General features: G+C 40.2%; 10 protein-coding genes across 21 annotated transcripts; 2 read left to right on the top strand and 8 right to left on the bottom strand.

Moving 5' to 3' along the window:
* Window positions 1–11894: 11894 nt before the first annotated feature.
* S100A6 (S100 calcium binding protein A6) lies at window positions 11895–13971 on the bottom strand. Its single transcript, XM_051994041.1, has 3 exons — window positions 13859–13971; window positions 12674–12835; window positions 11895–12148 (listed from the first exon to the last, which is right to left on the bottom strand). The coding sequence occupies exons 2-3, from the start codon at window positions 12809–12811 to the stop codon at window positions 12011–12013; spliced, it is 276 nt and encodes a 91-aa protein (XP_051850001.1). The 5' UTR covers window positions 12812–12835; window positions 13859–13971; the 3' UTR covers window positions 11895–12010.
* Window positions 13972–22327: 8356 nt separating this feature from the next.
* On the bottom strand, window positions 22328–28881 carry S100A5 (S100 calcium binding protein A5). The gene is made up of 3 exons (XM_051991961.1): window positions 28831–28881; window positions 25736–25892; window positions 22328–23981 (listed from the first exon to the last, which is right to left on the bottom strand). Exons 2-3 carry the CDS (start codon window positions 25871–25873, stop codon window positions 23838–23840), a joined length of 282 nt encoding a protein of 93 aa, XP_051847921.1. The 5' UTR covers window positions 25874–25892; window positions 28831–28881; the 3' UTR covers window positions 22328–23837.
* Window positions 28882–33499: 4618 nt separating this feature from the next.
* Window positions 33500–37059, bottom strand: S100A4 (S100 calcium binding protein A4). The gene is made up of 3 exons (XM_051994038.1): window positions 36964–37059; window positions 34493–34653; window positions 33500–33860 (listed from the first exon to the last, which is right to left on the bottom strand). The coding sequence occupies exons 2-3, from the start codon at window positions 34631–34633 to the stop codon at window positions 33696–33698; spliced, it is 306 nt and encodes a 101-aa protein (XP_051849998.1). The 5' UTR covers window positions 34634–34653; window positions 36964–37059; the 3' UTR covers window positions 33500–33695.
* A 5461-nt stretch (window positions 37060–42520) lies between these two features.
* S100A3 (S100 calcium binding protein A3) lies at window positions 42521–49441 on the bottom strand. Its single transcript, XM_051991959.1, has 3 exons — window positions 49377–49441; window positions 45739–45884; window positions 42521–43175 (listed from the first exon to the last, which is right to left on the bottom strand). Exons 2-3 carry the CDS (start codon window positions 45877–45879, stop codon window positions 43014–43016), a joined length of 303 nt encoding a protein of 100 aa, XP_051847919.1. The 5' UTR covers window positions 45880–45884; window positions 49377–49441; the 3' UTR covers window positions 42521–43013.
* A 6934-nt stretch (window positions 49442–56375) lies between these two features.
* S100A2 (S100 calcium binding protein A2) lies at window positions 56376–92935 on the bottom strand. 3 transcript variants are annotated; one of them, XM_051994035.1, is made up of 3 exons: window positions 92850–92935; window positions 58066–58214; window positions 56376–56631 (listed from the first exon to the last, which is right to left on the bottom strand). In XM_051994035.1, exons 2-3 carry the CDS (start codon window positions 58204–58206, stop codon window positions 56482–56484), a joined length of 291 nt encoding a protein of 96 aa, XP_051849995.1. In that variant the 5' UTR covers window positions 58207–58214; window positions 92850–92935; the 3' UTR covers window positions 56376–56481. The 3 variants fall into 3 exon arrangements, with proteins under 3 accessions (XP_051849995.1, XP_051849993.1, XP_051849992.1); XM_051994033.1 differs by lacking the exon at window positions 92850–92935 and adding an exon at window positions 86282–86373; XM_051994032.1 differs by lacking the exon at window positions 92850–92935 and adding an exon at window positions 59315–59430.
* Window positions 84113–92948, bottom strand: S100A16 (S100 calcium binding protein A16). Of its 2 annotated transcripts, none has more exons than XM_051994030.1 (3): window positions 92850–92948; window positions 85315–85488; window positions 84113–84827 (listed from the first exon to the last, which is right to left on the bottom strand). In XM_051994030.1, exons 2-3 carry the CDS (start codon window positions 85468–85470, stop codon window positions 84669–84671), a joined length of 315 nt encoding a protein of 104 aa, XP_051849990.1. In that variant the 5' UTR covers window positions 85471–85488; window positions 92850–92948; the 3' UTR covers window positions 84113–84668. The 2 variants fall into 2 exon arrangements, with proteins under 2 accessions (XP_051849990.1, XP_051849989.1); XM_051994029.1 differs by lacking the exon at window positions 92850–92948 and adding an exon at window positions 86282–86380.
* Window positions 92949–94296: 1348 nt separating this feature from the next.
* On the bottom strand, window positions 94297–97513 carry S100A14 (S100 calcium binding protein A14). The gene is made up of 4 exons (XM_051994031.1): window positions 97269–97513; window positions 96452–96579; window positions 95403–95549; window positions 94297–95117 (listed from the first exon to the last, which is right to left on the bottom strand). The coding sequence occupies exons 2-4, from the start codon at window positions 96479–96481 to the stop codon at window positions 94980–94982; spliced, it is 315 nt and encodes a 104-aa protein (XP_051849991.1). The 5' UTR covers window positions 96482–96579; window positions 97269–97513; the 3' UTR covers window positions 94297–94979.
* A 2165-nt stretch (window positions 97514–99678) lies between these two features.
* On the bottom strand, window positions 99679–111194 carry S100A13 (S100 calcium binding protein A13). 3 transcript variants are annotated; one of them, XM_051994027.1, is made up of 4 exons: window positions 111058–111194; window positions 110504–110694; window positions 109522–109726; window positions 99679–99911 (listed from the first exon to the last, which is right to left on the bottom strand). In XM_051994027.1, exons 3-4 carry the CDS (start codon window positions 109672–109674, stop codon window positions 99768–99770), a joined length of 297 nt encoding a protein of 98 aa, XP_051849987.1. In that variant the 5' UTR covers window positions 109675–109726; window positions 110504–110694; window positions 111058–111194; the 3' UTR covers window positions 99679–99767. The 3 variants fall into 3 exon arrangements, with proteins under 3 accessions (XP_051849987.1, XP_051849988.1, XP_051849986.1); XM_051994028.1 differs by lacking the exons at window positions 110504–110694; window positions 111058–111194 and adding an exon at window positions 110246–110348; XM_051994026.1 differs by lacking the exons at window positions 110504–110694; window positions 111058–111194 and adding an exon at window positions 110045–110157.
* A 126-nt stretch (window positions 111195–111320) lies between these two features.
* S100A1 (S100 calcium binding protein A1) lies at window positions 111321–115283 on the top strand. 2 transcript variants are annotated; one of them, XM_051994036.1, is made up of 4 exons: window positions 111325–111439; window positions 112878–112937; window positions 113966–114119; window positions 114970–115283. In XM_051994036.1, exons 3-4 carry the CDS (start codon window positions 113979–113981, stop codon window positions 115111–115113), a joined length of 285 nt encoding a protein of 94 aa, XP_051849996.1. In that variant the 5' UTR covers window positions 111325–111439; window positions 112878–112937; window positions 113966–113978; the 3' UTR covers window positions 115114–115283. The 2 variants fall into 2 exon arrangements, with proteins under 2 accessions (XP_051849997.1, XP_051849996.1); XM_051994037.1 differs by lacking the exon at window positions 112878–112937 and having other exon boundaries at window positions 111321–111439.
* A 443-nt stretch (window positions 115284–115726) lies between these two features.
* Window positions 115727–126719, top strand: CHTOP (chromatin target of PRMT1). Of its 6 annotated transcripts, none has more exons than XM_051994020.1 (7): window positions 116441–116727; window positions 117683–117764; window positions 119849–120002; window positions 120648–120731; window positions 122745–122928; window positions 123636–123773; window positions 125470–126719. In XM_051994020.1, the coding sequence occupies exons 2-7, from the start codon at window positions 117700–117702 to the stop codon at window positions 125670–125672; spliced, it is 828 nt and encodes a 275-aa protein (XP_051849980.1). In that variant the 5' UTR covers window positions 116441–116727; window positions 117683–117699; the 3' UTR covers window positions 125673–126719. The 6 variants fall into 6 exon arrangements, with proteins under 6 accessions (XP_051849983.1, XP_051849984.1, XP_051849980.1 ...); XM_051994019.1 differs by having other exon boundaries at window positions 122742–122928; XM_051994023.1 differs by lacking the exon at window positions 123636–123773 and having other exon boundaries at window positions 115727–116727; window positions 122742–122928.
* Window positions 126720–141479: the final 14760 nt, after the last annotated feature.

Genomic DNA, 141479 nt, shown 5'->3' with positions numbered 1-141479 from the left:
ATACCAAAGAACTCAACTTTCCACATACATTTGGCATAGTATATCTGATTAAGCCACAAGGTGGCGATCTAAGCTTGTTCTGGCCACTCACTCAAGGGAGCACCTAAGAGAAAGCACCTGGCCATTCTGACCCAGAGCTGCGAGATTGCTTAAACTCCATTTGCACAGATAATGTCAACCATGTCAACCTTCCTAACCTCTATGAACTCCTCAGTGCTTTCCCTGATTTTGCATTCCCATCCAGGGGCACAAATATCCCAATAGTGATTATATGAAGAATTAAACACGACTGAACAATAAAAAGGATGAAAATGATTTTTCTCCTAAATATCCATCAAACAATGAACATCAATCCGTTTTTACAAAGGGATATTTACTAAAAAGATATAGAAAGAACAAAAGTATGAATACATCCTGCAAACCTGGACTCTCCCTTCTGTATTCTTGACCCCTGTGGGACAACAGGCTCAGATTTCAAGTGGAAGTGGTTGTAACAAAGCATTCACTCTACCAAGTTCAATTCCAGGTGTGCCATTGTCTCTGGATAGAGTCACTCCCTTGCTTGCAGAGCAAAATGTCATAATTTCCTGGTCAATCCCCTTCTGCCCCAGCTAGACCAGATCCTGCAGGTCACTCAGAGTTTCTCTTCCCACCAGTCTCAGCTGCTGGCAAATTCTGATAAAGACTCATTTCTGGACCTCCACTGTCTTTTCTAACCATTTGAAGCTTAAAAGATTATAGCTATGCTTAATGGGAAGTAAGAATGGGAATAAGGAAGAGAATATGGAACTCAAAGTTTTAAAAACAAATGTAAAAAAATTAAATGCAACTGGGGAAAAATAAAAATATTAAGAAAAAATTTAAAATTAAAAAAATTTTTTTAAAGATTATAGCTAATGCATTCCCTAAAGAACAGGAAAGAAAGAAACACAAAATAGAGAGGAAACCAGCCATACCACATTTCACTGCTTCATGTCAGCTTAGCTAGAAACAATAGGTTTCAGGCTTTACCTCTTTGTCAACCCATAACCTTGTCAGTCATTTCAGCTGTGACCTCTTTGTGACCTTATTTGGGATTTCCTTGGCAAAAAATACTAGATTTTGATTGGTTTGACTTTTCTTTCCCAGCTCATTTTACAGATGAGACAACTGAGGCAAAGGGTTAAGAGACTTGCCTAAAGTTGCACAACTAGCAAGTGTCTGAGGCTAGATTTGAACTTCGATACATTATTTTGATTCCAATTCCAACACTTAACTCTTTATCCATAGATTTACAGTACTCCTTGCCTTGATCACCATCAGAAAGAGAGACCAGTTTGTCTGTTTAGCACACTCAGTTCCATTTCATTAGCCAATCAAAAGGTTTTTCTTCACCAACTAGTGAAAAAAAAAAAAATGCTCTGAATGAAAGGATGGGTCCTCCATTCCATGTCATCATGCATTTCCCCCTCGCTCAAGCTTCCAGAACTACGCCTTCATTGATTAGTCCCCGGTTATACAATTAATAACTCACTTGCACCCCCAGCTACTAGATCCTAATCTCCTTTTCTTTCTCCAAATAATTCACTTGGTTGCTTAGTAATTAATATATATATTTATTGCATTAAAAATGAAAGCATAAAATATTAACACCTGAATAGTGGAAGCATATCAACAGCTTCCTGTAAAATCTGAATGTTTAACTCCCCCACTGCCTATTACACAGCATGTCTCTACTCTTGAGAGAAAAGAACAAATTCATCCAAGACATATGTACAGGACCTTTTCCAAACATTTCTGCTATCAAGGTCACAAGAAGAGGAAAATTGTCTCATTGTTCTCTGACTTTCCTATCTCATTGCTCTCATAAGAAACACATTCAAGTTCTAACAAGGGCATGTAACGTTCAGCTAGGTACTCTGGAAGGCTACTTGATATCTTCAGCAGGTTGATTCCTAAAGGGAAAGGGACACAGGGCCTGGTACTATCCCCACCCCACTCCCAGACTAGCTTCTTTCTCCTAGTTTCCTGATAGAAGGCTCAGATATACACACAGACATATATATACATGTATACACAAAAACATTTACATATATATGTGTGTATATATATATATATATATATACACATACAAGCATATCCATAGATATTTATAATCATAGAGAGAGACATATACATTCACATGCATATGTATTTATGCACATTCTTATATAGATATCCACTTCAAAATAGATATCTACATAAAGATAGCCCCAGATTCTTCCCACTGTGTGTCACACATGGTCATATACCTGTGATGTTGTAGTCAAACTCTGGAAATCCTCTAAGAAGATTAAATTTACACAAACACACAAATTAAATTAAAAAGAATAATCATGGGGATAGGAGAGGGAAGGAGAAAAATCTGGAACACAAAATTTTATAAAAGGGAATGCTGAAAACATTGTATACTCATATAGATACATATGAACGTATACGTCTATATATGTATATAATTATGGATATCTATAGATATGTTTGTGTATGTATGTATATATATGTTTGTGTGTGTATATGCATATGTGCATATGTCTGTGTATATATTTGAACTTAATTGTAACCTTTGGTGGGGAGAGAAGAAAAGAGGGAAAAAGTAAAAGTAAAAAGTACACAGCAAATAACAAAAAAAATCTACAAGGAAGCAAAGAAAAGATGGACAGTTCTGAACACAATGTGTAGTATTCATTATATAGGCTTTCTTGAAATGGAAATTTATTGCTTTCTATTTTGAATCATCTCATTCTGCTGTGCACATGTCAATGTGTTTTTTTTCCTTTTCCTATTTTGCATTTAAGTTTTAAATAAATTTTTTAAAGGGAGGAAGAAAAAATATTCAAAAAAGAAAGAAAAAAAAGAAAACTATCTTTACATGTCATTGGGGAAAACAATACTATTAAGTACAAAAACATAAATTAATGAAACCCCAGAAGATTAAAGAGTGCCCTTTGAAAAAATCTCGAGATAGAGAATATGTCTTGAATCATCCCTGACAGCTGTTTTTTATCACAGAACCAAGCTTTTCTCTTTTCTGCACTTCTATTTGCCTTTGATGTCTAATGATCAGGAAGATTACAAAGGGAAACTGTAGTAGTGGGAGGTGGGGTAGCTGTTGTGACTGTTTTTCAGTTTTGTCTCAGTCTTCATTATTCCTTTTGGAATTTCTTCAGCAGAGTGGTTTGCCATATCCCTCTACAACTCATTTTACAGGAAACTGAGGCAAACAGCATGTCAGCTTTTCCTGATTCCAGGCCCAGAACTCTATTTACTGTGTCATCCATCTAACTGCCCAAAAAGGAAAACAGACCCCACACACACTATACAGCTGGAGTCTACCACATGAAAGGATATATATTATTCTTTATTTTATGGGTTGCCATGGTCACTGAATCCATCACCTGGTAGCCTCCTGGTAGAGTCTCTGCCTGTTCAGTTAGCCTGCTCTTCAGGAAAACAGGGGACAAAGTGTTTCCAGGTCTATGCTCAAATCCTTTCCAGCACAGAAGGACCTGCCATTGTTTGCATTGCCCTTCGTACTAACCTTCAAGAAAGCAAATTCAACTCCACACTCTGGGAAAACATCAGAGAAGGATTGAGGGCTTTGTTTTGTTTTGTCTTGTTTTTAAGATCTCCCCATTTTGGTCAGATTAGAAATGGCCCCTATCCCACTATTGATCAGCTTGGGACCTTTGACCTGATCCATTGACCACCCCCACCCCTTTGCTCCAAAGGGCTCATAATCTTGAGGTCAAATATAGCACATCAATTATTCATATGTATAATCCACTGAAGCTCAGAACTCCAGAATTCAAGAAATTAAAAGCATGGAGTACCATCCCTAGCCAGATTTGGACTTTGTAGGAGGACTTGGTGCGCAGGACCTGATGATTCAAATAAGCAATCTGTTTTGTTTTTTTTTTTTTAATATGCACAATATGTTTAACCTATATCAGATTGCTTGCTGCCTGGGGAGGGGAAGAGGAGAAAGAGAAAATTCTGGAATACAAGGTTTTGCAAAGGTGAATGTTGAAAACTATCTTTGCAAATATTTCAAAAAAATAAAATACTATTAAAATTTTTAAATGTAAAAAAAAATGTACATATTCAAAGACAAAAACAAGTCCCAAATCAGTTTAAAAGTGAATTGCAAGAAGAGAAAAACTGGTAAAAATCCACTATCAAGATAGTTAAAAGTATGGAAATCCTTTGAGGCCTAGAGAGCTCACTGATAGTCTTAGAGCTGTCATTATCTCCTCCTTGCCCAGAGGGACCAAATGAAGGGTGTTGAGGTAGTCACCCCAAATTGTCCCAAGTGTGTTCCATAACAAATGTGCCCCCAAGCATCCCAGCTGACATTGTGGAGGGGGAAAGTATAACTTAAGCCTACTCAGTCCCACCTGTATACTGGCTAACAACAGATCCCCAAGGCTTTTCAACCTCATGAAAAGTTAGTTACCTAGTCAACAAAACATGGGAATAGTAGTGCCTCTACTTCGTACGTACTAGAATTATTAATAGAATCAAAGAAGGAAGGAAAAAAGTATTTAAGTGCCTACTATGTGCCAGGTACTTTACAAATATTATTTCATAAAGAACTGATGGAATACAGACCAAAGCATACCAGTTTTTGCTTGCTTACTTTCTTCTTTCCTACCTTTCTTTTTTCCTTTCTTTCTTTTTCTTTCTTTCCTTCCTCCTTTCTTTTTTCATTTTGGTTCATTTTCTCCCACAAAATAAAATGGAAACAAGTTTTACATATTTTCATACATATTACCATATCAGATATATCATCTCAGGGAGGAGGAAAGGGAGAAAGGATAGAATTTGGAATTCAGAACCTTAGGGGGGAAAAAAACTAACATTAAAAATTGTTTTTACTCTAATGGGGAATAAAATAGTATCTTTTTTAAAAATTTAAAAACTTTTTTTAAAAAAATATAAATCATTTGATCCTCACAATAACCTTATGAGGGAACTGTTTCTAATGATCCCCATTTGACAGCTGAGAAAACTGAGGCAGACAGAAATTAGGTGAATTGCCCAAGATCACATAGGTAGTGTCTGAGGTAAGATTTGAACTCAGCTGTTCCTGATCCTAGTCCCAGTACTTTATCCACTAAATTATCTGGTATCACTGCTCAAAAACAAGCAAATAATTTTTTTTTTAAAAAAAACTCATTTTTTCATAAGCTTCTATAACAAAACCTCAGAACTCTCAAATGAGTAGTCCTTCTGGACTAGAGGAATGATTTCACCTTATCCTTCACAATATTTTTTAAATCACCAAATCCATATAAGTTCCTGTAGTATCACCTACAACCCAAGATTATGGTTCATCTTTGTGGTAACACTTCCTGCTGAATCTCTCTCCTCAACTGTCCGTCACTTCCCCATCCTCCCTCTGAGCTGAGTTATTCAAATTAATCCAGACTGTTCCAAAAAAAAAAAAAAAGTCTGGGAAAGAGAATGGGACAGAACTAATTTCTCCCAACACCATCCTGAGCCAAAAAAAAAGAGACTTAATAGTCTCTGCTATCTTTATAAATGTCTGCTGTCATCATCATCATTATCATTATTATATAGGAAAGTCACAGCTCGCTGTATGACAAGTTAATAGAGAACTCTCTGTGGAGTAAGGAGCCCATAGGATCAAAGACCTCAAGCTGGAAGTTTTCATAGAAGCCATCCATTCCAACGCGCCTTTGTGTTACAGATGTAGAAACTGAGGCCCAGAAACATCAAGTAATATATATGTCCAAGGAAACACAGGTAATGAGTGGCAGAAATGGGATTTTCAGTCCTCCGACTCTAAATCCACTGTTCTTTTCCATCAGCAGAAAATCTGGTCAATAGTAGTTTAATAAATACTAATTGACTTGAAGGGGTGCAGCTTCTAAGGGAGATATAGCAATAACCCTATGGTCCCCTAGCCTTGGGAGTGCTATGATAGCTCCACAAACATTACTGGATGTCAGATAACAATCTCTTGGTCAGTGATTAAAAAAAAAGTTTAAGACAATGAGGTGCATACCAATGCCTCCTCAAATCCACCTTTAAGCCATAAAATGAGCATATCAGTATCACGTAGCAATTTTCTCTTTTTCCTATAAATTTATCTTGTTCTTGGTTCTTTGCTAAATTATTTTTTTCTTTTGCTGAGGTAATTGGGGTTAAGTGACTTGCCCAGGGTCAGGAAGCCAAGAAGTATTAAGTGTTGAGGTCAGATTTGAACTCAGATCTTCCTGACTTTGGAGCTGGTGCTCTATCCACTGTACCACCTAGCTACCTTTCTTTGCTAAATTCTTTTAGAACTTAGCCTGTTTTAATTGACATTACAATTATAATAAACTTTGCCCCTTTAGTTGGAGATGGATCTGAGCCTGGAAATTCTTTTGAGACCCCTCACGACACTGGTCTGGAACCCAACATTTTGGGAGTCTCTTTTGAGCTTCAATAGACTGGATGACTGCCTTTCAATCCAGACCAATCTCCTTTGACCTGAAATTCCAACTCTGAATCTTGGTACCTACATATTGTATTATTGTTGTTGTTTAGTCATTTTGCAGTCATGTCTGACTCTCTATGACCCCATTTGGGGCTTTCTTGGCAGAGATAACTGAAGTTATTTGCCTTTTTTTATTCCAGCTCATTTTACAGAGGAGGAAACTGGGACAAACAAGCTTAAGTGACTTGCCCAGTGTCACGTAGCTAGTAAAATTCAAAGTCAGAAAGCTGAGTCTTCCTGACTCCAGGCCCAGCTGCCCTCAATCTGGGTTTAAATCTTAAATTCCAACCCTTTTCTTTGGTACCTATCTGGTATGTGGCAAATCACTTTAAGCTGTCTGGGCCCCAGTTCTCTCTTTTGTAAAATGTAAGATCTAGATCAGATGAGCTTTCAGGTTGGTAAATCGATTATAAATCTATAATCCTTTATGAATTTCTTTGGACCTCAACTTCCTTATTTGTTAAAGAAGAAGGTCAAACTTGATTATCTGATTCCTTCCAGCCTTAAAATTCTGTGATTCCCCCACAGTCAGCTGGGTGCATCCCTAAGCAAGCCAGGATTCAGGAGGCCAAGAAAATGTAGCTCTCTTCCAATCCCTGGAAGAAAGCAAATGTCTCCAAAAGCCCCAACATTTCTAAGAGTTGCAGTCCCCTGGGGGAAACACATGGCATCCCTGAATACTCAAGGGGTATTCTTTTTCTCTGTGTGTCACAGTAGAAAACTATGCCAGTTTGATAGGTATTCTCTAAAACACAATTGAAACTCTGTTTGGAATAGTAGCCATAATACTTTCTCCTTCAAAGGCCCCATTATAGTTCCTACAAAGTAAGCCTTACTCAAGCCAAAATGTTTCTCATCTGTTTCACTTTTCCACATAGGCAGGCCTGCTCTACCTCCCTTTCCAAATTAGATCCCACAAAGTTTGCCTTCCTATCACCTCTCTATTTGTGACAAATAAAAAGTTTAAAAGACATATTTCCTGGGTAATTAATCATTTCATTAATCATGCTAGCCAGTAATTAATAAAAGGCGTCAGTAGCACTCTCAAATGCCAAAGATAACTCATGGAATCCACTCGACCCTTATATATGCCCTTGGAAGTGGGGGGAGCATGTTCCTGAGGATGTCAATCAACTCTGGTTAATAAGTGATGAGAAGATGGATATTATAATGAGAGATAGACCTATTCTTATGAGGGGCTGAGGGATGTGGCTTTGATCACTCAGTTCAAAGGGGTTGGATTTCACCCCCATTTGATTAAATTCTTTGTAAACATTTCTAGTTAGCTGGGATCTTCCACCCAGGATCCAAAGTCATATACCAGGGATTTGGGCAATCTCATTCAAACACAATGTCCTTCAGACACTGAATTCACAGAGACTGTGAATGTCCTTCACAGGCTTCTGAAAAAAATCCTGGTGCTAATTCAATAATTGATGAAATGATAATTTCTCTCACATTCATCTCTCATATCTTCCAGGTTAATGGAATTGTACCATCTCCCTTCAAAGAAATAAAACCTGGTCTTCTCATCCCTAAGTACGCAATTTGTACTATATTAAAATGTAATGTGGATTAGAAAGTAAACTCCTTGAGGTCAAACACTGTTTTTTGACTCTCTTTGTACTCCCAGAACTCATTATAGTCCTTGGCAATATAGTAAACATGTAATAAATGTTTGCTGATAGATATGTCCACTTTCCCGACTGTCTTCCAAAGAACTCTAAGCCCTGCCATCCTGTTGGCTCATGGAGGAAACCTAGAAAGTAACAAATTCGCAGAGGCAGCATGAGAATATATATGTAGATGTGAAAAATGATGGAGAAAGGTAAACTATCTTGAGCAATAATGAGAATACTATCTGTCCAGGCTCAAGTTTAGTTTTTTGTTTAATTAGTTGGTTTGGGTTTTTCAGCACCATTTCCTTCTCCCTTTTCCTGCAGCTTTCCTGAGAGGTAGGAGATCCTAACTAACTAGAGATGTTTACAAATAATTTAATCTAATTGAGTGAAATTCAGACCATTTGATCTAATTGACCAGCAAAGTGGATAAAGTGAACAGGGAAAGGGAAGGGGAACAATGGTCCCATAGGAATTTTAGTCCTTTATGTGTGTTCTAACTCCCCACTCCATAACACTGGAAGCTTCCTGAGAGTAGGACACATGTGTCTCCTCCTACTCCTCATCAGATGAATCCTGTATACCTCGTCTAAGTGACAACTCCTTGGGGAGAGGGACTATTTCTTCCCCACTGATCTGGAGGCTTCTCAGAGAAGAAACCTCCTCTTTCATCAACTTGAGGCCAGCTAAGCAACATTTTCCCTTCCTCTCTTTAGCTCACCCTTGAGTTCTCCACACAAGGATTGTTGTGCAGGTCCTGGCACCATTGTTCCCCATACCCATGCTGCCTCCAGTTTTCACAGACTACACCTGCTAAAGATCCCTAGTCAGAGTAAGCTCTGAGAAACTTATTTTGTGTCCTTCAGCAGGGCCTAGGCTTCCTAGGTTAGAAGGGAAGAGCTAAGCTAGAGGTGCCTAATCAGGTTTACCAGAATTTCCTTCATGAATAGCTCCTAAGAAGATCAGGATGAGCAGGTAGTTCTCTGGCAGTTGCCGCAGTGTCTCTCCACCAATGTCACTGTCTCTCCCCTGATGTCAGTGGTGTGTTTCTCAAGCCAGACTGGGGGACTCCAGAGAGTACTTCTCAGAAAGGGCAGGTCTCCTGGAGGGGAGATAAAGGCAGGTTTCAGCAACTGCCACTGCTTCACTATTCAAAAACTCCATTTTCCTCCTCTCTTCATAAACAATGCCAGATCCTCCTTCCCCAAAGTAAAATGTGACAGGAAAATAAAATTTGGCAACAGGTGGCTGATTCAGTCTACTAATAAAGAAGAAATGAGTCAAATCAATATTGACTTTCATTTAACTCATTTTCTGCCCTTCCCAGTAGAGCCCATCCCATCCCAACCCCAATTGTCCTCAAACAGTAGTTATATTTCAGTCTTTCTGTTCCCCTCCTCATCTCAGCTTTCCAGAGTGATTCACATGTTTGCATAGCTGTCAGTCAAGGGAGAATACATGGCACATGCAAGAGAGAGACTGGACGCAGGAGTCCATAAAATGTGTCAGAAAGTCTCCTTGATCCAGTAGCTGTGGAGTCAGGAGAACAATTTCAAATTCCCCTTGAAAGTGAGACTTGGGAGAGTGAAGGTCTAGCATGAGGACTTGAGAACCCAAATGTTTCCAAACTTAGGGTCAAATACAGAAATCAATGTAGGAAATGTAGCTAAATGTTAGTGATGAATAGAGGAACAGAGGGGTATTGAGTGTCAGGGATAGGAGATTCTAGGAGTAAGGAATTAAAGGAGTGTCAGATATATGGAGATGGACAATGAGATCTAAGGGTCAAGGTTAGAAGATGAGTATAAAAAATGGAGAAGAGAGTATCGGTTATAGGGAAATATGTGTAAGGAATGAGGGCTGAGTGTTAAAGACAATGGATGGGTATAAGAAATGAGGACTGACCTATTTATGGTAGCAAAGAATTGGAAAATGACTGGATGCCCATCAATTGGGGAAATGGCTGCATAAATTATGGTATGTGAATATAATGGAATATTATTGTTCTATAAGAAATGAATAGGCTGATTTAAAAAAAAAAAAAAAAGACTCACATAAACAAATGCTGAGTAAAGTGAGCAGAACCAGAACACTTTATACAACAGCAAGATTTTGTGATGATTGACTATGATAGATTCAGAAATTCAGTGAGCCAAGGCAATTCAAATAAACTTTGAATGGAAAATGCCATTTGTATCCAGAGAGAGAACTATGGAGACTGAATGCAGATCAAAACATAGTATTTTCACCTTTTTTTTTTTCTTTTTTGTGATTTTTCCCTTGTGTTCTAATTTTTCCCTCTCAACATGACTCATATAAAAATATGACATAAAGAAAAAGAATGGACATGTATAACCTTAAAAAACTAATTTAAAAAGAAAGAAAGAAAGAAAAGCAAAGCAAAGCAAAGCTAAGTGCCAGGATTAGGGGATGGATGAAGAAACAAAGGACTGGATTATCAAGCACAAGGAGTAATAAGAGTTATGTGTCAGGAACAGGGGAAAGATAATAAAAAGAAGGAGAACTGAGTGTCAGGAACAATAGATGGGCTCAGTAAGGTAGATGAGACTTAAGGAGTTGGACATCAGGTTGTGGACCAAAATACTAAGAGATAGGAGCAGAAGGGAAAGGCTTTCAAGTACAACTTTGCCCCAAATTCAGGAGCATCCTGGTCTAATCCTATCACAGTTTGCCATAGCCTGAAAAGTCCCCAAGGGTAGAGACCAGGACTGTGTATCTCAATTCTTTATAAGTCTTAATCAGCAATTTCAGAAGGAGTGAGAAAGGAGAGAGCACACGCTGGAGGTCACGGAGCTCAAAAATCAGAATCTTAATTACAAAGATCTTAGACAAGTCACTTGGGGATAGAAGGAAAAGTGACCTTGCAGTCCTCTGAAAAGTGAGAGGTTTGGCCTAGATGATCTCAGGAGTCCCTTGCAGGTATCTGATTCTATAATTCTAAGAGACAAGCCCTTCCCAACAGCCCCATTTGACTGCAGCCTGACCTCACCCCACCTCTTCTCCAACAGCCCATATACTTGGATCGGGTCCAAACTGAATTCTCCAGTCCCAGGAAGTCTTCCATGATTAAACCTGCCCCACTCAGATTCTTAGAAAAATCAGTTTGCCTCAATGATATGTCTGTGCATATTGGTAAATGGTTAAATGGTAAACTCCCAGGGAGCAGGGCCTTCTCCTTCCCGAGTCCCCTACTCTCAGATAGAGCTATATTACAATAGTAACCCATTCTGGGGAGCTCTTCTAATAGTACAGAAACCAAAGACAGTGGGCAGAATTCAAAAATGAAGGAGAGGATGTTGGGGGGAGGGGCCCAGTACAGCTAGGTGGCAAAGGAGTGAGGACTCAGTTCAAATATGACCTCAGGCACCTACTACCTAAGTGATCCTGGGCAAATCACTTAATCCCATTGAGGAAGGAAAGAAGGGAAGAAGGGAGGGAGGGAGGGAGGGAGGAAGGAAGGGAGGAAAGTGAGGGAAAGAGGGAGAAAGGGAGAGGGAGAGAGGGAAAGGGAGAAAAGGAGAGGGAGAAAAGGAGAGGAAGAAAGGGAGAGGGAAAAAGGGAGAAGGAGAGAGGGAGGAGAGAGGGAGGGAGGAAAAAGAGAGAGAAGGAAAGAGAGGAAGAAAGGGAGAAAGAGAAAAGAAAAAGAAGAAGTAAAGAGGTACAGAACAAAGAGTAAATCAGTGAGAAAACAAATGCAACCATATTAGGTATCAAGAATCATAGAGAGACCAAAACACAGGTTCAGACTTTATTTACTATACAAAACCCCCACCATGCACCCATTACTGTGGCAGGTTGCTTAGGCCACAAGGGGAGCACTACCACCCCCATTTCCCTCTCTGCAGACTCTTTATTCTCCTTTCAGTAGATCATTATAGAGCAAGGCCAAAGCTCCCAGGAAGGAGAGGAACTCCTGGAAGTTCACTTCCTGATCTTTGTCGCGGTCCAGACCATTCACCAGTTCGGCAATTTCTTCATCTTCAATTTTCTAATAGGGCAGAGTGGAAAATCCAAATTCTAATTAGGAGAGCTTCTTTTCCCTTTGGGGGTTCCCCTCCCTCTATTACTATCCTCAATCTAACCCAGAACCCCAATCCCATAGTCTTCTCCTAAACAGGAGGTACTGTTGCTAGTTTGTCAATCATCTGAGCCATTCCCCATTTTACACATTTCTTTTTTTTTTTTTTAATCCCAAGCTCTTTTACTTTGTCCCTTGACTCACAATTTCTTAATTAAGGAAATAAAGAATAAGGATCTTAGATCTCTGAAATGGTTGAAAGCAAAAGTTATAATGGGAATTTTCCATCACTTTCAATTATCCCAGCCTTTCTACCTGCCTCCAAGAACCAAGTAAGGGCAAAATGTAATTGGCTCTCCACTACCATCATCTAGTCCTACCCCACCCTAAATGGGTTCCAGAAGGAGAAAAAGTTGGATAGGAGAGAGGCCCCAGCATTTAATCAAAAAGGGAAAAGAAAGGACTGGCCATGGGGGTCAGGGATGAGATACTAACAGCTCCAAGGCAGAGTTCCTTCTGGATTAATTCCTTCAATTCCTTCTTGCTTAAGGTGTTCTTGTCACCCTCCTTGCTTGAATATTTGTGGAAGATGCCAATAATGGTGCAAATAGTTTCATGCAGCATGGAAGCCATAGGTGCCAAGTAGACTTTAGGGAACTGAAAACCACAAAGGAAGAGATAAATGAGTAGAGGAGGAAAGAGTGAAAGAATTATTGTTCACAGGGCCGGGCCCTAGGCCAAGGGGATGGGTCTTTCAGTCACTGGGACTCATACCCCAGTGCTGGAATAAAAAGCTTGAAAGGCGAGAATTTAGCAGGACTTGGACTTTTCAGGTGGAATTTTCAGAAACTTAAATCAGATTGGGTAGACAAGGAGAAGAGTCCCAGATAGCAGATTGGATGACTCCTTCATCCCGGACTTAGTAAATGAGGGCTTGGATTTGACCATGGGACCATGATCTGGGAAGCAAGGAAGTCCCCCAAATAGAGAGGAAGAAGTCAGACAGGGAGCAGTAGCTGACGGCTTCCAAATTCACAGCCAAGCCCACACACACTATCTGAATTTCCTCTTCCCAAATAGAACTACATACTTTTAAATTTTTCCAAGATTGTTTAAACTCAGGGGATTGCTCTCTTAGAGAATTCCTTTGGGCAGCTAGGTGGTTCAGTGGATAGAGCACCCACCCTGAATCAGGACGACTTGAGTTCAAATCCCTACTTAGACCTACTCCACCAAGGTCACACAATTAGTTAGTAGTAGAGCTAGGTGACTGGACTCCCAAGTTCTATTTTCCTTCCACTACACAGTTACACTGCTACACACACTCATCACCCAGCAAGACACACCTTTGCACATAAAACCAAAAAGATAGACACAGGAATTTACTTTAAGCATGCCCTGGGAGCAACTCTACCCCATCCCAGGAGCTAGAACCCTATCCCCTGCTCCTCCCGTGCCCCAAGGCATCAATAAACAGGGCAGGGCTCCCCAAAGGGATATGTAACCTCACAACCCAGGAGTTCTCAGCTGCCGCAGGAGTACAAAGAGGCTGAGCTAGGGGGGGAAGAAATCCATAGGGCCCACCCAGGGGGAGGATGAGAGCCACGTCCTGCGCAGGGAGTGATCTGGGCGTCAAGGGAGAGCATGGTGGGCAGAGTCGAAAGGGAAAGAATAACTCACCGAAAGCAAAGACAAGCAGAGACGAAAAGAGATGAGATAGGTCACTGTCCAGCCCCTCTTATAGCCCAACCTCTGGCCGCTGGGCCCCTATCCCCACCCCTCGGGAATAGCGGGCCGGCCCTCCGAAGCCCCACCTTCCCCACGCCCCTGGGAAGGCCCTCTCCACCACGCCCATCCTAGGCCAGACCTTCGGCCCCTTGCGTAATTACGCTCTCCGCTCCCCTGCTTGAGCTTCCCATCAGAGCACTTCGGGCGCCTTCTAACTCGCACCTGGCAGAAAAGGTGGAACGCTATCACCGTGGGCGTCCAAGAACTGCAGGCTGAGCCAGCAGAGCTGGCAGTCTTGTCTAAAAGTCTCAGTTTTTCCACTTGTGAAATGGAGTAAAGAAAATCACCCGTATTATTTCCTCTCCATCTATCTTGGTGGTGTTTTTCTGGAGACGTCTACTCTTCACCCCACCACCCATCTCCCTCCACCACGGATGCAACTAATAGGACCACTGGACACAAGTCTTTGCGTGGGGGGGAGAGGGGAAGGGAGTGTATGTGTGGGTGTGGGTGTTATATGCATGGATTTTGGTGTCCCTAGTGTGTGTACCGGAAAAGTCTGCGTGTGGATTTATGTGTCTAGAGGAAAACAGAATTCAGAGTTCAGCCATACTAGCAAATGGGAATTTCTTGAGGTTAAGTGAGACTTCAGAGACCCTTGGGAAAAGATCCTAATCAAAAGAAACCGACCACCTTATCCTCAGATATTCCACCATTAGACTTTTGACTTAAGACTTTGTTCCCTGCCTGATATCGCTTGTAGGAGTAAGATGTTAAGCCTTTTAGACATTTGACCATAGCTGAATATGTCAAAATATTTCCTGAGAGCCAGGCTTCTTTTTTTTTTTTTTGTGGGGGTGGAGAAGGAAGGGCTAGGGGTGAGATGAGGTAGATAATAACAATCATAACAGCAACAACTAATTTCTATTGTGTTTTAAGATTTGCAGAGTGTTTTCCACAAAAGAGCCCACTGACCCAGAGTTCATAGAGGTTAAGCTAGCAAATGTGGGAAGTGAGAAGGGGTAATAGCAAGACACTGGGCATCTTTGAAAAGGGACCTAATTGATGGATATAACCAGAGGCGCTAGAAATGGGAGGGTGGGGCTATAATATAATATAATATATAAGGGAATAGGCCCTGAAGACAGACTTTGACCAGGAGTAGATGCACTGTGTATGTGAAAAAACCATATTATAATTATAACCATAATCGTGACAGCATACCCCATTATAATTATAGGAGGATTTCCCATGCCACATTTCATTTCAAGGAACTTTACCCTCTGATTCCTCTTCATTTTCCTGTTTTCTTTGAGAGCTTGGGTCTGCAGAACTAGAACTGGTCTCCTCCTTTCATAGAAAATGATAACTAGGGTTTTTGGAGTTAGGTAACTAGCATAGGGATTCAACAGAAGCAGGAGGGGAGTGTAAGAAGGAAGAAGTGGAATAAAAATTCAGATGTCCTGATCTTTGTGGGGTATAGAGAGAGCACTAGGCCTGAAATCAGAAGAGACTGGTTTGATTTTCAACTCTAGAACAAAGTTTCTTAAAATATGGTCATCATATGACAGGGTTGATGAAAGCCTAGATATAACAACCTCCCACTGTGGTCTATAAGAAGAGTAGACGTCTCCAGGCTGTGAATGATATAAATATTGATAATTAATATTGATTCCTTGTGATTTAATTCCACAAATATTTATTGTGCAAAAAGAAGCAAATTTCAGTCCCTGACCTCAAGGACCTTACAATCTCTACCTCACAAGCTTATTATGAGGCTCCAGTTGGTATCTAGTTAAGAGACTTCCCCTGAGATCCACCTGCCCTTCCTTCAAATTGTCAGGGCTTTCTCCCTTCTTAAATTTCCTTATATTTACTAACTTGTGTGGTTCCAATAGTATCTAAATTCCTTGAGGATAAGGGGCCATATCATTTTTGCTTTCAAATCTTTGCTTACCCAACATATAGCCCAGCTTTAAACTTTCAGTACTGTGATCATGTAATATCTCCCAGCTCCCTAAACATAAAGTACTATTTCATTTAGTAAATATCTGTTGAACTGAACTGTCTTTGAAAATACTGGTCAACATGTGTAAAAAGGTTTGTAGCAGCTCTTTTGGTAGCTCTTTTGGTTTGTAGCAGCAAAGAATTGTAAACTGAGTAGATACCCATTAGTTGGAGAATAGCTGAATAAGTTATGATATATAATATAATGGAATGTTATTGTTCTTTAAGAAATAATAAGCAGACTTTGTGTGGTGTATCTCCTAGGAAGGATATAGCATTAACCCTAAGACTACCTGGTCTTATACCTGGTATAATTCTGAGTGCTATAATTCCACAAACAGTGCCGGCTATCAGATAGCAATCTGCTGGCCAGTAATAAAGTTTCTGAGACAATAATGAGGTACATACCAGAGCACTCCTCAACTCTATCTCTAAGATTACAATTCCATTCTATCTCTAAGCCATAAAATTAGCAGATAAATTACATGAAGCATGCAATCTGTCTAAATTTTTCCCTTTATAAATTTATCTTCTTTCTCCTAATTCTTTGCTAACTTCTTTTGGAACATAGCTTACTGTCAGCAGTATAATAAATCTTTGCCCCTTAGTTTGGAGACAAATTGAATTTGCGAATTGTTTCCCCATACCCACAACAACATGGGGACCTGACATTGTTGGGATGTCTTGCACCTCAATATTTGGTGGCCCGAATTTTACGTCCTCTTTGTTAAGGTAAGTCCCTTTTCACCCCTATCCTGTAGCTGAGACTCTCCAAGCAACTAGGAAGACTTGTCAAGTTGGATCAGTGAGCTCCACACTCAACAAACTTTCCTTGACTGGGGATAGCTGAACTTGGAAATTCTTGCAATTCTTGGTATAGTTCCCTTCTGGCTACGGAACATTTGACACTTTTTTACCCTGCTTGGGACCCCAAGGAGATGAGATGTTTTAGGGCTAGGAATTCTAAGGCTTGTGGCAAAGATGACATAATCCATCTCTATCCCTAAGGATTCTCACTTAGGCTGTCTCTTTAAAAATAGAGACAAATTAGGTCTAAAAGATCTTAAAATTAAGATACTTATTTCCTCTTGCAATATTGCCTGACCTCAGTATACCTTAGAGGACCAAGAAAAATGGCCCATTAATGGGTCCATTAATTATTACATTTTGATTTGTTTTGCCTCAGACAAGGCAAATGATCTGAAGCTCCACATATCCAAGTCTCTATGGCCTTGTCCAAGATTCTAAATTAAGACAATACTGTAGAATGCTACTGGTAGAGGAGAATCGAAAGTAGACACTGACCTCCTAAATGACTCCTTCCTTTCTATTTCTCTAGGGACACAGAATCCACCGTCTGTCCCCTCATTCAGTCCTTATCAGAAGACCCAAAAATTCCTTCCAGGACCATTCCCTTATCAAGATTCAGCAATGTTTCTTCAACTCAATCCCCTTTCCATGGATCCCCTGTACCCTCACCTCTCAGAGCTGAATTCTGAAACCTCCCTGCCTCCCAATCCTCAGTCCCTCCCATACAAGGAGCCGGACCCCTTTTTCTCTCCCTCAGGATCCTCTGATTCAACCACCCTTCCTAAACTCTGCCCATTAAGATAATTAGCAGATTCTCCAGGTGGAACACTCAGGGTGCTGTGCCTTTTTCAATGTCAGTCCTTTCCCAGATTAAAGAAAACTTGGCTATTACTCAGAGGATCCCACTAAATATATTAGGGAAAGCCGTCTCCCTCCAATTTGATTTTACCTGGGGAGATGTAAATATCATTATTTCCTCTTGCTTTATCATAGAGAAAAAAAAAAGAGAATCTGGAATTTAACCCAGAACTTTGGGATTGATATGGCTGAGTCTTCCTCCTCCTCTGGTCAGATACACTGTAGGGACTACTGCTGTCCCAATTTAAACCCCCAGTGGGATTACCAGGAGGGAAGCAGAGATAGAGAGAGAGAAGGGATCATTTTCTAGTCTGCCTCACTGAAGGCATGAAAAAGGGAATTAAGAAGCAGATTAATTATGAAAAACTTAAAGAAGTTACACAAGGCGCTAAAGACAATCCTGCCTTCTTTCAGGGGCACCTTGTAGAGGCCCTAATAAAATACACTAACCTAGACCCACCACTTCAGAGGGGACCACTATGTTCAGCATACATTTTATTAGTCAGTCTACCCCAGACATTTGGAATCTAGCCATGAATCCTCAAACTCCCCAGACACAATTGTTGAAAACAACCGTTGGACTGAGCTACAACAGAAGATCAGGACCACAAAGCTAGGGCTAGGAACAGAGAACAGGCTCAATTTTTAGCTGCTGGCATATCCAGGAACCCTGGGGGTTCTTGCTTCAGATGCTACAGTCAGGGCCATTAGTCTCATAACTTTCCTCAGAGAAACCCCCTCAGGGCTGCACCCTAAGTTCAAACAGAAGGGACACTGGAAGAGATACTGCCCACAAAGTGGTCAAGCTGCCTCTTCCCAATACCCTGTCCTCCTTTCTCCTCATCATGGTGCTCTGGATTTGGCTAGATTCCCCCTTACTCCATCACCATGGCCAAACCCAGGATCACTTTGGACATGGCAGGCAAATCCATTGAATTTCTTTGACTTTCTGGGAGCCTCATATTCTGTCCTACCTGAGCATTCTTGGCCACACCCACCCTTCCCCTCATAGGGTGATGGGAATTGAAGGAAAACTTAGGAATTGTTTTGAGACCTTCCCTCTACCTTGCCAGTTTGGTGACCTGTTATTCAAATACTCTTTTCTTACCTTCTCTTATCTTGCTCCCTTGTTGGGACATGACTTGATGGTGAAAATGGGAACCCAATTTTCTCTTCTCTGACCTCCGGGTACATTTTTGTGCTTCTCTTAAAGTCCTCTCTTAAACCATTTGAAATCTGGGATGAAGTAGATTCCTCTGTCTGGGGCCAAGGAATCCCCAGCAGGGTTACTCATTCCACTCCAGCTTTAGTGTGCCTATGGGATCTCAGCGTGTTCCCTCACAGGCGCCAGTACCCAATGAAGCTAGAGGCCAGAGAGTGATGGCAACCCCGATTGAAAAAATTCTTAAGCACAAGTTTTTGGTTCCTTGCCACTCTCTCCCTGTAATATTTCTATTCTCCCCATTAGGAAACCAAATTGGGTACAGGACCTCAGAGCTGTTAATGAGGCATTATTCTTATTCATCCCATTATGCCCAGTCCCTATACTATCCTGACTCAGATCCCAAGGGACACACAATGGTTTTCTACTTTAGATCTTAAAGATACTTTCTTTTGTATACCACTGTGTAAAAACTCACAATTCCTTTTTGCCTTTGAATGGGCAAATTTGGGGTAACCTAACCAATTAACATGGACACTCCTATACTCAGGGTTTCCAAGGCAGCCCCAACTTATTTGGACAGGCACTAGCTTAAGATTTAAGATACCTGGAGCTGCTTACTGGTATCCATACTGTCATCCAGTATGTTGATGACATCCTGATCTGCAGACCAACCCAGGAGACTTCTCTGGCTCCTGCCACAAAAACCCTTAACTTTCTGGGTTCCAGAGGTTATAAAATATCTTTGCCTAAGGCTCAAATTGCCTATTAATTATTTGGGCCATGAATTAACTCTCACTTCTCATTTGCTCTCATTGGAGAGGAAACAGGCAATCTTGTCATTCCCTGGACCTGCCTTAAAGAAACAGCTGCATACTTTCCTGGGCATGGCTGGATTTTGTAGAATCTGGATACCTGACTTTGGGATTATTGCCAAACCCCTCTATGATTTTATTCAAGACCCTACACTCTTCCCCTTGACTGGGACCTTGATCAGACCAAGGTTTTTAAGACTCTAAAAGCTAAACTGACCTCTGCCCCACCTGCCTAATTTTAAAAAGCCTTTTACTCTATATATTGATGAACAATGGGATCAGGTCCATGGGGTCTTAACTCAGGATCTTGTGCAGTATCCCAGGCCCATTGCTTACTTCTCGAAGAAACTTGACTCACTGTCATGGGGTGACCTTCTTGTCTTGGAGCAAGGACTGTGCTTTTAACTAAGGAAGCCTCCAAACTCATCTACTGGAGGTTCTAACTCCACACTGGGTTCAGAGCATTTTGGAAGCCAAAGGTTACCGTGGGTGACTTGCTGATAAGAGGCTTACAGATATTAGGCTCTCCTGTTAGACAACCCCTTTTTGACTCTCTGGGTGTACCACACTCTCAACCCTACCACCCTACTCCCTGACAGCACTGAGTCAGGTGACATTATTCACAATTGTGAGGAAGCTGTGGATTCTGTCTATTCCAGTCATCCTGACTTGAGGAATACTCCTCTTGACAACCAAGATAGTGAATGATTTACTGATAAGTCCAGTTTTCTTGATGGGGAAAGAAAGGCAGGTTACTCTGGGGTGAGCCTCAATAGGACCTTGGAGGCTGAACCACTCCCCATTCCCAAATCTCTGCTCAGAGGTCCAAACTCATTGCCCTCACAAGAGCTTTAGAACTGGGGAAAGAAATGAGAGTGAACATCTATACTGACTCCAAATATGCCTTTGATGTTTTGAATGCTCACAGAGTTATATGGAAGGAAAGAAGATTTTTGACAGCCAAACATTTCCCCATTAAGTATACAGGGGAAATTCTACAATTACTGCAAACTGTCCATGGACTTAGAGATGTTTGTTGTGTTTTGTAAAGGCTACCAGAGAGGGAATTCACTTCAGGCCAAGGGAAACAAGCTTGCAGATTCAGCTGGCCATGCTGCTGCCCATTTGCCCTTAACCATGGCACCTTTGATTCCCCAACCCCCATACTCCTATACTCCTTTATGTAGTTCCCAGGAACGGGCCTTTTCTCCTTCTGAATAGTTTCAAACACCCTCAGGCCAGCTTCTAATCCCAGAGGCAAGCTAGTGGAAACTTCTCTTTGGCCTCACCAGGCTATTCCCTTGGGAAAGGATGCCTTCCAATCCCTTGTGAAACCTATTTTCACTGGTCACAAGCTGGGAGAAACAATTAGACAAGAATCCAGATCTGCCCAGTTTGTAAATCCTGAAGGGACTGTTAACCCCACTCTTCCTGAAGCCCATCCAGTGGAGGGATACATACCCAGGGGAGGACTGGCAGATAGATCTTACACGTGTGCCTTGCAGGGGCTTAAAATTACTTTTGGTTTTTGTTGACAAACAATGCTGGCTGCCAGAAAACAATCTGTTGAGCAGTAATAACAAAGTTTCTGAAACAATAATGAGACAACTCTACCTCTAAGATTACTCCTCAATTCTACCACTAAGTCATAAAATTAACATATCAGTGATATAAAGCACCTGATCTTTTAAACTTTTTTCCCTATAAATTTATCTTCTTACTCCTGGTTCTTTGCTAACTTCTTTTGGAATTTAGCTCACTGTTAGCAGTGTAATAAATCTTTGCTCCTTAACTTGGAGACAAACTGAGTTTGTGAATTATTTTTGCCATATCTGCAATACCAACTTGGGGACCCTAACATTGTTGGAGTATCTTACATCTCAACAAGATAATTTCAGAAAAGCCTGGAAAGACTTATACAAACTGATGCTGAATGGAGCAAGCAGAACCAAGATAATATTGTACATGATAACAATAAGACTGTGATAATCAACTGTGATAGAATTGGCTCTTCTCAGCTATTACAACAGACTTGTGATGGACAGAGCCATCTGCATTCAGAGAGAGGATGATGAGATTAGGCTGAATATAGATCAAAACATAGTATTTTTACCTTTTTCTTGTTCTTCTTTACTTGCTTGTGGTTTTTTCTTTCTTTTTTTTTTCTTTTTTGATCTGATTTTTCTTGTGCAGCATGACAAATATGGAAATATGTTTCAATGAACTGCATATGTTTAACCTGTATTGGATTACTTGCTGTCTTGGAGAGGGGAATGGGGAGAAGTGAGGGAGTAAATTTTGGAACACAAGGTTTTGTAATAACGAATGTTAAAAATTATTTTTGCATGTACTTTGAAAAATAAAATAGTATTAAAAAAAAAAAAAGACTTGGGATGGAAAATGCCATCCATATCCAGAGAGAGAACTATGGAGACTCAATATAGATTGAAGCATGATATTTTTACCTTTTTTTTTTTTGGGGGGGGGGTGGTTGGTTTTTTTTTTTTCTTTCACCTAATTCTTTCCCTTTTGGTATGATTTTTCTTGTATAATATGACAAATATGTTTAAAAGGATTACACATATTTAACTTATGTTAGATTGCTTGCTATTTGGGGGTGGGGAATATTAAAGGAGGGAGGGAAAAAATTTGTAAAACAAATTCTTACAAAAAATGAATGTTGAAAACTATCTTTACATGTATTTGGAAAAATAAAATGAGAAAAAAAAAGAAAGTACTGATCAATTTAATTAATCACACATTTATTAAGAGACTATCATGTCTCAGGACAATGGATAGAACACTGGATATGAACTTAAGAAGGCCTTCCCTATTCTCAAATATATGATCTTATATATCAAGCAAGGTGCTAGGTGTTGGGACATATATAAAAATGAGAAATGGAAAATTTTTGACCTCAAGGAATTTCTGCTCTACACTAGGAGTGGATCAGAGTGGCTACGAAGTCACAGAAGCTCTTGAAGACTCTCCAGTAAGAATTAGGAATTGCAATGCACCCAAGTATCCACACTTATAGAAGTGAAACTTCACAACCTTTAAAAGTTGAAGCAATGTTACTGAGGAACATTTCCCTCCTCCTTCTCCTTCAAGATCTGTGCCCTGAGTGCCTGCCTCCTTCTCTTCGGTCACAATCACCCACAATGTCTTGAAGTAAAAAAAACTTTTATTATCATATACAGGAAGGAAAAAGAGAAGGAATTGCTTCTGGAAAGGGAGGTTGAAAGGCACTTTTCTAGATGACGAAACAAGCATCCTTTCTTATACAATGGACTGCTCGGACTATAGGAGTATAGAGGTATAAGGAGCGTAGCACAGAGTAGGCACTTAATAAATGATTATTGATTGTTTGATAGAATAAGGCAAAATATTGTCAGTCCTTGCCAATGTGTTGCTTTGCTTCCTTAACCATGTCTCTTTTTTTTAATATGGAATAACATGTAATTGAGGAAAAATAAAATGCTAAATAAATAATTTAATCATTTAATAGGGAGAATTATACAGGAGTAAAGGAGAAACAATGAAAAGTGATGGTGGATAAATGTGTTGTTTTGTTTTCTTAATTGTTTCCTTTTTTAATATGGATGATAGCATGCAACTGGGGGAAAATAAAATATTAAATAAATTAATTAACCATTTAATAGGCAGGATTATACAGAAGTGAAGAAGACGAAACATTGGCAAGTGACAAGGGGTGAAAAAAATCAATGAATATTTTCAAAAATAATGATAGCAAGAGAAAAAGTATAGTTTAGTGGATAGAGAGGGTTGGCTTTACAATTCTGGGTTTTACTGCACTAGTTTCAAATCCTTCCTCTCACATGCCAGTCAATTTTTTAGGAAAGTCACAACCTCTTAGAATTCTAGATAGCTCCTTACAATTCTAAATTACAGGTAAATTGCTGATCTGCATTTGATATACCCATAAGATCACAGGTCCAGACAGTAAGGAAAGATGAGACAAATGGAGGGAAGAAGTGAGAAATGGAAAAAGGAAGGGAGGAGAGAGAAAAGGAAAGGAGGAAGTAGGAAAGAAATAAAGAGAAAGAAAGAAAGAATATAGGCAGAGAAGATTAGGGTGTACCCTACAGGGAAAAAGAAAAGGTAAACATCAACTACCTCTAGGTAACATAGATCTGGAGGATTTGTTAGTTATTATCAATAACTGGGGAGGAATGGAATGGGAGTGAAGGTCCCAATAAAGGGAAAGAGACTGCACTGGGAAGGTTATCCTCAGTGCAGTGACCCATCATTCACTTGTTTATTTATTTTCTTCCAAGAAGAAATCATTGTAGGCCATACACAGTGTGGTCAGGAACACAGAATATTCCTTGAAGTCAATCTCCTGATCACTGTTCTTGTCCAGGCTTTTCATCAGTTCATCGATGCCACTTTCCTGCATTTTCTAAGTGGGAACAGAAAGTGATGATAGAGAATTTAGACCTCCCCCACTCTCTCTATTTCTCTCCCCCCCCACACACACACTCTATTCCCATCTCCAGGTTCCAGCTTTACCCTCTCTCCCACAAGCATTTATTGTTCACCGAAGGCAAAGCCAATTCAAAAATACTAGTCTACCCCCTTTAAAAAAAAACATAAATTGCATTCTACTACCCAATAGAAAGGATCTGTTCTACAGACCTAGCACCAGAAGAGAACAAGTTTTTAAAAGAGGCCATCTAATCTAATTCCCTCATTTGACAGAAGATGAAACTGAGATGCAGAAAATTTAAGAGACTTGCCTGAGTTTACTTAGGTAATAAGTAACAGAGCCAGGTTTTGAATTCAAATTCTGTGACTTTAAACTTAGAATCCTTTGCACTATACCAGATGAGACATTATATCATGCTGATTTCCACTCTTTTAATGTGAATAAATAAATGCTTATATATCCAATGTGGGTGAGTTTGGAGGGTCTGAGAATAGTACAGTGGAACTAAGGAAAAGCTTGGGCCTGGGCCACCTATGTCAGAAGGACAAGAGATGACTCTATTATCAGACATCCCACCTCCCCAATATTCCTAGAAGACAGAAAAGGTAAGGAGGATACAGCCAGGAAGCCATAAGGACTGGGAGAGAAGCAAACACATCAATCTTAGGAATATAGACCTAAGGTTAGAAAGGATCTCAGAGCTCATCCTCCTTGTTTTCTTAGAAATGGTGCCTTCTGAGAAGGGGAGAATAGATTATTGTAGGAAAAAATGTAATACCAAAGGATCCTAAAGTAAAATTTTTAAAGGGATTTAGAAAAGAGGCTCAATGTCTTCCATACTACATCACTACTGTCACTTACCTGCACACACACACACACACACACACACACACATACATACACACACACACACACACACCACACACACTGAATCAACTTCCTCAAGTAAACTCTTCCTTATTCTGTCCTTTTTGTAATTTGAAAAAAGAAATAGAGTTCCAAAGCTTCTCCTAGACTGATTCTTCCTTCTCTCCTCCCTCCCACCCATAATGTCTTCTTCCCCTTCATTTCCCATGACCTCCCAAAACCTGCCAAATCTGTCCCCAGCACTGTCCATCTTCTTCCCAATACTACATCATACTGTTCTCTAAAAAACATTCCCTTGCTCACCTGCTCCCACCCAGTCTGTTCCTCTGAATCCCCTCCTCCTCACCCTGGCAAAGATGCATTTGTATTTATCTTTTTGTTTTTGTGTCTCTTTCTGAGGTCTAAAGTTGTATCATGTATCCTCCTATAAGATAGTGTTCCCAGAAGGTAGCAACAATGTTTCCCTTCAAAATAGAAGCTCCCTGTGTCTATCTAATCAGAGAGAAAAGTCCTTGAACTCAAGGACTATCCACAACCTTCCTCCATATCACAACTATTAGACTGGGAATCCCTTAAAAAGAGAGACTGAGTCTCTTCTCATCAAACTAAGAGACCCCTCAGAACTAAATCTTATCTCTTCTTCTACTGAAGTTTCCCCTCTTGGATTCAGGACGTGGTACTGTCCAAAGTGGATGAATTGTCTTGAAAATCATTGTTGAATCTGTTAAGAGTAGAAATTTTTAGACCATCTAAAGAAATGGATGGCAGGAGAATAATAATAGTTTACAACTACAAAGTAGTATTTGTGTCTCCTCACAGGTCTTCATACATAAGCTCATTTGAGATAAAAAAATACTCACCTCCCCCAAGCTAAGCTCTTTCTTAATCAGCTCCTTCAATTCTCTCCTGCTCAAGGTCAATTTGCTGCCTTCCCTTCCCGAATATTTGTGGAAAGTGGTGACCATGGTGGTCAGGGCCTTCTCAAGAGGAGTTTCCATTTCAACAAGACTTTTAGATCTAAAGAACAAAGAGAAAAGAGATATGAGGAAAGAACACAATTCTAAAGGATTTAAGCTAAACCCAGATTGAAACTTTCTCCATATACATTCACACACACACACACACATTCAGTTGTAACAGAGTAGACTGGAGAAAGATAGATATAAAATAGAACTCCCCAACTTCAAGGACTGTGAAAAAACTGAAGCAGTTTGACAAAGGAGTGTGCAATCTCCCACCTGGGATATATTATCTTTTGATAGGAGGGTGGGTGGAGGAGACCTGGAATGGTCTCTAACTTAAAATAACTAGTTTCCTTTGTAATTTTATGTATTAGATTTTATGCATTTAATGACATGAGCTTGAGAAAAAGACCAAAGACCACCAGATTGCTGTCAAAGAGTTGGGAGGGCCACACTACCAAAAAAAAAAAAAAAGGCTTAAAAATTCCTTCACTACCCAGAAATGTTTGTTGCATCCCTTTTCATAATGGCTAGAAATTGGACATTGAATGGATGTCCATCAACTAGAGAATTGCTGAGTAAATTGTGGTATATGAATGTTATGGAATATTATTGTTCTGTAAGAAATGACTGGCAGGATGAATACAAAGAGGCTTGGAGAGACTTACATGAACTGATGCTAAATGAAATGAGCAGAACAAGGAGATCATTCTACACTTCCACAACAATACTATATGAGGATGATGGAAGTGGCTCTCTTCAACAATGAGATGATCCAAATCAGTTTCAATTGATCAGTAATGAACAGAACCAGCTACACCCAGCAAAAGAACTATGGGAAGTAAGTGTGGACAACAACTCCTTCTGTTATTGTTTGCTTGCTTTTTGTTTTTCTTCTCAGGTTATTTTTATCTTCTTTCTAAATCTGATTTTTTCTTGTGCAAGATAACTGTATAAATATGTGTGTATATATGTTGTATTTAACATATATTTTAACATATTTAACATGTATGGGACTACCTGCCATCTAGGGGAGGGGTGGAGGGAAGGAGGGGGAAAGTTGGAACAGAAGTTTTTGCAAGAGTCAATGTTGGAAAATTACCCATACATATGTTTTGTCAATAAAAAGCTATAATAAAAAACATTCTTTCACTACCATTCTCCAATTGTTAAATGAACAAAAGAGATGATCTATGCCCAAAGGGTTATATAATCATACCCTTTAAAAAAAAAAAAAAAAGGAAAAAGACCTAAATGTACAAAAATTTATAGCTCAGGGTAAAGAATTGGAAATTGAAGGGATGCTCATCAATTGGGGAATGGCTGAATAAATTATTATATGGGATTATGATAAAATATTTTTGTTCTATATGAAATGAGCAGGACGCACTCAGAAGTATTTGGAAAGTCCTCCATGAGCTCATGCAAAGTGAAATGTACTGTGTACAAAATAATAGCAATGTTGTGGGATGATAAGCTGTGAATGCCTTTGCTATTCTCAGCAATACAATGATCCAAGACTACTTTGAAGGACTTATGATGAAAAATGCTGACCATACTCAAAGAAAGAACTGATTGTGTCAGAATACAGATTGAAGGATACTCTTTTTTTGTTACTTTATTTTTGTGGAGGGTTTTTGGAGGGTGAAGGGAAATCTATGTTTTCTTTCACAGCATGACTTATAGAAATGTTTTGCATAATTTACATGTGCCTTCTCAACGGAGGGAGAGCAGTGGGGAAGGAGGAAAGGAGTGAATCTAGAACTCAAAGTTTTAAAAATAAATATTTTAAATATTGTTTTATATGCATCTGGGAAATACAAAATATTTAGAAGTTAAAAATAAAATAAAATAAAGACAATATAAAGTACTGAAGATTTTACCTGCCAAGAGAAACTCAGGAACTATGTAAACACAATTATAAAACACTTTTAACACAAATAAAGTCAGATCTAAACAACAACAAAAAAAAAAATCCCAATTTAATGCTACAAGCAACAAGAGAAGTTGCTGATTTGCTTGTTGAAGGGACTTGTTCTCCACATAGATGAAATCACTGGCCCAGACCAAAAAACAAACAGGCAAAAAATATGCAGAACTCTATGCTATCCTGATGCTCAGGAAGATATTTAACAGGAGCCTATGACCCAAACAGATAACTAGACTATGCAGTATAATATGCAGGCATATCAGAAAGTTGCAAAACAAAGTATTAGGTGAAATCCCCACAGAAAGATTATTTGCAAGAAGGGGAATGGCTTCTCCAGGAGAAGCCTGGCTTCTCTTGAAGAGGTGGAGGCCCCTGATTCCGTCATCTTGGGCCAAGGGAAAAGCAAATCAAACCCTAGAGAAGGAGAAAGCAAAGGGTATGTCTAGTTGCTATGGCTCAGGCTTGAAAATCACTTCCCCTCTAGGGAGGTAAGGGTAATAATCATACAGGAACTGAGGTGATTTCCCCAAAGAAGCTGAGTCAATGAGCTAGAATAGCAGGCTGCCTGGGGTTACAGGAGGGAGAGTTTCCCCTTGTACTGGCACTCTCAAAAAAGACCCTTCCTATATCCAATTTGTCCCTACCTGGCTCCCTCTTCTTCGTTTCTTCACCATCTTCATCTCCAATACTCCCCTTTTCTCCTAAATCTTTCTCAGCTGGTCTTGGCGCAGATCTAGTGCTAATTAGCTATGTAATCTTAGTTACTGAACTCACTTCACTTTTTTGGGCCTCAATGTTTTTGTAAAACTTTGGGGTTTAGCAATGGACTATGTCCATTTTGCAAATGAGGTTCAGAAAAGCTAATTTCCCAGGGTCACCATTCTACTAATTACCAGAGTCTCAAATGATTCTTGATTCCAATCCGAGTTCTTTTTACCACTAAGCAGAGTTTGCTGCCCCTAGCCTTCCATCCCCTGAAAAGTAACTCTCCATACTGTGTGTTTCCGAGAAAAAACTCCTGCCCTCCATATAACCAAGCTGAACATGCCAAGTGAAGACTCACCCAATTAAGCCAAATCGATCAGTAAATCTGAGGAGATGGGAAGAAATAGAATCCCTGCTTACTCTCCAGCTTTATTATCTCTCTTTAAACTCCAGGGAGCCCAGGATGAAAAAGGACCAATGAGAAGGGGAAGGAGACATGGAAAGGCTCAGGCGGAGGTCTCCTGGGAAGAGGAACCAAGGACCCCATGGTTTTTTCTTTGTTTACAAGCTGGGTAGAAAGAAGAGATTGGGCTCTGACTGGCATTTTCCCTATTGGGTATTAAACAGCATTTCTCTCCTGAGTTCAATCACTGTGAGTCACAGAAGGAGCATCATAGTTTACTGGAGGAAAGGGTTTAATCTGATGTCAGGTATAGATGCTGGTTGGAATCCTGGCATTGGTAGTTACTAGCCATGTGGATTTTACAATTCTGTATCTTCAATCCCATGATCTTGTGATCTCTTCAAGCATCTGTTTTCTGATCTGCAAAATGGGGAAAAGTAATGTTTGCACCGTTTACCTGATAGAATTGTCTCAGAATAATAGAAGCATAGATTTTAGAGTAGGAACAGATTGCTAAGGTAACTTAGAACAATCCTTTCATTTTGTTGTAGTTGTTCAGTCATTCTCCAACTTGTGTCCAAGTGTCCCCCTTTGGGATTTTCTTGGCAAAGATACTGCAGGGGTGTGCCATTTGCTTCTTTAGATTATTTTACAGATGAAGAAACTAAGGCAAATAGAATTAAGTGACTAGCCCAGGATCACCCAGCTAGAAAGTCTCTGAGGTTGTATTTGAACTCAGGAAGAGGAGTTTTCCAAATTCTAATCCTAGCACTTTATTCACTGGATCATGAAGCCCACACAAGTAAGATGGTTTGTCCAAGATCATACAGATAGGAAATCATAAGTCAAGTTTTCTGACTCCAAATATAGTGTTCTCTAAATCTAAAACACAACAGAAATGCATTATTATTTCCATATCTTTTGAAAACACATAGAACTTGAAATGGGACAGGATATGGATTTACGTGTAAAGGATGACTGATAAGGGTCTGATTGATACATTGAAGAATGATCACAGAACTGAAACTTTCCAAAATATATGGGGGGTGATTTTTTTTTTCATAATCCTACCATAACTTTATTGAAAGAAATGTCAACATGGACCCACACTTAACACCGTATACCAAGATAAGATCAAAATGGGTCCATAAAGAATGAGATTATAAATAAATTAGAGGAACATAGGATAGTTTAGCTCTCAGACTTGTGGAGGAGGAAGAAATTTGGGACTAAAGATGAACTAGAGATCATTATTGATCACAAAATAGAAAATTTTGATTATATCAAATTAAAAAGCCTTTGTACTACCAAAACTAATGCAAACAAGATTAGAAAGGAAGCAACAAACTGGGAAAACATTTTCACAGTTAAAGGTTCTGATAAAGGCCTCATTTCCAAAATATAGAGAAAACCGACTCTAATTTATAAGAAACCAAGCCATTCTCCAATTGATAAATGGTCAAAGGATATGAACAGACAATTTTCAGAGGATGAAATTGAAACTATTTCCATTCATATGAAAAAGTGTTCCAAATCACTATTGATCAGAGAAATGCAAATTAAGACAACTCTGAGATACCACTACACACCTGTCAGATTGGCTAAGATGACAGGAAAAAATAATGCTGAATGTTGGAGGGGATGCAGGAAAACTGGGACACTGATGCATTGTTGGTGGAGTTGTGAACGAATCCAACCATTCTGGAGAGCAATCTGGAATTATGCCCAAAATGTTATCAAACTATGCATATTCCTTGATCCAGCAGTGTTACTACTGGGCTTATGCCCCAAAGAGATACTAAAGAAGGGAAAGGGACCTGTATGTGCCAAAATGTTTGTGGCAGCCTTCTTTGTAGTGGCTAGAAACTGGAAAATGAATGGATGCCCATCAATTGGAGAATGGTTGGGTAAACTGTGGTATATGAATGTTATGGAATATTATTGTTCTGTAAGAAATGACCAGCAGGATGAATACAGAGAAGACTGGCGAGACTTACATGAACTGATGCTGAGTGAAATGAGCAGAACCAGGAGATCATTATATACTTCAACAACAATATTGTATGAGGATGTATTCTGATGGAAGTGGATTTCTTTGACAAAGAGAAGATCTAACTCAGTTTCAATTGATCAATGGTGGACAGAAGCAGCTACATCCAAAGAAAGAACACTGGGAAATGAATGTAAACTGCATTTTTCTTTTTCTTCCCGGGTTATTTATACCTTCTGAATCCAATTCTTCCTGTGCAACAAGAGAACTGTTCGGTTCTGCACACATGTATTGTATCTAGGATATACTGTGACATATTTAACATGTATAGGACTGCTTGTCATCTGGGGGAAGGGGTGGAGGGAGGGAGGGGAAAAGTCAGAACAGAAGTGAGTGCAAGGGATAATGTTGTAAAAAATTACCCATGCATGGGTTCTGTCAATAAAAAGTTATAATTAAAAAAAAAGAAAGAAAGAAAGAAATGTCAAATGGGGTTTTGGTATTAAAAATGGGGACATCATAGGGGATAAGCGTAAGAGTAGCGCATAGTAGGGGATTGTCATAAATAAGGGCTGAGTGACAGGATGGATCCCAAATATCAAACAAGGTTTCAGAAGAAACAGTCCTAAACAGAATTTCAAGAACTGGGTAAAAAAGATTTAGGGTGGGGCAAGCATGGGGGAGGGAAATAGAGGAGCTTAAATGTTTTAAGTCAGAGAGAGTGGGCATGAGAAGCATCCATTTTGATTAGTCCCTTGTTCCTTTCTCATCAGTCCTTTCCCCCTCCCTTTGGCCCTTCACTCCCACGGGTCAGACATCAGGACTAAAAAAGGAGACCAGGGATTGGTTGCTTGGTGATGGGAGTTTCCGAAGCACAGTTTAGAGACAGAATGATGCAAAAGGGTGAATTGGTGAGGCTAGGGAAGAGGTTGGCCAGGTGCAACAGCATCTCTGGGAAAAGAGTAAAGGAAGGAGTGAAAGGACCCTGTCCATAAATAAGACTACAGGATCATAAGCCTCTATTGTTAAATACTAAACAGTAATGGGGGTCTCTGGAAAAAACATACTAGAGTCCTTCATTCTTCCACATTTAAGGTGGGAGAAAGGGAGGAAAGTTATAGAAAGGAAAAAGGAGAAATATCTGAATGTAACCATAGCAGCTTCAGACAAGATAGTCCTTAACTCAGAATCAAAAAGTACATTAAGGACACTGCTCCTTTTAACATCCTGTGGCTTCCCATGGGATGTCCAATGAGCCTCAGCGCTTCTTTATTTCTAACTCTAATCCCTCACACAGCAGTTAATGACTTTTTGGTTTACAGCCTTTATATCCAAATTGTAATTCCTCAGTTCTTTTCTCATCTCAGCTGACTCCAAACTCAAAATTCTCTGTCTCTTACCCTTCCCCTCTCTAAGCTTCAATTTCCTCATCTGTAAAATGGGGATGTTGGACCAGAAAATCTTGAAGGTCTCTTGAGTTCTAGATCCTATGATCTTGTGAGACTCTTCTCTAACTTGTTCCTTTGGGAATTCTCTTCTGATCTCTTTTTATCCATCCTTTCTGATCTCTCACCTGACTTCTCTCTCAGCTGTCACACAATTCTCAGCTCAACTTCCAGGACACAAATTTCATCCTAAGACAATATCTAGAAATGCTGTTTAACCTCCACTTCTGGTATCACTTGGAACATCCCTGGTTTGTGTACCCCTCTGCCATTGTTTTGGACAGGAAAGGGTTAAACATTTCTATAATTCAGAGCAAATGTTGAAGAAGGAGTGAAAGAAGGGGATGAAGCCTGTGATATTGGTCAGGAGCTAACTAGATGAAAGGGTTTTTTTTTTTTTCCTTTCTTCCTCTTTTCTATCCCAAAAAGAGGGAAATAGCTATCCTCAGCACACTCTCCCCTTGCCCCCACCCCAATAGGGTTTAGGTTCCTCTTTCCCCTGACCCCCAGTACCCACCCCACCTCACCCAGGGCTCCTCAACAATATACCATACCTAGAACCAAGAACAGATGTGATGTTCAATGCCATCATGAGTTAGAAGAGGAATTGGGAATTGGGGGAGAAGGGGATATTGGCAACACAGGAAATTCAACAATGCAAAAATTGAATTGAAATCTCTCTTCATTTGTCTAATTTTGGAGTTCTTCAGGACTATGGTTTTTCAATTTTTCTCATCTCACCTTTGTTCTCAAGGTTTTCCACTCAATGCAGCACACTACCCAAAAGTTCTTAGGGGTGTTATGGAAAGAGCATTGAAAAAGGAATGAGATGAAAAGAGTATTGAGCCAGGAATCTTACCTATTTTCTGTTTCAGTCCTCAGCAGAAAAGTGACTAAAATGACCTCCAGGATCCTTCCTTACTTTAATCCTCAATGAATCTATCTCAAAGGCCAATGAACTATCTGGTCTTTGGGCCCCTGCTCCTCAAGACTTCTCCTCCCTGAATTCATCCTTCTCCCGCCCCACCCCTGACAACTGATATCAGGCTCCACCAAAAATTTTAAAAGCTTCTAAATCAGCTTTCAGGAGACTCTGCAGATCTTTCTGCCTCTCCAGTCTTCTTATTGGAGAACCAAACCCCTCATCCTCCCAGTATCCACCAGAAAGATTCCCCAAACACAAAGGACATTCTTGTAATAAATTTTTATTGACTCTACTTAATAGCCTGAGTGCTCTTCTGCATCACCCAGGAGGGTAACGTGCCCACCTCAGGCTCCATAAGGATACTATAATCCTGTAGCTCCTCCCCAGTTCCCCCCTCCCCCTCCCACTGGAGCTTCCCTCTTTTCCCTCTCCCATCCCCCACTATCACCACTGCTCCCCTTTATTTCTTCCGGGGCAGCTTGTCAGCATAGCCCTCAAAGAATTCATTGCACATCATGGCAATGCAGGACAGGAAGACCGAATACTCCTGGAAGTCCACCTCGTTGTCCCTGTTGTTGTCCAGATTGCTCATTAGCTTCTGAAAGGCAGCCTCATCTGTCTTTTTCTGAAAGAGAAAGAAGGGGAGAAAAGGTGACGTGACAACTCCCCAAAAGGACTCTACCTTTTCGTCAAAGGAGCATAGTATTCTAGATTTAAGGAAAGAAGGGACCTCATCCAGTCCAATCTCCTTATTTTACATTCAAAGGGAGAGAAGGAAATGAGTACAGATTAAATGCCTACTACGTGCCAGGAACTTTACAAATATTACTTCTTTTGATTCTTGCAACAAACCTGGGAAATAGGTGCTATTATCATTTCCATTTTACAGTTGAGGAAACTAAGAAAATAGACATGTGTTGTCCAGAGCCACATAGCTAGGAAACATATGAGGATGAATTTGAACTCAGATTTTCCTACATTCAGACTCAATGCTTTTTTAGATGCATAAAATTAAATATATAGTATTACCAATGAAACCGACTATACTTAATTATCTAAAAGCATATATATATATATATATATATTTAAAAACAAGCTCACCAACCCCAAAATTGAAAATCCTTCCTCAATAATAAACATGCTAGACAAGACTATGTGATCCCCAAGCATCTCGAGTGGCAGGAACACTGGGGGCAAGAGCAGTAACAGCTCTGGGGATTCCACCAGCACCACCACAAGTACATACACATTACTCACCCCCAAGAAACTAGGGAGCTCCCGTGAAATCAGCTCCTTCAGCTCTGTTTTGTTGAGCTTAAATTTGTCTCCCTCCTTCCCAGAGTACTTGTGGAATGTTGACACCATCACATCCAAAGCCTTTTCCAGAGGACTTGTCATAATGCTGTAGTACGGAGCACCTAGAGAAGAAGAAAATGAAGACGGTGTTGATTTGGAGTGGAGTAGATGTGGAATGTGTTGGAACACTTCAAGAATCTGTGAGATCATCCATGTGGGAACTTCCTCCACTGAAGAATTTATTCAATTCTGACAGCATAAATTGTAAGTGAAACCTATAGAAACTTAAATGAAACCAGCATTTTTCTATCCCAGTATAAACTTCTCAAAACTTAACAGTGGAGTGAGAAGCCAGAAAAGTGACCTTAAATCAGAGTCTTTTTAAGACAAATTGATCTGGAGGGTTAGAGGAAGGTAAAAGGAGTCTAAGAGGAAATCCATACTAATAATTTTTCAATTTTAACTTATTAAGGTTCTAGATACGGTTATTTATATTCATCTGAAGGATATGAGGCAACACCTGGGATGCCCCACTCTCGATATAGCTCCCTATACAGATAACCTCTTATTCCTAAGGAGATAGTTTTAGGTGGCTCAGAAAGGATTATCAACTGGCAGCTGCTCTACTTAAGCCTCTCAGAATTTAACTGACTTAGGAAAAAATACGATAAAACAGAAAGTGCTCTGGATCTGGAACCATAAGATGTGGATTTGAATTCTGTTGCATTACCCATGTGATCATGGATAACTCACTTCCTTTTTCTGGACATAGATAAGAAGAGCCTTAGTGTTCATCTTTCTAGTTCACCATTCCCTATCTATTAGCTTTGAGAAATTTCAAGAATTCAACATATATAATAGATAAGCAAAATAAAAATGTTACACATCTTACTATTTTTCAATTATAACAAGCACATTCAAAAACATTACTGAACTTTTGAGTGAACTTACATTGTTACTATAATGTATGAGATGGTAAGGGAAGGCCTAGAAATTTTTTGACATTAAAAAAGGGTCCACCTACTTGAATTTGGGGATCACTAATCTAGTCTGACATCCTCATTTTTGTAGATACAAAAAAAAAAAAAAAAAGCATAAACATCGTATCCCACCCCACTCTCTGCACCCTTCACCCTGGGACTGCCAGGATCCCAGCTTCTGTTCCCAAGTTCTGGATTGTTTTGGACACCTCCCTGAAAAACTGATTTCTGGTCTCCTCTCTGAGAAAAGTGTAAATGGGGCAGGATTCACTCTACTTCAAGAGTGCACATCCCAGAAGCTCAGTGCTAAGTGGAACCTGACTGTTAGCCCTCACTCTGTTCTAACACTGAAACATGGAACAGATAAGACACAGAAACTAATGCTGGCCCAAACAGGGCAACATAATAAAAAGTCTTCCTGAGATGACTTAGCAGCCTTTAGACTTAACGTTGGCAATTCATAACTATGATCAGCAACCTCCATCCCTGTGTCTGAGGAGCACAAAAAGACTGAATACTTAGCCCCATCCTGCCTTAGTTTCCCCACATAAGAGGCTGCCCACAAATGGAGCTCCCCTGAACCTCCTATGTGTGGAAAGGGCTAGGTCTTTCTGGGCTGCCTTCTGCACACTGCACTTCTTCAGGGTCTGGAGAACAACTATCCTGTATCCAATTGGGTTTTAGAGCATCTCGAAGACCATTTTGAAAATCAGTCCTCTGTCCCCAGCTCCCTGTTCCCTCTCCATCTTCTTTCCTGAGGAAGTTGCTTCTGCAATGGCTGCCCCACCCTAGCCTCCTCTCAGTGCCCAGTGCCACAACAACAAGCTAGCAATGATAATCTCCAGCTCCGTTTTTCCACTGCTCACTCACTCACTCATTCCCCAAAGCTCAGCCCTCCCCAGTCCATTCTTCTACTCTGTGCACAGGAGTGGGCGTTGCTTCTGGAAAATGGCCCTGGGACAGACAATGGAAAAAAACAGCCCAGCAGAGGGGGGAGGTGGGTAAGGAAGGAGAGGAGGAGGAGGAGGAGGACCGGGAGGGTGGGGGCTACCCCTATGAAAGGGAGAGAGAGCAGAATAGAGGAAGATATGGGCAGAGGAGAAGCCCAGAGAACTGCCTCTAAGCTGTTCCGCATGTATACATGCACATGAATAAAATACAGGACTACATGCCTCAGATACACCCTCCGGGTGCAGAAATGAAATATGCAGCCTGCACATGGCATCTTAGTCATATGATCTTGCAATCTCTCCCCCACTGGGGTACTCCTCCACCCCACCCTGGCATCTCTCTACAGCCTGAAGCTGAACCACCAGCCCCTCCTCAGAGCCTTTTTCTGGGATCCTCACATCTGGATCTGCTTCCCACATCTGGCCCCCATTCAGCTTCCTCTGTCTAGTGGGCCCCCCGATCCTATCACCCACATCCCCGGCCAAGTCAACCACAACTCACCAAACCAAGGAGAGGAAATGCAGAGAGGGAAGAGAGAGAGGGACACAGTGAGGAGGGCTGAGCCATGGCCTATTTATACCCTTAGCCAAACCCTGCCCGTGGCAGGGGGCGGAGGGGAGCTAGGACACCCCTTCCCTGATGCTGGGTCAGAAGAGACCAATAGCAAGTCCTCTTCACCTCCTGGCTCACGTTGTCTGGTGGGTGAGCAGGGCTTACACAGGATAAGGCGCTAATATGGGGGTAGTTTTCAGTTAAGACTCCCCATATCTCAGGGAGGGGACCCTGAAAGGAGAAACAGACAGTACCCACAAACCTTGAGCCCCCAGGCTCAGGACTCTAAACCCACCTTATAGGAGGAGCTACAATAAGAGCGGGGTATACAGTCTGTTAAATTGTAGGAAAAAGGGGAGGGAAGAACACAAGCATGGAAAATTCCTTGCAAAGTTAAGAATCTTCTAGAATAGAAGGAAGAAAGACCCAGGGCATGGGACTAAACTGGCACGAGAGAAGGGGCCACTTAGTCCCTCTGCTTCAGGGGAAGTAAGACTGTGGTGAGGGTGTGGCTTTCTTAGCCATAGCCAGAATATATGTGCAAAGGATAGTGGACACCAGGCCAGCTCCACAGAAAAAAGACTTGGAGAATGCTTGGGAAATACTCCATGGAAAGAAAAGTATCTCCAAGTAGTCTTACTCCCTGGAGTTTGTGGCTAAGTGCCTGGAAGGAGCTCAAGGATAGGGGTGAAGGAAGGAAGGTGAACATAAGATGTGGGATGGGGAAGGATATCCAAAAGTGTACGGAATGAGATCAAAATGAGAAGGAAGGGCTCATGAGTGCCCTCACAAAAGAGACTGAAGTAAAACACATGAGACTGAATATGGGGTCAGGGGAGCAGAATAGATGGGGACACATGAACATTTGGAATATGGGGACATTTGGATGTTGAAGATGGCATCTTGAAGTGACATATCAGGAGATGGGAGTAGAGCTAAACTATCTTCAAAGGTTCACTAATTATCAGACTAGGTTAGTAGTTCCCCAAAATGCTGAACCCTGACTTTGGGCTGGGAATAGGAGGGGTATCCCAGGAAGGGAGAAAACAGGCCATCAACCTTAATCCTATTAGTGCTGCCATTTCATCCCAGCCAGCTGTACACAGCCGCAGGCTAGTAACAGGCTACCACACCCAGGCCCCACCCTCCACCTCACTGGTGTTTTTCATTAGGGAAATTCTGGAACCCAGTGGCCTTTCTGAATCCAGGTTTGAGAAGTACCTCAGCTAGCCTCCTCAGAGCCTTTCTTTTCAGCCCACCATCAGAGTCTCTCTCTCTCAAAGACTCCTGAAGAGGGAAAGCCTCCAGTTGAGGAAATGGTAATCTTTACTGTGGTGCCATGAACTCCGTTAGCAATCTGGTACAGCCCATCTTCAAAATAATATTTTTTAAATGTTTGAAGTAATTGCTAAATTTCAGGTAAAGGTTGCTGAAAATAAATATGTAATTCCCACCCCCACCCCACCCCCATCTAAATCCACTGGACTTTTTGAAATCTGATTCCGAAGAAGTTCAAAAGGCCCATTCTCCAACCAGTATCTCTATCCCCTTTTTGGTCTTGATGAGGTTCTGGGTAGCTAAGTCAGCACTGACAGAGAGAGAGCCTGAATTACTGCATACAATCTGGAAGTCTAGATACTCTTCCTGCCAAATTGGGAGGAACACTGATAAGATCATCTCAATCTTATGTGGGCCTTTTGTTCTTAAGTAGACCTTTTGTTCCTTATCAAATACCTTACTGAACAAAATCATCATAACCCCACAGTTACTGTATCTAATCAGAAAGCCAAGTTATGATGTCAACCCCTGAGGTGATTATTTCCCCTATAAAAACCCTACTTTTATGTGAGAAATACTGAAAAGTTGAGTTTCCACAGAGTGTTGCAAGCCTTGAGGCAGTATAGGATACTGGGTACCACTGACCAAGAGATTTTCATTATGTGAGAGGTTAAAGAAGGTTAAGATTCCATAGAACAATTAAGATCAATAGAAGCCTTGAGTAAACAAGAAACTGGGGAGCTAGGAAGGCATAGGTGAATTCAGCCAATCAGAAAGAGACTTGTGGTTTTGAGAAAAAGACAAACTTTTATTTTTAAGTCTGGTAGTCTCTTTGTGCATTATTATTTTTTAAATAACTTTTTATATACAAAACATATGCATGGGTAATTTTTCAATATTGACCCTTGCAAAACCTTCTGTTCCAATTTTCTCCCTCCTTCCCCCTACTCCTCCTCCAGATGGCAGGTAATCCCATACATGTTAAATATGTTAAAGTATATGTTAAATACAATATGTGTATACATATTTATACAGTTATCTTGTTGCACAGGAAAGACCGGATTTAGAAAGAAGATAAAAATAACCTGAGAAGAAAAAAACAAAAATGCAAGCAAACATTAACAGAAAGAATGGAAAAATTATGTTGTGGTCCATACTCATTTTCCAGTATTCTGTCTCTGGGTGTAGCTGATTCTGTTCATTACAGATCAATTGGAATTTTTTTGGATCCTCTCATTGTTGAAGAGAGCCACGTCCATCAGAATTGATCATCATATAGTATTGTTGTTAAAGTGTATAATGATCTCCTGGTTCTGCTCATTTCATTTAGCATCAGTTCATGTAAGTCTCTCCAAGCCTCTCTGTATTCATTTCTTATAGAATAATAATATTCCACAGCATTCATATATCACAATTTATTCAGCCATTCTCCAATTGGTGGGTTTCCCTTCAATTTCCAATTTCTAGCCACTACAAAAAGGGCTGCACATACGGGTCCCTTTCCTTTCTTTAATAACTCTTTGGGAAATAAGCCCAGTAGTAACACTGCTGGATCAAAGGGTATGAACAGTTTGATAACTTTTTGAGTATAGTTCCAAATTGCTCTCCAGAATGGTTGGATCCATTCACAACTCTATTAACAATTCATCAGCGTCCCAATTTTCCCACATCCTCTCCAACATTCGTCATTATCTTTTCCTGTCATCTTAGCCAATCTGACAGGTATGTAGTGGTATCTCAGAGTTGTCTTAATTTGCATTTCTCTGATCAATAATGATTTGGAAAACTTTTTCATATGACTAGAAATAATTTTAAATCCTTCATCTGAAAATTGTCTGTTCATATCCTTTGGCCATTTATCAATTGGAGAATGGCTTGATTTCTTATAAATTAGAGTCAATTCTCTATATATTTTGGAGATAAAGCCTTTATCAGAACCTTTAGCTGTAAAAATGTTTTCCCAGTTTATTGCTTTCCTTCTAATCCTGTCTGCATTAGTTTTATTTGTACAAAAGCTTTTTAACTTAATATAATCTAAATTTTCTATTTTATGATCAATAATGACCTCTAGTTCTTCTTTAGTCACAAATTCCTTCCTCCTCCACAGGGTTGAGAGGTAAACAATCCTATATTCTTCTAATTTATTTATAATCTCATTCTTTATACTTAGATCGTGAACCAATTTTGATCTTATTTTGGTGTACAGTGTTAAGTATGGGTCAATACCTAGTGAGAAAAGCACAAACTTAAGATAATAGCCCATTTGGCCCAAACTGCTCCTTCTTCCTGAATAGGAGAGGAGCCTGCTTCTAGCCAGAAACATTAAGAGGATTCCTTAAGATTCTTCTTTAATAAATTTTCTTCAATATCTGGTTTTCAATGTCAATTGTTAGAAATATACTAACATTATACAATAAAGTCCCAGTAATTTCTCTTGGAATTTTGCCAACCAATCAATGATAATCCAGTCTTCTGGAATCTTTCTCCTTGTAACTAACTCCTTTTGGGGGCCAGTTCTGATAAGTATCACAATAATTAAAGCCTATTAGGACATTAACTCCTTTTTAGGGTTAGCCAGCCATTCAGTATCATAACCCCCAATTTGTCATACCACCATCTTCTGCCTCAATGGTGTCTATATTTGGGGGTATATTTTGAGATTAAATGTTGAGATTATAGGGATACAGTCAGACTCCCTATGCTGGGCTGCAAATGTAATGCCGGAAAAACTGGGGCAGGAGAGAGATTAGAGAGTTTTTTAATATTTTGTTAATTGGAGAGCATAATTGACTGGACAGGACTCTTGTCTCAAAGTATCCAGCAATGAATGTGAGTTCTCAATGATATATATAGCCACTTGGCTCAGCTACAGGGGTAAACCAAGGCAGGGGCAGAGTCAGAACACTGAGAGTGGGAAGTTTCAGGACCATAAATTTGGTTCTAGCAGGATGGGGGGAAACTGGAAGCCAGAGTCAGGATGTCTGAATAAACAGAAGTGAAGATGTCAATGAGGTATCCGGGATAGTCTTATCTTTTGGAATATTTTAGAAGGGTAGTGTCATAAATTCTTAAGGACAGAAGGAGTTAGGAGTCAGGAAGTCTGACCTGCCCCTTATCTTGAGTCTCACATTGACAATTTATAACCTTAGAGCAAATGGTCCTTAGTCTTAACGGACCAGAGGAGGATTTTACAACTAAGGGAGTTGAGGCAGAACAGTTAAGGAAACTGAGACAGAACAATTCAGGGAAACTCAGTCAGGACAATAAGGGAAACTAGTGCAGGGAAACTGAGGTAGAACAGTTCAAAGAGACTGTGGTATAACACCAAAATAGTGGGGTTACCCACCAATATGATGGGATACACAGAGTGATGCCCCAAAAGTATATTGGACTTATGGGCAGGTAGTGTGAGGTGTCCCAAAAGAATTTGTAGACTTAAAACTTCTTCAGATAAAGAAGCAAAGATGTATTATGCTATTAACAGCAGGCTAAATCCATAAGGGTTTTTAGCAAGGAAAGGGGGTTTTAGCAATTAACAAGGGAAAGACACCTTTAAGAAGGAAGAAGGTAGGCTGAACCTAAAAGGGATTTAGCACCCTAAAAAGGCATGTTGGGGGGTTTACAAGTAGGTCTTTTATAGGGAAATTTTCAATTGATATCATAACTTGACTTTCTATTTGAATGTAGGAACTGCAGAGTTGTGATGTTTTTGTCGATGCAAAGAATTCACCTAAGAATTCTACCAGAGACTACCACCTGCAGTTTGGGACTGTAATAAAGTTCCACTTGAACAAAAGGCCTAATAAAAAAAAAAAAAAAGTCTATTTATAATCCTATCAGGGCTCCTCCCTGCTTGCTTCAGGGAGTAGCTAGGCTTCCAGATTGTATTCAGTGATTCAGTCTCTCTCCCTCATTACCCATTTAGCTACCAGGACCTCTTCAGTCTCATTCTCAGATCTAACCACAAGCCCTCTTGCTGCAGCTTCAAAACCATTTCCTCTTCTTCTAGATCCTTCTTCCTCTAAATAGTGAGACTAAAAGAGAACATTAAAGACATTTTCTTCCATCGAGTAATAATTCTTCTAGCAGCCCCTCAGCTTTCTTTTCACAGGGGATCCAAGTTTCTTAGGAGAACAGCTGCAATTTGAGGTATTAGAAAGAACATTTGGAGCTCGTAATAAAAGAAGCCCAGTCCCAACCCTTTAAGAATAGCCACACCATCCCAAAGGGTGCTGGAACAACAGCCATTTTATTGAGAGATCATTCACAATGGTGAGCATATTAACAATGAAAGGAATTCCATCTCTAGTATCTTGTTCCTACTAATCCCACCATCTCTCTATATTGGCTCTTTACCTCCCCAAAATACTTTTTAAATGTATTCTTGCATTATGACAGAATACCACAGATCCAAGGGGAAGGCTAAGGTATTGCAACAGAGATGGAAGATGAGAAGGGAAATTTCTTTCCTAAGAGTCATAAATCAAATTGAAAGTTGAGACAGATCAAGACATGTCTAGATTATGAGACCTCAAAGGTTATGTGGTCCAAATCATCCTCAAAGGAGGATCTGGTCTTCCACAGAACTAACAAGTGACCATTCATTCTCTATAAGACAATCTCTAGGTAGACAGGGATATAACACTCATCTTAAAGCTCTTTCCCATGCATCAATTCACTTTATTGTTCCCCATCCCTGATCCATCCCACTTATGGGGTTGCTAAGGACAAGGAGGTTTAGGGGGACAGTCCCGGAAGTACTCATGACAGTAGAGGCAGAGACAGGCCAGAGCGCGGACGTATTCAGTGAAATCCACCTCACAGTCCTTGTTAGTATCCATCAAGCTCAAAAAATTGTTGTAGTCACACTCCCGGAGCCGCGTCTAAAGAAATGTAGAAGAGAGAAAGAAGAAAGATCAATACAGGAAGAAAATTCTAGCTTTCTCACATTAGCACCATGACATAAAAGTAGAAGTATTGGATTAGATATTAAGAGAATTGGGCCCCCCAACTTTTCCACTGAGCCCCTGGGTGACCTTAGGCAAATCATTCATCAGTATATTTCAGCTGGATCAATGTTCTATTTCATCTACATTGTACAGAAAGATAACATCTCATTGTCAGGAAGTTCTTTCTGTGCTCTAATCTAGGAACAAGATATTTGTTCATGCTAAGCAGAATGTCCTTCATTTTTGAAAAATGGCCCCAGAGCATCAGCACATTGTTGGTATGTGAGACTGTGCTAAACCCCTTTCCCAAATTAACTAATCAGAGATATCTTCAGGTACAAAGAGAAAGCATTTATTTAATTCCTGCAAGGAGAGACCCAGACACCCCGGAGCCATTCCAACTCCTGCCATATGCTCCTGAACCTGACCAGCAGGAAGTAAGAAAAGACCCAAGCCTTTTCGTTGGATAGACAAAAAGGATGTAACCATCCTTGATCAATGGTCACCAGTGTTGTCTGCCTCCCACAGGTCACATCATTTCCTGCAACTTCCTGTTACTTCCTGCAACCCAAGGTTCAAAATCTGGGAATAGGGGTCATGTGACTTCCTGAAACCTAAGACCCCATCCTCTCACTCTGGGTACAGGGATCATGTGACCCAAGTCCAGTCTCAATACTGAGAAATTCTTATCCAATCAGTCCCATTCATTGATGGAGTTGTAAAATGATCCAACCTATTTAAATTAGAATCAATCTGGCAAGAAAAATTACATGATGTTAATTATACTCTGTGCATATAAATCAGCTGTGAAATTATTTGAAACTCCTGTGTGTTTGGGTTCTTTATCAGCAATGCAGCCTAATTATCAACCCAGCTCAGTAAGCTCTGCTTAAAAAATAAAGATTTCATTATTGGAAAAAAAAAAGTAAAATGATCCAACCATTCTGGAGCTATCTTTTGAGTCCACAACTAGGTCTGTATCCCCAAGAGAACATATAAGAGGGAAAAGGACCCACATGTGAAAAAATGTTTGTGGCAGCCCTTTTTCTAGTAGCAAGAAACTGGAAATTGAGTGTCTGCCCAACAATTGGAGGATGGCTGTGTTAGTTATGGTATATGCATGCTGTGAAATATTATTCTTCTATAAAAAATAATGAGCACGCTGATTTCAGAAAAGCCTGGAAAGAGTTACATGAACTGATGCTAAGTGAAACAAGCAGAACCAAGAGAACATTGTATACACAAACAAGATTATGTGATGACCAACTGGAATGGACTTGGTTCTTCTCAATAATGTGGTGATTCAAGGCAATTGCAATAGATTTGGGATGGGAAAATGCCATTCACATCCAGAAAGAGAATTATGGAGACTGAATATGGATTGAAGCATAGAATTTTCACTTTTCATTTGTTTTTTTTCATGGCTTTTTCCCTTTTGATCTTGATTTTTCTGGTACAACATGACAAATACGGAAATATGTTTAAAATAATGCACATATTTAACCTGTATCAGATTATTTGATATCTTAAGAAGGGAGGAGGTAAGGGAGAAAGGAAGACAAATTTGGAACACGAAGTCTTACAAAAACAAATACTGAAAACTATCTTTATATGTATTTGGAAAATAAAATATAATAAAAAATTTTAAAAAAGAAAAGAAAAAGAAAACTGGCCCAAGAAGTATGGCTAAGTCATTGGAGGCTTTAAAGATTACATTATAAATTCCCCTATACCATCATAAAGAACTGTATTTTCTGGCACTAAAAAAAAAAAAATGTACTATGCTAAAATTTTATTTTTAAAAATATCCTTCATTCTATTCTATCATTTGTCATTATTAATTAACAATAATCTCATGTCTATATAGCACTTGAAGATTTAAAGTTCTTTCCTTACAACAGTGGTGGCAAATTCAAATAGAAATGGATTTCAAATGGCCACACATTAACTTCAAAAACCACAAATTAATATTGTTTACATTTTTTTTTTTTACTTTGTTAATCATTCCCCAATTACATTTCAATCTGATTTGTGCTACATTTGTCAGTTTTGTGGGTTGCTTGCAGCCTTGGCTACAATTTTTATTCTTCTTCCTTAAAACATTGTTCAAAGTAACATTTCTATTTCTAAAGGATATTTCATCACAATGTACTTGCACTGATAACTCTGTTTTCTATCCTGTGTTTTGCATAAACACACATATCTATGTGTGCTAAATCATGATGAGAACTCCTGCTTTGGGGGAATTTCAGTTCAAGCATAATGAATTTTATTTCAACCTTTTTTTGAATAAATGTATTAGAATGAGATTATGCAATTAAGTGTCAAAGCTAGGCTTGGAATCTGCTTCTCCTGACTCCCAATCCACCATTCAGAAAAAAAGACTTGATTCCTGCCCCCTCCTCCCATCCTGCACAAGATTTCCAGCTCAAGGAAAGATAAATCATGAGATGTAAAAGTTCACCCCACACACACACAACCCTCAATTGCTTTTTACCGGGGATAGAGTGGGTAGCTCCTTCAGCAGCAACTCTTTCAGCTCACATTGGGAGAGTTTGTACTTGTCCCCTTCACGACTTGCATACTGTTGGAAGGTACACACAATGGCAGCCACAGCTTGCTCCAAGGACATCGTCATGGTCACTTGGGGAAAGAGGACATAATTATTCTACAGCCAGAACATATGAATGCATATCACATCAGGGGATACAGCAAACATTTATTGAACACAAATAGTATGGTAAGGCATTGAAGAAAATACACAATGTAGATAAGACAGTCCCAGCAATCATGAAGTTTACCATTTAGAAAGGGGATAAAAATATTAATACAGACTCTTAAAACATAAATGCAATCTATAATACACTGTTTCCTAAATACATTAGAAAATTAGATAACACATGCTATGTTCACTTTTTTCTCTCTTTTTCTTCTCTCATTTTTTTTTTCTCTCATGGTTTTTCACTTTTGTTCTGATTTTTCTCTCCCAACATGATTCATAAAGAAATATGTATAAAAAATCAATATACATGTAAAACCAGAAAAAAAGAAAATAATAAGGGGGGAGGAGGGGAGAATGTAAAAAAAAAAAGTTTCCTCCTACAAAACTATAACCTCTAAAAGGGAATATGTAGAATCTTAATCACCTCTCCATCTCCTCTAGAAACAGATAGCTATGATAGAGTCAAGGACAAAGGAAGTCCCCTTAAGCTTCTGCTTTCTATATACCTCCTCAGTCTTTACTTTCTCCCATTCAGTCCCTCATTCTCCCAATGAATCCCTAATGTTTAAAGTTAAAGTGAGAACTTTGGTTTGCTGTCCTGTCCCTCCCCATTCAAATTTCTTTAAAACTACAACTCAAATACTTCCATGAAATCTTCCTTAGCATGACAAAAGAACTCTGGCTTTAGAGTCACAACCTAGGTTTAAATCTTACCTCTATGGATTCCTAGATGTCATAATGGATAGTGTACTAGTCCTGAAATCAGCAGGACCTGAGTTCAAATCCAACTTTAGACACTTGACACTTACTAGCTGTGTGACTCTGGGCAAGTCACTTAACCCCAATTTCCTCACCTAATAAATAAATAAATACATCTTGCCTGTCATTTACTACCTATATAACCTACATATCAAGTCACTTAACCTCTTAATCATTCAGCTAGGTGGTACAGTGGATAGAGCACTTGAGAACCTGAGTTCAAATATGACCCCAGATATTTACTTGCTGTGTGATCCTGGGCAAGTCACTTAACATCAATTTTTTTGGGGGGGGGGCACGGAGTGGGGGAATGTAATTGGGAAATAACAAAATAAATAAGAATATAATAAGACAAAAATGATCTTAGAAAATTTTCTAAGTTAATATGTGGCCCACAGAGATCCTTAACGGTGAGTTTATTACCCTTTCCCTTTTCTAGTTGAATATGACACTGCTATGCTGGATGACAGGACTGGGTTTCAATAAAATCCCGGCAGACTGAAAGGTTGGTTGGTTGGAGGGTTTCAGGCTGAAGTCATATATGACTATTGAAGATCAGAGAGTCAGAACTGAAAGGAAGCTAATCAAATTCTTATTTGGGTGTTGTAGCCTTCTACTACTCTGCTCTGCTGGGTGTGCTACTGTGGTCCCTTCCAGATCAGTTTTAATGATTCTGTGATCTCTTTTCTTGTCTCTTTAGATTCTGTTCTTTTTCAAGATTCTCCTGCCTACCCCCATGGCTCTAACATTTATAAAGGAGTTTGGCTTATAGTTTTGGGGCACTCCATTAGAGATCTTAACCTTTTTGTTATTCAGTCATGTCTGACTCTTTGTAGTTTTGAGATTTTCTTGGCAAAGATTTTTTAAAAAGTGGTTTGCTATTTACTTCTCCAACTCATTTTAAGATGAGTAAACTGAGACAGACAGGATTAAATGACTTGCCCAGGCTCACACAACTAGTAAGTATCTGAGAAAAGATTTGAACTCACAAAGATGACTTCCTTAATCCAAGGTCCTACCTCCCCAACTCTGCCCGTTTTCACCTAGTGAAAACCCCATCTCAATAGGAGCCCTATAACATCCATCTCCCCAGGGACTCCCTGAAAAGAAAAGGGATGTTCAAAGTGAGGCACTGGAGGTGTCGAATCCCATTAGTGTTTTCACCCTTGGGTCCTTGGAATAAAGCCAAGAAATGAGAAAGATTTAGAAATGCTTAGTATTCCCAAAGTCTGCTCTCCTTCCTCATTGATCTCTTTCCAACCTCATGGAAACTGGATGGTGCTGTGAAAAGATTCTCGTACAGAATTGCTAGAGATTAGTTTCTAGTCCTCTTCCCACACTCCCTTAGACAGTGGGTCTCAGCTGCCTCATCTGTGAAATATGAATAATGACACTTTACCTGCCTGAATTCGGAATATTAAAATAGATCTTCAAAGGTCGCTTCTAGTCCTAAGACTTCATAATCTATACCATGTAGAGAAACTATCTTTCTGACTTGAGCTACTTTGAGAGTATCTTGGGAGATAGGTTACTGTATGGAGCCACCCTTCCCAGCCCATATTAAGGGATAGCTACCCAACTGGGAAATCCTTTGGGGAACAACCATTTCACCAATCCCATGCCAGGAAACCCCAAAGCTAGCCAGGAAAGTAGTAGTCATTTCCATTCGTGCAAAGTGACTCATACCCTACTCCCTGAGGGAGAAAGAGATTTCTCTGACAAACAGCCTAGCGCCATAAGCTTTTTCACTCTCCCCTGATCTGGCCCATTCACTGACTTCTGCAGAGGGATCTCTAGTGAGGCAGTAGCCATGAGCAGGATGGGAGGAGGGGCTTTCTATAACTTTTTACTGTTGCCAGACAATGCAGGATTTCCTAGGACCTAGAGGAAAGTTGGAGGGGAAAGGGAAATTGAGCCTCAGGGATCTCCTGGACCAGTCCTATACCCTTCAGCCAACATCTCCAGGCTCTAGCAGGGAGTCCACAGATCTGTCTCAAACCATCCTTGAGTCTCCCTAACTGAACAGGGAAAGAGAGGGGAAGGATAGATCTGAAAACAGCAACTGACTCTGGGCACTGAGCCAATATTTTTTCACAACTATCCTCACTATGCCTTCAGATATGGTGTATTCTATAAGTATTAATTCTTTGGTATAAATCAGGCAATCTGAAAGGTAATATGCCACAGTGGGCAGAGTACTATTCTTCAAGCCAGAAAGACCTGAGTTCAATACCTATCTCAGACACATCCTGGCTATATGACCTTGAATAAATCATTTAACATCTCAGTTTTATAGGCATCTCTCCAAGACTAAAAGATTAAACTCTTAAGTCATTGAAATCACAAATTCAGTCCGGATCCCCATCTTTATCTCTTCTCCAACCTCAGAGAATACAAAGACAGAACCCAAAACATTTCTTGATCTCAAAGGGCTTATTTCCTACCAGGGAAGCCTAGAGAAATTGTTTTCTGAGACCATCCCTCCCATATCCCCAACATCTTTTCCAAGTTTGTCCCCACTAGAGTAATCAATTGCTCTGCCTCTCTACCCCCTCACCCCACAAAATCCTTGTCCACCATTAAAGTAGAGTGGTAGTGTGGCAAAAGTATCCTCTACAAAGCACCTCACTTCACTCCCAACCCAGAATACTTACCACTGGGCTAGCTTCTCAGCTGTGGTAGGCAATGGATGGGGGGCATCCCTATTTGTAGGCTCCTGCCTGGGAAAGAAGACAATTACAGGTGACCAGACTAGCAAGGATAGTGTTTAGAGACTCCCCCCAGGGGCACTTTTTATTAGAGACTCACACCTCTTCCCTGGCTACCCTCACACATCAAAGAGCTCATTCTGCCAACCTCAGCACCATCCATTCTTGGGTCATCACTGAGCATCCAAGTCTACCCACAGCTCCTACTTTGCTCAGATCTCATGGAGTCATCAAGTCTGGTCACCTTCTTCACCACATAGACACAGGCAACCAGTGACATCTCTATGGTCCTTCTCATATATGTATGTGCCCACCCATCAAGGATGGTTAACCCACCCAGGGATGGTCATAGTTGAAAATCAGCTCCATGGAAATCCATGAGACCCACACTCACTGGTCAACTTCATCCCCACAATCAGCAAATCTCATGCAGAGGCATACATCCCATTAGAAAATAAATTTCTGAAGGACCAGGTCTGGGGTGGGGATAGTAGTGTCTTTTGATTTCTTTTATTTAGCTTAGTATAGTGCCTGATACATAGTGAATCTTAATAAATGTTCATTGATGGAATACAGGTGTACTGGGGCATCCTGAGAGAGCATTCCTATGACCTCACACCAACCTTACTCCCCTGTTTCATGAGAAATTTTCCTATTTTACAGAAAAAACTTCAATCCAAAGTGGGACAGAAAGTTGATTGCCCAAGACTTTCCTGCAAAGTGTAGGAGGAAAGAGAGGGCTTGGGGAGAATCTAGAGTCCCACAACTCTAAGGAAGCTCTAATCCTGGAGGAGCCAGACAAGCTAATGATACCTTGACCTCATCCACAGCCCCCAGGCCCCAAACCCTTCTCTGTGTCATCATCTCCTTGAAGCTAAAACCACCCCGGAAATAGTAGTAGGAGGGGCAGAGAAGAGAAAGGGAACAGCTGATTATCCCTGTTTTATTGCCAAGGAAACATTGGGAGAAAGGGGGAGAGAGATGGGAAATATACAGCAAAAGAGGAAGTCACATTAACTCAATCTAGATCAAGGTTTATTCAGTTCCAAGTAACCCTGGTATTGACACTAGGTTGTTCATCAGCCTCAAACAATTGCTTTTTAACTCAGTTCCTTCATTAATAAAGTATGTATATATGTATATATATACATAAATATATTCATACACATGAATGCATGTACACATGCATATATATATACATATATATATCCATTTATATAAACATCAACATGTGCCTATTTACACGTCCATAATATTCACATGCACATATATGCATAGACTTATGCATATGACCCTCACAGGATTTAAGTCAGAGTGAAGTAAGTGAAAGGATGAAAAAAAAAAAAACTTTTGGAAAATCAGGAATGGCATAAAGCAGGAGAAATACTTCTCAGAAAAAAGTTTCACAAACTGTAAGAACGGTTTCACCTTCCCTTCTGCTCCCACTCTCATTTCTCAGTTAGACATACCAAGATACAGTTCTACCTCTATACACCAGGTTTTTGGAGAAAGAGAACCATAGTTCATAAGGAAGTTCTAAGAGGCAAGATTATAGTATTCTGTACAGTGATATCCTTTACTACAATTTTCCAGTCTGGGGTGTTTGCACTGCCCACAAGATATGGCAAGTTTATCAAAAAAGTACAAGAAATAAGTGGCAAATGATAATATTAACTAATTGAGATATTCTAAAAGCAATAGGAAAAAAAAGTATGGATTATAGAGAGAAGAGTAAGGAGGTGGGATTAGAATAGGAAAGATAGAGAATACATTTGAAAAATTTGAAGAAGTTAAAGGAATAATTCCTTCAAACTAAATTGAAATGAAAGAGGTTTGTATACAAAATCTTTTTCAAGTGACCTGGGGAAAAAATTTCAGCAACAATGGATATCTAGCAAAATAAATATCATCTTCAAAAAATAAACTATACACAAAACTGTGAGTTAACAAGAAACAAGAATTGAAAGTCTTATTAGTTTAACTGAAGAACATTTAGTAAATTTACGATACTTAAAAATGTTGTTTTGTATGGAATAAGATTTGCTTTATTGGAAAACATATACTTATGTTTAGAAGAATTCACATGTTTAACCTATATTGGATTACTTGCTCTCTAGGGGAAGAGCAAGGTGGGGAGAGAGAGAGAAAAATTTTGGAACACAAGGTTTTACAAGGCTGAATGTTAAAAACTATCTTTGCATGTATTTTGAAAAATAAAAATCTATTACTATAAAAATATTTTGAAATTTTTAAAAATATTTTTCTCTTTAATTTCTTATATGCGTGTGCATGATGAATTCAGAAATGTATTTCCTTTTGCATTGAATGTGGAGGTGAAGTACAAACAAGGAAGGCTTACTGAAAGCAAAGGGATACTCTTTGGTGCAAACCTCTATCTTCTATGAATGAAAGAGGTAGCTCTTCTCTACTTCCAGCAGCCCCAATCCCACAAAATACTCTGGAAAACTACCTTTTTCCTTTCACTACCGGGAGGACAGAAGACAAGATTGAGAAGGAAAGCTAGTGACAGACAGAAGATATGAAATTAATGTTACCTATTAAGTCACTATCTTAGACAATTCTCTTCTCTTGACTAGAGGACTAGAGACTTTTTCTAGACTTCAATCTCTAAGAAACTCTCCTCCCAACCTCTGGGTTAAGTAGCAAGTGCAATTAATTCAGGGCTAAGTCCATTTAATTCATTTTAACAATCATTTATTTATTAATAGCTTACTATGTACAACTAAGATGTCTATATCTGTTGACTCAGAGATTCCACTACTAGGCCATTGATAAAAAGTCGCCATATACAATAAAATATTGAAAGCAATATTAGAAACAAAATAGATGCTCATTGATTGGGGAATGGCTGAATAAATTGTATTATTTGAATATAATAGAATATTATTATTCTATAAGAACTGATGGATGTGATAAAGACAAATAAGAATGGAAAGATTTACATGAATTGCTGCTGAGTGAAATAAGGAAAATCAAGAAAACAATATACATGATGACAGGAACAATGTCAATGGAAAGAATAACTACCAAAAAAGGGGGGGATGTTACAAAATTACACAGAATAAGAATGGCTTAAAAGAGAGATGATTAGACATGCTCCCTTCCCAACCTCCTTGCAGAGATGAGCAGTCCATGAAGGTGGTACATAGAACATATTTTTCAGACTTTTCTTGATTTATTGATCAGTTTTGCTACTGTTTTCTTCTTTTTTCTTCTTTTGGTCTTTAAAAATATTATTTGTCATATAGAATGGCTATGGGAAAGAATAGTAGGGGAAATTGTATTGATTGAATTTAAAATTTAAATTTAATTAATTAAATTAAAACATTTTAAAATGTTATTTAAAAATAAAATAATATTAAAAAATAAAAATAATGATTTTTAAAATAGCTTACTATGTGCTAGATATTATTCTAGGCAGAGGGGCTATAAGAACAAAAAAATGGGCACGCAACAAAAATATTGATTTCTTCAACTTCTTTATCTGGTGACTAACATAGGTATAGAGACAGAGAGGTCCACACTCAAAGCTAACCTCTAACCCCTTCATTTGCCCTTCTACATTCTAGTAGGGGGGAACAACATGTACTCAGAGAAGTAAATGCAACATAATTTTCAAGGGTAGTGGGTGAGCACAAGAAACCAGGGGAAAGTTACCTTTTATAGGAAGCAGTACTTAGATTGTGCAGACCCAAAAGCCTTATAACTACCTCCTTTTGGAAGAGAGATTCAAAGACTTAGGATGTCATTGCAGAAAAGTTTAGAGGAGGAAAACCTCTCTTAGACTTGCTTGCAGAGCAGTAGCTAGTTTTGGAAAGTTGTCTGGGGAGTCTACGATGGTAAGCGATTTCTTCTGTGCCACATAATTGGTAAGTCTTAAACGAACTTGGACCCATATTTCCTGCCAGTTCTCAATCCCCTTCTCTTTCTTATACCATTGTTTACACCAAGAATAACCATTCACTCCACTCAGCCTTAAACCAAGTCCTCTCTGAACAACGTATCTGTGTGGAATATAACACTAAGACTGCTTTCCAAATATTCATTTCTCTTAGAAACTAGAACAAATTTTACTGACTCCAGAGGGACAAGGAAAGAATCAATTCCACCAAAGGATGGCCAGACTCCCTTCACACAAAGTCAGCTTCATGTCCAGATACTCAAGGTAGCCAGTGTCTTTCTCCTGTCTCATCTAGATCGATACTCAAGGTAGCCAATGTCTTTCTCCTGTCTCATCTAGATCCAAGAGCAGCAACCAGTATGGTTGACCTTACTGGGAGAGGGAGAAGGAAAGATGATATATGAAAGAAAAGAGGAATTAGCATTTTAAGAAGGCTGGATCAAATTAAATAACACTCACCATCACTACACACACACACACACACACACACACACACACACACACACACAAGGAGAGCCTTGGGGTAGAAGACTGGCTTTGAAAAAGAAAATAAATAACTTTCTTTCTACATGTGACTCATTGGAGAGAAGTCAACTATTCATCTGCCACTGAGTAGGAGAAAAAAAAGGATCTAGGAACAGGGACCATGTACAACATGTACAATGGAGTCTAATCTATAGAGAAAAGGATTAATGGTAGGGTTATGAAAATGGAGTATAGGAAAGGAGAAAGAGGAATAGGGGAAAAGAGGATAATCAAGTCTTAATCTGCTTCAAAGTAAAGGACTGAATTAAAATTACTTCTTAGAGTAAAGGGCTATTTATACCTCAGGAACATAATTATGAACTCCAAATCTCTCCCTCCTGACATTGTCTCAGGGAGGGAGATTTCTCCCATCCTCTCACCACTATACCTAAACCTCTGCCTTTCCCAATTCCTCCCCCTTATGCCTATAGACCTTTCCCCTCCCCAACACTTCTCAATATTTCTCTGCCACCCACACATTCCAATTCTTCTCCCTAGCAGTCTCTCCCATACTTGTTCATCCACATCTCTACTTCTTCTCATACTCTCCCCCCGCCAATATCTCTCTACTCTCACCTCTTCCTCCAATAACTCATACATACCCAAACCATCTTTCTCTCTCCTCCATCAAATAACATATATTTCTTTTGATGACCTCTCTGAATAGGGAATCTTCACCCAGTCTTTTCTTATTCTGTTCACTGTAATTGAAAATTATCCATATAGAGAAGATATCTACATATCTACATAAGACTGCTCAAGAAAACACATATAGCCATGGAAGATGTCCTTGGATGAGCCTCCCTCTTCTATCAGGATGCAAGAAATAACAAATGGAAGTGCATTAGATTCAAGATCATAGACTATTGAGGTCACCTCATTCAACCCCCAATTTTATAGATGTGAAAAATGAGATCCAGAGAGTTTCCCCAAAGGCACAAGATTTGCCCAAAGTCATGGAAGAAAAAGAGGAAGAACTAGAATTTTAATGCAATTCTCTGATTCCATTTTCAGCATTTGCTCTATTATAACACATTGCCTCTGTCTCATATGTTCCATTTGGTTCCAGAGGGCAGAATTAGAAGCAATTCATAGGAAGTTACAGGAAAGTAGATTTAGGTGCCTTGGGAGGGAATGGGTTCTCACTAATGTTTTCAAGCAAAGCCTGGTTGATCCATTTATCAAGTATGTTGTAGAGAGGATTTTCAGTCAGTGGAAACTCAAAAGTTGAGTCAGTAAGTTAGTGGATAAATATTTTTAATTGTCTACAGACCTTCTAAGAGCCCAAGGTCATATGAGGCCTATGTGATCAAGGACAAAAATAGGAGTTGTTTACCTTTTTGTGTCATGAACTCTTTAGAAGTATGGTGAAGCTTAATGGAACCCTTCTCAGAAGAATGTTGTTGTGCTTTTTTTAATTCATAAAATAAAATACATGATTCCAAAGAAAATCAATTATATTGAAATAAAAATATAATTTTTTGCCATCTAAGGTCCATTGACCATGAAGCAGAAGGTTAAGAAACCTTAGTCTAGAAATCTGGCAAAAATATCAATTTCTTCAACTTTTTCATCACTCTTGTTAGCTAAGAAGTTTCTGAAGAGACCCACAGACATCAGGAGAGAGGCTCTAATCTCTCCAAAGCTAACTTCTAACCCTTCCATCTACCTAAATCAATGCTGACTGAAGTCCAAAACCCAAGAGTATTTCTAGAGCTGGAAAGGGGAGATGATTTTTTTTTTTTTTTTGCCAAATACCCAGAGGGTTTTAGAGAAGCTAGGCTAGGAGCAATTAGTGTGATTAAATGTTAAAGATATAGAGTGGGTGAAGGCAGTCTCTCCAATGTGTGGGAACAGCTTCTGAAGTTGACCATAGGAAAAGTCAGAAAGGAATCAGAGTCCTCAGATACTGTTGTGTGTGCCTGTGATCTGAAAAAAAATCAGTGGAAGAGTTTTCTGAATTTAGTGATGCACTTTGTAGGAAAGAAAATGTATTAAGAAAAACCCCAAAGAGGATATCTAGCAAATGACAGACCTAGTTCTCTGCCAGATTCTACCACAAAAACCTGAAACTTTCCCCAAGAAACATGGTTTCTCTTCACTCTGAGGGCCAACTATTAAAAAAAAAAAAAAAAAAGGAACCAGGCAAAGGGCAGGGCATAACATACATATAGGAACTAATGCTACTCTCTTCCTCTATCCCCAGAATTTTTCCTTTCTCCTACCTCGCTTTTCAGTCCTCCTACACACACACTCCCCTCAAACTAATACAGGGTAGGGAAGGGACAAAAGCAAAATCATTGTGAAGAGGGACCAAACAGTGAAACAGGAGATCAGATGTCATACTAAAGGACAGTCTGAACCTGGACTGGGAATTGAAGCTGAGAGGTCAATCCAAGGGATTTGGGATAAATCAAAGATAACTGGGTCAGCCCTGGGGCCATCTTGGTTCAAAGGCCAAGGATGGAAGAACTCAGAATATCACTTTGCAGCCATAATTCTATCTTCAAAGTAGCCTTTATTGAATATAAAACAAACAATGTACTGAGCCCAAGGCTAGAGAGATGCCATGGAAGTAGGATAAAGCAAGCAGGGTGTGTTATTTCAAAGAAGGTCAATATCCTTGAAAAATTCATTGCATATCATGGAGACAAAGGACAGAAAGACAGCATACTCCTGGAAGTCCACTTCTTGGTCACTGTTCTCATCCAAGGTCCCCATCAGTTTCTTCATCCTCTCTTCATCCATTTTCCCCTAAAATATAGAAAGGATTTTGTCATTCTTGGGAAAACAGACTCTAACACTGTGGTAAAATATAAAAGAAAAAATTAAATTGGAAGTCAGAAGCCCTAGGTTTACATCTTTTACTTTCTACCTCTGTGTCTTTGGTTGGGCCTGTTTTCTCTTCTGTAAAATTTAAGTTGCATTAGGTGACCTTTACAATCTTTCCAGTTCTAGATTATCTGATCCTGTGACTTTTCTTGCCCTCCATTCCTCAATTATGCATCTGCTTATACCACCTAACACCTTTATTTATCCAGACAAATGAGAAAGAACGGGTATTTCCTTGATTTTATTTAAAGCCCTTCATCATCTGGCCCCAACCTATACTCCAGCCTCAAATTTACAGTCCAGACACCTTTTTTAAAGGCAAATGGGGTTGTATCAATGTCATACAACTAGTAAATGTCTAAATGCAGGTCTTCTTGATTCCAGGCCCAGTGCTCTATCCACTGCATCACCCAGCTATCCAAATGTGAAAAAATGCCCATGCATTAAATCTTCTATTCCTAAAAGCAGATACTTCATCTCAGAATTACTTCCCTCCCTTACCAGAGATGCTTCCTTCCTGTCCTTGGTAGCTCTGGTAAGTCACCTCCTTCCACATAAGAATAATTGTAAGCTCAGGAAATGACTAAGGACCAGACCAAACTAGGTAGGTAAATCTGCTGAATGAGGAATAATCAAAAAAACCAATCTCATATATTCAAGGCAAAAATGATATGGGAATTTTCTTTCATTTTGGATCATTTGTGCCAGTAGCAGGAATCATGGAGGATTATTTTATTTGTTGGCCTCTGAATTCAGAATTTCTTCTTGCACCACCACCTCCTCCTCCTTCTATCCTAGCTTAGGTGCCATTTCTTCCACTTTCCCCAATTCCTTATCCCTTAGCTGAAAACAATGACATTTTCCAACCTTCTAAAAAAAACTTTCCACTCTCTCTAGATTCATATTTATTTGTGCACTTGTCATATTTCTCCTTTTACTATAAACAAGAAAATCCAGCCTCAAACACTTGACACTTACTAGTTGTGTGATCTTAAGCCCTGATTGCCTCAAATAAATAAATAAATAAACTTAAGCAAGGTCTTTGTGGATTTTTCATCCCATTAATTAGCACAGTATTCTCTCTGTAATTATGAATTTAAATGAGTGGAGTGAATTAATAAATAAATTGAGTGGAATTAATTTGAGCTCTTTCTGTACCTCCTACCCCACTACAGCCACTACCACTGAATTCCCTTTCTAAACAAAGCCTGAGAGAATTTGAGAGAGACAGAAACAAAAAGAGAGAGAGAGAGAGAGAGAGAGAGAGAGAGAGAGAGAGAGAGAGAGAGAGAGAGAGAGGAGCTGGGTATAATAAATTGACTGCCAGAGCTCCAGACATAAAGGCAACCTACTCACTCCCATAAAGTTGGGGAGCTCATTCTCTAACAGTTGTTTCATCTCCCTCTTGTTCAGCTTGAATTTGTCACCCTCTTTGCCAGAGTATTTGTGGAAAGTAACGATCATCACAGACAGAGCTTGCTCCAGGGGACTGGTCATCTTGGGATCTGGAGAGACAAAGATAACAGAGCAGGGGTTCTCAGCACAGAGAAGGTACTTTCAAACCTCTCTAAGAACTTTTCTCCCCATCCAAGCCCTTCAAGTCTCCTTTATTCCTCAAACAATACACAATCTTATCAGCTTTCTTTCATGTAGAAGCTATGGCTCTCTCTTCCTCATCAGATAGGGGCTCCCAGAGGGCAGGGTCTATGTCTCTCCCAGCAAAGGATAAATTAGGTGGGATTAGAATTGTGTCAACTGCCTTGGAATAGCATTTCTTTAAAACTTTCATCCAAGTCCTGGGTGAACAAGCCCAAACCAATCCAGACAAGTTAGATGCAAGGGTGTAGGCAGAAGAATCTGGTGGTAGGGGCAGAGACACAGGGAGGCCTCAACAAGCCAGTTCTATTTGTAAGGAGGGGGAGGGACCAGTAAGGAAGGAGAAATGGGCCCTGTATCCTTGTCCTGTTACCTGTCAGGGCCCAGCTTCATCTCAAATATACGCAATACTTAGCCCCACTCCCGACCACCTTCACCATCCTTGCCTAAAGCCTGAGCCTATTTCAATAGCTTTCTTTATAGTCCATGAGGATTCAGTATTCTTTTAGAGCTTCCTCTTGATATTTTTAGGTTCTAGCTATGTCCGTGACTATAGCCACAAAAGTCACACCCTCAGCCCAACCCAAGAGATCACCCCCTTATTTGCCTCTAGCCCACCAGCATTCCCAGCATTCCCCAAGCTGAGATTTTAGAGTGAGAGAAAGAGAGCTAGAAGCTTCCCCAGCTTGAGGAGTTTCCATGATAGAGAACTAATATTCCAGGGGCTTCAGGCCCCAAGTTTCAGAGATTTTGCTATCCCAGGAAAAGATCTTTTGTTCTTCAAAAGAAACTGGGCAAGAAGGTCCTTGGTAGCTATGATCTGGAATGAGATACTTCATAGAGGGCCCAGACTAAGACCCCACAAAAAGGTTTTAAGGAAATGAGAGACGGAAGATAAAAGACAAAATGATTTTTTTTAAAATGCTAAATGGAAAAAGAGATGAGGATCCCCCTCCTTTTTTTTATTCCATTCCTTTCCCTCTCATATTCCCAATAGCAAAGAAATTACCTGGTTAGACAGCAGGAAGTATGTCAGGCAGGATTGAAGTGTTGAAGATTTATACAGCAGTCCTGCTACTCCCCACTTGGCATTTCAGGGAAAGCCAATCTGTCCTAACTTGATCCTTCCAGCAACTTGGCTCCTGGCTACCCCACCTTTCTTTCTCTCCCTATCCAGAATCAGCCAGTCAGCCATTCTTAGAGAAGTTACCCAGGGTAAGCTGGAAATGAAGACTGGCAGGGAACAAGGAAATCCCCCAAGAACCAGGCCTAAAATGGACCCTGTCCTGTTCCACCTGAATTTTTTTTTCCCCAGAAAGGAGGCAACCATTTATTCTGGCAGCCCACCTAGGAATGAGTCCAGTCAGCTGGAAGAAAGTGGAGAGTCAATTAGTCTATTAGCATTTATTAAATGCTTCCACTAACTGTAAAGTGTGGCTGACTCTTCAAAGGGACCTAAAAGTTTATTTCACATACGATATATGTGATGGATATAACTCACAAAAGCTTTCACACCTTTCCACCTAGTGACAAGTAGTTTAGGGGATTTCCTTTTTTCTAATTAGGTAGATCTGGTAAAATAAATAAATAGATAGATAAATAAATGAATAAGTCAAATTGAGAAAAATATTCTGAAGAGATACCCTACTCCCTATTATCTCTCAATTGGAAATGGGCAAGAGAAAACTAAAAAGAGTCATGAGTGAGCCACTTATACAGTCCAGCTTTGAGATAACTATGTGGGAGCTTCCTGCTTTTGGAGCAGGTGGGGGGGGGGGGATCAGAAGAGGCAGCTAATAGAAATACTAAGGTTCACAATGTCATAAGTCAGAAAGCAAGAAAGAGCTTTAGAAAATAATTAAACCAATTCAGTTTTGAAGTTGAGAAAACTGAGGCCCAGAGTGAATAAGAAATTTAGCTAATAGATGCCCATCAACTGGGAAATGAATAGACAAATTATGGTAGATGAACACAATGGAATATAAACAGAGACGCATGAGAACATTAGCATAAACTAACTGATATAAAATGAAATAAGCAGAGCTAGGAAAATGAAGAAAATAATGTAAATAGAATGAACAACAACAAAAGAGAAATGAATGTTCCAAAATTATAAGAAGCTTAACCTCCAAGAATATATGTCAGTATGTTACCCACTCTTTTGCTGGAAGGAAAGGGAGTCAATTTCCCATAGGTATGGAACATTACATATAATGTCAAGTTTTTTTCCAGTGTAATAACTGGCTTTGCTAAATTTTTTTTCCTTCCCTTCTTTTTCTTTTTTAAAAAAGAATTTTTTATTACAGAGGATTCTCTCTACAAGAGGGAAACAGGAAGGAAATAGGGAGAAATCTAGGCAATATAAAAGCAAAAAATATCAATAAAAACCTCTTGACTCCAACTTGAAATATTATTTTTCTTATTCTGTATCCTCTCTGTGGGGTACTTAGATCCTTGCCACATCCTTTCCCCGACTACATGTCAAATTAATTCCCAAGACACTGACATGAAATTAAAACTTTGGCATTCAAAGCCCTTTTTTCCCTATTTTGGGGGGAGAAAAGGAATTTTTTAGAGGCATCATCCTATTTTTTTCAGTTTTATCTCATGCTCTTTCCTTCCATATATTCCAGCCAAACTATCTCCTAGCCAAATTGGGTTTGTGTCTTCCTCTCTGATCCCCCACATAACTGCTCTTTCCCCACCTCTATACTTTTGCTCATGCTGTTCTCTGCACCTGGAATGCCCTCCCTTCAAATAGTCTCATAGTTCAATTCTCATTCTTTCTGTAAAGTCCAATTTAAATGCTATCTCTTCCATGAAATCTTCCCTGACTTCTACAATAAGTAGTGTTTCTCTTCCTCTAATTTCACATAGCATTTTGCACCTCACTATAATTGTTACCTATTATTGTGTATTGAGAGGCAACCTAGTGATGAGGATGTACTCTCTATCAAATAGCTCAACTTTTCATTTCATCTTTAATTATACTGACTTCAGGAGAAAATTCCTCATACAGAAGCTCCTGTATACCAATGAAATCACAGATCTGGTGAAAAATAAATAAATAAAATTTGTAAAAGGTACAATGAATTGTGTTACCTGAGTTTGTGTCTCATCCCCTTATGAAACCATAAGCTCCATGAAAGCAGGGTCTATGTCATCATTTCTAAATTTTGTGTCTTCCCCAATCCATAGCTTAGTGTATTGTATACAAAAAATAATAAATGTTTTTTGAATTATACTGTGGCACCCCACTTTCCCAGGACCCAAAGGGAGATACAATAGACTCTATATAGAATAAGACTCTAGGGACCATTTAGCTCAAAGTGACACTAATGGAGAATCCCATCTACAACATACTCAATAAATTGGTAAACCAGGATTTATTTAAAGACACTAGTGAGGGAGAACCCATTCCCTTTCAGGCAGCCCATTCCACTTCAGGTAGCTCTAAATGTTAATAGGATTTTTCCTAACATCAAACCTAAATCTGCTTCCAGTGGGTTGCTTCTAATTCTGCCCTCTGGAACTAAATGGAACATGTGAGTGAGAGAGGCAACATTATGCAATAGAACAAGCATTGAAAATAGAATAAGAAAATCAAATTCAAATTCCAACTCTCCCACTTATTTCCCTATGACTTTGGGCAAATCATGTGCCTTTAGAGCAACTCTCTGGATCTTACTTTTCACATCTATAAAATTAGGGGGTTGGATGAGGTGACCTTCAGTTAATCTCATCCAGCTATAAATTTATGATCCTCAATCTAATGTATATAGTTCTTCAGATACTTGAAAATGGTTATTACATCACACTCCCCTCCCCTCAAAAATATCTTCTCAAGGCTACATGCTAGTTATTTCAAATAAACCTTGAAAAACAGTTTAGTTTAGAATCCCTTTTTTCATACTAGTCACCTATTTCTGGATAAGTTCCAGAGAATTTGTCATTTTCCTTCTACAATGTGATCTTCAAAACTGAGGATCTTGAATCTTGAAAAGTTGGAAAGTCCGAAAGAAAGGCAAGTTTGGAAGATAAGATAACAAGGTCTGTTTTGGATATGTGGCTTCCATAATAGCTGACCAGGGTTGTAAACAGTGGAATTATCCCTGCCTCTGGACACTAAGCTTACATTAATGCCGTTTAGAAACTGAATTGAAGTGAGTAGTTCAATATCCAGCTGCTCTCCACCCCTCTCACAATCGACACAATCTTCACCCTTCACAATCTTCAAAACAACAACAACAAAAATGTACAAACTACAATTGATTCACAGACAACCACAAAGCATAATTATTGATCTCTGAGGGGGTCCCCCTGCCAAAGCCTTTTGTCTGCCTTGCCACCCTGACCTGCCTTTGCAGTGACAGAAGACCCGATCCAGATTTAAAGATGCTTGAGTTCCTATAAAAAGATAGACCTCCTACATAATGACATAGGAAGACACATAAACACATACACATACTCATAATCCTTCTAAATAGTTTTAAGTCCATTCCAGATCCAAAATTCTCTGTTTCCATGAACTGAGAAGCAGAATCAATCTATAATTGGAATTCCCAGGTTGTGTTTCCTTGCTGAGTTGACCATTTCCCCAAAGGGTGAGAATGGGCACAGAATATAGTTATCCAGAATTTTCCTTAGAACCAGCCTACTCATACCCATCTCTCTCCAACGGAGGATTCCATTTCCTGATATCCATCACTGAGACTGGGGCTAGGACAGGGTTAGCCTAACCAGCCTTCCCAGGGCTGAATCCATCTCAAAACCAGAATAGTGGGTAAGGGTCTGAGGGCTCAGACCTCAGCTTTTCATGCTTGTTATAAAATTCTACTCCTAAATTCTACTGTCTCTTACACTTTATCCAAAAAGTACAGCAGAATCCAGCCTCAGGGGTTAGGATTGGGTTAACAGGGGAGAGAATGAACTTCCTGACTAACTCCCTTTTCAGAATTCTCTATAGTTTTAGTGCCCTCTTTATGCCTACTATTCATCCCCCACTTCAGGTTGGGCCCCACCCTTCCTGTCCCTTGCCCAACTCTCCTCCCCTTGCCCCCCTGCCCCCTTTTTTTTCCTCCAGAAGTTAAATGGTTCCCTCCCCCTTCCTCCTCTCTACCCCTCCTTCCATCCTGGGTGACTCACCCAGTGGTTTCCAGGACTAAATGCCCCAGCTATGACTCAGTGGGCACCGCCCTACACCCCCGGGCCAGGGATAGCATAGTTATCAGATCAGTAAGCAGCCACTGAGAGAGAAAACAATAATGAGGAGAATTCCCCAGCTAAAACACCCCTCAGAGAAACCCACAGAGTTCCAAACCAAGAAGAGGGACTCTAGGCTGAGATTGCTCAGAAAGGACTTCAAACTAAAAGACCTAATTAGTGAAGGTTCTCCTTACCCAAACTGAGATCCCTTAGAGGATCCAAAGCTTAAAAGTCGGGCTCTATCTGGACCCAAATGTGTAGTTATAATTTGTCAGTATGACCCCAGTGTCAGCACTGCCTCATGTATGCATGGGAATGGCCCTGTAGTACTCCCCAAATATTCTTTCTTTACTTTTTTTTTCTATTTCTTCGATGACCCTTATTCCTATGATCTTAAGAATTTAAGGGTAGAAGATTTTTAAAAAATCATCTTGAAAAACAAATGAGAAATCTGAGGAGGCCTAGAAAAGGTGAAACTATTTACTCAGTTGTAAATAAATAAATGAATCAAGAATCAAAATCCTCATCAAATGATTCTAAACCCATCCAGGTTATTTCCTCCTGGATATAGACAACTCAGGCTCAAAATTTCCAGCCAATTTTCTTCTCTACTACAGCTGTTACTCCTACAAACTTTCCCATTTGTTCCCCCCTTTGTTAAAGGTACCAGTCATCCAGTTTCAAATAGTTGAAATCATTTTTGTGGATGGTTCCTACAGGTGAACAGATTCTTCAATAGTTAGGACCCAGAGTCAATAAGACCTCAGTTCAAATGCAGCCTCAGGAAGTTACTAGTTGTATATCAGCCAGGCAAGTCACTCAGCCTCTCTCAGACTCAGTTTCCTAATCTGTAAAATGAAGATAACAGCATCTTTATCACAGAATTAATGTGAGAATAAAATGAGATATTTGCAAAATGCTTTGTAAACCTTAAAGTGGTCTAGAAAAGCTAATAATTAGTAGTATATCCTCACTCCCATATCCAGTCATTTGCTAAGCTTTGTCGATTTTAATTGCATAACATCTTTCCTTCCTGTCCTCTTCTCTCCATTCACACAACCACTACTTATTTTAGGCCCTCCATCACTTCTTTACTAAATTATTGCAATAGTTTTTTTTTTTTCTTTTGAGTCAGTCTAGATTAAGTGACTTGTCCAGTGTCACACAGAGAGTATCTGAGCTGGATTTGAATTCAAGTCTTCCTAACTCCAGACCCAGGGCTCTATCTATGTACCACCTAGCTGCCCCATGATAGCCAGCTATTGACATTTCTTTTATCCATTCTTCCCCTGCCCAATTCATCCTCCACACAGTGGCTAACATACTTTTTCTAAAGTGAAATTAAGGCTATGTCATTCACTGCCCTAAAAGTCTTCAGTGGCTTCCTCTGCCTATAAGACAAGACACAAACTCCTTAGCTTGCCATCTGATTCCCCTTATCAGGTCCTCCCTATCTTTCCAGACTTTTTTCATACCACTTCGCTATATAAACTCACTTTCTGGACAAACTAGCTCAGTCTCCTTCCTCTTTCCATTTACATGAATCATTCTCCATATCTAGAATGGATAGTGTTGCTCTTTGTGACCTCGTTTGGGATTTTTCTTGGCAAAGATCCTGAAGAAGTTTGCCATTTCCTTCTCCAGTTCATTTTACAGATAAGGAAAGTGAGGCAAGCAAAGCTAAGTGATTTACCCAGAAACACAGTTTATAAGTGTCTGAGGTCAGATTTGAACTCAGGAAGATGAGTTTTCCTGATTGAAGATCTGGCGATCTGTGCACTATGTTGCCACCTAGCTGCCTCCAGAATGCACAATATCCATATTCGTCACTGCCCTACAGAATATTCATTTGTCCTTAATTCAAATGCCATCCTTCTTATACCTTTCCTGATCATCCAGTTAGAGTCTGTCCCTTCTCATTTTCCTTGATGTAAGGAAAACAAGCTTAAAAATCCACTATGACTTTCAGGACACCCTGTCTTTGTTTGTTCACATGTATAATACCCTTTCCCAATCCCATGCCAAAATGTAAGATTTAAAACATTAATTTTTGTCTTTGTATTCCCAGAATACACACAGTGTAGGCCAGGCATTTAGGAAATGTTGGATTTTAATTTACACTATTTTCTCTTTCTCTCTCCTCTCTCTCTCTCTCTCTCTCTCTCTCTCTCTCTCTCTCTCTCTCTCTCTTTCTCTTTCTCGTCTCTTTTTCTATCTGTCACACATACACACACATACACACACACACACACACACACCTTATTCTTGGGGAAAAAATAAAACTCTTAATATACTCATTCACACTCAGGTATGACTAAGACAGCTCAAGGTGTTGTATCTCTAAGAAATGCTTTCACTAGGAAGAAACTCCTCAGACAAAGGAATGACTCTAAGTGTGGATTTTTAAGTATTAGCTAGAGGGTTGGGCAGTATTTGGGGTGGAGATCAGGCAAAAGGATTTTCTCAGGGCCTGGAATCCCACAAAGCTGCCAGGGGGAAACTGAAATTTGTAGAGACGGGTAACAGAGAACAACAGGCTTAGCCAGCAAGGAAACAGCAAGTCCCCTCTGGGAACTGAGTAAATGAAGCAAACCCCAATTGACAAGAATGGATCTGGAGGAGAGGGCCAGGATAGAGAATGGAGACTAAAGCAGAACTGACATGAAAAAGACCTGGAGAGTTTAAAGGAATAAAACCATAGTATGAGTCAAAAGTATGACACAACAATCAAAAAAGGTAAAGGGATCTTAACCAGCCTGGCTAAAGCCAAGGTCCATGCTGAGGAAGCAACACAATCCACTATATTCTGGTCTGGTCAGACCACTACCAGAATGGTTTTTAATTCTGAACATCACTTCTAAAAGGGACACTGATTGACAAGCTCCTGAGCATTCTAAAAAGAGTAGCCTGGCAATGCCACGCCCAGAGATCATGAAGGCACTGGGGGTGATTAGTTTGTAGAGGAATTAGCAGGGAACATTAGAGTAATCTTAAAGAATCTGAAGAGCTGTGGGAAAATTAGTAAGCTTGTTCGGGGGGAGCATATCTAAGAGATTTAGATAAATGGTAAAGATGTAGATTTCACACGTAAAGAAAAGTTTTCTAACAATCAGAGTTCAGGAAAAGTGGGCTGGGCTCCTCCCTACCACTGGAAGCCTTCAAGGAGAGGCAGGAATGTTGTATGGAGGTTCCTGCTCCAATACAGACTGAGCAAGATGACCTTTGGATCTACAAGGGAGATTCTAGAGACAAAAAGAGAGACAGGTGAAGTCACAATAGACAGAGACAGAGAAAGAGATAGCTGATGTCACAATAGAGCCAGAGCTGATAGTACCACAGATAGAGACAGAGTTAACTGATGTCACAATAGACAGAGACAGAGAAAGAAAAAGAGAGAATGGCACAGTAAAGACAGACAGATGATGGTACAATAAAGCTAGCCAAAGAGACGGAGATGGCATAGTAAGTGGAGAGAGTAGCAAAATAGTGAAAAGGAAAATGGAAGAGACAGAGAAACAAAGAAATGCTTTACAGGATAAAGAAATAAAGAGACCAGAGACAGACCCACTGACACAAGCAGAAACAAAAGAAAGAATTATTAAGGAAGAGAACAGGAAATTGGTAAAAAAAAGAAAGGGGGTTCAGATAGTGAATGAGGGACAGATGCTGATAAAGGAGATGGGAAGTTCAGGAAGCAATGCAGGGTGTTATTTTAATTCTGCAACAGATGCAGAGAAATCAAATGCATCCACATAGTCTATGGTTCTGTGAAAGGTGCTAAAAGAAGCCAGAAAATGGAAAAACACACACACAACTCATATACACACACACAAACACACATATACTCACACACATAATCACTTACACACACCTACACACACTCATATATGCTCACACTCACACACACACATACTCCCCAGGACAAGGAACAAGAAGCCTTTTTACAGCACCCACAAAACTAGTCTTGGGTCTCCACATTGAAACCCAGCCCTCCCCTGTTCTCAGTCCCTGCCACAGAATCTCGTTGGAGTAGGGTTTTTATCCGGCTGTGGCCTGCCACCTCGTGGCAGAAAGGGGCCAGCTCCGCATGGCTGGGGAAAATGAAATGAATTTTTGGGCTTCCTTTCCCACCCTTAGCCTCCCCCTTCTCTTCCATCCCTAGCTATCCCACCCCCGCAGCCCCAGTGATTCATTGAAGAATCTAATAATCTGATTCATCTTTAATTAGGGGCTACTTCTGCGCTAATTAGGGGCAGTTAAGTGGTTCACTGGATAGAGTGCCAGGCCTGGAGTCAGGAAGACTCATCTTCCTGAATTTAAATCTGGTATCAGACATTTACTAGCTGCTTGACCCTGGGCAAGGAAAAAAATTATTTTTTTGCTCAGGCCCCTGTTGCCCCCTCTAGCCACCGTCCCCACTTTCCATAGAGTGGAAGCCTCTTTTTTCAGTAAGTCAGGATCAATAAACATTTTTTTTCTAGCACATACCGTGTGCCAAGCCCTGTGCTAAACGCTGCGAATACAAAGAAAGGCACAAGACACTTGTAAACAGCTATATAAAAACAAGCTAATTCACAGGAGGAAGACATTAGGAAAAAAGAGATAAAGACTTATCATAGGAGATGAGATTTTAGCTGGGTGAAGAAAGCTAAAAGGTGGAAATGAAGAAGAGAATTCTGGGTGGGAGTCAGAAGATGGAACATCTTGTTCCAGAAACAGCAAGGAAGCCAGTGTTATTGGATCCAGGATTGGAGGCAGGAGCGGGAAGGGCAGTGAGGATAAAGTGTAAGAAGACAGGAAAGGTGGGAGGAAGGAAGCAGATACACAATTAAAGTTTTGTATTTTGTTCTAGACGTGATAGGGAGCCACTGGAGTTTATTAGAAGTGGGGTAGGGGACCTGGGGTCATTAGGACTTTCTTTAGGACTATCATTTAATGGAGTGGAGGATAGAGGGTAGCGTAGAGATACTAGCAGACTATTGCAGTCATCCTATTGTGAATTGATGAGGGTCTATGACAGCCGTGGGAGGGTCAGAGGAGAGAAGAGACTATAGGACAGAGATGTTGCAAAGATAAAACTGACAGGATTTAGCACCATCATTTACTTTTTTCTCACCTTCCTGAAAGTGGCTTCCTTTGTGGTACCTGAAAGAACCAAGTGATTTTCAGCAGATTTTTTTAACTTGCAATTCAGAGGACATGCATAGATAGAAATATGTCTGAATATAATCTCAATTAGATTTTATTGTGAAGTTCTTTTTATACACTAAAGCAATACTATTAAAGGAAATGCCTGCTTTTTTGTAATTGGCTACACTAATAAGATACAGGAGTGCATGGTAGTACAGAAAAACAGACTGAGTTAAGAAATAACTGTAGAAAAGGAAAAATATGTCATGTATGATAGAGAAAATTAACTGCAGCTAACAAGAAATCTGCACTTTTGGAAAATGATGAATGGCACAGAATATTTCTTCAGACATATTGTGCCATACACTGTACTTACTCAACAAACTACAGCAGTAATTACTTAAATGATAATTAGATGAAGTTACTTGAGTTCATAATGAAACTCCATATTTCTTGTCTCCCCTCTACTCTATTAACACTTTCCTGTCTGAGGTCACATTCAGCTCTTCATTGTTAATTCTTCTTTTTTCTCCTTAGACTTGGTCTCTTTCTCTCATCCAGCCTGAAAGTGCAGCAGCCACTCATTGTGGTAGGGGCCTGACCCTACCCACTGATCAACCCAGGTTTGACCTTCTCTATTTCTGAACCTGGCTATTTGCTCCTCATTAGGGAACTAGTGGACATTCTACCTCTTTCCTACTTCTCTCTCTTTGGCTTGAGTCCACTGTAGCTCAAAATTCCCAGACTCAATCAATCCACCAGCCTCAACTTCCCCAATAGCAGAGTCTACAACAGTGGTTCTCAAACTTTTGTTTTCAGTATCTCTATCCTATTAAAAATTATTGAGGAGCTCTCCAAAGCATTTTTGTTTATCTGAATTATATTTATAGACATTTACCATATTGGAAATAAAAACTATTTTTTAATTTGTAGACCTTCTAAAATGGTTTCAGAGATCCCCAGGATTCTCTAGACCATACTTTGAGAAACACTGGTCTACAATAAAGACCTGATCTTTTCATTCATTCATTTGACAATCAACAAATATTTCTTGAACACCTCCTGAGTGCAGAGCCACTATTCAAGGCATTGGGATAACTACAAAGTTCAGACAAGAGTCAGTGCTGGCCAACATGGAGTTTATAGTTCATTAAGATGAGGCACAAACAAAAAATAATGGTCAATTGATAATGAACAATATTGCATGACAGTTACATTAGAAGAACTATAAAACAAAGTGCTTGTTGAGGTTCAGGGGAAGATTTGTTATTTATCTGGAATATCAGGAAAGACTTTCTAGATTTATCAATTCTCTCACTTTGTCTCTCCCTCTGACTCACTCTGAGGTACTAAATGGTGGGGACTTGGCTAGGGGTGGGGCAGGAAATGGGGAGAAAGAAAATTATGGCAGGAAATGTCCCACTCCAAGCTGAAGAGAAAGGTAGACTTTGCTCACCACTGAGTCTACTCATCTTGCTCTGTCCTGGGCCAAATGTGAAAGTCACTGACAACCAATGACAAGATGGCTATGACCAGGTACCAGGTACCAGGCTGAGTTGAAATCCTGAATCCAACCTGATCATACTAAGTATCTTACCTTGTCAGTGAGTTCCAAGTCCAAATTTGTTCAGAGATTTTGCCTCTGTTTTTGATGGTTATTCAAATATCAACAGGCAAGAAGAAAGCCCTAACAATCTGCTAGTTACAGTGCTAAGCATTGGGGATACAAAGAAAGCAAAAAAGACAGACCCTGTCCTCAAGGAGTTCACATTCTAATGGAAGAGACAGCATTCAAACAACTAGGTAATACAAGATATATAGTATAATATATATATATACTTATATGCACATACACACATGTGAAATATTAGACATATAGTATAAAGTAATATATATTATATATATTGTGTATGTACATATAGATTTATAGGTATATGTTGTATATATACTATACATAGATAGGATACTATTATAGGTGTATATATGTAGATATATAGTTATATTACATATACACTGTATATAGAATATGTACTATTTGTGTAAATTTATTTATTGCTGAGACAATTCCTAACACAGGAAGTATTAAATATGTGTGTGTGTGTGTGTGTGTGTGTGTGTGTGTGTGTGTGTGTGTAGTACAAACTAATCACAGAGGGAAGGCACTAAAAAGTAAAGGAGAAGAGGACAACCAGGAAAAGCTTCCTGCAAAAAATAGAATTTGACCTGTCTAGAAGAAAGACATTCCTACATAAATGTAATGCAAACATCAGGGAGAAACTGTTGTTTGCATTCCTTTGTTGCCTCACACACTCATGCTTTCGAATTCCTGGACTTCTAGATCCAAATCACTTCTATTTTTTTGAGAGAAATTCTGGAATTTAGAGGAGGAGTTGGCAAAGGAGTCCGCAAAGTCCCTTCTTGAATTTTTTTCCCCTGATTGTGCTATTGCTGTAAACTGTTTTATACTCAGAGTAATTACCTCATAGATTATTCAAGTATTCCTGTCTTCAGGAATATTTTTTTCCAATATTTTTTATCAGTTTTATACTCAGAGTAACTACTTTATACAGTATTCAAGTCTTCATTCATTTCAGTTATCTCCAACTTTTCTTTTCATGGCCCTGTTTGAGGTTTTCTTGACTTATATTGCCAGATATACAGATGAGGAAACTGAGGCAAACAATTTTGTGTTATTTGAATAGGGTCATACACCTTAAATGTGAGTCGGAGGCTAGATTTGAACTTAACAGACATGAGTTGTGCTGACTCCAATCCCACCTTTCTATCCACTGCACCTCCTAGTTTCCTGGTTGGTGAGTACTCATAGTATGATTGAATGGATTCACAAAGCTACACACCCCTTGACAAAGAATCAGGGACTAGAGAGAGTGAGCTAAAGAACAACTGACTTTGAGAACCACAGAAAGCCCAGCATTTTACTCAGCTCTTCTACTCAAGTGGGGCATGTGAATGAGTTTGGGATTCCCCCAAACCATATGGAAAAGGGAGCATTTCAGATGGATAGGAAGTCAACAGGTCATATGAGAAACCAGGTAAAAGATTGAACATTCTTATCATAGTGAACAGCATAAGCACAGACAGGGAGTCAAAAGAGCATAAGAAAGTAGACCAAGTTGATTTAAATATAGCGTTCAAGGTGAGTAGAATAATATAGAACTAGAAGAAATATTTCTGGATTGTGGAATACTTTGGGTGGCAGATAAAGAAATTTGAGCTTTATTTAATAGGCTATTGGGAGTCACTGAAAGTTTTTGAATAGAGGACTGACATGACATATCTTTTGAGTAAGAAAGAGTACTTTAGCAGGAACATGAAGAATAGAGTGGAAATTAACACTAACCCTCTACCAGATATCTTAGGAAGAGATCTAGAACAAAAAGGACCTCAACATCCTTCTAATCATATTTTGCCATTTTGTACAGAAGAGGAAAATTGAAATCTAGGAAGGTTAAATCATTGGTCCAAATTCATCCAAGTAGTAACATCAGAGAAAGGATCTACACTCAGGTCTTCCAGTTCCACAATTACTATACCAGGCTGTTTCTTCAAGCTCACTGAATAATGAGCTAAGGATTAGGCTAAGGATTCATTAGCTTAAAGGGCTCCCCACAAAACCAGGGCACATCTGCCCTGAGGGTTCAAACCCTCCAAGTTTGAGTGCTAGACCCTTTAATGGGGCTGTTTCCATTTAAGCAATGGACCCCCACACACACACTTTAAGAATTCAGTTTTAGATGCTTACTGATTATGTGACCTTAGCCAAGTCACTTCACTCTGCCTCAATTTCCTCAACTGTAAAATGAGCTGAAGATGGAAATGCCAAACTACTCCAGTATCTTTGCCAAAAAAATCGCAAATGGGGTCAGGAAGAATCAAACACAGGTGAAATGACTGAATAACAAAGGAATCTCTTAACTGAAAATTCTAGTGTCTTCTCTGTTTTTTATCTTCAGTTTAGCCTGTGTATAGCATTTATATGCTGTGTATAGCATAATAGCAAACATTATTGTTTGACCCTTCTTCCCAGTGAGTGCAGAAATTAGGTCTGTTTTTGTTGGGATTTTTTGTTTTTGTTTTTGGTCTTCCTATATCGACTCAAACATAATAGGTGCTTAACAAATGCACCAGTTGGGGAAGTTATAACCCACAGCCTCTGGGCAACTGTCACTTGGAAAATTTTCCCTCCACCTACACCCAGTGCATATACATCCAGCCCTTTCCCTACCTGTCATCTCTATGGCCCTGTGCTTGCTAGCATCCTAAGAGCTTCACCCATACAGTTTTCACTTTTTGGTTAAAAAAAAAAAATTTCAATCAAATAAAAATTTTTTTTGATTTTTCAGTATTGAAATTCAACCTCTTAAGTAGTTACAGTGATCCAATTAACTGAAGAATTATGTGGTGTATCCTCTGGGCTCATGTTCCAAACTCTCATTCTCTCTAGCAAGTCGAGTCTCCACAGAGCAAATGACTCTCTTTCCCCTCAAAGTTCTAGGAGTAAACCTGACAGTTTGTGATTTTAATTACTGACTTTCGTATTCCTGACATGTGGTAGAAACTTAATACATGTTTATTGACTAATTTTCTGTTTCTCAAAGGATCATTGGGAATGGGGAAGGGACCTTAGAATCATCAACTTCTACCCCTCATTTTATTAAATTAATTTGCTTATTTCTTTAAAAATAAGAATAGACTGGAAGAGACAAATAGGTAAGAAGACTTTTCAGAAGACTATTGGAGCTATCTAGACAAGAGGTTATTACTCTACAGAGGGTCTGTAGAATCATAGATTTCAAGCTCAAGGAAATGGTAATTTAGTCCAATGCCCTCATCTGTTGTTGTTTTTCATCCTTCATTCTCGAAGAGGGACCATGATACTAGGGAAGTGAATTGGATTTAAGTGAGGGAATGTGCAAGATCCAGTGGCCAGATATAAATGAGGACTACTGAAGATGGACTACTATACAATGGGTGACTATGGCATTTTTAAACTAAGGTCTTGGCTTTTATCTGAAAGTAGTGTGTTGAAAGTCAGAATAAGGAGGAGGAGATAGACTTGAGAAATGTTCCAGAAATAGAGCTGATGGAAATTGGGAAATGTTAACATATATTTTGCATTCTAACTTCTGATCTTATCACACAACTAAAACTGCTCTTTTCTAAAGTTATCAACAATCTTTTAAATGTCAAATCTAATAGTCTTTTGTCATTCCTTTGCTGTATTTGCACCCCCTCTCCTCCCAGATTCTCTCTCCTTTCTGGATTTTTATGATATTACAGCCTTCTGGTTCTCCTCCTACATTTTTGACTTCCCTTCTCTCCCTCTCCTCCCAGATTCTCTCTTCTTTCTGGATCTTTCCGATATTACAGCTTTCTGATTCTCCTCCTACCTTTCTGACTTCCCTTTTTCCCCTCTCCTTCAAGATTCTCTCTCCTTTCTGCATTTTTCTGATATTACATCCTTCTACTTCTCCTCTTCCTACCTTCTTAGTCTCTTTTACTACATCATATCATGCTCTAGGGATGTACCCCAAGACTCTGTCCCAAGCCCTCTTCTCTTTCCATACTCTACCACTGATCTAATCAGCTTCCTTAAGTTTAATTATCTCAATGCAGACAACTCCTCCATCTATGTATCCTGCTTGTCTCCCTCCTAAGCACCATTACCACATCACCTATTAGACATTTTGAAAAGGAAATTCTGTAGGTGTCTTAAACTCAACACATCAAAAACAGAACTCATTATCTTTTTCTCCAAACTCTCCACTCTACCCAGCTTCATTATCCCTTAGTCTCTCAGGTTCATGACCTCAATGTCATCCTCAGCTTCTCTCTTGCTCATGCTCCATATGCCTGATCAATTGCCAAATCTTATCATTTTTATAGCTAAACATGACTCATATCTGACCCATTCTCTCTACTCACACAGCAACCCACATTAGTTCAGAGTTTCATTACCACCTGTATTATTACAAAATTCTTATAATTGGTCTCCCCAGCTCATCTCTCCTCACTCAAATCCTCTTTCTACTTAGCTGCCAAAGTGATTATTCCTAATCAAAAAAATCTCAGTTTTCCTATTAAAAAGCTCCAGATGCTTCCTTAAATATACATAACAACCTTCCAATTTGGCTGTTAAAGCCCTTCACAGATAAACTAGGTGACTCTGTGGATAAAACACTGGATCAAAAATTCAGAAAATCTAAGTTTAAATCTTAGCTTAGAATTACTAGCTTTGTAATCCTAAACTGGTCACTTACCTCAGTTTCCTTCTCTGGAGAAAAAAAAAAAAAAAGACCTGAGCAGGTGACTTAATCTTTGTCTGTCTCAATATACTCAATTTTTAAATGGGAGTAATGGCACCAATCTATCAGGATTGCTGTGAAAATTAAATGAGATAATATTTGTAAATTATTTTGCAAACTTTAAAATGCTATATAAATGTTTGCTCCTTAAAGCCCTTACTTAGCAACTTGGGTCTAACCTATATTTTCAGCTTGATTATATATAATTTCACTTCCTCATCTATAGTCTAAGCAAACTGGCCTTCCCTCTGTTCTTCACACAATGCACTTCACCTTCATATTTTCTGTCCCTATGCCTTTAAACCATCCCCCACATCTGTAATTCATTCCCTCACTTTTGTTTGACAAAATCTCTCACTTTTTTTTCAGATGCACTCAAGTATCTTTTGTACCTTCTACATGAAACCTTTCTTGATTCTCCCATTTACTGGCACCCTTCCTAACTACCTTATAATTATTTTCTATTACATATGTATGTATATGTGTGTGTGTGTATAGAGAGTCTCTATCTGCTCTGATTATGTTGTTTTTTCAATCTAGTAAACTATTTTACCCCTTAATTTTCCTCTACTCTCAATCCCTGACTCCTTTGTCTAATGTCTTGCCAAGCTCCACCCGAGGTTACTTACACCATTTGACTTTTCTGTTGCTATTAACACGCTGCTGAAAAAAGCTGAAGTCATGCAACTTTACTGACTGGGTCAACTTCACTTTTATGTTATTGTTGTCTATTCATTTCAGTTGTTCCCAACTCTCCCTGATCCCATTTGGAGGGTTTTTTTTTTTTTTTTTGTAAAGGTATTGGAATGGTTTGCCATTTCCTTCTCTAATTCATTTTTCAAATGAAAAAATTGAGACAAACAGGGATAAGTGACTCATTCAGAGTCACACAGATAGTGTCTGAGGCTAAATTGAATTCAGTTCTTCCTGACTCCAGACTTGGTGTTTTATTCATTACTTCATCTAGGTACATAATAATGTTATGCTATCTGACCTCATTTTAGCCCTCCATTCAGCAAGGCAATTCTTTTGATTTTCTCAATTGATCTCCTATCCCATCCACCATAAGCTCTGTTCCAAGCTTCTTGTTTTTTCTTTAAGCCTCCTATATCATTCTCACCTTCTCAGACAAGAATCCAATATGCCCATAAACTTAGTTTGCTCCCTTCTTCCTTATTTGGAAATCCCTTGACATCATCTACCATCTCCTTCTTCATTCCAGTTTCTCTTAAAGAAGTGGCCCTTCTCCTTGATAAGGTCAATACTAACATATGTACTTTTTTTTCTTTTTTCATTATAGCTTTTTATTTACAAGATATATGCATGGGTAATTTTTCAACATTGACAATTGCAAAACCTTTTGTTCCAATTTTTCCCCTCTCTCCTCTCACCCCCTCCCCCAGATGGCAGGTTGACCAATACATAACATATGTACTTTTAAATTTTTTTAATATTTTATTTTTCTCCAATTACATGTAAAAATTTCTAACCTTCATTTTTTACAATTTTGAGTTCCAAATTCTCTCTCATCCTCCCTTTCCTCCTTCATCACTAAGAAGACAAGCAACTTGATAAATGTACAGTCATGCAAAAACATGTTTCCACATCATTATGTTGTGAAAGAAAACACAGACCAAAAAAATAAACAAAAAGAAAGAAAATTTAAAAACAGTATGCTTCAATTTTCACTCAGAATCCATCAGGTTTTTTTTTTTTTTGGTGGTAGATGGCATTTTTCATCATAAGTCCTTTAGAACTGTCTTAGATCTATATGTTGCTGGGAGTAGTTAAGTCATTTACAATTGATCATCTTACAATATTGCTGTTATTGTATATCATATTCTCTTGGTTCTACTCACTTCACTTTGTATCACTTCATGCAAGATTTTCTGCCTACTTATCAGTTCTTAATAGCACAATAACATTTCATTCTAATCATATACCACAATTAGTTCAGTCATTCCTCAATTGATAGGTATTCCTTCAGTTTCCCATTCTTTGCCACACAAAGAATCACTACAAATATTTTTGTACATATAGGTCCTTTTCCTTAAAAAAAAAAAAAAAAAAACTTTTTGGAATACAGACCAGTAATGGTATTGCTGGATCAAAGAGTAGGCAGAATTTTTAGCCCTTTGGGCATAGTTCCAAATTGCTCTCCAGAATGATTGAATCATTCACAACTCCACCAACAATGCATTACTGTACCAGTTTTCCCATATCCTTTACAGCATTTGTTATTTTCTTTTTCTGTCATAATAGCCAGTCTGGTAGGTACGAGATGATACCTCAAAGTTGTTCTAATTTTCATTTCTCTAATCAATAATGATTTAAGGCATCTTTTCATATGATTACAGATAGCTTTGATTTCTACAATTGAAAACTACCTGTTCATATCCTTTATGATAAATGGTTATTTATCAATTGGGGAATGTCTCATATTATTATAAATTTGACTCAATTCTCTACATATTTGAGAAATGAAGTCTTTAGTAGAGACACTTATCACAAAAAATTTTCCCCAGTTTCCTGCTTTCCTTCTAGTCTTAGACAAATTGATTTTTGTATAATTTTTTAAACTTACTAATAAATTAATTTAATTAATAAACATTAATGTAATATAATAAAAATTATCCATTTTATATCCCATAATTCTATCTCCTGTTTGCTAATAAGTTCTTCCTTATCCATAAATTTGACAGGTAAACTATACCTGTGTGTAGAAACATTCCTATAATTTATTTATGGCATTTTATGTCTACATGTATTCATTTTGACCTTATCTTGGTATATAGTGTGAGAAGTATTGGTACCCACTTTCTACCAAATGTTTTTCAATTTTCCCAGAAGTTTTTGTCAAATAAGTAAGTTCTTGGGTTTCCAACTCACTATATGTACCTAATCTATTCTACTGATTCACCATTTTATTTCTTAGGCAGTACCAGATAATTTTAATGCTAATTATTTTATAATACAGTGTGAGATCTGATAAAATTAGATTACCTTCCTTCGCAATTTTTTTCATCAAATGTCTTTGTTGATCTTTTGCTCTTCTAGATGAATTTTATTATTTCTTTTCCTAGCTCTATAAAATAAATTTTTTGGCATTTGCTTGGTAGGGCACTGAATAAGTATATTAATTTTGGTAAAATTGTCATTTCTATTATGTTGATTCAGGCTAGCTATGAGAAATTAACATTTTCTAGTTGTTTAAATCTGACTTTATTTGTGTGAAAATTGTTTTGTAATTGTGTTCATATAGTTACTAAGTTTGCCTTGACAGTGGACTACCAAATAGTGTATCAGCTTTTATAAATGGAATTTTCTTTCTATTTCTTGCTGCTGGATTTTGTTGGTAATATATAGAAATACTGATGATTTATGTTTGTTTTATATCTTGAACTTTACTAAAGTTGTTGATTTTTTCACCCAGTTTTAAGTTGATTCACAGGGATTCTCCAAGTATGCCATCATATCATCTACAAAGAGTTATAATTTTGTTTCCTCATTGCCTATTCTAATTTATTCAATTTCTTCTCTTATTGCTATAGTTAGCATTTCTAGTATAATATTGAATATTGTGGTGATAATGGGTGATATTTAACTTCATTTCTGATCTTATTGGGAATGCATCTAACTTATACATTATGCATTCTTGATTCTATTCCATCTTTCCCAGATTGACCTTACTCTCTTTTCTTGCAATGTAAAAAACCAACAAAGTTTTCCCTATTCTTAAAAAACTCTCACTTGGTTTTATTCTTTCCCTTAACAATCATCCTATATTTTTCCTTCCTTTCTCAACTAAACCATAAAAAAATCTGCCTATACTCCATGCTTTCAGTTCCTCTCCTCTTATATAGATATATGTGTATATAAATATACAATGTATATTTAATATGTACTTTATATACATATAAATTGTGATGTTATAGTAAAATACATAATATATACCTATATAATATATATGTATAATATATAGTGTGTTTATATATCTATATATGCATACATGCACATATTTCTATCTAGAATTAATCACTAAATGTGTGACCTCAGTCAAACTGAGGCCTGTTGAAGGATTTAGCTTAAAAAGACCAAGGTCTCCCACTGCATCTAGGGCCATCTCCAGGGATCCTGATCTCTATCTGGCCCCTGGACCCAGATGGCTCTGGAGGAGAGAGTGAGGCAGGTGACTTTGCATAGCACTCCCTCACTTAAATCCAATTCACTTGCATATCATGGCATCCCCTCCCTGATGTCATGGACTTCTTCAAGAATGTAGGCCAAGGTTAGCTAAGTGGTGCAGTGGATAAAGTACCAGCCCTGAAGTCAGGAGGACCTGAGTTCAAATCTGGTCTTAGACACTTAACACTTCCTAGCTGTGTGACCCTGGGTAAGTCACTTAACTGCAATTGCCTCAGCAAAAAAAAAAAAAGAAAGAAAGAAAGAAATGTAGGACAAGCAACAATATACACATATATAAATATATACACATGTGCACACACAGGATATGTGTGTGTATATATATATATGTGCTCATATAAATATGTTACATGTGTTTTTATATGTGCATATACATACATATATACGTGTTTGTATGTGTAGGAGTGTGTGTGTGTAAGCAACTAGTGGGCATAGTGAATAGAGTGCCAGACCTGGAGTCAGGAGGATTCATCTTCCTGAATTCAAAACCAACCTCAGACACTTACTATGTGATCCCTGGGCAAGTCACTTAATCCTGTTTGCCTCAGTTTCCTCATCTGTAAAATGAGCTGGAGAAGGAAATGGCATCTCTGCCAAGAAAATCCCAAATAGAATCATAGAGAATTAGACACAACTGAATGATAAATATATAGTTTCCCCCACTAGATTATTCTGCCTTGAAGGCAGAAACATTCTCATTTTCCTCTTTCTACCTGTAGCACCTCACACAGTAAATATTTAATAAATGTTTAATGAGAAAATGAGTCACTGAATGGTTGGGTTAGTGAGTAGGTAGGTAAGTAAATGTTATAGTAGTTCAAGTCCTGAGCAATTGACTGAATTTGTGCACTAAAAATTTCTTTCGCCATACTATTTAAAAAAAAAAAAGAAAGAAAAAGAAAGACATCTCTTCCCTTTGTTCTCAAGCTACAGTTACTGTATCCTAAATCACCAATCTACCTCTCCTACTTTTGGTGGCCTTTTGCCTTCTTTTCCTCCCTAACTATTCTTCAAAGGTCTCTATACATTTTCCCAGCTTGAACTATCATTTCCATGACTATATGTCCATCTGTCTAGTCCACCTTTCCCAAGTCATTATTTATCTACTACTGACTACAGGACTAATTTCTATCTTCTTAGACAATTTTAGTAGCTGGCTTGAATTTCTGCTTTTCCCAATATGATTCTAATACCTACACCAACAATGAACTGAGGCCTTTGATCTCAAAGCTTCTCACTTGCCTGCATTCAGAATTGTAGAGGCATGGTTTCCATGATGTCCATGGTTAGCTAACACAATTTCCTACTCAATGCACAATTCCTCTCTCCAGCATCCCTAGCAGTAGTTATCCCATTCAATTCTATTGACTTTTTTCTTCCCTCCACATGAATCATACATCTTCAGTCTCATCACATTTCTCTATTCTGCCTCAGTGCTACTGAACATGTTCCCCTATTCCAACTACATCTTTCTAATTTTTTCACTCTCCATATTCATGAAACTAGCACAAGTCTTCTTATTAACCACTGCCAGAATAATCTTCAATGATAATAGGAATAATAGCAACTGTTATTTATGTAAGACTGGCAGGCTGATCTCTCTTAAAAATTCTTCCCAGGCAGTGTAATATAATAAGGAATCCTGGAGTTAGAACTGGAAATGAACAGAGTTTGCAATTTTGTGACTCTGAGCAAGTCATTTAAGCTTTTCTAAGCCTCACTTTATCCATCTATAAAATGGAGATAATAATACTTACAGTCCTTAGCCTTTCAGGGCTGTTGTGAGGATCAAATGAATAATTTGTGTTAAATTGTTTTATGAACCTTAAAGTGCTAAAAATTATAAGCTATTATAACCATTCAAAAACGTTTAGTGACTCCTCATTTCCTAAGTCTAAACACCTACCTACCTTCCTCAGCCATCTCCCATCTGTCCTAATATACCCATCAATTTTATAGGTCAATACTTCAAGAACTATAATCTGTCTATATAGTTTTAAAGAGTTACCTGAGGCTCAGAAAAACTTAAATGACTTACCTTTGGTCACACGGCCAGTATCAGAAGAGGAAATTTGGATCCAGCTCTTTCCTAACTCCAAATTTGGCACTTTAACTAGTAGGCTTGGATACCTCTAATCACACCCTATTTCTATCTGTTCCTGAATATTGACACCCCTCCTCCACTCTGGTTAGGCAAGTATCTTCACTGTTCCTAGAAGATGTCATGTCTAAGCCACCTTTAAGCTTTCCTTTGTGTCTTGTCATGTCATTCATTCAACAAATATTTATTGAACAACTACTGAGGGTTAGCAGCTGTATTATTCTCTCTCTTCTCATCTTCTCCTCCACTAGGAGCTTCACTGAATTTGAAAAGGACCTGGGTTCAGATATACCAGGTCTGTCATTTGTTACCTATGTAAACTGTGACAAGTCACTTACTTTTTACAAGTCACTTACTTTTCATACAAAGTCCAACTTCTCTAAACTTCAGTAACCTCCTTTGTAAAATAAGAGAATTGGTCCAGATGACTTCCACTTCTGAATTTATAACTTATGGTCAAATATTATTCATGATTTAAGTTCCTTCCCAAATTTCATGTTTTCTATGAGGCATTTCCTCTGACTACACATCCCATAGTAACTTTGTATCAATTTCAATAGTACTGTACAATGTAGTATTTCATTATATATCATTTTGTATTATTTGATCCTGTTCTATGTTTCTTTGTTGTCTCCCCCAACTAAATTGTAACCTCCTCGAAAGCAAGGGCCAGAGCATTGACTTCCACCTTCTCTGTAAACCTTTGCACAAAATAGATGTTCTATAAGTTAATGCTTAGTGGATTGATTGTTGGGTGGCTAAAAGTCAGAAATAAAAAGGCACTGTGTGAGGGATAAATAAAGCTTGAGAGCCAAGGACATATAAGCTTGATAGTGGAAATAGGAGTGGGGAGAGACTATATCTGGGATGAGAGGCTTAGTATCAGAGATGAGGATATAAGTGTGCTTGAGTCAAAGAATAAGTATCAAGAATAGGAGGCTATGCTGGGGTTTGGGGATGTGTCAGGAACAGTATAAGAGATGATGGATAAATGTCAAGAATAGGCAATAAGTGTCAGAAGTGTTAAACCCACAGGATGAGTCTCAGAGGTAAAGAACCTGTATCAGGAACTGAAAGATAAGTGTCAGATAAAAAGATAAGTGTCAGGAATGAGGAATAAGTATGGAATGGAGAGATAATTGTCAGGAATGAGGGATAAATATCAGAGGGATAAGAACTGAGTGAAGAAATAATTGTAGGCACAAGAGATAACATTAAGGATGTAGATAAGTATCAAAGATGTTAAAATGGGTAAGGAAGTGGGGGGTGGGGAGGAAAAACAGGGCATCTTAGGAATGGAGACACACGCATCAAAAGATAATCAGTTTCAAATTTGGGGGAAATTCCCAAATTGAGAGGTAAAGGTCAAAAGTGGGGTGGTCAGGGAATAAGTATCAAGGATGGCAAATAAATTCCAAGTTTTTAGATGAGTACAGAATCAGCATAGATAGCAATAGTGGATCATTTCAGGCTTGGATTTAGGAAGATTTATTAGATAGAGTTATTTACCATTAGTCACACCTTGCTTCTTAATAAATCCAAGAAACCCAAAAAACAGAAAAAAAAAATCCCACCTCTTACCCTTTCTAGCTACCTTACCCTGACAAATTATCTAATCACTATCTGCTTCAAGTCACTTCCTGTGACTTCTAAATCACTGGTTGCTATCTGCTTTGACAGAAGTTTCTATGCTGGCAATTCTTCACACACTGATAAAAATGCAAAATTTTTCCTATATTAATGCATTAGAGAAATGTGTCAAGATAATGTGGGATGAACATAGGGGATGGACAATAGGTTAAAAGTTGGATGGGTCATGATCTCAGCTATAGGAGGTAAATTTCAGGTTTGAGAGAATAAATTTCAGGTATGAGAGGAAAATGCTGAGCTAAGTGCCAAGGATCAGGATTAAATGCTGGGCTTCAGATTTAAGTGACAAAATGGAGTGTAGCTATAACATTATCTCAGGGCAAAAAAGTGGAAGAGACCTGGGGATAGTTGCTTTACAAAATCTTGAAAAGTCATCCTAAGTATCCTCCTGTCTCTATTCTCATTCCTGATCTAGGAGACACCACTGAATTTCATTTAGAAGTATTTCCTTTGGAAAGAAAAAAGAAATAACTGAGAGGAGTTGAGTCATTAACTTAACGGGCCTCCATTTCCTTTATCTATAAAATGGGATAGTTCCTACCATGTCTAATTTCCTAGAATGATTGTAAGAAGCAAATGTTAAAAGTGTATGGGAAAGTGTGAAGTACTATAGGAGGAGTGCAAGGAGGTATATATATTTAAGTTGTAAAATGTAAGCTATTAAGCAGCAGGGACTATTTTGTTTTGCTTTACTTCCTACATGGTATAGTGAAGAGAATACCTGGCCTAGGGTCAGGAAGAATTCATATCTGACCTCAGACACGTAATAGTTGTGTAACCCTGAGCAAGTCACTTTATCTTGTCTGCCTCAGTTCTTCATCTGGAAAATAATCTGGAAAAGGAAAAGGCAAGCCACTCTAGTATATTTGCCAAGAAACCCCCAAATAGGGTCACAGAGAATAGGCCACAATGAAAACAACTGAACAACATGTCCCAGTTCATAGAACAATAATTGGCAAATAATAACTCCTTAATAAATGCTTATTGAAAGAATGAATGAATAAATGTGTAGTCCAAGACATATGGTGAAAATCAAGAACTTCTGATTTCTTCAATTCTTCTCAAATAATTGATCAATAAACATTTATTAAGCACACGATGTGGGCCAGACACTGATCTCTCAATTACTTATCTCTCAGAGCTCTCTTTCTGATCTTACTCAGGAATTCAGGAACATTAATGAGGAGGAGAGTTGAACCAAAAGGAAATGGGGAAATTTAATGAGTGACACAGGGGTACAAGGATGAAGGGGGTTTAGACTCCAAATCCAGCTTTTATTGCAGAATGTTAGATGAAGGGAGGCAGAAGCCTCTGCTGGGGTCTTTAATGGACCAAGGGGCAGGGAGTCCCCCACCACCAGATGTTCCTTTGTCCCCACTTCACTGGAGACAGAGTTTAGGAATAACTCGATGCTGCTCACATCAAAGATGCCTCAAGTATTCAAAGGCTCCAACTCAGAGCAACTCCGGAGGAGGAGACCCAGAGACTGTTTCAGCTGAAAACAGAGTAGGGAAAGGAGAGGAGGAGATGGACAAAGTGGCAAAAGGGGAAGGGACTCTGAGACTCCCCATGGGGGTCCCCTGGATATCTCAACCACTCCCAGTTCATTAGGAATGAGAAGAGTCGATGGGGAAAAGGAAAAGGTGGGAAAGAATGGGACCTGGAAGAAGACTGGAGCCTAAATTATTGAAGTCCAAGGCCAAAATGCCTTGGTGTGATGGGGAGGGGAGAGGAGAAAAAAGGGGTTGCTAGCCAGAGGTCTGCTGTTCTTGCTGGCGTATGAGGTTGGCAATTGGGCTGGTGATCCCTCCTATCAAGGTCCAGTACTCATCAAAGCTAATGCGGCCATCATGATTGGCATCCAGGTTCTGGATGAGCTTGTCAGCTGCCTTCCTGTTTCCCGTGTCCTAGTAATGAGGAAATGGTCAGTAAGATTAGGGAAGAGTCAGTAACAAAGGATCACTGGGGATTGGGGAACAAGCTGGGCGGCCAAGGCAGAGATATAGGGGCCGAAGGCAATGGGCAATAAGGGAAGGAGCACTGGATTTGGACAGCGGGCATATCTACTATCTGTGTGCCCTTGACCTAATTATTTTCTCTCCCCCAAGCCTCAGTTTCCTTATCTGTCAAATGAGGAGACTGGACTAGATGACTGTCCAGTCTATTGCAGCTTAGAATGTTTGAGGCTATCATTCAACTGAGACTGCAGTCACTTATCACCTCCCACCTCCGCCTCCCCCTTCCCCCGCAGAGATTTCAAAACAAAGGAAGGTCTGTCCACCGGCTCTACTCCAGGGCTCCTGGGCACACAGCCCACAGCCCTCTGGGAAATTTCCCTGTGGGTGAAGGGGGAGGGGTGGGGGGGGTAGACTGGAAAGGGGTCCAATCCCTTACTGTCAACATGTGGTTGAGTTCTTTCTGCAGCATTTTTCGGAAACTGCTCTTGCTGATCTTGTTCCGAACCAGGCTGTGCTTGGGTACGTATTTGTAAAAGTTGACCACCAGGACTTGGATTGCCTGTTCCAGCTCTGTATAGCAATCCTCAGCCATCTCACCTGCTCAAAGCTCCTTAATAAAAGGAGCGGGCTTAATTAAGGAAAGGAGCTCCTCCAGGCCTCTGCTCTCCCAGGATCTCTCTCAGCCCACCCACTCCGACCCCACCAAGGAGAGGAGGTAAGAGAGTACTCCCTGACCCTGGGAACAGAGGGAAGGCTGGGTGTAGGGGCTCAGATCTGGAATGAGAATTATGTGGCTCCCCCATTCCAGGTGTTTCTCCCATCCAACCGCCCAGACAAGTTCTTCTAGTCCCTCCCCAGCCTCAGGCCTAAGACTAGGAGCATAGCAGAACCCCAACAGTAAGAGAGGCTCCCGTGGGAAGAGAGTCTGACTGTAATTGACAGCCCCTCCCAATCCCACACCCTGGCCCCTCCTAGGTATCCTCTGACCCCTCCCACCTACACCTTCGGGGATTAGAGACCCTCTTCCTATCATTCCCCCAACCCAAATTCTGATTGCAATAACTTTCCCAATTCAACACATACCTTCCCGGGACTGGACTTGCAAAGAGACCCTTTCTTCCTTTAATCCCCGTCCAGAGTAGAACAGCCCACCCCAATTTCACACACACACACACACACACACACACACACACACACACACACTCACTCACTCACAGAGGGAACCACAGGGGCACACAGCTGCAGCCACCCACCGCTGGCTCTCTCCGGCCCTTCCCAGCTAGACAGGCCGCGCACTCCATGGTGCCCCATGGCACAGACTCACCCAGAATCTAAGAATCTCAGCATTAGAAGGGATCCCCCCTCCCGCACCTTCCCCTCAGGTCGTCCAGCTTAACACGTACCTGAGCAACAATCCCCAACAGGTGGTTATCCAAACTCTTCAGGAAGATCTCTAACAAGCTGGGACCTCCTCTCTCTTTAAGCAGCCCCCTCCAAGCTGGCCCTAGCTCACAACTCTCCGCCCAGGCCCCAGTTCTGGGAAGCCTCTCGTTACTCGAAACGGAGCCAAGCTCTTTCTTCAGACCCAATCCCTCCGTTCCTCGGCCGGGCACACCCAGCCTTAGCCACTCCGCTCCAGCTGTTCTAGGACATCACTCTTAAGCCACCACAATTCTGCTTCCTCCCCACAGTCCGGAGTGCAGGACATACGCACATCCCAACAGAATAGAGTCTCCTGAATAACAGGATATGAGGGAAGGTGTAGTGAGTGGGGGATGGGAGGGGGTGGCGGGCAGGATCTGCCCTATGATTCACCACCCATGCCCAAGTTAATCCAATAATTCAGCACAAGCCCACATAATAATAACTGACATTTACAGGATGTTTGCAAAGCGCTTCAGGTATATTTTCTTCTTTGAACCCCACAACAACTCGTAAATTAGAGACTATCATGATTATCTTCCCTTTCTTTAAAAAAAAAAAAAAATGAGGAAACTGAGCTAAAGAAAGTGAAGTGATTTGGCCTATGGTTAAACAGTCACTGTCAGGGGTGGATCTGAACTCAGCTCATCCTCATTCTTAAATCTAACATTCTAGCCACTGAGCTGTTCCATCGCCCTAATATTTGGAGGAAAGTAATCATAATGATAATAATTAGTACTCAGAGGTTTATAAAATGCCTTCCTCACAAACACTCTATACAAACCTTCACTATAACCCGTTTTTCACTTCTGTTTTGTATGTTGTCTTCCCTTAAAATGTAAGCTCCTTTAAGACTGAGGCTATCTTTCTTTTTATTTGTACTTGTGCTCAAAGATCTTAGCACAGTGACTGGTGCAGGGTAAGCCCTTAAAAGTGATTGGTGCCTACCCACCATTCTCATTTTACAAAAAAGGAAACTGAGGCTCAGAGAGAGTAAGTAGTTTGTCCAAAGTCACATATCAAATAAATGTCAGACCTTTTATTTCTTCTCCTTTCCTCTCCTCTCAGGTGAGTTGGAAGGTAGAGAATAGTAGACTGGAGACATCTCAGTTTCAGGGTCTAAATACCCATCCTTACCTGCCATTCATTTTCCAAGATTCCTTCCTGGAATCTAAAATAGATGATACCAGTTTACAGATCCTCTGACTGGGACCATTCCGATGCTTCTTGAACATCTATGCATTAATGAAGCCCTCTTCCTGACACTCCTGCCTGTTTTTAGATAATTAAATTGCCCTCATTGTCCAGTCTAGGCCTACTGATTAACTCCCCATGCCTGGTAGGGAGGAAAATAGGGTTTCAAGCAAGGATGCAAGCTCAGAAGCAAAGCTCTTCTGGCATCCTCACTCTGCTCCAGCCCGAATACCTCTTCCACTCCTGCTTCCTTGGTTTTCCTTATGCCAACAGCAGCCATTTTTTTCCAAACCAAAACTTGGAACATAAAGTCTGACAAAAGACATTTTGCAGAATTCTCTCTGATCTCATCAGTTCCCATGGGCTCAATGATTACATCTAGGCAGATGATTTCCAGATCTCTCTTTTCAGCCTTGGTCTCCTGATCTCCAGTATTGTATCAGTAACTGCATATTAAACATTTTCCAATTAGATGCCCCATAAAAAAATCAACACAAAAAACCTTCAGAATTCAATATTTTTAACTCAAAATGTCCAAAATGTAACTAAATTATCTTCCCCCCCACCAAAAAAAAAAAAAAAACCTTCATCATTCTTTGTAACTTTCCTGTTTCTTCAAAGTCACCAACCATGACCTTAGTTACAGAGGTTCTCAGCTCGTGAGTCATCATCTACTCTTCCCTGTCTAATTTAATATTGCTGTATCAATCCATCATTAGGTCTTACAGATGTTACCTCCACCCCTCTCAAATCTGACCCTTTCTCTCCACTCACACCACAACCATCCTAGGACAAATCCTCATCCCCTCTCACCTGGGCTAATGCAATAGCCCCATAATTGATTTCCTTGCCTGAAATTCTCACTCTTTCTAATTCATCCTCTACTCAAGTGCCAAAGTGATATTCCTAAAAGACCAGTCACTTCCTTGCTTAAAAAGCTCCAGTGGCTTTCTAGTCCCCCTGGGATAAAATACAAGTTCCTCTTAATGCCCTTGGCAGAAATGGCTCCAGCCTGCTTTTCCAACCTTATTACACATTATCCCCCTGCCTAAATTCTATGATCCAGCCAAATTTAACTTACTGCTCTTCTTCACACCCCTGTTCTTTGCACAGTCAATTCCCTATGTCTCACCTCTCCTCTTCACCTCTATCTCTTAGAATCCTTAAGCTTCTTTCAAAAGTCACCTCCTATGAGGCCTGATTCCCCTTAGTTACTAATGCCTCCTCCCAAAGGAATTATTTACTTTGTACATATCTCATTGTCTCCCTGGAGAGAACATTAGCTGCTTGAAGACAGAATCTATCTCATTTTGGTTCTTTTATCCCCAACATCTAGCATGGTATTTAGAACATAATTATTAAGAATTCATAAAAGTCTGTAGACTGATTGATTATAAATACACTTTCTTTTCTTAAAATTGAACCTATCCCGGAAAAGTTAGGATGAGTATAGTTAAAAAAGTCCTCAAGTTACTCTTCTAGTCCAATAACCCCTAACCTTTTTTCTAGCTGAATACTATCACCAGTCCACAGTGATCCTGCTTCCCCAGTCCTGAACTCCCGCAACATTTATTTTTCAAGATAACTGCTCCCACATTTCACCACATACCACCTCCTGCTATTAGTAGTTATTAACATGCACTGTCTTGTCTCCCCAGGTTAGAAACTCCTTGAAAGCAGAAATGGGGAATTTGTATTCCTCATGCTTAATATAGTGCCCCCCCCCAAAGAAGTGTTTGTGAAGTGGAAAATTATGCCTTTGGCCCCCACTCCTTTCAAGTTCTGACCACCAGTGTTCTAGGTCGTAGACCATCATTTGGGACCTGATAAGCGCTAATGAGCATGGATGTTTAAGTGACTTTTATGAAAGAAAGTGTGGGTGGAGGGGGAAGGAATAGGGCAGACAAGGGCTTTCTTGCCTCCACTGGGATCCCACTTTTCTTAGATCATAGGATTTGGAGCTGGAGTTCTTGGAGATCACTTAGTCCAATCAACCCATTTTATAGATGAGGTAACTGAGGCCCAAAGAAAGGCAAGTCAATTGGCCAGGATCACATAGATGAAAAATTATAGAACAAAGATTCAAAGTCAGGTTTCTAACCTACTCTTTCTTTTATACCACATTATTTCCATGAAGAGTTAGCTCATGTGCTCCTTCTTCTATCAAGTCTCTCCTGATCCTTCCAGCCAGAACAACTGTCCTTCCTTTGATATTTGCTCCTATCACATTACAGTATGTAAAAAATTCACTTGGACATGTGTCATTCCTCCTACCAGATTGGAATCTACAGGTCAGGAACCTTAGCTTATATATCTTTGTATCATACATACACACCCTGTCCCAAACAGTGTCCTGTATGCAGTAAGATAAATAAATAGAATAAAATAAAAACAGAAATTTGTTGGATGAAATTGAACAGAACTGGAGTGGTCATTGCCTCCTTTTCTCCCCACTATCTTCCTTAGCTCCTTTCCACAAACCCTTAGAGTCTGAATTCAGTTAGGAAAAAAGATGTGCTAAGAGATGAATGTGAGTTTAGGGATAGAGAAGGTATCCAGGAAGTAGGAAGGATTCAGTTTAATATTTATGTCTCAAAGAACAGCTGCATGATTGGCCCTTCTCCTGAGAAGATGAGACCAATCTAGCCTGTGCCCCCAGAAAAACAGAGATGTAGAAGTTGCAAGAGGATTGAGGATCAAGCCTGTTCCCAGACAAGTTCCACACAAGAACATTGGAAAGAATCAAATCCTATAGAAACAGTATCCCAGACTTCAGTATGCCACAGAAACAGTATCCCACAGAAATCAGTTTCCCAAAGGAGGAGGAGACAGAGAAGGGGAGGGAGAGACACACGATTTTATCTCCTCTAGTCTACCCAGCTTCCAACCCCCCTTTCCTTCCTTCCTTTCTTCCTCATGGTATTTCTTAATGCAGAAAGGTTTTATTCAGTCCTCCCTACGGCTGCCTAGCAATGGATAAAAGGAATGCAAAGATTGAAAGAGGGCTGTTGGTGCTGAAAGATCTGGCTCCTCCGTCCCCACTAAATCTCTGAGACATGCTGAGAAGCCATTTTCCTTGGGTTGCTGCTCTTTGCCCCTTGGTCTCATGTACTGTTCACAGCATCCATCCCAATCTTCTCTGATATCCCCCCCAAAAAATCTTTCCACCCCCATTCCCTATGTAAAATGGGCAACTCAGGAGATAGCATCTGAAAAAATGCCTAGAGATCCTCAGAGTGGAGACATGCAAGACATCATTACCTTCTCTTCTCCCCTGGGGGTGGCAGACTGGCTGGGCCACTCAGCCCATCCCAAACCATCTCCATGCACCCACCTCTCTCTCCCATTCCACTGCCGCCCCCGCTTTAACTCTGCTGACCCCACCCTCCTGCTGGTTCCACCCCCTTTTGAAGAATCCTAAAACAGAACAAATGAGAGAAAAAAATGTCCAGGCTAATCACACAACCTCCTTCCTACAGGAGGATGTGCAGAGGATGCATCCAGCATTGACTTTGCTATTTGGTGGGGTTTCTGGTGTGTCCTCCAGGTGAAAGAGGTTCTGATCTGTATCAGGCCACTGGACCCAGATGGCTCTGGAGGGGAAAGTGAGGGAGGTGACCTTGCACAGCCCTCCCTCACTTCAATCCCACTCCCTTGCATGTTATGGCGTAACCTCCCTGAGGTCATGGTCCTCTTCCAGAAAGGACAAACAATAATAATAATAATAATAATAACTCCAGGTGGAGGGGGAAGTGGAGAAGCTTTGAGAGTCAGTGGGGCAGGATGAAATAGAGTTTAGAAATAGAATCCAATTCAGAAATTCCTCCACATGGACAGAGAAATCTGAGTAGGAAATCTCTCATGAGGGTCTCTCAATCTATTAATACAATCATTGCCATGTAGGTTGATTTACCTGCTCCCATTCCCTCCCCTACCTCTCCTATTATGTTCACAGCCCCACCCCAAGACTTGCTGACTTCTCCAAAAAGACCAAATTATACATACACATACACATTTCCCTGGAACTCCTGCTACTCCTCTAGTCTCTTTCCCTCCCTTTCCTCTTTCCCCTCCCCCCCAAAAAATGTGCCTGACTCCACTCATGCCAGCTATTCTCTTAACCCCTAAGCCCCTTCCCAACCGACTCAGAAATATCAGTTTTCAACAATACTCCTAACTTGTTCCTCCAAACCATCTCTCCCCCTTCCTCCTTCCCCTCTTACCTTTGGCAGCTCACCTTCACTCATTCACCTCTCTAAAACACCTGTGGCAGATTTAGAGTTGCCTTGGCCTGTTCTTCTATATGTCCCTCCCCTCCTACAACCACTCCACCCTTACCCAGTTTTCATTCTAAATCTTAAAGTCAAATTTTTCTCAATATCTCCAAGAACTAAGATGTGCCCTCTGGCCGCTGCCCTTCTCAGACCCTACTGTCCTCCACTGTCAACTCTGACTTATTCCTCCTTCCTCCCTGCTCTATCTTCCTCAGTGTTCTTGCCATCTAGTCCCTCAAATATGGGAGAGTGAGGCCATTCATTCATTTTTTCTGAACTTAAATCTACACACACACACACACACACACACACACACACACACACACACACACACACACACATCCTCTTTTCCTGATCTCTCCAACAACCTAGATACCCATATTATCCCCAAGGTACCCCTGACTGTTGGAATTGGTTGGGAAAGCACTATCTGGTGCTGAGCTGTACAGGTGTGTCCACACCATACAGAGTGGCTCAAGCTGAAACTTGTTTCCTTCCCCAGGCAAAGAAGTCCTAGCTGTTCCTTTCCCCCCTTTCCCCTTTAGCTATCCTGATCCCTTGCACCTCCTCCTGTCACCACTCCCTTCGTGTTTGCCTGCAATAGGCCCTGCCTTTGCCACTCTGGATTTTGTTCATGTCCCCCCAGAAAAGGAATTAAACCCATGCCCAGGGAGTTGGGAGGATTGTGAGGGGATGAGACTTGTTCTGATTTGATTTGGTTTTGCTTTTTCTTCCCCCAGAAATGGACACTGAGGCCTCCTGATCACCACCCTGGTATTCTGGGGATGGATATGATCTGCCTAGACACAGGGTCCTCCCACCTGCCTGGTCCTCCAATAACTTCAACAATGCCCCACTTGGTTCTGCCTCCCTTTTCACCCAAACTTGGCTCTCCCAAAAATAAATTATTAACTCCCTGTTCCCTCCAGGCTAGGTCCTGGTCAGTCCTTCCCTTTCCCCTCCCCCAACCTAACCACCCACTTTTTCCTTTAGCCCCCCTCCATGCAGTTCTTTCCCTTTCTCCCCTCTGACTCTTAACTTCTTCCCTTCTCCCAATGGACCCAAGGTACTCCAGTCTCACCTGCCTCCTCGAGCCTCTTCCTCCAGCGGGTCTCTCTGACCTGACTTCAGGTACAGCCAAGTAGTTCCTAGACCTGCCCAGACTCCTCCCTGATTTCTTCCCAAAGACTCTCCTAACTCCCTTCCTGATTTGTTTGGCTGAGCTGGCTGAGTGGGGATATAGAACGACTTAGCTCAATCTTTACCTGGCCGTAGGGTTGGGCCCTTATTAAAGAGACACACACCTTCTCCCCCCCCCCCCAAAAAAAGGGTGTGTCAGGGAGGCTGGCTCTCTCCCAATTTACCCTCCCTCTTATTCCCCACCTTCTTCATCCCTCCCTGAAGTAACAGAGAAAGGGGTTGTCATCAACCAGCTAGTTCACCTAGGTCATTCAGGGGACTAGTTTCAGGGGCCATAATGCACCCTAGCAGACAGACCAGTTAACATACCAGCCCTGCCCAGCCTAGCCTTGGGCAGGATAGGGACCCAGACTAGCCCTTACATTCCATACCCAAAGTTGGATTCCTTTAGGCTTTGGGCTTCCTGGTCGTTTAGTCAGAGAACCCCTGGAGCCTAGCATTCTGGACCCAACTGGGGATCAACCCAGTCCTCATTTCTCAAAAATCCGGTCTTCCTTCTACAAAGAGTCCCATTCATTTCTACCCTTTTCCTAGACAATTCCTTCCTTTTCTTCATTACCAGCTCCAGGACACCAAATAATTGGGATGGGGTACCTAACTTCCTCTCTTTCCCTACCACACCCAATCTCCCCAGGAAGCAAAAGAGGTAATTGTGGTATTTGGAAGGGGGAACTTTTTTTTTCTGGATTTGGGAAGTGTAGGTTCAAATCCCAGTTCTTCCACTAATAAGCTGTGTGATCTTAGGTAAATTAATTAACATCACAGTGCCTATTTTCTCATCTGCAAAAACGGGAATAATAATACCTCTACTCTCTACCTTACAGGATTGTTGTAGGCGACACATGAGGTAATTAACATAAAGAGCTTTGTAAATTGTAAAGCTATATGGATATCTGTGCATATATGGGTATATATGTATATACATATGCAAGTATGAGTGTATTATGTACATATGCATGTGTGGATATACATATGTACATAATTGTGTACATATGTACATACTTGGATGCATATATTTAAGTAAGCTTTTATTTCCAGAAAAACTGGGACTAGCAATTATGCATCAATAAAATGAGGCCCAGAGGGAAGCCCCCTCAACAAATAATCACCCAGAGGGCTCAAAGCCAAGATAGGAAAGTAGATGTCCTACTGCTAGTCCAAAAGTCATCCTTGTTTAGGCTCAAAGAAATAAATTGATACTCATTAATTTCTATTACTCACTACTACTGAGTAGCCATTTTCAAGACCCATACCACCACCTCCCCATGAGGTTTCAGGTCCTCTTTCCCCCCAAGATCCAGAAGAATGTCTTAAATCACATCACCATATTTCTTTTTTTTTTTATTAAATCAAATGATACAAAATAACCATCATTCCATAAATGCCCCAAGCACCAAGCCCCCTACCCTCAAATCACACCTTCCCTAGTCCCAGATCAACCATTGTCCCCTCTGCCCACTCCTTCCTTTTCTAAAAGGACAAAACCTAGAAAGGTTAGGGTCCTAGGATATGTGGGTGAAAGAGGAGAGGAAGAGGAAGAAGGAAAGGAAAGGAAGAGAAAGAAAGGGACCTGTCTGGCTGGACGGTTATGCTTTAGAAGGGGATGAGGGCCAAAAGCTCATTTAGCACCACATATACAATCTCCTAGCTCCCATGCCTGTCCCTCCCTTAATGAAATCAGTCCCCAACCCTTTCTGAATGCCCTCTCCACTCCAGTTCATGCCACCATTTTCCTTAAAAATCTGACCCTCCACCTTGGTTCCCCTCCTGTACCTCCTACTGTGGGGAGAACCCCAATTCCACCTCCCAAAGTCCTATAGAGCAGTCAGTGGGATGAATGCCCCAGTAGGAGAGGAAGATATACACAAAGCCTTGGGGGAGGGAGGAGAGGAATAGGGTGGGAAGCTAGGGAAGAAAAAAACTTTTATTTTTATGTTTACACAGTCTCTGGTGGGGGGAGGGGGCTCCTTCCCACCCCTTCCCAAGACTCCTGGGTGGTGGTGGGGGAGGCTCAGTTTCCCCGGCTCAAGTTCTCTAGCTTCACACTCTTGGCTGCTTCTCCGATTAGTTCCCAGAAGCTTCCAAACTCTAACTTGGAGTCATTGCAGCTGCCCAAGTTGGCGATTTTCTCATCCAGCCCACAGCTGCCCTGAGGAAAGACAGGGAGTGGAGCAGAGGGGAGACACCCACAGCTCAAAAAGACAGTTTCCATCCCAGCCTTCCCACCCCACCCCACTCCACCCCTCCAAAGAAAGACATGGGCCCAAGGAGGGGCCCTTTCCCCCCCAACCTAAGGAGTAGGATAATCAATCAACAAGGATTTGTAAGCCCAAAGTTCTGCTACCCAAATTTAGTGGGGGGGGGAGGGGAGAGAAAAATGGGGGAATACAAATATCCACAGGGACACATGGTTCAGGTGCTAGGTCTTTCATACCGGCATAAGATGGGGTAGCTGCTGGGTGACCAGATCTCGAAGCTCAGAAGGTGTCAGCGTCTCCTTCTTCCCCTCTACTGAATACTGATGAAAGTTTTTGATGAGAGTTTCGATGGCCCGTTCCACGTCGCTAAATTCCTGGGCATCCTTAGGACAGAGGCAGGAGAAAGAGAGACAAAATCAAAGAGCTGGTTCCCACCCTCAAGATCCAGGCTCAACATAGAACATCCCATTTAAGGAGAGTGTTCTGGTTCTGCCTGGAAATCTCTCTCACCCACCCACCAATGACATGATTACTATTTATAGGTTCATCCATTGGTCCAAACACCTTGCTCTGAAAATCCTATCAATCTTCTTCTTCGACTCTATCAATCCTCCCCATATTTTTCCCTTTTCTGGCGGCCCTCTCCCCAAACCATAGAAGTCTCCTCCTTCTATTGAGTGCCACTCTAGAAAAATGCAAGGCAAGAGAGGGACACAATCCACTCAGTCTCTAGCTTTCCACCTTCTTCTTTGTCCAGAATCATTCTCCATTTTTCTCCTGGTGCAAGTTTTTCCCTCTGCCCCCAACCAGATCCACGTGGGAAGCCTTGAGTAATAGGTTGGGCAAACCTGCCCCCCCCCCAACTCTCCCAGCCAGGGCAGGTCCCAGCACGTGGGTCCTGCCTGGCTGGCTCTCCCAGGGAAGGCTCTCCAGTGACAGACTATGTGGGAAAAAGAGAGCAGGTTCTTCCCTGTCTTTGGGAACTCTACACCAAGTTGTAAGATCTAGCTCAGAAAACTATGGAAAGGGGCAGAAGTCAGAGGGAATCCTGGTGAAGAGGGGATGAGGATCAACTAGAAGCCTAGGAGTTAAAGGAGGAAAATCTGGGAGTCAAAGGAAAGGGGGCTCAGTTTCAATGGAAGTTAGGTGGGTTCCAGAGTCAGAGGGAGGAAAAGAGTGGGAATGGGGTGAGGGGAGTCCAAGAGAGGACAGGGAGAAAGAGAAAAAAGGGTCTGAGACTAGTGAGGGATTCTAGGGCAGAAGGCAAGGGAATGAATGAACCAACCTCAGCATTTGCAGAATGACACTGTCCCATGATGACGTGGGTGAGTGGGCTGGGAACAGGGGGTCACTTCTTGGTTATCTGGGAGTTTTCTCCTATAATGTGTCTCTGAGGGACCAGTGGCTCATCTTCTGCTTGGCAAGTGTGAGAGATCTGATATGAGGGGGAAGCTGAGGATTCCATCTCCCCCTGGCCCCACCCACCCACATGACTTTGCCCCTCCCTCCAGGAAGCTGGAAAGGGGAGGTGGGGAGAGGGTCAGGGCCAGCTCTCCATCACTCCACACCCAGAAACACAGACACACATGCACCCGTAAGAAAGGGGGAAGTTTCTGTATCAGGATATCCCTTACTTCAAAGCCCTCCTCAGTCCTGATGTCCCCAGATTCTGAAATGATACTAACTTTCTTTCCTCAGCCTGGTCACAATATTATCCTGATTATCCTGTCCTCCAAGCTCCAATGCTACAATGTTTGGACCTCTGAGTCCCACAGGCTTCCTTCCCCTAAAGAAGACTCTAAAGGAGATGGGGTGGTGTGGCCCTCCTCAGCCCTAATGTCCCCAGAGTGCCATCTCCTTCCTCAGCCTGGTCGCAAATATTATCCTAATTATCCTGTCCTCCAAGCCCCAATGCTACAATATTTGGATCTCCTAGTCCCACGGATTCCCTTCCCTCTGGACTTTAAAGGAGATGGGTAGGGATAATATTAGTTTTTCTAAAGGAAGTCTTCTCTTCAAGGTTGGGGGCGAGGCATCCCCAAGAGCAGCAGTGGGGAGAGAGTTATGGGGACCCCATTATGATAAGGCATGGGCTCACTTACCTGCTAGGGCTTCTGGGACGGAGACAGGAGGAGCCGGCTCACCTGGCCCAGCCCTTATACCTGGGGGAGTGGAAAGGAGGAGGAGAAGAGTAGTAGGGAGGAGAGACGAAGAGGGGGAAGGGTTTTCAGTTGGGTTATGCCAGCAGCAGCTGCTGTACAGGCTAGGCTCGGAGCCAGAGGGTCCGCCCCTCTCTTAAGAGGGAGGGACCAGAAGTCCAGAACCAGGCTAGGCAGGCTGCCCCTCTGACCCAGACAGGACAAGGGAGAAAGGAAGCCTAGGAGACCTAGCAAGAGAGCAGCATCGATGGGCATAGGAATGGGGATGGGAGCTGGGGAATGGGAAAGATAACAGGAAAATTCAAGGCCTAGGAACTAGGAAAACCATTGTCGATAAGAGAGATTGGGAAGAGGGAGGAGATGGGGAAGCTGGGGAGGGAGATGGTCAGTGACAGGTGGTACGGAGATGAGGAAAGGTTTTATGAGTTTGCCCCTATCTCCAGAAGACAGGATACAGGAAATGAGGGAGGGTCGGGGGAAGAGGGAAAGGGCCATGGTACAAAAAGTTAGTGTAGGAAGCTGGGACTCTCTCCCTAACCTTCCTCAGTTGCTTGGGTCACTCTGCAGCTGATTCCTGACCTGCTGAACTAGGGAAGGGAGAGGAGTCAGCCGAAGCTTTGCTGTACTTTTGAGAGCCCGCCCCCACATTGTATGAATTTGTACAGTCATCCTTTTTTTTTTTTTTTTTTTTTTTTAGGGGACTCCCTACAACTGCTCTGTTAAGAGCAGTTAAAGTTTAAGGGATTTGCCTAGTGTGGGAAGAAAATGACTTGACCTAGAGTTTCCTAAATCTGAGACTGGCTTTCTGTCCATTTTAATGTTTGTTAAACTTTAATTTTCCTCACTCCAGCCTGCTCTATTTTCAGGGTGGGAAAAGTGGGGTTAGTGGGATCAAGCTGCAAGGAAGGCACCTTGTCAAGAAATCAGCCTGATACATTTTTGCACAAGAATGGCCAATATGAGAATTTGTATTCTGCTTGACTATGCCTACTTATAAGGGCTTTTTAATTGTTTTATTGAAGGAAAATAAGAGACAGGAAAAAATGCTTATTCATTGTAAAAAAAAATACATTTTTTATAAAAGATAGCAATAAAAAATTTACTTCAAAAAGAAAACAGGACCAGCCTACTATTGGGGAGCTGTGGTTTCTTTTCCTCCTTGAAGATTCCTCTGGATAGGATCTCAGTAGAGATGTTAAATGGGGTTCAAGTGGGAAGGGGCAAACATGGACTCCAACTCTCCAAACTGGTTAAGTTACCTGCCACTCCCTCACCTCCTCCAACAAGAAATTTGGTAGAGAACCCTCTAGTTCTTGGAGCAAGTTTCTTGGAAGAACAAGACCTTTGCACCTCAGAAACCTTACCTAGCCCTTCCCAATTGCCATAGCCCATGGCACGGTCTCCCTGTAATCACAGAAAAATGTAAGATAAAGAGAATGGCGAGGGAAGCACAGGGTAAGGGAGGGGAGTGAGGGCTTTTTCTTCCAAAGCTCTGAAACTATTGAGCGGCTGCTGGACTTCTCCCTCCTAGGGTTCTCAGTGTGAGTCCCTCTGTGCAATTGTTTCAGCACAAACTGCCCTGCCTTTGCCCCCTCTTGTGGCAAGAACTGTCTCGGACGTTTTCAAGAGGTTTGAAGATGGATAATAGCTATGTTCCTGTATTCCTTGATCTGGAAAAATAGTCAGCTCATGGAGAGGAAAGGAAATGAGTGAATAAAACTCTAAAGTTGAAGCCCAAATGAGGGGCAAACATCAAGAATGCTAGAGCCATGAGCCATGCTATAGATATCAATAATTCAGCATGCTAGGAACCAGGTCAGTGGGCATTCTTAACTCTCCATCAAGCCAAGCCTCCCAGAGACTCTCCCTGCCTCCCTTGCCCCTTCCTCCTGAGTTGCATTACTACTGGCCATTCATTCACTCAACAAACATTTATTGGATGATACTTTAGTCAATGCAAGAGGAAGCATTGTGTAGTGAATAAAGAGATGGCCTTGAAGACAAGAAGATCTGGTGGAAGTTACCTTGGAAGCCAACAGGCTATGTGACCCCAGTCAAGGTGACTCTCCCAAGCTATAAAGTTTCCTCAGAGTTTCCAATACTGATGAAATCACAGGCCCACTTCCTAGCTGTACTGTACGCAATCCAGGCCTTTTATGGGTATCACTTGACATCCTGACCTCAGTTTCTTCAACTCTGAAATGGAATGTCTGCCTGATTGACAGAGTAATTGTGATGACTGTCCTTGGTAAACCTTACAGTACAATGTGTCACTCTGCCTCAGGTCCAGCACCCTTTCCTGAGCCCCAGAAGGAATGTATGAAGAATCTGGGAGGAGCAAGAAAAAGCAGACTTGTATTTCAAGACAACTTTATTAGGGGGACAGCAGGGACAGCCACGCTGCCTTCCCCTACTCCCCACCCAAACCTCCCTTCATCAGCTTCACTTCTTCCGAATTTCTGCAGCTTTTTCTTTCTTCATCTCCTTAGCCAGTTCCCCAATAAGCCTCCAGTATTCATGGAACTTGAGCTCAGAATCCTGATTCACATCCAAACTCTTCATCTTCTCATCCAGGGAGCCCACATCCTATGGAAACAGAGAAGGTGTGTGGGGAGGGGCAAAGAAGAAGCCTTAGGGGAGAGAAAATGGAACCTTTATAGAATGGCAGAACCAAAACAACGGTTTTTCCCAGTCCAAAGCTTCCCAGACTGAGTTCTAAAAAAGCTTAGTATTCTCAGAGATGGGGAACAGGATTTTTTGCAGGAAATTCCCAATGTTAATATTTTTCCTCATAAATATTAAATATGAAATTACGTATCAAAAATACTACTTATAGGGGAAGCAACATGGTGCAGTGGATAGAGCACCAGTTCTGAAGTCAGGAGGACCTGAGTTCAAATCTAGTCTCGGACACTTTCCACTTCCTAGCTGTGTGACTCTGAGCAAGTCACTTAACCCCAATTGCTCAGCAAAAATAAATAAGTAAATAAATAATTACTATTTATGCATTGTTAGGGCATAAAAATAGACTTCATTTCCCCTTATCTTGCTCTAAAATTTCTCCAGGTCCTTGTTTATCCTGAGAGAATTCTATACCCATAGATCAGGGATTCTCAATTTTTTCCATTCTCAACTTCTTTTCACCTGAGAAATGTTTCCATTCATTGATAACATAATTTCACGATCCCCACATTCAGTTATAAGACCCCACTCAGTGATGACCCACAATTTAAGAAGGTGGGCCCTAGATCAGCATTTATTGTTGCTTGAATGTTTCTCAGCTAGGTCCAACTCTTTTTAACTCCATTTGGGGCTTTCTTGGCAAAGATATTAGAGTAGTTTGCCATTTACTTCTCCAGCTTATTTTACAAATGGGGAAATTGAGGCAAACAGAGTTGACTAACTTATTCAGGGTCACACAATTAGGAACTATCTAAGGCCAGAATGGAACTCAGGAAGATGAGTCTCCCTGACTCCTATACCACCTAGATGTTCTCAGTATTTTATGTGTATGTATAATTATGTATTATATACATTTATTATATGAAATAACTAATTTCTATATAAATCATATTATATGTATATTGTTTATCATATAACACTATATTTAAAAATATAAAGTTGACTCTGGACAAATTAGCTCAGAAAAGCAAAAAAAAAAAAAAAAAAGGAAAGGGGAAGATACTTTGAGCTGAATAGGTTTGTTCTGGCTCAATTGTGTTTGGAAAGGAAGATCACAGATTAAGAACTAGAAGGGACTTTAGAAGTCATCCATTGAAATATTCTTAATTTAAAGATGAGGATGCTGAGGACCAGAAAGAAAGGACTTGCTAATGACAGGGCTAGATTCAGACCCCTAACACAGTGTTCTTTCTAACCCACTAATAGGCAGGGATTTCGAATCTGTGAGCTTTTGCTTTGTACTGTTTTGTTTTAATATTCTGGTAAATATATTTTCACAGAATTTGTTTCACTAGATCCCCAAAGGGATCTCCAAAGGAGCCCAAGACACTAAAAAGGTTTTAAAAAAAAAACCTCCAAATTAGAGAAAATGAGAGGAAAAGGTGGGGATGGGGGAAAGTGAGGACAGAGAATAGAAAAGGAAAAGGACTTTAGACCTTGGTCATTCTGTTACCAAATGTTAGGGCATCAAGACAATGACAAAACAGGACAGCCAATGCAAATGTGTGCCTATCCTTGGACTCTGTCCAAAATAATCTTGACCCATAGGAAGAGTTTTGGAAGATCAATGTATCAAATCAGGGCTCAGAAAACATGTGCTACTGTAACAAAGAGGAGAGTTGAACAATGTTGCATTTTGTGGAATCATGTCTCCAATCACTGGTATTCTGCCTGAACTCCTTCCTTAATTATTAACATACTTTCATTTTGTAATACTCTCTGTCTCTGGGATTTTGAAAGCCTTGCTATCACTGTACAACTCTGGAGTCTCTATTCCCAGTCTCTGTTAACCCAATCCCTCCAATGTCCCACTTCAGATCTACCCAATCCTTCCACTGTGCTATCTGGTATGCCTGCTCCATAATTAACAAATCCACTTTTATCTTAAATCACTTCCTTTTTCACTCCCTCCATCTTCTTGTACTCTGAGACCTGGCTCCCTTCTGATAACACAGCAACCCTAGCAACCTCTCTTAACAATGGTTAAATTTTCACTCATAACTGTAGTTATTAGTCATAGTAGGGAGTTGGAATATTCTTTTCTCTCCATTGCCACATTCAGACTCTTCCTCTACCAACATCACTCAATACATTCTCCTCTCTTCCCTTGAAGCTTATTCAGTTCATATTTATGACCCAAGTAAGATTTTGGTAGCTATAATCTACCTTTCCCCAGGATACTGTCTTTCCTTCCTCAAAGAATTTAGTCATTGATGTTTGGTCTCCCTCCTCCCCAATTCCTGCCCTCATACTAAGGAACTTGAATATACATATTGATATTTCCTTAAATACTCTAAATTCTCAGTTAATCTATTCTACAACCTATTTCTACATTACACCTCAGATTTATCCAAAGATGGTCAAACTTTTCATCTTGCCATCATCCACAACTATTCCACTTCTTTGTTCATGAACTCTGAAATACCTTTTTTTAAATTATATTTTGTGATTCTGTCTTTTATTTTGTCTTAGGAACCCCCCAAACCTTTTCTTTATTCTCACCATGACTTCCAAGTTCTTCTACCTCTCAGTTCTTTCCCAGGCCATCTCTCCTATACTAATTGTATTCTTTCCTATTTTAACCTTTTGGGTGAAATAATTCAATTCTATATTATTCAACTCCCTTGCCTCTTGACATACTGCTGAACATACCCTACAAAGCATGGTAAGATTATTCCCACCTCTGCTTTTGCTCCTATTCTAGTGCTACTGCAGAAATCTACAGAAAAATCAAGAAACCATATTGACTGGGTTCACTAAAAATTAACATTACATAATATCAACTGGGGCCTGACTGTAACAAAATAATCTTTTTATATCTTCACAATTAAATCCCACATCAACTTTTGCCAAATCTTTTCATTGCTCCCCAAACTTTCTAAGGATTCCCTTTCCTCTATCCTCTTAATTAAAAACCCTGTCCTTGTAGCTAGCCAGGGATAGCTAGTTGTACAGTGGATAAAGCTATGACTTGGGAATCAAAAAGATCTGAATTCAAATCCTGTTTCAGACACTTACTTAGTTTTCTGAGTAACTGTGACTCAGTTTTCTCATCTATGAAATAAGTATAATTACAAGCAGCTACTTCACAGGATTGCAAGCATCAAATGAGATAAATATAAAAATGCTATAGAAATGTTAACCTTTATTATTATTTCACTGAAAAATTTGAGTTCTCTCTTCTCTCGTCCTCATCATATATTACTCAGATACCTTTCCCTGCTATCTCCTCCTTTACTTTTGTCTCACATAAAAAAAGTGGTTCTGCTTGCCAAAGTTCAAATGTTCAAGTGATCCAATTCTATTCTGTCCCCCCCAACAGATATTTCCCTCTATCACTTCTGTTCTCACACTAATCTTCAGTCGCTTCCTATTAGTTCCTTCCCTGATGCCAATAAACACGATTATGTCTTTACCATCCTCAAAATAACCCCAACCATCTTGATCCATCTATCTCTCCTAACTATAGTTCCATTTCTCTCCTCTCTTTTGTGTTCTTAAACTCCTTGAGAAGGTCATCTATAAATGGCCATTTCTCTTGTTCTCATTCAAGCCAGTGAATAGCTTTCAATCAAATCAATCTGAGTTTAAATTCTGTTTTGGACATTGCTTAGCTGGATATGTTTTAAGTAAGCCACTTAACACCTCTGTTTGCCTCAGACTCCTTAAGTGTAAAATGAGGATCAAAATAGCATTTATGGCAGAGCCAACTTGGAAGAGTCTTGGATGGCTAGAAGCACTAGCACACCGGAGCTTGGAGGTACAGGAGAGCCAGGGATTCTCTATTCACCATTCGAAGGTGGGAAAGAATGCTTGTGGTGCTCACAAACTGGAGCACAAGCCAGGAGAGCAGTGACCATATCTTACCTTAAATCACATCATTTTAGAAGAACTAAAAATTTATAAACTCCAAGAACTATCTCTGAGAGCAGAGTCAAGAAAAGACTGAAATTCAGGATAGTGCCCTCTCTCCCCCAGGAACAAAGTCTCATTTTAACATAGAGTTAAAGTCAAGAAGTAGACTGGGAAAATGAGCAAACAACAACAACGATAACAACAAAAACCCAACCATAGAAAGTTACTGTGGTGACAGGGAAGATCAAAACCCAAACTTAAAAGAAGATATATTTAGAGCCTCAAAAAAAATGTAAATTGGTATGAAACCCAAAAAGAATTCCTGAAAGAGTTTTAAAAGGATTTTAAAAGTCAAATAAGACAGGTAGAGGAAAAATTGGGGAAAGAAATGGAACTGATGCAAGAAAATCATGAAAAAAGAACCCACAGATTAGTATCAGAGGGGCAAAAATACTGAAGAAAAAAATACTTTAAAAAGCAGAATAGAACAAATTAGAAAAGAGGCAAAAAAAAAAAATGCACTGAATAGAATAATTTCTTTTAAAGTAGAATTGGCCAAATGGAAGAGTAAGTACAAAAGCTCATTGACGGAAATAATTCCATAAAAACTAGAATTGGGCAAATGAAAGCTAATGATTCTAAGAGACATCAAAAAAAAAATAAATAAACAAAATCAAAAGAATGAAAAATAGAAAAAAATGTGAAATATCTCACTGGAATAACAAACAACTGATCATACGGGATTCAATAAAGTTAAATGATTTACATTCCTACATGGAAAGATGATACTTTCTCTTTATTAGGGAAATTAGAAGTATACATAGAGAGTGCAGGTGTGAGTTAAATATGATTAAATGATACAAAAAGATTTAAGGAGTGAAAAAGAGGAATGCACTGAGAGAAGGGGCAAGAGAAAAGTAAAATGGGATAAACTATCTCAAATAAAAAAGACACACACAAAAAAAAGGCTTTTACAATGGAAGAGAAGATGGAAAAGGTAGGGGAAGAATACTGGAACTCTTCTTTCATTGGAATTGGCTCAAGGAGGGAATAATATGCACACTCAGTGAGGTATAGAAACCTATTTTACCCTATAGGAAAGTAGGAGGAGAAAGCAATAAGAGAAAGGGGGAAAGATGAGGACTGATTGAAGGGAGAATGAATAAGGTCACAACAGATATATGATTTAGACATAAAGGCTGATATCATGAATAAATTAGGGGATCTTGGAACAGTCTACTTGTCAGATCTATAGTTAAGGGAAGAATTTGTGACCAAAGAAGAGATAGAGATACATATGGGATGTAAAATGGATGATTTTGTTTACATTAAATTAAAAAGGTTTTGCACAAGCAAAGAAATTCAGCCAAGATTAGAAGGAAAGCATAAAACTGGGGGGAGGGGAAGAAGGGAAGATTTATAGCAAGTTTCTCTGAGAAAGGCCTCATCTCTCAAATATATAGACAACTGAGTCAAATTTATAAAAATATAAGCTATTCTCCAATGGATAAATGGTCAAAGGATATGAACAAAAGTTTTTTTTTTTTTCAGATTCTATCAAGTTTTCTTTTTTACTCTTTTTTTTTATTAGTTTTTTTTGTTTTCAAAACATATGCATGGATAATTTTTCAACATTGACCTTAGCAAAACCTTGTGTTCCAAATTTTCTTTCCCTTCCTCCACCACTCCCTCCCCTAGATGGCAAGTAATCCAATATATGTTAAATAGAACAAACAGTTTTCAATCAAAGACAGATAGATATATACATACATGCATATATACCTTTATTGATTAGAGAAATGAAAATTAAAACAACTCTGAGGTACCACCTTATATCTATCAGATTGGTTAATATAACCAGGAAAAAATAACAAATATTGGAAGGGATGTGAGAAAATTGGGACATTATATACTATTAATGGAGTTGTGAACTGATTCAACCATTCTGGAGAGCAATTTAGGACTATGCCCAAAAGGCTACCAAATTGTGCACACTCTATGACACATTAATACCACTACTAGGTCTGTATTCCAAAGAGATTTTTAAAAAAGGAATAAAACCTTAATAGCATCTCTACTGGCAAAGAATTGGAAATTGAGGGAAGGCCCATTAATTGACAAATGGCTGAACAAATTGTAATACATGATTAAAATTGAATACTATCATGCTATAAAAAATTATGAGCAGCTAAATCACTATTGATAGAGAAATGCAAATTAAAATAACTCAGAGATACTATGTCACATCTATAAAATAGGCTAAGATGAAAAGAAAAAATAATGATAAATGTTGGAGGGAATGTGGGAAAACTGAAACATTAATTAAATGAGTTGTGAAATGATCTAGCCATTCTGAAGAGCAATTTAGAACTATTCCCCAAAGACTATAAAACTGTGCATACCCTTTGACCTAGTAGTGTCACTATTGGGTCTATATCCAAAAGATCATAAAGGAGGGAAAAGAACCCACATGTGCAAAAATATTTGTAGCAGGCAAGAAATTAGAAATTGAGTGGATGCCCATCAAATGTAAATTATGACATATAAATAAATTATGATATATCAATGTAGTGTTATATTATTATTCTATAAAAAATAATGAACAGACTGATTTCAGAAAACCCTGAAAAGACTTAACATGCACTGATGCTGAATGAAATAAACTGAAGCAGAACATTGGGCACAATAACATCAAAGATTATGTTATTATGTCAACTATGATAGACTTAGCTCTTCTCATCAATTCCAATTGGAAGTTCAGCCAATTTGGAAGTGAACCAAAACAATTCCAATAGAGATGAAATAGGAAATGCAATCCCCCTCCAGAGGGAGAAAAATGTAAACTGAATATGGATCAAAACATAATATTTTCACTTTTTTTCCCCTCTTTCTTTCTTATGGTTTTTTTCCACTTTTGGTCTGATTTTTCTTGAACAACATGACAAATATGGAAATGTGTTTAAAAGAATTGTACGTATATTAACCTATATCAGATTGCTTCCTGTCTCGAGGAAAGAGGAGGTAAGGAAGGGAGTGAGAAAAAATTTGGAACACAAAATCTTACAAAAATGAATGTTGAAAACTATCTTCATACATATTTGGGGAAATAAAATACTATTGAGGGGGAAAAAAAGAAGAAACAATAAGCAGGAGGGTTTCAGAAAAACCTGGAAAGTCTTACATGAAATGATCCAAAGTAAAGTGAGCAGGATTAGGAGAACATGGTACACAATAACAGCAATATCGTAAGATGATCAACTATAAGTGATTTGACTATTCTCAACAACACAAAGATTTAAGACAATTCTGAAGGAATCATGATGAAAAATGCTATCCACCTCCAGAGAAAGAACTGATGAAGTCTGACAGCAGATTGAAGCATACTTTTTTTTTTAACTTTATTTTTTGGATGTTTTTTGGAAAAGAGAGTCTGTGGGTTTTACCATAATATAACTAATATGGAAATATATTTTATATAATTGCATATGTTTAATCTCTAATTGCTTACTTTCTCTGTAAGAAGGGATTATGGGAAGGAATTTGGAATCCAAAATTTAATTTTAAAAAGAATGTTAAAATTGTTTCTAAATGTAATTGAGAAAAAGAAGATTTAAAAATTTTAAAGATATCCTCACCACATTCTTTTTCTTCCTTCCTACCTGAGATAAATATATATGCATAAACACACAAATATATGTGTAAATATAAATACACATATGTAAACATATATGTCTCTGTAGTACCTATATTTGTATGTTGTTGTTGTTTCAGTTCAGTGCAACTCTTTGTGATTCCACAGACCTCTGTCTAGGGTTTTTTTGGCAAAGATATTGGAACGGTTCACCATTTCCTTCTCCCATGGCAAACAGTAGCCCAAGGTTACATGGTTTGAAAGTTTCTGAGGTCTTCCTGACTTCATCTAGTTGTGTATCTGTGTATGTATGTTCTCTTTCAAATAGTTGTCTGTTATTTCATTTGGAATAACCCTATCTTTGAGAAAAATGCCTGCATACTATAATAGAGCAACATCTGCAGTTGGGGATTCAAATTGTTCTAACATGTATTGGTTGTTACGTGACCTTAGGCAAGCCATTTAACCTCAAAATGCCTCATGTCACTTTTTAAGATTAAATTGTTGAAAAGTTGCTTATGTACCTTCTTATAAGAAGGAGGGAATTTCTATACTATTGAAATCATAAGTCCAGTAAAACACACACACCCCTAACCTTACTATTTTTTTGTTGTTGTTAAGCAGTTACTAAACTCAGGGGAATGAGGATGATGTAAGAAACCCAGATTTCATCTAGACAGGCATTTTATAAAACCTCTTATGCCATCCTTATGCTAGAAGAGAACTAGTTAGATTGACAGTAAGTTGAACAGCTGTGCCCAAAGACTGTTGATTGATCAATATCAGTATAGAAACTATCTATCAACATGTTTCCAGCCCCATCATCAGCTCATTTTTTTTTTTGTAAACAACTTGGATACACAGAAACCATGCCTATCAAATTACAGATGATGGATGAGACTAGGAAGAATACCTAATAAGTTGTCTAACATAATTAGGATGCAAAAAGATAGCACAGATAAGTTGAAACTAAGATTCTGTGGTGATATACAATACTCTCTTTTTCTTTTCTACTATATATGTGAAAATGTCCATTTTTTTAAATGTTATAATTTTTTAAATTCTATAATGCAATTCAAAATAATGAGCTCCTTATCACTAGATGTGACAATTCTTAGCCCAGTGCCTGCCATACATTATATTATAATTATATTACATATAAAAATTACCTTACATATAAATGTTGGTTATTGATTAACAAGTATTCTGTTTTGATGGCTCATCTGTTAGGAATATTATAAAGACAATTCTGTTTGGGATATACTATCTCTAAGATTTAGCTATATGGCCTTGGGAAAATACTTGTGTCTTGTGTCCTCATCTATAAAATAAAAAACTTGCATTAAATTATAATGAAGGTTCTTTCTGGATCAAACATTCTAGGATTTTAAGTATTTATAGAGTACTTACCAAATGTCCAGCATCATTCTACCCCATATGGAGATTTTTTAAAGTACATATAAGACATAATTTCCACTCTCAAAGAATTTATGGTCTAGTCAGGAAGAAAAAAAAGTCTTGCTAATGCACAGCGTTAAATCTCATTGGAGTGATAGTCATGGGCTCACACTCCATCACACTAAGACAACTGCATAAAATCACAAGACTTCATTCATCCAAACCTAAGTAAGAAGCAACATGGCATGTAAGGATCAAGGCTCAAGTCCCAATTCTGACCCATACTAGCTGTGTGACCATAGGCAAGTCACTTAAACTCCCTGTGCCCCGACCATTCCCTAAGTGACTATTTGCAAATCTATGTCCTTGGAGACAGCTTCCAGTCTAGTATGAAATCATGGGATCACCCTGGGCAGAGGCCAAGAAAACAAACACATACACTGCTTTGTTCAATTGCCTTCCAGAGTTATATATTGCGAGCACAAGCTGTAACACAATCACACTCACAAACACACTTCCACACCCACAAAGTGGCCTACAAAATCACATCCATGCAGCCCATCACCCCCATCAGGAACTACCTTTTCTCTGTCACAGCCTCCTCCCAGGTTCCCTTGGGATCCCAATTACCTTGAGGAGGTGAGGCAGCTGCTGAGTGGCCAGATCCTTAAATTCATTGACACTGAGGCTGCCTTTCTTTCCCTCTCGAACAGCAAAGGTGAAGAAGGTCTTCACCACTGTCTCAATAGCTGTCTCCAGCTCTGTGAGTGGCTCAGCAGCCATGAAGTAGGCTAAGATGGGAAAGCTTGTTCTTGAATTAACAGTGGATCTAAAGCTGGTTAGGAGAAAGGAATATCCAAAAGTAACTTCTAGGAGGAACACTGCACAGGTATTACTTACTCCTTCCCCCAGCTGTGTTATATATTCTAGAACTCTAGAAAGAGAAGATCTGTTCTCATCTCTGTGAGGAGTCCCGGGCTGGGGAGCTTTCCTGTGGGGTTCTTTTATGGGGAAGGGGATATCTCCCTTTGTGGGCAATCAGGCTGGCAGCCTGTCTGGAATCTGGCACCCAGATACACAGGGTTATTTAAAATGCCTTAAAATGCAGTGGGGTGGGGTGGGGTGTCAGGGTAGTTCAGAGATGCCCTCTTACCACTCCATCCACTAAGGGACCCAGAATCTGTATTCCACACCACAATCTGTGTCCTTCAAAACCCGCCCCATGGGAAATAGGGCAGGAAGATAAGCACCCTCTCCAAAATACAGACAGTTCCAAAGTTAAGCTAACGGTAATAGGTCCAGGCTACGGGCTCCTCCCATCTTTTAAGCTACAGAGTAGGAAGCAGGAACTAACAATCTTCTTACGGTCCCCACAGTTTGGTTCAAAGAGGAGAGAGAAAAAGGGAAATTCCAAATCCTCCCTAACTTCCATCTAACACTCCTCCAACCAGTTCATTCCCTTCCTGGACTAGTTTCCCCACCCCCTGACCCAAAGTTACTTCCTGAAAGTTCAGTTCCAGGACTGGGGGGAGGACACATCTTTTCCCTGGGGAAAAAGGAACCCTCCGGCACCCCACCCCAAACGGGCATCTGTAGTAGGTTTGATACTCACTCTCCGCTTTGCCTCCAGCAAAAGTAGGGATGGGCTGAGGTTTATAAAAGCCCTGGAGGTGGGGCTGAGAAGCCTAGGTCTGTTGTGTATATCCCGAGGTATTGAGTTTCCCGTGGTGAACTTCGGCTAAGGGCACGCCCACCCATCAGCGCAGCATCAGTTCTGCACAATTAATTTAGCCCTCTTTTCCCCTGCAAACAAATGTCAAACCTCACTTTCCCCGTCTCATGCACCGTTCCAGGTCCAGACAGCCCCCCTCCCCTGAACCTGCATATGCAAACCCCCCAGCATCCAACCAGCTTTTCCTCCAAATCCCTCACTTTCCAATTTACTCCAATCTCCCCCACCGCAGTCCTTCAAAAAGTCCTAATTCAGCTCGCTCTTGGTGAGTTGAAAAAGTACTGTGTTCTAAAGAATTCTAGAGAGGCCCTTATTTGAAAAATTCCCAGAGAGGTCCCCTTCTTTTTCCCCTCAATAAGGCACTGCTATGGACAGTTACAGGGCACTGGTCCAAGGACCAGGAGCGTCCAATATCCTGTGGTCTCAGATCTTACCTTTCTTTCTCTCCCCACTGCTTTATCCTCCCTTGCCCTCTCTGTCCTGTGCCAGGGCTGAGTTAGCGTCAACATCAACTCAGACCCCCGTAGATTGCTAGCATGCATGTGGAGAAAGGAGTGTTAAAGACCCAGACCTGGGGGAGGAGGTAAAACAGGGCCAGTTTGTCCCAGCCCTGGAGACAGAGGGCGCTTCTGTCTGTTAGCTGGCTGCTTGCCCCACTGGCTGTCAGCCCGATGAGGGGGTGGAGCTAGAGGTAGGAGGGGGTGTCCAGAGTGGGGAGAAGAACTCCTGAAGTGAGCTCTCCCCACACCGACTCTGGTCACAGGACACATAGCTACGTCCCTCTCATCTGCTCCCCCTTCAGCCCCGAACCCACCCGTGAGTATTCTGCTTTTTGGGGTACAGAAGGTGTGCTAATTATAAGGGGGATGGTGGTCTTCAAGAGTCTGAGAATGGTGCTCAGTTGAAGGGGGCTACTAGTGAGCAACAGAGGATTTGGGGACTGAGTAAAGAATCCGAAGGAGCCATCCATGGAGGGAGGACTGAGTTACCTGGGGGCTGAAATGGTCAATGTAACCCCTTCCTTATAGAATGACTCCCTTTTGGCTGTGGAATCCCCAAGATTGCCCCCTCAATCCTTAGGGCTTCATCTCTTTCCTGGGTTTGAGAGTAAGGGTTGAGGCCTTTACCCTGCTTTCTCTGGGGGTAAAGTGGTTCTGGCATGAGCCAAGTAGACGATAGATAAGTTTTAACTGGACAGCTGTTCCCAAGCCCAGGCTTTCTTCAACCCCCAAGGGTTCTGGAGGAGCAGGGGTTAGGGGAGACAGGAGAAAGGGGAGGCTGAGACTCCAAAATAGGAGGACTATTCCTTCACTCCAAGTTTAACCCCCTAATAACATGCAAGAACCATAGATGAACAGCTTCTAAGAGTGGGCACCAAGATGGGGGGTGGGGGATTCTAGGAAGGGTGCCCCACTCACCTTCCTCTCTATTCTGTAACCCATTGCCTTCTTTCCTCTCTTCTCTTTTATTCCTAATTCCTTACTTTTTCCCCTCTCCCTCTGGCATTTTTCGACTCTATCCTCAAGAAAGACTCTACTGAGCTGATTCCACCATATATCACTCTGTACGCTCCAGGGTTTCCCAAAGGGTCCACAGGCATGTTTGTGGGGGAAACCCAAGGTTCCCTTGGCTCCTCGGGACCTTCACATCAGTGATCAGTGATGGGACTGGTAATAGGATAGGTCAGCCCTCCCTTTCCCCTTATCCCCCCATCAGACCCAGGCTTCAGGTTCCCATTCCATACACCCTCCCCTCTCCTTGGTCTCTGTAACAACCACCTCTCATGTCCAAAGTTCGGGTGACACTCACAAGGGATCCATTGAGGAGCTGGAGTGTCACCTGATAGGACCCATTGTCCATCCCCCCCAGTCCTGGGGAGAAAGGTGAGAGATACCTGATCTAGGACACCTGAGATCCCCTCAGAGGATGAGGGTGAAGGGGAGGGGGAAATGATGCTGTTTACTCCCAGAGCAAAGGAGTGTCCTAGGTTTTAAAACCCCCCTCTAATGTCATACCCCCCAATAACCTCACACCTCATCCTCCTTCCTCTTCTCTAATTTCTTATACTTGGCTTGAGACAAACTTGAGGCTGCCGGTGATTTCTGATCGCCCCAGCATACACTCCCATCTACTCTTCCGCTTCTCCAATTTAAGCTGCTGGTGAGGGAGTGAAGCTTGAACTTGGACCCCCAGAACAGAGCCCAGGTCCAGAGGAGAAGGATCAAGTATTTCTTTCTCCATTCTCACCATCCAGGTCTGATTAGAAAGAGTTGATTCTCAAGACAGACTTCTGACAGATTCTAAAGCATAGAAGGTGGGTATAAGAAGGCAAAGGAATTAAAAGAAGGGACTATACTATAAAATTCAGAGTGATGAGACTAAGGAGCTGAGAACCTCTGGGCAGAGGGAGAATTTAGGGAGATCCAACATAAGAAATGAATATGACACTACAAAAGTGGCCCTTCATCCCTACCCCCATTTGTTCTCAGTGTAAGGAGAGCAGGGCTAGTGTAGAAGAAACACTCCAGCCTGGGCAGGACAGGCTAGACCTGTGATAAAAATAGCACAGAGAAAGATTTGTCCATTCCTAAGACCCACCCTCATTCCCAGGGGCAGCTGCCCAGTGAGCAAGATGCCCTTTTTGTCCATCCACTGTTGAATTCCTCTTGCTCTCTGGTGCTGCCATTTTCCATTAATATTCGATCTCTAGGATACCCACAGTGCCCCCTCTCTACTCCCTCAGCTCCTGCTCTTAAACCTCCCCCCTACTCCTTACTCTGTCCCTACCTCCGGCCCTGTCTCTTTCCTTCCAGTAACTGCCTACCTTTGACCTCTTCTTCTTTCTCTGAATTTTTATTTTAGTTTTTAAACCATGGGGAGAGGGAGCAAAATGTGTGCTAGAAAGAAGCCCGGGAAATTTAGGTTCTAGCCTCAGTTTTGTACTAAACAAATATATAATCTTGGGCAAGTCATTTCTGCTTGCTAGTCCTCAGTTTACTCATCTATAAAATTAGGGAATTAGACTTCATCCTATGATCCTTTACAGGTCATAGGCCTATGATGTTCTAAGAGTAATGTTGAATTAATCCATTTTTGTCTTCTAAGAATAATAAATGAGCATGTAATATGTCAATTAAAAGGATAAATAATTAATAATCTTGAATATGGTCCTAGAGTATGGAATCCACGTCATGAAGGATGGAGTCCAAATTATCTGTATATGAATTATAAAACAAGAGTTTTAAGAGCCCAGGGCTCTTTTCTTTCTGACAGCCCTTGGCTTTGACCCCTGTCCCCCCAACCTCACCCTGGTTTGGCCTGGTGGGGGGTGCGGGGAGATAGGTGTGTTGCAGCCATGGGCTCGGAGCTGGAGACTGCCATGGAATCCCTCATCAACGTATTCCACGCCCACTCTGGCAAGGAAGGTGATAAATATAAACTGAGCAAGAAGGAGCTGAAGGAGCTGCTGCAAGCTGAGCTTTCTGGCTTCCTGGATGTGAGTGTTTGCTGGCTGAGGCGGTGGGGGAGTTCCCTAGGGCTCCTGGCCTGGGAGCCAGCTACTGGACTCAAGACTGAATGGGAAGCACCTACCTTTCCCAGTGACTTCTACATTTCCCTTCTATCATGTTCTCCATCCCCATACCAGCTTCTTTAACTCTTGAAAGTTCTTAATTTAATTTAAATTAAGTAATTTATTAATTATATTAATTAATTAGTCCCAAAATCTTTTAATTTCAATCATTTCAGCAAATATTTAAGGGTAAATTATGTGCACAGTACTATGATAGGCACTGATGAACCTAAAGATGAATCCCCTTGCCCAGTTCTTGAGTTCACACTCTTTAAATGGGTCCCATGAAATACATGAACTTTGTGAATCTCTCATACTTGTGAACTCCAACGAGTAAAGGTGTGAACATAAGCATTGTATCAATTAGTTCTACTTAGTACCTTGTTTCGGGTTCTGGCCCAAAACATTTCCTTGTAAGATCAGATCAAGGATACTGAACCATGCTAAATTAGATAATTATTATCTCTATCAACTCTAGTGACTTAACAGTTTGTAAAGATTCCAACACATGAAGATACAAAGTAGTCCAAGTTCCAGTTCAGACCAGTTTCCCCTTCCCATTCCATTCACACCTCCATCCCTTGCCCCTCTAAATTTCAATGTACTTGGCTCTTCCTTTTTACTCCCAATTTCTTTCACCTTCCTCTTAGTCACCCTCCATAATCTGGTTCAGGTTCCCCACCCTTCCATCCTCTCATTCCTCCCCAATTCTTTCTTCATGGCTTCTACAGCCTTCCCAGCCCTCTAAAACAAACCCCCTTGTCTCTTATTCTAGACCCAGAAGGATGCAGACGCAGTGGACAAGGTGATGAAGGAGCTGGATGAGAACGGGGATGGTGAAGTTGACTTCCAGGAGTATGTGGTGCTGGTGGCTGCACTCACCGTGGCCTGCAACAACTTCTTCTGGGAGAACAGTTGAGCAAGCAGCCCAGCCCTGGCCAGCACCAATAACCCAACCCCCTCCCTGCCCCCCTTTCCCTCCTTCCCTCTCCACTTTAGCCCTCCCTCTACCCTCAGACTCCCCCCGGCTTGGCCATAGCATTTGAGGAATACTGCTCCATTATTCATTAAAGGCTCATCTCCCAATAAGCTATGGTGTCTGTCTCCTTTGGGACTTGGTGAAGAAGAGGTGTTAACTCTCCCTGCAATCACTGGAAGGGGTCGTGACTCCCCTGAAAACTCCTGTTTCCAGGCTGCTCCAGGGATCAGGGGACCGGGTATTTGGGGTTCCAAACAGATGGGGGAGGGTTAGAATTGTATACCACAATCCCAGCGTACCTCATTCTCCGCCTTTGAAAGATGGGAAGGGGAGGAACTATATTTAGAAAAAAAAAAGACTAGGATTCTAAGAGAAATCAGGTAAGGAGAGCTGATCAAAGCATCTGATTCTCCCTCCATCTCATCAGGATGTAATCAAGGTTCAGAAGGTGCTAATGAGGTATTCCACTGAAACCGGTGAGGAGGGGGCAAGTGCATAATTTATTTAGGATAAATAGAATCAAGAACTGAGGCTTTTAAAACATTTTTAATCCAGGAGTTCTTTTTATTAACTTTTCATGCGTCGGGGACACGTTTGGCAATGTTGACGCGCGCTTAATAAATGCGGTTGATTCGTCAAGTTTATAGACCCTCTCCTCAGAATACTTTTAAGTGAATAAAATGCCTAAGATTACCAAAAAAAAAATTTCTATTGAAAGTTATCAAAGTATTTTTAAAAACCAGTTATGGACCCTAGGGTAGGAGTCTTGGTCCAACTCATGAGGAAAGTGCGTCCAGGGAAAAGAAGGGGCTGGTTGTGAAGGTCCAGGCTTGAGAGCGCCCAATACTCCACCTTTTGGAGGGAGCCCCAGTTTGGTGCTGGTCCCGCGCCAGGCGCCCAGGAATGGGATAAGGCAGGCTCGGCCAGGCCCGGTTTGGGCAGTGGGAAGGGCGGGCATGGCACAGTGCAGGACCAGGCTTACTGCCGCCATCTGCTCCCGGCCTGGGTCAGTGGTTGGAAATGCACGGGGAGTAAGTGGCTGCCAGAGCGCAGAATTTCGGGGTTTGACCGGCATTAGACCTTCAGGGTACACTACAAATGCCCGCTGGGGAGGCACGCAAAATCTAACTCCGCAAAGACAACAAGTAGTCACTCAGCAGACCTCACCCCCGGGGAACGCACGTGTTAGCAACTACACCGGGGAGGAGCGGAGACAAAGCCCCGCCTCCTCGCGACGTGCGCGAGCTTTACGTCAACGTCGACGCGGCGGCGCCATTTTGGCCAGCGCCGTTAGGCTCTGAGCGCGGCGGCCATTTTGTTCGGGTCGCCAAGTGGGAGTTGGTGGCGGCTGTGGACGAGAGGGCGGACTGAAAGAAGAACGGACGCGAGGACCCAACAGCCAACCCGTCACGCAAGCGAATAACTACCCCTCCGTCTCAGCCCAGCGCCTCCACCCGTCCCAGATAAACCTAGCGTGGCCGGTCTCCGGCCCCACAACCGCAACCGCAGTGGCATCGGCGGCCCCCGGCGGAGCGCTGGCGTCCGTGTCCTTTGGTGAGTGCACGCGTGCGCGGCCGGGCATAGGGCCAGGATTGGGGGAGGGGTGAAGAAAAACCTTTGCAGAGGGGTGGTCTTGAAGAGGAAGGGGTAAGGTAGGGAGAATTGTGGGATGACCGAAGTGGGGGAAGGGGAAGGAGGAGCGTCCGCGGAATAGGGGGAGGGGGCACCTAGCACGTGACTGGGAAGCGCTGCGGGGGCGGGGCGACGGGCTGGGGTGAGTAAAGACGACCTCGTGGGGGAGGAGACCGGCTGAGGGGGCGAGCGAGGAAAGAGGAGGAGGAGGAGGAGGAGGGGGAAAAGAACATGTGAGGAGGACCTCGAGCCTCTAGAGGCCGGGCTTGGGGAGAAGGGAGGAGCACCCGAGGAATGACGGAGGATGGGGCGAGGAGATGTAGAGAAAGGGCCCCTGGGGGCTGGGAGCGGAGGAGGACGAAAGGCAGGCCAGAGGTTTAGGCCTCAGACCACGGGGGAAAAGTCTACTGTATGCTTCCAGGCTAACGAGTGGGTTCATTGGCGTTAGCGGAACTTGAATAAATAGGGGGTCGGCTTGGGGGTCCCGGGGCTCCATGGAGACGAAAGGAAGAGATCCTGGGGATCCTGAGGAAATTTGAGGGTTTTACATAAAGGACATCCAAGGGATGCCATCTTCGAGGCAAGGCTGTTTCCCTCCCCCAGAAAATAGAGTAAAATAAGAATGAAACACAGTGGGTATCCAGCCAGTCCTGGGACCAGGCTTCAACCTGCCGGCCCTGTCGTTAGTGGCTTTTCTTTGGGGGTGGCTTTAGGCAGACCAGCTACACATAGCAACTTTGTTGGGAGGACTGAGCTCCTGGCTCTTATCGTGCACTCTCCATACTTTAAGTTGGCAAGATAATGGCTATTCTAACTGCAGGTTGTGCCTGGCCTTTATAAGGATGGAAGACGTCATCTTTTCTCTCTTGCTTTACAGATTCCCGGGATTTGAAGATGGCTGCACAGTCAGCTCCGAAAGTTGTGCTAAAAAGCACCACCAAGATGTCTCTAAATGAGCGGTGAGGCAGCCAACAGAAACTTCAACTCCTACATAAGAAAACTTTACTTAAATTGGCCCCGGGGTCCAATATACTAAAACCATCTTGGTTTCTGCCCAGTTTTAAGTTAAAGCTAACTTAAATATCAACAGAAGGCTAAAGACCTCTGTTCTTAAGTTGCTGCATATGTGGTACGCAAAACAAATTGGGCAATGTTTCAAAACCCATTATCAGTAGCTGTTTACCTTAAAGTATTTGAGCCGTTAATCTGGTGGGATGTGTTTTAAATTAAAACACGTCACACCCTCCCTTTTTCTTCATGTTTTTTACATTGATATAGGGGATGCTGCAGCACGGTAGCATGTTACCCTGGCTGTAGGAGGCTTGCTGCCCAGTCCAAGGCCGACAGGATTAGAGTCAGGCCTGTAAGAGGCAGGTAGCAGGCCAAAACTCCGCCCAAAGGCCCTTGAATGCTGTTCTTGGGCCTTGTAAGAGGCACTCTCTTTGCTTCATCTCTGCATCTTTCAATACTGCTTTAGGTTTTGTTTTTCCTTTTTCTCTGTTAAAATGTTCTTCTGTTCCATTGAGCTTTCATAGATGAGACTCTTTGGAGTGTCATCACATTCTTAATCTAAGTTGTTATTCTAATGCATGACTTTTTCCAAGAAGTCTCACTTGGGGTTATTAGAAGGGATGCCAGCTAAATCCAGGAAAGTAAAGCTGTTAAAATGTAATACCATAAAAATCTCCGTGAAGATTTTTTATATAGTTCCTTTTAATTAAATAGAACGTAGATAGGGACATAGCAAACTAGTAAAGATTTTTTTTAAAAACTGTAGTTAAACTAAATGTGCCATGAGATGCAAACATAATATAGGAAATAGCAAACACTGTGGGGTCAAAAAGATCCAAGTTTGGTCTTGCCTTCTGGTTCTGTGACCTTGGGCAACTAACTTAATTTCAGTGCTCCCACATAATTCTCCTAAGACTTATTTAAGTTAAAGCAGGAGTAAATCTGTCTTAGGAGAGGGAGTCTTCTTACTGATAGCTCTCTATACCAATGGAATTGTTAAATCCAGGCTAGGAAAAAAAAAGAAAAATGTTGAACATAAAGACCCATCTGGGTCTGGGTGGATAGAAAGGCCATCTCAAAGTCCAGAAAGTCTTAGTTGTGTGACCTTAGGTCATGTAACCCTGAGGCTCCCAAACAACTGTAAGATGTTGTGTATAAGAGGTCTGACTTAAACTCAAGAGCGATCTCATTTCAAATCTCACTTCAGATGCTTAGTAAATGTGTGACCTTGAGCAAATCACTAATTATCCTATGTTGGCTCCATTTCTTCCTCTATAAAATGAGACCGTTTAACTAGCTTGGCCTTTGAGATCTCCATAATCCTGAATCTCAGAGCAAGTACCACTCTGGTATTTGGTAAAGGGATTTTTCTCACTCGAGGTTTCCTAGATTGATGAAATCACAAGTGCAGGGGTTCTCCCTTAAAAGAAAAAATTTTGATTACGTATCCTAAGTTTTTGTCTTAATTCATGGCATGTGGTGAGATTATAAAATTTTATGGCCGTTCTTTACATGTGACTAGATTGACAGACAATGGAAAACTTGTTATCCTCCTCTATTGACATGGAGGCATCATTTCCATGGACTTTTGAGAGTGCTGTTAACTGCTCCACATTCACCCATAAGGTGCACTTCTGACTATTGCCTCTAAAATTACTTACCTGATTTACCCCACCTCAGGGTATTTGTTTTGTCCTTTTCTGATTCTCTGTAACATCTTCTGTTTCCTGCCATCACCATATCTGCTTATTACGTGTTTTTCATTCCTTCCACTTTTCTAAAAGCAGTAACCTAAGCCCTTGTTATCACTTTTGAATGAATGTACTGCACTTACCTGCATTTCTAAGTTTCTGATTCTTGCACGTTTGTGGAAACAGAGGAGTCCTTGACCCACATCAGCCTTGATCTAAGCGTACCACTTTACATAAAGTTCGTGGGATCTGGAGCTCCTGGTCTAGAGAGCCATGAAAATGCCAATAAATGTTTTGTAATAAAGCTTTTATTTAAACACCCATTTTGTTCGACCTTGAAGCTTTACTAATATGCTGAAGAACAAACAGCCGATGCCAGTGAATATTCGGGCTACGATGCAGCAGCAACAGCAGCTAGCCAGTGCCAGAAACAGAAGACTGGCCCAGCAGATGGAGAATAGACCCTCTGTCCAGGCAGCATTGAAACTTAAGCAGGTGAGAGAGTAGGTCACAATCCTCCAGAGGCAGCTGATGATGCCTGTCAGGCAGCCCTACTGATGGCTGTGCAGGATATGGTGGATTGTAGTAACAAGGTGGCTCAGGGTAAGAGCTGAGGATTTTTTGGAGGGGGAAAAAATTCAGAGCATTTTATTTTGGTTGAAAAGTACGAATAAGTAACCGACTGCCTTTCTCTTCAGAGGGAGGTTGCAGTTTAGTGTGGCCTGGATCATGTTATAGGTACTAGTGTTTTTTAACCTTTTCTATTTTCTAGGATTTTCTCAAGAAACATACCAATTGAATTTCTTGGCATCTCATAGCTCCCTTTTATTCTTTAATTGGTATAGAGGTATTATTAAATGACTTAAAAGTTAAGAAAATAAGCTTTATATTTCTCTAGAAATTTTGTATAGTCTTCATTTATTTATATTGACAACGCTAAGAAACTTGAGGGAAAAAAGTGGTTTTAGATCTAGTGGAAGAAAGCCACTTCTCAAAATAACCCTGTATATCTCGAAGAAAACAAGAAGTCTGAATACATGATTAGAGAAGGTTATGGTTTTCTATCCAAATTTCCAATAAGGCACAATCCATATTTCCACAACTAGGTCTGAAGTAAAACCTGCTCTTTATTATTCATAGACTATGTTTGCAAGTCCGGCGAGTGGCTGTGGAAGGATATGTCCAAGCTGTGGCTGGCAGTCTGGAGGGCGGTGCCATGCAACTGTAAGGACTTTAAATGGGAGCACTGCATGGCTGTGCTTAGAGCTAGTTAAATATAACACACTCTGAACCACTGGGCTCACCAGCCAAAAATAAACAAAGCTTTCAGCTTCAACTACCATAGAGTGGCTAAAATATTTTTTATCATTTAAAAATAAAAAAGATGGTAGGTACAAACAGTTCAATATGAGGACACTTCGTGGAGCTAACACTCTTGGCCTTTCTAAAGAATGGTTTTAAAGAAAGTGGAAGTCTATATATGGAAAGTTTGCCTCCAGAAACTTAAGCAGGGTATTGATTGATACATTGTTGCTAAATATTTAGGAACTAATAGAGCAGGAAACAATTAGGGCTTCTGATGTAAGAAAAAAATCCCTGGGTCAGGTGGCTCAGTGGGTAGAGCACTAGCCCTGAAGTCAGGAGGACCTGAGTTCAAATCTGTCCTTAGACACTTAACACTTCCTAGCTATGTGACCCTGGGCAAGTCACTTAACCCCAATTGCCTCAGCAAAAAAAAAAACCTGAAACACCCCTGTATGGCTGTTAATAAATAAATGTAAAATAAAGAGCTTGTGGATTGGGGTCCTGACCTCACACCTGTATTGTCCCGCTAAAGAAAAGGAACATTTGTAGACAGACCTTTATAGTCATGGCTCATCTTATAAATAGGGTATATAGTGCATCAGAGCCTACTTTTTGGGTTAGAAACAGAAATTATATATAATTTGATCTTTTCCCACTGGGAAATTCATAAAATAATCATATACTTTGTTAAAATACAAATTGAGAGGGTCATCACCAGCATATTTTTAATGATTACAGGAGCTCAAAGGTGACTGCTATTCAAGGGAATTTAAGGCAAGGATTTGTGTGTGTTAATCTTGGTGATTTTACAGAATGAAAAGGCCTGTGGTTTTTCTCAAGGCTACACCTGATCTCATTTGTGAGGAGACATTTTTCTTTCTTGAGAAGTGCTACCTTTTGCAGTCCAGTGGGTTCCTCTTGGAAGGAGGGATCTGTGGAATCTTCATATCTACCTAGTACAGATTTGTTCTTAAAGGTAGTAATTATATTGATTTAAAGATGGAAGCACTTAAGGTTAGTTGCTTGTTTTGTACTAAAAATGATTGGTAATGGTACCTGTTGGGAAAATACCTATGGGGTCATGAATTTATAAAATTTAAGGTTCAAGTGCTTATAATGTTTATATACCCTCCTAAGGTAAAGGAAAGGAATCTCTAAATGTAATCCTGAGAGTGAATCAAAGGACCACATTTCAAGCAGGAAAATCAGATTAGGAATTAACTATCTACCATTTAGATTAAATTTAATTTAAATTTTGACAAAAGATGAATGAATATTATACTTTGAGAGCAGAATTCCCAGTTTGAAAATAAATATTTTTGGTTTATGTATTATTTTGCCAGTCTGACTAGTCATGTCAGCAAGGCGTAGTGGGAAAATGGGTGTTGAATTTGGACCCTGATAACCTACTTTTAAAAATCTACCCCTGCTACTCTGAAATCATTCATCTTTTAGGGTCTCAGTTTCCTTATCTGTGAAATGAAGAAGTTTGGACCAGATGACCTTTGAGGTTCCAGCTCCAAGTCTATGATCCATATATGGTTTTACTGTAGGATTTCCTTACAGCATTTGTAAAGTTAACTAGTCAAAAGTGGGAAAACAACCAGCAAAATCCAGGACTTGAAAGTAGATTTTAGAACTCTGAAGAGATTTTGATGTGTGATAATTGAATTCAAAGCATATTCAGGTAGTATGTAGTGCTTTCCAAATTCAAGATCAAACTCAAAAATTTTAATAGTGTTCTGGGCAAAAATCAGCTTCTATTCTCTTGAGGCAAGTACTAGCTTATTCTGGATGGGGATCCTCATGGCACTCACTGCAGGGCTCTCCCTCTGTGCAAGGCATCTCACTTGCTTCTCTGTGCACTGTGAATCTCCATTCCTAATGGACTGTTTCCTGATCTTAACCTCTTCAAAACTTTCCTTTCAGAAGAGCTTAAAACAGCGTCTAGGTAAAAGTAACATCCAGGCACGGTTAGGCCGCCCCACTGGCCCCCTGGCCAGGGGAGCAGTCGGAGGACGGGGTTTGCCCATGGGCCAGAGAGGCTTGTCCCGAGGAGGACTTCGTGGAGGACGTGCTACCAGAGCCCTGCTAAGGGGAGGAATGTCTCTTCGAGGTCAGTCTTTAAAATCCATTGTACAGTGCCTCCCTTACCCTTTTCTAAGTCTGGCTGCAAAACAAATGCTTTCAGATCATTATGTTTTTAATAACATGCAGTGTTCTTTAGTAAATCCCTATCTTTTCTGAAAACAGTGGTGAAAGACTTTGATTTGCATAAGAAGCAATTCACATCTTTGTATGTGATTTTAATGTAATTTGCCACCCTCCTCATTCACTAAAAAATGGGTCTTATTTACTTAAGCAGACCTGTGACTTGTATACAGTTCTGTTGGACCAGAACTAATCATTGGATAAGCCAGCATCTTCTATGGGTGCTGTGTGGTACACCATATTTAGAGGGCTTTTTAAAAACAATATTGAAGAATATAGTGTGCTTACTCAGATGCTTGCAGAGTCTTTGTTATAGGAGTTGTCCCTAACAAGATTGTAAGCTCCTTGAGGGTAAGAACATTCAATACTTGATTTTAATTCATAAAAATGTTAGGGGCATGTAGGAGGAGCTCAATATATACTTGTTGAAATTACCACATGAAGAGCAGATTTCTAGTTAAGCACTCTTCCTCTCCATGTAGACTTATCCTGGCCAACCTGGAAAGTGTCCAAATTATTCCCATTTATACCTCACCACCTTTCCCTGGCTGGGATTTAAACTTTATATATCTTGGATTTACCTGCATGTGCATTGTGTCTCCCCTCTCCAAGGTCAAAACCTGCTCCGAGGTGGACGAGGCGTAGCTCCCCGAATGGGATTAAGAAGAGGTGGTGTCCGAGGTCGTGGAGGCCCTGGGAGAGGGGGCCTAGGGCGAGGAGCAATGGGCCGTGGAGGAATCGGTGGTAGAGGTTAGTCAGCTACCATCTCCAGAGAGTGGTTCTCCTTAAAAAAAAAAAAAAAAGAAAGAAAAACATAACTTTAGGCATATCTTCCTATACAGCTTTGTCATCAGCAGGTTTTAGGAGGAGGGAGAATGATATCTATCCAAATTGATAAATTAGAAGCTATATCATTGTGTGGAGGTTTCTCCTAGGATTTTCCCAAATAGCCATGTAAAACAGTTTTTAAATTTTAAACTGAATTCCCATCAATCTGAATTGCTAGTAGTTTCTCTTCAGGTTCTCATATCAATTGACCCAGATAAAAAGTATTAAATTCAACCAATATTTATTGAGCTCCTACTATGTGCAATTCAGGTATGTGCAGGATATGAACAGATAGTGATGAGTAATATCAAAAAGCTGTGGTCTACTAGGAGCAATATCTGGAACTTAGTTCTGAAATCACCATGTATCAAGGTTAGATTTTGAACCTGTGAGTAACCCTGAGATTTGACTCCTTTAATTGGCCAGTGTTTAGATACAGTGGTTGGTATATGCAAGAATGAAATTTATTAAGTGCTGGTTCCTAGTTTTCTGCTCATATTTTGAAATAATACATTATATACCTTCCCTATGGAGTCTTTAGTGTTTTCCTAGTGACCTTTTGACCCGGAGAAAATGCCGGAATGGTGAAAGCTTTAAACTCTTCAGGCCAAAGGAAAAAATTCCCAATATATGAACCACTCCTGACATAATAACTAAAGTCTGTGGTACCTTAAGGTCACTGCTTAGATCTTCTGTAATTTAAGACACAGAGCTCTTGAAAATGAAATCTAATGCCTTGGGTTATCTGTATTGTCATTGTTTACTGTCTGGTTTGTCGAGTGAATGCCGAGCTAAATTTGAGTTGCAGGATAAAATTGCATATTGCCAAACCATTTTAGAACTGGTTCCCAAGATTCCTTAGGGATAACACTAAAGTGACTTAATTTTATTGAGTGAATTGGAGCTTTCTTAGTTGACACTCATGAATGATTAATTGCTTATTGGTATAAGCATGACTAGTCCTTACAGTGGGATGTATTGACAGCTGGGGTTACTTATTGGTTCCTTTCCGATCTCCCCACACGGTTCCTATGTCAAACTATACACAGAACAGTAGAAAAATGGCTTCTAAGACCACCAAGCCTTATGGAGGTATTCTGTAATATAATATTGCCAAACTAAAGAATGGGCAAAAAGAAAAATGAAATACAATTCAGATTGTTTATTCCAAGGTAATGGTGATGAATTTACAAAGCATCTCAAAGCTATTTCATGACTTTTCAAATCAATTGATTTAAAATTTTTCTACTAGATCATAAGATGTCAACAGGTTCTGGAAAAGAGAATAGGCTAATAAAAGTGAAGTGCAATTTTTAAAAAATCTTTACCCATAAGGCAATGGTTAGAATCATTCTGAAGAAATTGTTGTAACAGTTTTGTCCAATATATGTTTATTGTATCAAAAGATTGACTATGTACTCTTTCTAAGTTGCTTACTGCCCAGAGTATTCATTTTTATCAGAATACTTTAAAAAAAAAAAAAAGAAAGAAAGAAAAAACAAAAACAACTCTATGTGCCACTTTTATCTATTAAGAGTCCCTTTATTGGCTTGAAAACAGTAAGTAACCTGAAAGCCTCAACTGAAATGTATAATCCTCTCTTCTTTTCCTTGACCAGGTCGAGGCATGGTAGGCCGTGGACGAGGGGGCTTTGGTGGTCGTGGTAGAGGTCGGGGACGAGGTAGAGGTTCTGCCCGCCCTGCACTGACCAAGGAACAGCTTGACAACCAGTTGGATGCATATATGTCAAAAACAAAAGGACACCTGGATGCTGAGCTTGATGCGTACATGGCTCAGACAGACCCTGAGACTAATGATTGAGGCCAGCTTTCCTGTTAGAGACTATTCTTCAAGTTCATTACATCTGTACAGCTCCTGCGCTAACAAATGAGAAGACCTGACAGATGCTGAAAGGATCTATCATAATAGGTTGTGGACTTTATTCAACCACCAGTTCATACATTTTGTGTGTTCCTTTACTTTTTGATACTGTGTTGGATGAAACGTTTGTGTTTTTGTTTGTTTTTGTTTTGTTTTTTTATTGGTTTTGTATTTTTTTTTCTATACTCCTCTCTGAACTTGAATGTGACTGCCTGGTGACTGGAATATGCCTCCTCCCTCACTTATGCACTGACATTTTAATGTTCTCCCCATTCAGTCTTCTGGTTTTGAATTAAGGCTCTAGAAAATGCCATAGCACAAACTTCCTATTTGAAGTTTCTACTAAGTATGGAGAGAGATTTTTAAGAGGGCTGTAAAAGAAGTGGTAAATAGTACTGTTCTTAAAAAAAAAAAAAAATACAGAATCTGGGGACAGAAGACACATATTTAGACATACACTGCAGCAAATGGTGGGAGAGCTAAGTTGGTTACCTTGAGGACCAGGTTAACAGTCTTGTATAAATTGCTAATGGTAATCAAGTTTTTACCATCCAAGTCCATACCTCACATAGATCAAAGTATTATCCACAATAACATAGCATCTTTCTTGATACATAAAAACTTTCCTTGTGCACTTTGTATCATGAACAAAATGGATAATATTGGTCAAGCTATTTACATGCAGCAAAAAAAAGAGGCTGTCTGGCAGATTCTTAAGAGGGGAGAGGAGTGAGAGAATTTTGGCAGGCTTACTGCCAAGTGGGTTCTGGGAACGCCTTAGAAGTGCTATTATCTTTATTTGTTAAAAAACGAAACAGTTTTCAGTCTAGAACAACTTTGGATTTTACCACCCACATTGGCTTTGCTTATCTCTTCTTTCCCTTGAAGTTTTAAAGTTCAGTCATACCTTTGTCAGCTGTTCCAGTTTCAATAGAATCTTGTATTTCTGGTTCATTATAACAAAGAAGAAACCGTTCTCAAATCCAATCGGGCCTTTGACATTTTCTTGCTGGGTTCCTTTGAAACTTCATAGTCATTTCAGCTGGGGGTTCTACCTCCATGCTTTTCTTTCTGGGTACATGATAACTTGAAGTGAAAGAGGTAGTGACTCTAAGGGTTTTCTCCCATTTTCACTTTAAGCTATCTTTCCATCAGGAGGAGCAGTTTCCTCCCCTAAATCCCATGTAGCCATGGTTTGAAGCTTTGAGCTAAAGATAATTCAAAAATAGGATATTACCTATCTGGTTTTTGGAGAGAGAGAAATCAGCTATTTGATGTAACTAAAGTGGCACAGCTGGTATGAAATTAGGAGAATGGGCCAGGAGCAGCTTGCTATTTCTATTTCCCTAATCATTTTCTTTGTACTGCTTCAAGAAGATTATAAAAGTTCTTACAGGGGCAATTTATGTCCTTATCTAGAACTGCTAGGGGCTTGGAGTTTAGGGACTGAAGGGATTTGGGATTTTTCTGGTTGAGTGGCTGTAGGCCCCAAAAGCTTTTCCTATTGCCAATAAGAAAAAGATATTCTACTGTAATAGAAGATAGGTGGAGGGAGCAAGCATCAGCTTATGATGATTTAAGTCTGATAATGGGCTGTTAAAGAACTTAGAGCTACATTATAATATGAATATTTAGTAGGTTGAGACAGTTGGGTTTTGGAGAAGCTAATTCAGACTAGCTTTTTTTAAGTACCATCTTGAAATGATAGACAATTTCCTAACCTGGATAAGAGTGCTGGTTGGCGAATGTTAATGCTACTCCATTTTCCCCTACTGTAGTTTCACAAAACATGCTTTTTGTTTTAGAGCCAAACTTAATGAATTCCCACAGCTTCTTGGGAGTTTTCTCAAATGTTCATCAACGTGCACATTATCTACCAACAAATACTTTCCCATCAACCTTTCACAGGTGATGGATTTTGTCATCTTGATTGAGCCATCTGTTTGTAGATGCTGAGGAATAGGTTATTCTTTGCCAGTTTGTCCAATTACTAACGTGTGTCCTGCATAGCATGAAGCAATAAAGGAGAAAGGGATATGAATTCTGTCAAATGCAAAAAAGAAGATAGTGTCGGATGACTAGGAGAAGAGGAAACAATTGATCTTTCTCAAATGAAAAAAAAACATGGAAATGCCTGAATATTTAAACTACGTTTAGAAAACGTATCCCCGATAGTTGAAAATCAACTCTTTATTGTTGAACAACAGTGGACATTAATGAAGAGAGCTCAAAATATTGCTTCAGCTGAGAATATAGCTTCACCATGAGACAAAAGAATCTATTTCAGACCACTGGTTATCTCCCATGAAGTCTAGATTATTCTATACTAAGGCATGAGCTAATGCTCGTGGAATTCACCCAGGTTAGCTTGTTTGTACTATAAACAAAAGATAGTCCGGTGAGGGTCCTGTCATTCAAATCTTGAAACTGATCTACTGGGACTTGGCCTGAATGAGAAGATGGGAAGGAAAAATCTCAGTCCTAATTTATTGGTTATTAGTATAAGAACAATCACCAATCTAATAAGGTTTAGGAACTAGCACTTTGTGTATCCCAGGATTTAGATTCTCCAGGATGGGGAGTGCCCTAGACTAATGAGCCAGCAGCTATTAGAGATGTGAAAGAGCAAGAAGAGTGAGATGAGAGTCATGAATCTTGAAGGGTAGGGTAGGATTTACTGGGTTTGGAGAGGAATGGCAGGAACAAGTCAGATTTGAGAAGAGTTAAAACCTGGGAAAACTCTTAAGATAGTATGGATAAAGAGGCTTAATCAGATGAATCCCCTTCCCAAGATCAGATCAGGCATTAGAGATTCCTGCCTTAATAGCAAATTGTCCTTTGTTCCAGAAGGGGACCATGACATCAGGGAGGGGATGCTGCGACTTACAAATGAATTGGATTTAAGTAAGGGAGGCATGCAAGGTAACTTGCCTCACTTTCCCCTCCAGAGCCATCTAGATCCAGTGATCAGAGAGCAGGATAAACCTGCACTGGGCCCTTGACACTCAAGAGAAAATGTTTTGCTAGGTGAGCCACTGAGCCTACTGAGGAAACTTCAACGGTTGCATGAAGTGGACAGGCTACTCACTAATTACTTGTGCATCCCAGCTTCATTTGTGTCATCCCAACACACCCATGTCACATAGGCTGCTGGTACTGAGGGAGCTTCCCTAGGATCCTTACAACCATGAATGCAAGTAAGAAAGACAGAGTCCTAGTCTGCCTCAAGGGTTCTCCCTCCACCCCTTTCCCCAAGATTTCAGATGTCTCACTTGGGCCTTGTCAGTACTCCAACGCTTCCTTGACTCTGTTATTTTTCCTAACATTGTTCAGTCTCAGTGTCCTGGTTCTTCCTGTTCCACGCGCTGTTTGACTTTGAGCTTGATGCCCAAGCCCCCGCCCCTTGCTCCAATCATAGCCTTAATCGTATCCTGATAACAGTGGTATCCATGTGGTTGGTCAGAAGGGCCTACTCCTTGTCCAGTATGCACCGGCAGAAGGAACTAGGGCCAACTAGGACCGGCAATTTGCCTTTCACCTCAAACTTGGTAGCAAGACAGGCCCAAGCCATGGGCAGGGCACATAGAGGCAATGCACAACTATATAACTTAAAAGAGGATAGGTATAGAGGGCATGGTAATGAAAGGAACCAATGGGCAGTATAGAGGAAGCTGAGATCCACGGGAGTGTCTATGGGTAGAGCTAAAGGAATCTGGGGTCCAAGTTGTGGGAGGGGGAGAACAAGGGGCCAGGATTCATTAAGGGACACTAGATAACTCATTTTAAATCTGGGTTGAGATTTTCAAGGGTCCTAGGGAATTGGGAGCCACAGCAAAGATATGGGTCATGGACACAGGCAGGGAGATCAATGGGGATATGATCTCCTCATAACTTAGTCCTCTCTTCATTCCCCTCAGGTCTGAGTTTCCAGAGCTCAATTAAAACAACTAGCCCCTCCATGCCATTCCCACATTCTCCAGCCACCAAATGCTTTCCTACACCAATAAGGAAGAGAGTAATCCTCTCAAGGTGAGATGGGAAAATGGAGTGGCTGCAAATGTCCTGGGTCCCCTCCCTCTCCCACACCTCCAAATATTTTATCCTTTTTGGTGAAAAAAGAGTGTCCCAGATACCAGAGATAGCCAGTCACACCGAGCAGCACTCCTCAGCTCCCTGAGCTGCCATTAACACCTTCGGACTTCTAAACACCGCTGTCGGCTCCCCTCATCCTCTGGCTCCCTGACTGAGGGAGAGGGAGGGAGCAGGTACAGCCCCCACCCCTGGGTTTGTTCTTGGCATCTCAGACTTAAAGGGAGCCTGAAATAAGGAGCTCACTGCCTCGGGGAGCGGCCCATTCCCTCCTTGGACTAAAATGATCTGCCTTCTTAGACTCCCATTCCCAGTGCCTGCCATGCTCTTCAGCACCAGATACTGCTACTGGGTTCTCACATACCTTGCTCCAAGCTCTCTAGGCAAATATTTACTTTTTCCTAGTCTACAAAATTCCTTCTTCGCTGGAGATTACCACCTTTTGCCTCTTCCAAATACACATCCACCTTCTAAGGAGGAATTTCTGCATAATAGCTCAAGTGTATATAAATTAAAGTCATCAGAGCACTTTGCAGGCATCTCATTTGGTTCTCCCAACAACGCTGTCAGGTGGGTGCTGTTATTATCTCCCTTTTATAGATGAAAAAACAGACTCAGAGAGGTTGTCACTTGTTTATGATCACACAACTTAGATGCAGGATTCAAATTCAGATCTTCCTAACCAGAATTCTCAGGTATTCTGAAACTAGAAATGGGGGAGCTTGGAAGAAGAGGGTTTTAGGGGGAAATAGAATGAGTGACTATAGAGGAACAAGCACTGAATTTGAAGCCAGGAAACCTGGATTTTAATCCTACTTTAAACCTACCTTTTAATCCTACATCCCATTGTATGGCTCTGAGTAAGTAACTTCACCTTCTTAGCTTATTTCCTCACAGCTAAAATGGCTATGGCACATGTCTCCCTCACAGGATTATTGTGAGGAGCAAATAGAACCCTGAATATAATGTATTGTATAAAACATGAATGTCAGCAATTGGGTGTTAGTTCTTTTTAATTATATTAATGTAAGTCTGGTAAAAAAACAACAAATATTGACCAATAAACAGTCAAAAACATACAGTTCTCTTTGATTATTGACTCCATCAGCAATGACCCTTGGGAGCCCCACAATATCATTGATCCTCTTCAAAAGAAAAGGCCCATCACCAACATAATCTAGGTGTTTCATAAATGGAGACCTAGACAGGATATAAGAGTTCACCAAATTTAATCTCATCTTACTACCAATGAGAAAAGCAAGATCTAAAGGGATCAAATGACTTCCCCAAGATGTGTGTAATTAGTGTGGCACAAAACCAAAAGAGCATCAGATTTTAAAACAGAGAACTTAACTCCATATTCCTGCTTTGTTACTTGTTAGCCAGATGGTCTTGGGCAAATTGCTTAACTCTTCTTGCCATCCTTATCTTCAAAATGAAGGGATTAAACTCCTTAAATGATCTCTAAGTTTTCTTCCAGGTCCAATATTCTGCTTTACTAAAATCCAACTGTAGTGCAAGTCAAGACATTATCTTCTGATGTCATTGGTCCCTTTTACAACATACTGTGCTGCAAAAGTTAGATCTTACTGTAGTGGGATAAAAGGAGAGGGAGAAGGAGAGAGAGAAGGGGGGGGGGGAATCTAGAAAAGTTGGGGGGTCATCCTGCCTCATGGCCCAAGCTGGACTCCATATTGTTGTCCAAGGACTCGAGTTCACATCTTCCCTCCACTATTCTAGCTGAATGAAGCTGAACAAGATAATTTATGAACTCTGAACTTTATTGAATTCTCAGAGCTCATTCACCACCCCTTTTGGATTTTCTCTCAGGCCCTAACTATTTCTGCAAATCCCAATTCATCTCATTGATCTTTTTTACTTCTATTTTTCTTCCTTTTTTTTTTTTTTAAGTTAAAAGAAGTTTATAATTGTTAACCAGAAATGGGGTGTGGGGTTGGAGGCAGGACAAGGGCACGAGGAGAATGAGCAGAATTGCCCTGATTCCTTGGCAGCCTAAGAAACTTTTTCCAGAGTGCTGCGGGTCCCGAGAGGCCCTCCACAGGAAAGTAGAATAAATGGGAGCTGGGGTAGGGAGAATTATCTCGACTTCTCTGTGGCTTGTCCCAGGTCCTGAGTCTCCTGCTGGTGTCTTGGGGGCAGCCTGGGCAAACTGCACCGATGCCATGCAAGGGGGCACTCTGGGAAGTAGAAATCCAACTGGCATATACCTACAACATTCAGCACACACACAGACTTGTTGCTGCTTCTGTTTATCTATCTTTCTAACCCTCCAGAACCAATTCCTTTCTTCAGGAGCCAACTTCGACCCTCATGCACAGGAAGGTTCCTATTACCAGTTAGGACTCTTCAGCCCACAAAGACATCCCCTTCCTCCCTTCTCTAACATCCCCAAAACACAGCAGTTCCTCTAGTACCTCTGTGGGTTGGCGCAGGAGCTTTGTATTAAGAATCCTACTCCTGCCATTTAGGTACATTCATTCATTAATCCATTAACTATCTATTGAGGAGAGCGGGCCCCACTCCATCCCTCTTCCACACTCCAGCTCCTGCCTATCCTCCTGTCCTGGGGGATGGGCCTCCCTGACCCCCAGCTCTCTGTCAAAATTTCTCAGGCTTCTTGTAGCTGAGGAATGGGGCAGTCCTGCTCATTCTCTGTACAAAGGGTGCCGGGAGCCTCATAGCTGCAGCCTCTCCTTCCAACCTGAAGCCAGGAGCAGCTCAGGGCCTGACATTCGGATGGACCGGACCAGACCAAGTTTCATGTTGCACTTTCCCATCATTGCTCTCTGGAGTTGGTTTGCAACAGAAGCACTAGTCACCGGCCAGCCGTAGCTCTGCCTCCCCCAAGCTCTTCCCACTGCACACTACCCCTCCCCAGGTCATTACTCAAACCTTCTGCACCTGCTTCCGCCCCTGGACATTTGAGTTCCCTCTCCTCCCTCCCCAAGTTCTTGGGTCCAGGCTTAGCATTCATGCTATCCAGCTCTGACTCCCAAATCTCTCATCCCAAATACCATCCGCTTACAGCAGGGCTGGGGCTACTTCCTAATACTCCCCAATACTTCTTTCCTCATTCCCCGTGGAACTATAAACGCTTACGTTTCTGGTAATAACGAGAAAAGAGGAGGAATTCTTCCCACAAAGCATATAATCAAAGCTGTACCTAAGGTGGAACAGTTGGGGCTTTGCTCCAAAGTGTCTAATTTAGGAAGTGCTGACAGTACTTGTGACAGCAGAGTTTAGCACCTAGTTCATAAGAATAATTAGCTAGAATGGGGAATACATTCAATAAAAGAGCAAATTTCTCTCACCCTATGCTGCCTGCAATAAGACATGGCAGCCTCTAGCAGAAGCCAACACACCAGCACCCCAAAGCCTGTTATCTTTCTTTCATGGTATGTGTACATGTACCCCTAAACTAAGGGTTTCTTTCAAGACACCTGCCCTGATCTTGCTTTGTACTATTTGCCTAGAAAAGTAGTCTTTTCTCCTTTCATAGTGTCCCTATATCTAAAGCATGTATCCATTCGATGCTCCTCTTAATTTACAACGCAAAATGTTGGGTTTATACCCAATTTCTTGCAGATTGATTTCCAATTTTGATGGCAGTTTTTGTTGAATCATAATCATTATCCCAGTAGCTGGAGGTGGAGGGGTTTATTGTTATTCAATCATTTTTCAGCCCTATGATCTGATTCTTAATGACCCCATCTGGGGTTTTCTTGGCAGAGATACTAGAATAGGTTTGCCATTTTCCTTTTTCTGCTCATTTTACAGAAGGCAAACAGGATTAAGTGACTTGTTCAGGGTCACACAATTAGTGTCCAAAACCTGATTTGAAACTGAGGAAGGTGAAACTTCCTAGCTCCAGACCCAATACTCCAATTACTTTCCCACCCAACTACTGCCTTGGGAGCTTATTAAACACTAACTTACTATATTGTATGCTTCTGTATATTCTATAATCAATCTGTTCCATTAATCAAATTCTCTGTTTTTAACTAATAAAAAATATTTTCGATAATTGCTGCTTTGTGGTATAGTTTGAGATCTGGTTACTGCTAGACCTGTTTCCTTCCCCCCACCCTTTTTTTTTTTTTTGTTATTCCTTAGAGCAAAGTTTCTTAAACTGTGGGTCATGATCCCCCATGGGGTCAAGTGACTATGTGGGGGAGGCAAAAAAATTTGATAACAGGAAAAGGTTTAAAATATTTCACCAAGATTTAATTTTTTATGTAAAAATAAACAATATGCACATCCATCTCACTAGAATGTTCATTTGCTTTCTTCTTTAATAAATAAATTTATTAATAAATTAATAAATTAAATAATAATTATGTATGCCCAAGAATTGTTTTAAAATACATTTCTTTGTTTTATTATCAGTAAATGGTTGATTTATATACCTATATACCCAGTGGATAAAAAATTTTTAGGCAAAACAAGTAGAAAAAGTTTAAGAAGTTGTGCTTTATAGTCTTAACCTTTTATTCCTTCCTATGAATATTATTATCACTTTCCCTAGTTCTACAAAGCAATTAATCCTTTGATGGTTGGATTAGTATCCCAACTAAGATCCGATACCAAAACTGAATAAGTCAATTAATTTGAGTACTAGTGTCCATTTTATTATATTAGCATGGTCCAAGCATAAGCAATTAATGTTTATTTCTCCAAAATATTTAGGTTCAGTCCCATAGTGTATCAAATGATGATCCATGTCTAGGGCTCTGCCTCCCTGATTTGCCCCATCTCAAGGAACAACACTGGGTAGCTTTTAGCTCTTGGGATTCCTGGATATGTCTGTTTATTCCCCTCCTTAGCAGACAGTTTCTGAGTTGCCACAGTGAACCAAATACATCCTTTGGCAGCCATCGCACTGGGGCAGTGCCTCTCTGCCCCAAACTAGTCTGGTCTTCAGATGACAAACTACTCCAGGGACTCCAGCAGTGTCTCACTCACAAGCAAACTAGGCCCACAAGAGCTTCCCAGAAATCAGAGATTCTTAAGCTAGACTGGAGAAGACTCTAGGGATATTCTCATACTCTAAGCTCCAAAATATGCACAGTATTAGGGTTCTGAATAAAAGGGCCCTTCATGCCTACAAACCATAAGAAAGAAAGAGAAATTGGGCCATAATTAGGTAGATTTAAAGATTCAGTTAATTCTGTCTACATGGCCAATGGAAAGACTTCAATATAGACTGTCTCTTCCAAAAAGAAGAATTGGGGGGGGGGGGGCATGTGGGACCTCCATCTTTTATGATCTGTGCTTATGACAAAGCCCTTTTACATAAGGAAATGCAACAAAGAACTCAATGATATCCTCTAACCCAATTCAACCAAATACTGACTTGAATGAAAAGGAGAGGATAGCAGTAGGGGGAGAAAGGAACACACACACACACACACACAAACACACACACAAACACACACACACACACACAAACACACACAACACACACACACAACACAAACACACACAACACACACAACACACATCAACCACAATTTCAGAAGAACAGTGATAAAGTGCACTACCCAGCTCCTGACAGAGAAGTAATGGACTAAAGATTCAACATGAGACATACTTTCTTTGTTGTTATAGTCAATGAAGGAATTTGTTTTGCTAAACTATTCCTATTTGTCACACGGGTTTTATTTGGTTTTATTTAGATTTTTGTTCATTGAAAAAATTATTTTTTTAAAAAAGAAAGCATAAGGGGCAGCTAGGTGGTACAGTGGATAGAGCACCAGCCCTGAAGTCAGGAGGACCTGAGTTCAAATCTGATCTTAAACACTTAACATTTCCTACCTGTGTGATCCTGGGCAAGTCATTTAACCTCAATTGCCTCAGCAAAGAAAAAGAAAAGAAAGCATAGCAGAATTAAGACATGAACGAGATAAATGAAATGTAAACGCTGTAATTATACCCTCTACAAACAGGCAGAGCTAGAGAATCCCACCATTTAAAAGGAATCCCTATTCTATGTGGACTCTGGTGGATTACTTCTATTGCCTGTAGGATTCTCACAATCTTTTAGTCAGTTGTGTGTTAGCAAAGATGTGAAATTTCCCCTATCTTCACATTGCTCTGAAAGTCTGCCTATTACTAACGTCCTCCTCAATTTGTACTTAGATTATTCTCCCAAACTTTTATTTATGTCAGTATGAAGACATACAGGTTATTAGTTGTTGACTTTTCTCAATCGTCTTTCAGTATTAATCAAATTCCAGGTTTTTCCCCTGGATTTAGTTTCTTTCCTTCTTTCAGATATCTTTTAAAGTGAACTAGCAAGATTCTCAACAGTTGTGTGGCAGCTCAGATCTATGCACATACATACCTGGCCACTGCCATCTTTATTCTCCTTGGTGCCATCTCTATCTCCTTCATAAGCACTTCCAAGATAGGACCATCTCCAGCCATCTGATCTATATCTGGTCACTAGACCCAAATGGCTCTGGAGGGGAAAGTGAGGCAGGTGACTTTGCACTACCCTCTCTCACTTAAATCCAATTTACTTGAACTGCCCGGTATCACCTCCCTGATGTTGTGGAACTCTGAGAACGAAAGACAAACAACCACTACAGAATTCAAGGATGCTAGCCTAACAGAATACAATTCAGAGAGTAATTTGTTATAAAAAATCTTCATGGATCTATCCTTTTTTTTTGTCTGTTTGATAGTTTCTTCCATTTTTATTCTCAAATGGCCTCTAGATCCCAGCTTCTTCAACGGTAGCTCTTGACCCTATATAGGGTCCTGTAATTGATTGTGAGAGTTTTGAAATTATGATTTATTTTGATTTGCATTATTATTATATTATACTTGTGTGAGTGTGTATACCCAGAGTCATATAAAACTTCTTAGATAAAACACATGGAAAAAAGTTTAAGAAGCCCTGCTCTAGATGACTTTCCTTAATTAAGTCTCTTACCAAACTTTCCTCAAATAAGTTTTAAATTCTCATTTAACTCTCATTCTCTGTAAGATTAAAATTAAAATTTTATTATCTTATTTTTATATCACACACATTTCCCAATATATCCCACCCTGATGAGAAAGCCATATTAGATAGCAAAAAAATTTAAAAAGAGGGGGGAAAGTTCAGTAAGACAAACACATCTCACAATCCTGATATTAAATGTAATATTTTAAACCCTACATCCCATACCCTTGCAATTAAGGGAGGGAAGTACATTCTCATATGTCTTCTTCAGACTGACCTAGGACATTTAATTTCACAACACTCAATTTCATTTTGTTGTCATTTCCATTTACAATGCTGTAATCAGTGCATACAGTATTTTTCTGGTTCTATTTAACTTCATTTTCCCTCTATTTACCTGTCTTCTCATGTTTCTCTATATTCATCATTTCTTACAGTACAGTAATATCTCATTGTATTAACATACCACAATTCTCTAGCCATTCCTTCAGTCAGTGAGCATCTCTTGTTTCTCTATAAAATTTTATAAATGACTTTATGTTAAAAAAAAACAAAATAAGACAAAAAACATTATTTCTGGCTATTATCTCTATCTAATGAATAAGTATGTTAGATATTTGCCAATCAGGGTCCACTTTAAGCCTCTTAGTTGCTTTAAACTTGCTTTATGACAGTACCAGAATCTTTGTCTAGTCCTTTCTTTTATCCATTACCCATTTTTCATTATCATTGATTTGTTTGAATAGGTCAGAATTGAGTTATTTCAGTTTTATACCATTTCTACCATTTTATGCCATTTTTACTTCCTTCTAGCTTTGCATTAATTTTGATCTTTATTAAAACAAGTTAGTGGTCTGACTGGACACAAACAGCTGATTCAGAAATCACTTCCTCCCACATCACTAATGAGTCACATCCTGTTAACATATAATTAATTTCATTTTTATGGTATTTAATACTTACTATATCCCAGACCTCCTGATTTTTTCTCAGATACAATGATCATAACATACAGGTATGAGGTTTCTGGTAGCCTCCCAAAATCTGACCTCTCTTGTTCTTTTTATCCTGGCCACATATTCCAATATATTTCTACCATCTTTAACTCTGGCACTGAAGTTGTTGGGTAACAAATCATTTAATTTAGGGGGCCTTAATTAGTTCTTTATAGCATTGCTTTATTTCTTCATCCCATAGAAGAAATGGTGATGAGGTTGGGACAATTATTGTCAGCTTGGTATTTTTGCAAATACTTATCCTGAGTTCTTTAATTTGAAAAGAATAAATGTCCCATAAAATCATATTTCTTGTTATCTTTTGTGCATGATCAAATCAATTCTGCTAATTCCTTTTTTTCTCTTCTCTAAAGTTAACCTATGGATCATCCTTCCATTTAGCTACAACTTCCAAATTTGTTCTGGTTTCAAGAATACCTTTCCAAAGATTCTTAATCTTTTTTCATCATTGATCTAGGGGTATGATAGTAAATGTTGAACAATCAACTCTTCAAAAATCAGGACAGAGTTTTAAGTTTAATCCACATTATTAAAAATTTTCTCCATTTTTTAAAGTCTAGACAATGAAGAAAAAAGGTCAAGTCCTGATTTATAGCATTTGTTAATTTTTGAAACATAAATGCTCACACTGAAAATTTAATAATCAGCTTTCCTGAGTCAGTATAAACATACCCCTTTATGGATCTTTTTAGCAGTGTTAAAGAAAATAATATCATAGGGATAGCCAAGTGGTATAGTGGATTGAGTACTGGCCCTAGAGTAGGAGGATATGAGTTCAAATCAGGCCATCGATCATTGCTAGCTGTATCACCCAAGATAAGTCACTTTAACCTTGATTGCTTAAAAAAAATACCGTGTTCTTGATTTTGGGCCAGAAATAATTTTATTTAATTAATTTTAAAAATTAATAATACCTAGAATTTTCATAACACTTTAAAGTTTAATGAAATTCTTTACAAATATTACAACAATCCTAATAGGTAAATGCTTTTCACAGATAAGGGAACTGAGGCAGGGAGAGGTTAAATGACTTGCCCAGAATCACAAGTGTCTGAAGGAAAACTGGAACTCAAGTTCAAGGAAGGAAGCTGACTCTAGGTCTGGTGTTCTATCCACTGAGCCACCCCTAGATATTTTAACATTTCTCTCTTTCCAGTTCATTTCTCTCTGAGATTGACAGCAACAGAGACAAAGAAACAGAGCTAGAGACAGACACAGAGAGATGTCCGGACTGGCATAGTTCCCTTCATGCCCTACAACATGTCTAACTCCAAGACAATTTGAAGTAATATTTAGAGGAATCTTGAACAAGTCAAAGATGATGAAATATGGTAAAAATATAAATATGATAAAATATTTAAAACATCATAAAACAGTTTGCTGTTACCATTGCAGAACAGCTACTACTCAGTTCCTTCTTGAGCCATTACACCCTCCCTAGGATTCAATATCAAGAATTTCTTCTCAATAACAGAAGAGGATTCTTTTCCTTTCTTCCTTTTGAAGGGAATAAAAGGCACTTTCTCTGGGCGGATCATAGGTTAATTTCCAGAGGAAAGGGAAGGTTGGAACCCAGAAAAACAAGAAGCCCTCTTTGTACATTGTTGAGTTTCCAGCCTTACTCCATTCCCTTATGAAAGGCCTTTTTATCCTCGATCACCCTCCTTTCCTAGGGAGGCAAGAGTAAAAAGAGCTTTTAGAGAAAACATAACTTCTTGATATTTTCAGTTGGAATAAAAAGTAGATTCTAAATAGGCTTACTTCCAAAAGGAAATGTTCAATTTCAGTTACAAATTTAGTGAAAAAAAGTTGTCATTTTTTTAAATCCAAGTCCCATTCTACTCTACTTTCCAAAACCTATTCCTGGGCGCCAAATTAAGAATTCTTGCAGTAAGAGTATGTGTACTTCTTGATCTTTACAGCATAATCTCACATTTAAAGTACAAACAGCCAAGTTAAACATTATAGAGAATGATAGCTAATGTTTTGTTCAGTGATATCCGATGTCTTCATGACCCCATTTGGGGTTTTCTTGGCAGAGATGCTGGAATAGTTTGCCATTTCCTTCTCTAGCTCATTTTACAGATGAGGAAACTGAGGCACAGGGTTAAGTGGTTTGCCCAGGGTTACACAGGTAGGAAGTATCTGAGGTCAGATTTGAACTCAGATGAGTTTTCCTGACTTCAGATCTGGTACTCTATCACTGTGCCACCTCGCTTCCCTTAGTAGCCTTATGCCAATGAAATGACAAATCTAAATTGTTAGAATTCTTGCAAGTTGCTAAGTCAGTGGAATTGATAGAGACAATAGTTGTTTAGCAGGGTGCTTAACAGTTCTCTAAATGTACTTAGTATTTATTAAGAGTTCCACAAGATTCACACCTTTAAGAGAGTATATATAAGCTAAGAGCCTCAAGCAGGATGCACTTCAGGAAGCCCACAAGCCCACTCTCGGAGGTGGAGTCAGATTCATTCCATTTTCCACCCTTGTGATGGCTGGAGACATTCAGAGGAAGAAAGGCTGAAGCTGGCAGAGGCAAAGGACTAATGGCAAAAGCTCCTGGAATCAAGGAGAGAGATAGACCTCTAAGAAAGCTAACCAGGCCCAAGGAAGGAAACAATAAAGGATTTGGACTTGAACTTCTGGGTGCATTTGAGGTGATTATTACTTTGAACTGAAATGAAGGCTGCTCCCAGAAGCCCCCCAAAAAACCTGCTCCCAGAGAACTTTATAAGACCTTGGTCTTTTTCAATCCTATTCCTGTATTCCAAAGGATTTCTTCAGCCTTCATTCATTCGTGAATTGACAAGCAGGCCATCCAAGCCTTGAATGATGGGTAAAAATGGTCCCTAGCACAAGGTCAAACACCATGGCTGAGACAGTCTTCTGGTGATCTCCTTTCAAAATGACCTTCAACTACTTATTTTTGGTCATTCAAACACTTGTAAATCTATTTTTTTTTAAATTTTCTACCTCATATCTCTCATCTTTTCCACAAGGAGAACATGAGAGACTTTGTCAAATACTTAATAAAAATCCATCCTAGTAACCCAGTCAAAGAAGTGAAAAAGATGAGTTTGATATGACTCATCCTTGAGAAAATCATCAAAGCAACCACTCTAGTTCTTTCTGATAATTCCCTCTTCTTCTAGATGTTCACTTTTAATAATAGGCTGTAGAGGTTTTTATATAAGAATTTTTAAAATAATTTTTATAAAACATTTTTTATATAAGAATTGAAATCAAACTCACTGACCTATTATAGCTAGAGACCACTGAGTTAGGCCATCATATATTTCTTTTGGTGTTCAAGGATCATGAGGTTAATTATAAGGGTTGGAATCAAGGCTAGTGATCAGGCTCTCCCACACATTCATTCTCCAACATTTAGCAGCAAATGCTTTCTCAGTCAATAATTCTGTGATAATTATTATTTACAAGCCACTAAGAAAAAAGCAAAACTCGATAAGAAGCTAACGATATTCTGGTAATATTTGTTAAAGGATAGAAGAGGAATTATAACCAAGCAGAACAAAAATGGATAGAAAATACTCAGAATGTAAAGGCTTTTGTCAGCCCTGTTGGATACTTTCAAAGAAAAGATACACTATTGCAAGAGTTTAGGTTTTATTCCATCCTATATTAACCTTCTCCAAACTACTATAAGTATCT

Source organism: Antechinus flavipes, chromosome 4 (genome assembly GCF_016432865.1).
Source record: "Antechinus flavipes isolate AdamAnt ecotype Samford, QLD, Australia chromosome 4, AdamAnt_v2, whole genome shotgun sequence".
Taxonomy (NCBI): Eukaryota; Metazoa; Chordata; class Mammalia; order Dasyuromorphia; family Dasyuridae; genus Antechinus; species Antechinus flavipes.
This window is presented reverse-complemented; position numbering and strand designations above follow the sequence as displayed.

Excerpts from the sequence above, each read along its gene's own strand:
- S100A6 (XM_051994041.1), bottom strand. The coding sequence starts at position 12,811 with ATGGCTTCCATGCTGCATGAAACTATTTGCACCATTATTGGCATCTTC. Across the intron at positions 12,149-12,673 it reads AGGAACTCTGCCTTGGAGCT|AAAATTGAAGATGAAGAAAT; the intron begins GTTAGTATCTCA and ends CTGCCCTATTAG.
- S100A5 (XM_051991961.1), bottom strand. The coding sequence starts at position 25,873 with ATGGAAACTCCTCTTGAGAAGGCCCTGACCACCATGGTCACCACTTTC. Across the intron at positions 23,982-25,735 it reads AAGAGCTTAGCTTGGGGGAG|AAAATGCAGGAAAGTGGCAT; the intron begins GTGAGTATTTTT and ends GTTCCCACTTAG.
- S100A4 (XM_051994038.1), bottom strand. The coding sequence starts at position 34,633 with ATGACAAGTCCTCTGGAAAAGGCTTTGGATGTGATGGTGTCAACATTC. Across the intron at positions 33,861-34,492 it reads AGCTCCCTAGTTTCTTGGGG|AAAAAGACAGATGAGGCTGC; the intron begins GTGAGTAATGTG and ends TTTCTCTTTCAG.
- S100A3 (XM_051991959.1), bottom strand. The coding sequence starts at position 45,879 with ATGACGATGTCCTTGGAGCAAGCTGTGGCTGCCATTGTGTGTACCTTC. Across the intron at positions 43,176-45,738 it reads AGCTACCCACTCTATCCCCG|ACGCGGCTCCGGGAGTGTGA; the intron begins GTAAAAAGCAAT and ends ACATTTCTTTAG.
- S100A2 (XM_051994035.1), bottom strand. The coding sequence starts at position 58,206 with ATGACCAGTCCCCTGGAGCAAGCTCTGTCTGTGATGATCGTTACTTTC. Across the intron at positions 56,632-58,065 it reads AGCTCCCCAACTTTATGGGA|GGGAAAATGGATGAAGAGAG; the intron begins GTGAGTAGGTTG and ends TCTATATTTTAG.
- S100A16 (XM_051994030.1), bottom strand. The coding sequence starts at position 85,470 with ATGGCTGAGGATTGCTATACAGAGCTGGAACAGGCAATCCAAGTCCTG. Across the intron at positions 84,828-85,314 it reads AACTCAACCACATGTTGACA|GACACGGGAAACAGGAAGGC; the intron begins GTAAGGGATTGG and ends CCTCATTACTAG.
- S100A14 (XM_051994031.1), bottom strand. The coding sequence starts at position 96,481 with ATGGGACAGTGTCATTCTGCAAATGCTGAG. Across the intron at positions 95,550-96,451 it reads GTCATTCTGCAAATGCTGAG|GATGCCCAGGAATTTAGCGA; the intron begins GTTGGTTCATTC and ends CTCTGTCCTAAG. Across the intron at positions 95,118-95,402 it reads AGCTACCCCATCTTATGCCG|GGCAGCTGTGGGCTGGATGA; the intron begins GTATGAAAGACC and ends GTCTTTCCTCAG.
- S100A13 (XM_051994026.1), bottom strand. Across the intron at positions 99,912-109,521 it reads AGCTGCCTCACCTCCTCAAG|GATGTGGGCTCCCTGGATGA; the intron begins GTAATTGGGATC and ends CTGTTTCCATAG.
- S100A1 (XM_051994037.1), top strand. The coding sequence starts at position 113,979 with ATGGGCTCGGAGCTGGAGACTGCCATGGAATCCCTCATCAACGTATTC. Across the intron at positions 114,120-114,969 it reads AGCTTTCTGGCTTCCTGGAT|ACCCAGAAGGATGCAGACGC; the intron begins GTGAGTGTTTGC and ends CTCTTATTCTAG.
- CHTOP (XM_051994019.1), top strand. The coding sequence starts at position 117,700 with ATGGCTGCACAGTCAGCTCCGAAAGTTGTGCTAAAAAGCACCACCAAG. Across the intron at positions 120,732-122,741 it reads GAGGGCGGTGCCATGCAACT|AAGAGCTTAAAACAGCGTCT; the intron begins GTAAGGACTTTA and ends CTTTCCTTTCAG. Across the intron at positions 122,929-123,635 it reads GGGAGGAATGTCTCTTCGAG|GTCAAAACCTGCTCCGAGGT; the intron begins GTCAGTCTTTAA and ends CCCCTCTCCAAG.